General features: G+C 33.0%; 8 protein-coding genes across 8 annotated transcripts in view; 2 read left to right on the top strand and 6 right to left on the bottom strand.

The window, feature by feature from the left end:
- LOC134281675 (steroid 17-alpha-hydroxylase/17,20 lyase-like) overlaps window positions 1-7,438 on the bottom strand; it is a 7,454-nt gene extending 16 nt beyond the window's left edge. The window contains exons 1-11 of the mRNA XM_062764110.1: window positions 7,319-7,438; window positions 6,802-6,963; window positions 5,213-5,290; window positions 4,922-5,020; window positions 4,690-4,783; window positions 4,274-4,429; window positions 3,907-4,118; window positions 3,549-3,677; window positions 1,647-1,751; window positions 1,349-1,480; window positions 1-1,161 (exon numbers count right to left, since the gene is read on the bottom strand). The exon at window positions 1-1,161 is cut by the window's left edge and continues 16 nt beyond it. Coding sequence (XP_062620094.1) covers window positions 800-1,161; window positions 1,349-1,480; window positions 1,647-1,751; window positions 3,549-3,677; window positions 3,907-4,118; window positions 4,274-4,429; window positions 4,690-4,783; window positions 4,922-5,020; window positions 5,213-5,290; window positions 6,802-6,931 — 1,497 coding nt within the window. The 5' untranslated portion in view covers window positions 6,932-6,963; window positions 7,319-7,438 and the 3' untranslated portion in view covers window positions 1-799. The remainder of the gene's footprint in view (window positions 1,162-1,348; window positions 1,481-1,646; window positions 1,752-3,548; window positions 3,678-3,906; window positions 4,119-4,273; window positions 4,430-4,689; window positions 4,784-4,921; window positions 5,021-5,212; window positions 5,291-6,801; window positions 6,964-7,318) is intronic.
- Window positions 7,439-8,904: 1,466 nt separating this feature from the next.
- On the bottom strand, window positions 8,905-26,067 carry LOC134281674 (steroid 17-alpha-hydroxylase/17,20 lyase-like). The gene is made up of 11 exons (XM_062764109.1): window positions 25,931-26,067; window positions 15,746-15,908; window positions 15,153-15,230; window positions 13,654-13,752; window positions 12,288-12,381; window positions 11,841-11,996; window positions 11,468-11,679; window positions 11,120-11,248; window positions 10,677-10,781; window positions 10,380-10,511; window positions 8,905-10,217 (listed from the first exon to the last, which is right to left on the bottom strand). Exons 2-11 carry the CDS (start codon window positions 15,882-15,884, stop codon window positions 9,859-9,861), a joined length of 1,503 nt encoding a protein of 500 aa, XP_062620093.1. The 5' UTR covers window positions 15,885-15,908; window positions 25,931-26,067; the 3' UTR covers window positions 8,905-9,858.
- A 7,999-nt stretch (window positions 26,068-34,066) lies between these two features.
- On the bottom strand, window positions 34,067-42,402 carry LOC134281672 (steroid 17-alpha-hydroxylase/17,20 lyase-like). The gene is made up of 11 exons (XM_062764106.1): window positions 42,231-42,402; window positions 40,898-41,068; window positions 39,934-40,011; window positions 39,355-39,453; window positions 38,836-38,929; window positions 38,159-38,314; window positions 36,908-37,119; window positions 36,590-36,717; window positions 35,448-35,553; window positions 35,222-35,353; window positions 34,067-34,820 (listed from the first exon to the last, which is right to left on the bottom strand). The coding sequence occupies exons 2-11, from the start codon at window positions 41,034-41,036 to the stop codon at window positions 34,462-34,464; spliced, it is 1,503 nt and encodes a 500-aa protein (XP_062620090.1). The 5' UTR covers window positions 41,037-41,068; window positions 42,231-42,402; the 3' UTR covers window positions 34,067-34,461.
- A 1,067-nt stretch (window positions 42,403-43,469) lies between these two features.
- On the bottom strand, window positions 43,470-44,180 carry LOC134281651 (uncharacterized). Its single transcript, XM_062764080.1, has one exon. It carries the CDS (start codon window positions 44,178-44,180, stop codon window positions 43,470-43,472), a length of 711 nt encoding a protein of 236 aa, XP_062620064.1.
- Window positions 44,181-44,662: 482 nt separating this feature from the next.
- LOC134281673 (steroid 17-alpha-hydroxylase/17,20 lyase-like) lies at window positions 44,663-52,169 on the bottom strand. The gene is made up of 11 exons (XM_062764108.1): window positions 52,004-52,169; window positions 50,307-50,479; window positions 49,929-50,006; window positions 49,370-49,468; window positions 49,175-49,268; window positions 47,798-47,953; window positions 47,071-47,282; window positions 46,761-46,889; window positions 45,967-46,071; window positions 45,730-45,861; window positions 44,663-45,306 (listed from the first exon to the last, which is right to left on the bottom strand). The coding sequence occupies exons 2-11, from the start codon at window positions 50,443-50,445 to the stop codon at window positions 44,948-44,950; spliced, it is 1,503 nt and encodes a 500-aa protein (XP_062620092.1). The 5' UTR covers window positions 50,446-50,479; window positions 52,004-52,169; the 3' UTR covers window positions 44,663-44,947.
- Window positions 52,170-53,526: 1,357 nt separating this feature from the next.
- On the top strand, window positions 53,527-58,601 carry LOC134281676 (uncharacterized). The gene is made up of 3 exons (XM_062764111.1): window positions 53,527-53,674; window positions 57,887-58,075; window positions 58,280-58,601. The coding sequence occupies exons 1-3, from the start codon at window positions 53,548-53,550 to the stop codon at window positions 58,402-58,404; spliced, it is 441 nt and encodes a 146-aa protein (XP_062620095.1). The 5' UTR covers window positions 53,527-53,547; the 3' UTR covers window positions 58,405-58,601.
- Window positions 58,602-65,064: 6,463 nt separating this feature from the next.
- On the bottom strand, window positions 65,065-127,971 carry LOC134281650 (UDP-glucose:glycoprotein glucosyltransferase 1-like). The gene is made up of 42 exons (XM_062764079.1): window positions 127,923-127,971; window positions 125,859-125,914; window positions 123,454-123,566; window positions 123,050-123,135; window positions 118,225-118,355; window positions 117,470-117,582; window positions 116,926-117,100; window positions 116,465-116,561; window positions 115,220-115,292; window positions 114,858-114,958; window positions 114,116-114,215; window positions 112,461-112,521; window positions 112,055-112,207; window positions 111,764-111,850; window positions 111,429-111,548; window positions 109,929-110,150; window positions 109,613-109,744; window positions 109,155-109,319; window positions 108,633-108,756; window positions 107,566-107,658; window positions 104,664-104,758; window positions 79,041-79,247; window positions 78,539-78,670; window positions 77,791-77,921; window positions 77,027-77,122; window positions 76,778-76,880; window positions 76,573-76,652; window positions 76,132-76,321; window positions 75,958-76,009; window positions 75,658-75,764; window positions 75,130-75,215; window positions 74,678-74,762; window positions 74,348-74,430; window positions 73,813-73,899; window positions 73,566-73,650; window positions 73,339-73,448; window positions 73,037-73,109; window positions 72,847-72,950; window positions 72,577-72,633; window positions 71,958-72,189; window positions 71,250-71,418; window positions 65,065-65,720 (listed from the first exon to the last, which is right to left on the bottom strand). The coding sequence occupies exons 1-42, from the start codon at window positions 127,969-127,971 to the stop codon at window positions 65,689-65,691; spliced, it is 4,647 nt and encodes a 1,548-aa protein (XP_062620063.1). The 3' UTR covers window positions 65,065-65,688.
- A 527-nt stretch (window positions 127,972-128,498) lies between these two features.
- LOC134281646 (protein unc-93 homolog A-like) lies at window positions 128,499-137,167 on the top strand. Its single transcript, XM_062764075.1, has 5 exons — window positions 128,499-130,124; window positions 135,349-135,482; window positions 135,908-136,021; window positions 136,130-136,394; window positions 136,564-137,167. Exons 1-5 carry the CDS (start codon window positions 128,945-128,947, stop codon window positions 136,821-136,823), a joined length of 1,953 nt encoding a protein of 650 aa, XP_062620059.1. The 5' UTR covers window positions 128,499-128,944; the 3' UTR covers window positions 136,824-137,167.
- Window positions 137,168-144,179: the final 7,012 nt, after the last annotated feature.

Genomic DNA, 144,179 nt, shown 5'->3' with positions numbered 1-144,179 from the left:
GTACATCCGTCTGTCTGTCTGTTACGCTTTGGGGTACTCATCTCTTATCCGCAACTCCTCTCATACCACTAAATGAAATTTGATGAAACATTCACAGAATCTTTTTTACGTATTGCCATTGTGCACCTCCTATTTTACTTTTTGATCTGACACATTTTCCCACAACAAAACATGGACACTCCCATTATATTCATATGGGAGGCGGGGGTATCATTTCGTGAGCTCATTGCTCACAGTACCTCTAGTTTATGAGATATATTGCAAATGTCTGAATATAGATATAATCATTGTTTGGATTAAAAATGGATTGTGGGATTTTTTTTAGGTTATAAAACCTTGAATCCTTTTGATGCCACTCAGACAGGTATTTAAGATTCTGTAAACTTTTGATTTATAGGTACGGTTCCAAAAATTTAGTATTTCCTTAGTCATTCTTTGTCAATTACCTTTTGTCGAGTGACACATGGTCAATCTTTACGCATATGATAATTATATTTAATGAAAAGGGGCGAAGAGAACAAACAGTGATCGATAAAAAACAAACAAACAAACTATACAAATATGTGAAGAAGGAATAAAACACGGATCCCTGGAAATTACAGATGTGGGATCAGGTGTCAAGGAGGAAAGGAAATTCGTCTCCAATTCATTCTGATCCCACTTTTTGAACCATTGAGGGTTGTCGATGCGTTCCTTAGTCCCTTTCTTCAAATCACCTAACATCCCATCTAATGCACCAAGTATTTCTTAAAAAACCTCTTATATTGTCCATGTGATTAATGGTGATATTTCTCACGAATTATTTCTTGGTAACCCTGTCCTTTACAATGATCTTATACTCAGCAGGAAGCTCCGTGCCTAGTCCAGTCAGTCTGTGTTCAGGATTTGCTTTCTCGCCATTTGGGAGACGGAATTCAAATCGCTGAAGCAGGTTTGCGCACATCAGCAATATTTCAGGTTTAGCGACTGTCTCCCCCAAACAAACGCGGTTGCCAGCTGAGAAAGGGAGCCAACTGTCTGGCCTGGTAGGCTTCTTTTTCCCGTTTTCATCAAGATAACGATAAGGGTCAAATTTTTCTGGGTCTTTAAAGAATTTCGGGTCATTGTGAAGAGCCCAGTGGTTTATAAAGACCAAGGTACCTTTTGGAATGTCATATCCACCTGTTTATGAAAGTAATAGTACATGTATTCTATGTTTTTTAAATGTACTAAGTAGATAGATGTCTTTTTAAAAAAACAAAATATCGAATGAATAAGAATTGTATCAATTTGATCAAAAGACACCAAGTCTGTGCAAAAGTTTTAAAACGGACAGTCATTATTATATATATTGTAGTGTAATACACACCAACTTGTGAATCACAAATGGTCATGTGTGGGATACCAAGTCCTGCAACACTTCCAAGTCTCATACTTTCAAACAAGCACGCTTCAGTGTAGTCTAGTTTGTTTCGGTCCTTCATTGATGGATGTCCTGCCCCTTAAAAGTTTCAAAATAATATAAATGTTGCTTTAAATTTTTGTCCCACATTTTCAGACATTGTGGTTTTTTTAATTATAAAAGCAAAATAAAATTTGTTCAACTTAATTTTTAAAATTATGTTCCGATTTTCAATTAATGAAATGTTTATAGTAATTTGAATTACCGATGACCCTGTCAATTTCCTCCTGGCATTTGGTCTGAATTTCCGGATACATGGTCATGAAATATATAAACCAGTCCATTGTAAATCTGGTAGTATCAACACCGGCTGTTCAGAAAAAAAATATCATCAAATTAGTATCGTTAAGTTTACTTATTTTTTTTTTTAAAAAGATACATAAAGAAAAGAAATCACATTAATTAATAAGATTTATTTGTATATATAAAACAAGAGGACCGTGGGCCTTATAGGTCACATGACTATCATGTAACAACTTTCCAACAATTGAATTTGGTTCGTGTTTTAAACCAGAGGCACCGTTCACGGTAACTCAGACGGTAGAGCGCTCGCTCCGTGATCGGGAGGTCGTGAGTTCGTATCTCGGCCGCGACTGACCTAGTCGTTAAAATTGGTAGCAACTGTTCCTTCGCCATGCGCTCGGCACTTTGAAGTGAAAGTTGCGGGTCCTTCGGATGAGACCTTAAAAACCGAGGCCCCGTGTCAGCGGCAGGCGTTGGCACGATAAAGATCCCTCACTGCTCAATGGCCCTCAGTGCCGAGTAAAGGTCAAAATTTGAAGCCCATCACCGGCATACGGTGACGTCTCCATATGAGTGAAAAATTCTCGAGAGGGACGTTAAACAATATACAATCAATCAATCAATAAACCAGAGGCCATGAAATTCACAATTTAAATTATACACTTAGCATACTTGGTCTAGTTACTTAATACCCAAAGGTTAGTTCAGAGTAACAAAGAGAAAATATATTTCAACTTTATAACCATTTGTGCACCCCATCCCACAGGAACCACAGATCCTGGGGCCACACATTTCAAAATTTTGGAAATTTTATTATATTTTTTTTTCCATTATAAATGGTTGATTAATAGCAAAGAGGAGATTTCAAAGCATAAATTTATTTTCAGACTATTTAACCACTACCCCCCTATACCCCTGACCCAGGGGGCATGAAATTAACCGTTTTGTTATATGCACCTTTTTTTCGTCATAAATATATACATGTATACTAAGATCATTGGCATAATACCCAGGAGCAATGAAAAGATTTTCAAAGAATTCATGCATTTTTACTTTGTGATCATTAGGGCCCCGTCTTAACACCAGAACCCCTGACCCAGGGGCCATGAAATTTACAAATTTGGTCAAGGAACTCTTGCTCATTATATTTATATACATAGTTCATTGGTTTAATACCCAGGAGCAGAGAAGATTTCTAAAGAATCAAATTAATTTCACTATATAATCATTAGAGAACCATGACCCCAGGGGCCATGAAATTCACAATTTCGAAGAGGCACTCTTGGTTATCATAACTATGTACTTGGCTAGTTTGTTAAATACCCAGGAGCAGAGGAGAAGATTTTCAAAGAAATAATGCTCTTTTACTATATGGTCATTATAGCCCCACCCTGACACCAGAACCCCTTGCTCAGGGGCCTTGAATTTCACAAATTTTATAGAGGACGCAAAGTTGATTATTGTCATGCCAACAGTTTGAATGCTTGATGCCCAAGAGTAAAGAAAAAGATTTTTAAAGATTGCATTAATGTTAGTGGTTTTGGTCCCAACCCTAAGGCCACGGGGGAGGGAGGCAGGGTCCATGAAATTCACAAATTTTGTTTTCCTTCACCCATAGATGCTGTATACCAAATTTGGTTGAAATTGGTTTAGTGGTTCTAGAGAAGAAGCTAAAAATGTTCAAAAGTTTACGACCGACGTACGACGACGGACGAAAACAGATAGCAATAGGTCAAATGAGTTTACTCATGTGACCTAAAAACGAATGATAAAACCATGCTGAAAAAATGATAAAAGTATTTTTAAAATCTTTCTTATTTAAATTCAATCGACATGAAAACTTTTAAGGACACACGCGTCTTACCGAGAAATATATCTGAAATGGTTTGAACTAAACGTGTATCGTCCAACTTCTGCAGTATGGATTCGTCTCCCTCATTCTCTGCTTCTTCTTTAGCCGCCAACAGACTATCAATAAAATCCCTATTGACACCTTCAAAACAGAAAGAAACTAATATATATCATGTCCATATTTTTAAGACATAAAAGCCTATATTTATGTAAAACAAATGCTATTGCGAATAATTTCATACATGTATGATTTTTTTTTCTTTGAATTTTTTACATGAAAATTAATTGCCATTTGTAAAAAAAAAATACCATTTTCATTTAGAGGATGTTTCAAAAATAGAAATGCAAACGTCAGATAAAAAGTTTTAAACCTGGTTTAAACGTATCTACATGGTCTCTATATTTAGCTCTTATAAATTGTTCTAGTTGCTCTGCCTTTTGAACAAACTTCTTCCATTTTGCAGTAGGACAGAGGTCCTTCAAACACGGTACTAAATCCTCAACAAATCCGGAACCAAATGCATCAATCAAGTCTTCTTCTAGCTTAAGAAGAGTTTTTACTTCCGGGTCATCAATAGGAAGTCTGTTAAATAATTCATTTTATTTCATTACATTTAAATACCAAAAAATGCAAGTCTTTTGAATAAAATGATTTTTTTAAAAATAATTTTTCGTTTATTTAGCTATCACTGATTCACGAAGTTCACCGAAAAATTAGAACAAGTCTCACAAACCTACTTCTGCCCAAAACAAATAGTGTACAGTTGATGGAAGACCATTGAATCTGCGTAGTCTTTAAATATGAATGGATCTTTTTCCTGAGCCATCTTATTAAGGAATTTTTCCATGTTCTCTTGAATCATATTTTCAAGAAGGTCCCCTTGTAAATAGTTCCTGAAATACAATATTTTTATTATGTTCTACTTTTTTTTGCAATGGAATTATGGTTAATTATATTTTGAGAAATAATGAAATATAATTTTTTTTCCTCCTATTATAGAAAATGTATTAAAAGAATCTTTCGAGTATAGAAAAGTTTTTAACAAAACAATGAAAAATATATTTTATCCTTTATAACTCGTCGTCAGTGTATAAAACAACTACAAAAAAATGTTTTCCTAGACCCTTTCTTTTTTTCTATTAAAGGAACAAACCTAAGGGCTTGGCCGGCAATTTTCCTGTGAAGTTTCCAAGCTGGCGAATAGGAACTAAACGCTATGTCCTTCCCCCCTGCAGAGATTGCATCAGCTTAAACATACACAAAGTACTGAATAAATTCTTTTGAAAATCTTTTCACTTTTTTTTTAAATTCTTCATTGTTACCACTTGTTACTACTCTGGTTTTTATTCTTAAAAATAAATTCAATGATTAATTATGAACATTACTTGATGCTAACTTTGGTCTTCCAGCAAAATCTGCCTTCTTTTTTACCAATGCCTCTATTACAACGTCATTATTGTTCAGGAAAATCCAAGTTTGTGTACCTAGTTTGAAATCAACATAAGAACGTTATGAATTCAAACTCTCCCCATATCATATTGCAATGTCTTTTATACAAATTTTACTCTTTATTGTGTTTCTTTTACTTTCCTAGTATTAGCCTAAAAGAATAAGAGGCAAAAGTCAATTGACATGAATTAATTTTAGATTTTTACAGGGAGTAAAGTAAATCTTACCAAAAGACAGGTGCACAACAGGACCGTACACTTTGGACAGCTCTGCAACTTTCTTATGCATTTCAACAGACGAGTAAACTAAAAATTGTCACAAATTTACACAACAATAAATTTTCTCGATGCTATTAACCTATATTAACATAATTTTAAATTTGTTGTATTCTCCTCATTTTTAAAAATGTTCAGCATTTGTAATACTTCAATATAATAGTGTTTCGTGCATGCATATAAATTATGTTAGAAACATTGGATCAAATTCATTTTATATGTGTAGGAATTATAAAAGAACTGCGAACGATAGTATTGTTCTCCCGCCTACCTCCAAGTCAATTTTCAAAAGTTAACATATTTGATGAATTTTCAATATTTCTTATAGATGATTATACGGATTTTCATAAAACATTACTTATTTGGGAAAACAAAGAGAGATAACTCTAAAATTTTGGTAAAACTTGTGTTTTTCACTATAGAAATCAACGGAAAACGGAAAATATTTTTAAAACATCTTTCCCCCCAATGTCACAAAAATTCCTTTTTACAGGTAATATGGAATGATATTTCACAAATTCAGACTAAAGCTTTTTGTGTGACGGGGGGGGGGGGGGGGGGGCATATGTTTATTGGCAAAAAACCACAAAAATGTTTATTTTCCACCAATTTCAAAGCGATTTACAACTGAAACATAATATTTTATTGATATATTCATGTTTTATTTATTTGCCTGAGACAAAAGAAAACATATAAGGAACATTTAATCATATCCAAGACTATTTCAAAATATGGTGATGCCTGAAACTCCGATTTCAATGGAAAATATCGTCTACCCCCCTTTTTTCAAGAGCTGGAATTATGGATAATTTACTGTTTAGCGCTGGTATTAAGACAATTCATCAATTACCATTGAACTGTTCTTTGTATTAAACAAAGATTTTATGGCCAAATTGCTATTCCTTTTGAATTAAATGGTTCCAAAATGTAGGCGGGAATCGAGAGTTAGTGTGCATATTTCTTTAATAAAATAGTTTCATATATTTTATCAATATCTGTCAGTAATTATCAATGTTTACCAAACTTGACGGACAACCCTCGTATACTGTAAACCAACTTTTATTCGTGACGACTTTTTTTGCGATTGTATGAGTGTAAATTATTTCGCGACGATTAATTTTCGCGATGAAGCATTTTTTGATCTGTTGTTACAATATAATAGACACAGAGACATTGAGATCGGTTCGCGGCGAGAAATATTCGCGATGATGAGGCCCTTGCAAAACCTCACAAAAAAAATTGTCACACGCGAATAAAAGTTAGTTTACAGTATTTTGAAGAAAACAGGTGAATACATTGCCCACACATGTAAATATATATTATATCGTATGGCAAGTCTTACGACAAGTACACATCTGTATTTCCCCTTTGTTAACAACAAAACATAAATGTTTCAAAGCAGTTTAACCTGTAAAAATACCATGCCTGTAATAAAATATATAAATGAAAGCGCCTATTAACTATATTTTTTTCTTTATTGCATAGTCAAATTCGTGGTAAAAAAGTAGAATTATTTAAAATGCTATGCAGAGAATGCTTACTTTTATAATGGCCGACAAATGGTATGCACCAGGGTCCCGGTGGCAGACGATATTTCATTCGTTTGATGACGTAATACACGAAAAGACCAATGCTCAGTGTTGCAAGCAAGGTTTGTGTGTTGACAAACATGTTTTGCGGTTTTTCTTTACTTTCGCCTTTCTCTGGATATAGAAAAAAAAATAATTATTGTCTGTTTGGAAAATGAAATTATTTGTCAATATCAATTTTCAAAATAATATTTCAGCTGATCAAAAATCAGATGAAAGACCTATATTTATTAGTCATAAGTTCTTGGAGCGTAAGACTTGGACTTTGTCTTTAGAGAACCTTTTAGTTAGTGAACAAGGATGCAAGCTAGGTTAGTAGTATTGAATCTCAACTCGCTGATTCAAAAGGATGCAAGAGTTACCCCGCCTGCACAGGAATAAAATATATGCTGCAAATATATGTATTCTTCTCATCAGGGCCATGGTAGAGTACTCTTTAATCAATAGTATTGTTATAGTCAAAACTTACCAGTTTATGGTGCTACATCAGACACTTTATTTTATATTCTGTAGAGACAGAAGATAAATGTTATTTCTCTTTGAAATGTAAACAAACTAGGTTAATTGCTTCTACCAGTTTCTGTTATGGAGTGCCGTAGCTACCTTAAGCTGATAAAGTAGATCCTTATTCAAGACACTGTTACGTCTTACCAATTACTGTATTTACAGAACATCAGAATTAAAAATAGGAGTTTATGTTTGTTTTTCAGAAATATCAAGTCGTTCACTGAATTAGCTATTGCTAACAGAAAATTATTTCCATTTTTAGAGACATCAAGTCGATATGCATTTCAGAATCTATAAATAGTTCAAACAAGTCATTACGCATATATGCACTTAATCATGTGATCAAGTTTGATCCAATCAGAGAGCTTGGAATAAATGAGAAAATAAATACATGTATATGATATTATTTTATCATTCATACGAGTATAGGCAGTATTCACATTATTATATGCAGTTACTGCATGATCATTATAGTATGATTTGGTTGTCGCATTATATGATGGGGTATGTGGTATATACAGTCTTTCAATTACCTTTGGGGTTAGTAAAATGCTTTGGAATGTAGGTCAATTTAGCTGACTCTAGAATATATCTGTCTAAGCGTGCTGTTTATGTGTGACATTTCCTGTTTTCCATTTCCTTTGAATTAATATGTAGCAGTAAAGGTTTTAGTTATTGTTAGCTAATTAATGTGTGTTAGTTGCTTAACAAAAACTGTCATATGATATTTTTCATACTCAAAGATGAACAGTAAGATTATATAACATCCTTCAACTTGCCGCTGATAGTAATCAAGAGCCCGTGCTTCGCTTCTCTGTTTTTCCCACTATAGGATATGCGCATGCACCACCAATGCATATATTTTTGCCGACATCCAGTTCATGTAGCAACTGAAACTTTCAAGACCAGCAAAAAATGATTCCTTGCAATCGGAAAACTTGTCAAATTGTATGACTAAATGCATTTTGCAACACATATTTTGAATTGTATGCAAGTCATATTTGGACACTACCATTTCGGGTTAAGTTTGTGGATTGTTCTTTGGAGTGGATATACAACATGGTAGTCAAAATCATAAATCTCTAGTAATTTGAATAGTCGTTCCTGGGTATCTAGTGAAGATAATTTTGACAGGGGAACCTGACGTAACCTAAATATGAACATGATTAGAATTGTCTAAATGGTATTTAAAATCTTATTACACTCTGTTGATTTATCTTTAAGGACAATACCTGCCTTTGTATTTTTCTTTCATGATTCCTATGCAATATCGTCTATTACATACACTCAGATACTTCCATCAATGATACTACACAATAACTTCGTAATCTGAGCTGATTGTATAGTTACCGAATTTAAATTGGAAAGCCTTTCAATACTTTGATTGGCAAAAATATAATAATTAAGCGTTATCACTAATATAAAATGAACAAAAGAAGTATAAAAAAAAACACAAAATATCACAATACAAGGGTATTTTATATTTCAAAACATATTTGAATATTATAAGTTAAAGATTATGCATATACTAGTATTTCAGCACATTGGTATGCATGTGTTCTCTGGACTTTTTCATACATATTTTTAATTTTTGTATATATCCTCTTGTAACATACCATAATCAATATAATAAATTTATTTTAAATGTCAAATTATTTTGTCGTCAAGCAAGGAAGTTGTAAATAAATTTAGAATCAGCCACTCAGAGTCAATAGAGGGTACATTATCCTTCATTTTATTAAAATTATTTTTGTTCATAAATCAAATTTTACAGCAGTTCATAAAATATAGTCGAATATATCTTCATTCAAATGTCATTTTACTCATTTTATATGCGTTTACACATTCACACATGTTTATTAACCTACAACAGTATTCTCCCATGTGGATAAATAATTTTCAGAGAAAACTCATAGACAATAAAAAAAAATTAAGGAAAAGAAGAAAAAACAAGATAAAGAGTGTGTTCTCAAACTTTTGAGGGAACATGATAAAGTTTTAAATCCATTTCCTTTAGATAAACATTGTAATTTATAAAATAGAAATGGACATTTAGACCATAATTGTTTAAGTATATTGAACATCTTAACTCTTATTTCCAGTTCAACAGCGAGAAAAAAACTCTAGCTTCGGAGCAGCTTGCACCATTAAATCCATTAAAAGCGTACTTGTTTTTTTTCCATAAAACTCAAACGTTATAAAGTAATTTTTCCATGAAAATTGAGCAAAAAAGAATAAAATGTAGGAAGAGGACCAAAGATAGGCTAGAAAACCTGCAAAAAAATTGTCAACACGTTTCATTAACATTTTTACGGAGACTCGGGAGCACCATAGAAGTAAACCCTTATATTCAATTCTGAACCAATTGTTCAAAATACTTGGTGAGTTACCAAGGCGTTTTTTAGTCCCATTTCTTTCAAGTCATGCTTTCTGATACAAATGCAAGAAATTCTTTCTGAACCTCTTATATTGTCAATAAATGATAACATATCCCACGAATAATTAATTGATGACCCTATCCTTTACGATGACTTTATACTCAGATGGGAGCTCTGTGCCAAATCCCAGCTGCTTGTATTCAGGATTTGCTCTCTCCCCATCAGGGAGACGGATTTCAAATCGCTGAAGAAGGTTTGCACACATCAGCAGTATTTCAGGTTTGGCGACCGCTTCTCCCAAACAAACTCGGCTGCCAGCTGAGAAAGGAAGCCAACTATCGGGTCGTGCAGGCTTCTTTTTCCCGTTTTCATCAAGGTAACGATATGGGTCAAATTTTTTCGGGTCTTTAAAGAACTTTGGGTCATTGTGAAGAGCCCAGTGGTTTATAAAGATTGTGGTGCCTTTTGGAATGTCATATCCCCCTGTTCGTAAAAGAAATAGTATTTTTTAACATTTTTAATATCATAACTTTATAAAGGTCTTATAAAAAGAAAATAGTGAACAACGATTATTTCATTTTAATTAGAAAACACTTGTTCTGAATGAAAAAACTTTGAAAAGCGATATTATTTTACAACACTGACCAACTTGTGAATCACAAATGGCCATGTGAGGTACACCAAGTCCTGCAACACTTCCAAGTCTCATACTTTCAAACAAGCAAGCTTCTATGTAGTCCAATTTATTACGATCCTTCATTGATGGGTGTCTCGCTCCTTCGAAAATTTAAAATATAAATGCATATATCGATTTGCACCTTAATTTCTTGTGAAAATGTATTTTGCTTGGAAAAGCTAAATAAGATGTGATTTATTAACATAACTTATTTTTTTTTTTTTATTTTCAATAAATGTATATAATGCTCTAAAAATCTAAATTACCAACAACGCTGTCAATTTCCTCCTGGCATTTGGTTTGTATTTCCGGGAATCTGGTCATGAAATATACAAACCAGTCCATTGTTAATCTTGTAGTATCCACACCAGCTTTTGAAAAACGTTCGTTAAAATCAGTAGTTATTGTGTTACATTAGTTTCTTGAAGGAATATTCAAAATGTAAAAGAAAGCACATTTAGGATTTGTCTTTGAAAAATGTAAGTTAAAAGAGTTAGAAAATAAAATGAAATTATACTGACAATGCTATAGAAGAAAAATATACAATTTTAGTGAAATATATTGCTTATTTTTTTTCAATTTAAAAAAAAAATAGGATTTAAACAAATTATGTAACCTGATGATAAACCAGCTCCACTGCCTAGATTAGAGAAGTAGAAGTATTCAAAAATATACCGAGGAATTCAAATCTAACTAAACAGGCTATTACCTAGAAATATATCTGATATGGTTTGAATTAAACGTGTATCGTCCAGCTTCTCCAGAGCGGATTCGTCTCCCTCATTCTCCGCCTCTTCTTTTGCCGCCAACAGACTATCAATGAAATCCCTATTGACACCTTCAAAATGTTAAGGATATATTTATATACGTATGTATACCAAGTGAATAATTCCTTACACATTTAAGAGTACTTTTATACACTGTATAAATAATTTTACAGCAAATATATTCTAAAATAATTTTGCATAAAATTTGATATTATTTATATGTAAATTGCTAACCCTAACCTAATTTTCATAGAGGAATTATTGCTAACTTCTGATAAAAGTTGATTTACCTGATTTATAGGTATCTACGTGGTCTCTATATTTAGTGCTTATTAACTTTGTTAGTTGGTGTGAGACTTTCACAAAATTCTTCCACTTTGCAGTAGGGCAGATGTCTTTGAGATATGGCACTAAATCCTCTATGAATCCAGTACCCAAAGAAGTATTCAGGTCTTCATCTAGTTCAAGAAGTGTTTTTACTTCCGGGTCATCAATCGGACGTCTGTTAAAAGATTTATTTTTGATTTCAATACATTTGAAGAACAGAAATGTGTAAGTGATTAAAATTAAAAGGTTTTACACGTTTGAAATATTTTGGGCACATATAGGTGTCATTGATGAACGAAAATCACTGAAAAAATAGAACTTGTCTCCCAAACCTACTTCTGTCCAAAACAAATTGTGTAGAGTTGGTGGTACACCATCAAATCTGCGTAGTCTTTAAATTTGAATGGATCTTTTTCCTGTGCCATTTTATTTAGAAATTTGTCCATGTTGTCTTGTATCATATTTTCAAGAAGTGTCCCTTGTAAATAGTTCCTAGAATAAAGCGGTATATCATCTGTCACAATTTTCCAATGGTATTATGAATTAAATGTTGCTCACAAATATTGGTATATTGCCTTTTAAAGCAAAATATTTCTTCTAATGATGTAAAAGAAATCGAAAAAGCTTTTGAATGCAAAAAAAAAATTAGCAGAAAACATGGCAAACGTAAAAAAGTTTTCTTTATCTTTGACGTTCAAAATGTATCTTATCCTGTATATACCGTCACCCATGTATATTCTCAGCATTTTTAAGTCTTTTCTTTTCTTGTAAAAAGGAACGTACCTTAGAGCTTTGCCAGCTATTTTCCTGTGAAGTTTCCAAGTTGGTGAATAAGTACTTAACGCTATGTCTTTGCCTCCAGCAGTTATCACATCAGCTAGAACACACACAAACAGTTAATGTTTTGTATTTAGCGTGTACAATATTTTGCGGAAATTGATTTTTGAATAAGTTAGCGTAGATTTGATTTAGTGCATTTCTTCGTATTCTTATTATGTGGTATGTGCAAAACATTTAGATTTGTACTTGATTTAGCGGTTGCTGTGTACCGCCGAAGCCGCTAAAAGAATACACAGTACGTTTACAAAATACGAGGGGCGATCAAAAAGTTTGCGAACTAATTGAATAACTTCCATAAAAGAAATAATGTTTGGTTTCAGTGTTGATTATATTTTAAATTAGTCCTCTCCAATTTTAATGCACATCTATCATCGTTCTGCTCATGCGCAAATCACGTGATGTAGACAGTCACATGACCCCCATCGTAGCGTTCTGTCACAAAATCTGAAAAATTTTCTGAGTTTTATATTTTTTTTCCATGTAAGTTAATTTTCATAACAAGAACAGTTAATTTGTCAGAAGTGGTCAAATCTGGGCAACAGAATGGGTGGATACTAACATCCTTTCCAAATATAAGCATTGCGACCATCAAAACCGAAATTTTCTGTTCGGTTGAGACGTTTTTTCAAGGTGGATAGAGAACGGGTGCCTCCTTTTTATCGTATCTAATGTGTTTAAAATCTAAAGTAAACGATATCTTAGGTATTTGATATTTATATTATTTTTGAAATATTCAACTATTTTTCAAAGTGTAAATTGGAGGTTTATGTTTGAAAAATGCTTAATTTAAAACACATCTCTTTTCAACTTAGCAACATAACAAGTTCCAATTTTAAACATCTGACTTCCTTCACCAAAACGATCTTTCCAATCCTTGGTTGAATTTATAGAGAGTCATTTGTTTTTATAAACTGTGTACAAATTAATATACGCTACTTCAAAGGTATTTCAAAGATAAACCATAAATTTAACAGTCGTTTGTGTAACGATATCGACTGAGACAACCATTTTTCGTAACAAGTGACCTGCATAATGAGGACATTTTCACATTATGACGTCACAAACAAGGAGTAATTCAGCATATGCTATTTATAGTGTATGGCTATGTTTGAATCAATTTTCTTTCTAATCTGAATTGTGGTTTTGTAGATACATGTATAGAGATAGTTTGCGAACATTTTGATCACCCCTCGTATATTCGATATACTGATATTTTTTTCATTATTGTTACAACCATCATTTTGTATTGTGCGTTTCTCTGCTTAATTTTAAAATGTAATTTTATTCATTGATTAATTATTAATATTACTTGATGGTGACTTTGGTCTTCCAGCAAAATCTGCCTTCTTTTTTATCAATGCCTCTATTACAACGTCATTATTGTTCAGGAAAATCCAAGTTTGTGTACCTATTTTGAAATCAACATAAGAAGACAATAAAGCTAAAGGATTTATTCACTTTGACAAAAGAGTTGACCTATAGAAGAGAACAATTTCTCGGGAAAAAATGACATTTTAAAATTCATCTTTATTTGTTGTTTTCTACCGTATATAGGTCTAAATTTTTCGAATTTGTATTTTATACCTAAAATTTATTATTTACAACTTTACAATTAACCTCCAAAGTTGGCCGGAACACCATTTTGTCCGTTAAAGCGTTGATTTTTGCATGAATTTTGGCCTTGAAGTCCTTTAGGGCAGGCCTGCCCCTAAATAAAATTGTGATATTTTGATAGGTTTGGATGTAAGGAATAATTTGAGAAAGGATATTTTAGGGGCACCCCTGCTCTAGGGTCGAAATTCACAAAAAAAACTACAAAAAATAAGGAGACCTGATTTTGATAATCTGCTTCAAATTTATATGTCATAGTCAGACTAGCTCAGTCGATATGTGCGCTGAATATTACACCGTTGAAATTAAAGTCGGGGGTTCGAATCCAGCTAGTACCACACTTTTAAAATTTTAAATTTTCGCCTTTTCAAAGACTATTTTAATATTTTTTTTATAGACTTGTGTATTTTCCTTCAATTTTCTATCCTTTATGCATGCCCATTCTTGATATAAGAAACAGTAAAGAGATATCAAATCGTTAAAATCCAATGTACAGTTGTCAGTCAGACGGAACAAACCTCAGTATAAGCACACTTTCTCCGAGGACAAGAACAACTCACTCTGCGTTACTCAATACAGGCACTCTTTGCAGCATTGAGCTGCGATGAATGCTAATTTTATCTATTCCTTAGAATTTTTAAAATAACATTGATTATGGCTACATATAATGATCAGTTACTGTACTCCCTTGGATTTGATTTAGGTCTATATAATTTGCACACATTAATGGAATGTTTTATTATATTCATTGGATAAAATTGCCTCGACACAAAGACTAGAATTTCAGAGGCAGTAAACATTTCCATTATGCACATTGAGAAGTTAAGACAAATATCAATTATTACATTTTGAGATAACAAACTCGGGAAATCAATGAAAGGGTTCCTCCTACCTCTACTCGCTGAAAAAAAGATTTAGGACAAATTGTTATATGTATTCAGCTTAATGCCATTAATCAGAACGGAAGTCGACAAGGTTTTTGTAGAGAAAAAACCAAGCCCGGTCCTATAGGTCAAATCCCTATTTATAATGAAGTGATCCTTTAATCTGAGTTACATTGGGTTTTTTTTTTGACATACCAAACGATGTGTGTTTCATATTATATAACTATAGCCTATAAGAATAGGAAATAATTTTAAGTCGGTTTACTCAACATTTTCTTTTTAAAATTGTTGCAGGAATTAAACTACATCTTACCGAAAGACAGGCGCACAACAGGACCGTACACTTTGGAGAGCTCCGCAACTTTCTTGTGCATTTCAACAGAAGAGTAAACTGAAAGTTGATATTTAAAGAATGTGGGCACTATGTAATGACATTGATGATATACAACTAATATTCAGTTTTATTGTATAGTATTTTCATCATTTTTTGAAAAGTTCAGCAACTTTAATATTTTAATATGATAGTGTTTGAAACATACAGACAGAATTATTATGTTATTTTACATGTGAAAATTTTTAATTTACATGCATTAGTTCATGAAAATTGGTGAATGTATTGCCAATAACAACAAAAATTTGTATTTTTCATTTTTTAACAGGTATTGAATGACAGAATTCGACATACATATTTTTTTTTATTGAGAATGAAACACACCTATGCTAGAAAGCAGTTCGACCCTTTGAAAACTGATCATGACATATGTAATGAAAATAAAATTATATAATTAAAAACGTTCAATGTTGTAGTTCTTCTTTATCTACTCTAAAAGAAGTGTTTTTCTTTACTGCATTAAATTCATGATAAAAATCAAAATAATATCCAAAACAATATAGAAAAATGCTTACTTTTATAATGGCCAACAAGTGGTATGCACCATGGTCCTGGCGGCAGACGATATCGCATTCGTTTGATGACGTAATAAACAAAGAGACCAATACTCAATGCTGCGAGCATAGCCTGTGTGTTGACAGACAAGTTATTCATGTTTCACTTTTTCTTTAATTTTGCCTATAAAATGAATAAAGATAACCACTGAATTACAGCCACTAAGTCCACATCTTTAAAGATTAGGCGATAGCTGTTTGCCTATATTGATGGCCATATTCATATTCTGCTGGATGCTGCAGCTCTGTGAAATACCTTATATATTCAACCTAGCACTTAATTTGCACACTTCGAAAAGGTAGCTTTTGTAATAATGAAAATATTGTTTTAGTCTAATTATTGCCAGTTAATTGATAAAAACAGATTCCATCTCTGAGATAAACCAAAAGTAAAACAGAATTGTAATATTTGCTTTAAAAATTTGGTGGTGAATAATTTCTTTTATTAAGAGGCAGTCCACTGAAAATCAGGCAATGGGTGGCACATCGCATGTCATGGATTTTTATTATTTTTTGCATATAGACTTTTTAAAGCAAGTGTTTACACATGACAACATCAAAAAAAATTTTAGTGCTCCAATAGTCCTATTTTTGGTAAGTGTTCAATTTTAAGTGCAAAAAGGTCAACATGGGGGTAAAAAAAAATACTACGTTTTTATTTTGTTTTATATGTACCGGATACGCAAAACCTGAATGTGTCTATCAATATTATTTATACCATAGACTCTTATCTTTAATTTTAGTAATGAATAAGACTCCAATTTATATTTCTTTAGAAAAAAATATGTGGTCCAAAATGGAGTTTAGCAAGTAACTTTTTGAATTCATTATCCAATTTTCATTACGTTATAAAACCCAATACATTTCAATGACAGATTTTTTTTCTCATGTTATTATGAATACAAAGTACAAACTTTTGAGTCACTCAATAAAATCAGTGGGCACCCGTATATTGAGAGAAATAAAAGGAGTCAAATTTACCTATGTTTTACAATTTTTCACAATTAAACCGATCCCGACCGGAATTATATAAAGAAGGAAATACTATAATTGTAAAGTTAAATTTGGCTCTTTTGTTATAATATGGCCAAAAAATTACTTGATTTATTTTTTTAAATGTCTTATGGGTGGCAGTTGTCTTTAGTTTTATAACTTTACACATTTTGCATTATTTTCAATCGGGATCGGTTTTATTTCAATCGGGATCGGTTTTTACTGTAAAACTAGAAATTTTATCAGAAAAAATATGCTTGTCTTTTATTTCTGTTGAGTTAGTCAAATGTTTTAAAATTATTTTATCCATGGATTCAAATGTTTATACAATGTATTTAAAATACTAATGTCTTTTACGTACATGAAGATTACAATCATGTATAACATCTGTTCGATTTCTTGATACTCGGTATTAAAAAAAAAACAAGTATTTGTACATGCATTATGCAACAACTGAGAGTAAACAGCTTATCTTTATTAAATATCTTATTTCCAATTAAAGTTTTTTTTAATTCTCTCGTGAATTAAAGAGTTAAATTTTATCATTGGCGAAAATATACTTGCACTTACCTAAATGCAGAAAATATTTAAATGTGTACAGTCTCGGCCTTATCCAAATTTTTTAAACCTGTCATCTATAAAAGCCGTTTCCCCAATATTTTCATCTTATGAAATTTAATTTTATACTTATAAGAAAATAAGTTATTTCATATATAGTATCATTATTTAAGAGCCTATAAATCGCAAGCAAAAAGCCGGGACGGGACGGGATGGGTGGGGCAAGGCGGCATATTAAAAAAACTTTCATTAATCGGAAAACATTTTAGAATTGGCCAACATGGTCACATTTTTTAACTACATATTGAATGTGAGTATGTGATTGTTTCAATCACCAAATTTAACAAAAAAAAAAAAAAAAAAAAAAAAAAAAGACCAAACAAAAACAATACAAAACAAAAAATATGGAATGCCATATACGACAGCCAACTGCTTACTGCCAACTGCTGACTGCTTACTGCCAACTGTCAGCTGCTTACTGCCAACTGCCACACATATTTGAAAAAATTTTATATTTGTATTGATATTTATATGAATTTTCACAAAAAAGGGAAGAAAAAAAAGGCACGGATCCAGGACATTTTTTCCGAGGGGGTCACCCTGGTAAAATTGAATTGAATAAAATGAACAATATGTTTTATCTTATGTAATATTCAATATATGCGGTTGATAAAGTACATTGTTTATTATCTTTTTTATTTATTTTCCTATTTAAAATAGGTAATAAAATGACTATTTTCTGCTTTTAATCTTTAAAGAAGCCCCCCCCCCCTCCCCGGGAGACAACAAAACCTTTGAAGAGAGAATAATAATAAAAAAGATTTGTCGTTTCGCAGAGAAAGATGTTTTGAAAATAAATTTCCGTTTTCCATTATATTCTATAGTTAAAAATTTCCTCAAATTAAAGATGTATATCTCTGTGTGTTATAATGCAGGCACGTAGCATCGTTTTTGAAAGTGAGGGGGGGGGGGGCAACCAGGGAAATTTTTTTTTGCTTACCTGAAAAAGTTGACAAGCAAAATAAAAAAAGGAAATAGCCCAAACTCGAAAACCCTATTTCGTGTGTGTGTGGGGGGGGGGGGGCTAACTTTTTTTAAGGCCAACTACCTTTCACTTACATATTTTCCCACACAATACTACATATCCTTGATATCATTATACTATGGTAAGAAGTGGGGGGGGGGGGCAACCATCCTTTCAATATACATTTTCAATAGTAAAGGTAATGTTGGGGAAAAAGTTGGGGGGGGGGGGGGCCCCCCCCCCCCCCTGCCCCCCCCCCCCCCCCCCTGTTGCTGCGTCCCTGTAATGTTTCACATGCATAGATCTGGGGGGGGGATTTAAAATGTGTGCAGTCATACGTTAAATAAACTAAACGAACTACCGGTATAACTGACCTTGGACCCTCCACTTAGAAAACGCCGATCAAACATTTATATCTCTTTGTTTGTACAAATAAAATATGTTTTACATGCATAGATCTAGAGAGAGGGTCCGGAACACCCCTCTGAAATTTGTAAAGTTATTTAATGCACAAACTAAACCAACTAAAAGTTATTTTATGTGGTATGAAAAATGTCATACACATGAAGGTATGACGCATTAGAACCCCCTCTCCCCGGCCGAAATAAATTTTCACATTTAGGAAAGGACTTTACGTATTTTTTTCTTGTCAAGAAATTTCTGGGTTGGATTTTTTTTTAACAGAGTGACCCCCTTGGAAAAAATGTCCTATAGATCCGCGCCTTTTTTTTTTAATTTACATAAATATCATGAAAATAACATTTATTCAAATATGTGTGGCAGTTGGCAGTAAGCAGCTGACAGTTGACAGTAAGCAGTCAGCAGTTGGCAGTAAGCAGTTGGCTGTCGTATATGGCATTCCATACCCACGAAATCTTCCGTTTTAGTGGCAAATTGAAGTGGGGAGTTCAACAGTAATTTTCCTCAATAAATGTTTTTTAAATCTTATTTTTCACTTTTTTAATATAATATTTTAAATCGTACCGCGGATGTACAAATATCATGAAATAAACATCTCAACTCCGTTGACTTGAATTAAATGTTGCGTAAATCTAAATATTCATCTTTCTTTGATAATCAGAAGAAAATAAAATCTCTTCACATCCCAATTTTATAAGAAATATTCAATATAAACAATTAATTATTTGTACGCATAGCCTAGTAAATCAGTTTAAAAAATTAGTTCTCGGACATGTACAAAATTACTTTTCAATAGGGACTTCTAGCTGAGACACAGTCTGATTAAAATCAAGCCTTCACTAGCTCCTTTTTATTTTGTTTGTCGCGTGAAGGTCCTAATTCACGCGACAAACAAAATAAAAAGGAGCTAGTGAAGGTTTGATTTTAATCAGACTGAGCTGAGACGTCGCCCGTGAAAAAAATACATTTTATATAAAAATATATGATTATTTAACATGTAGTGCACTCTGAAAAGTAATTAAACAGAAAAAGAGAAATTATTTATTTTTAATCGTTTTATTTGCGCTTTTATGCAAAGAATTTACAAACTTCTTTGGAAAACTTGCAACTATTTAATTGTGACGCAATATTAGTCAGGTGTATGACGTCACTGATACATCAATGGAAACGCGTATTCAACCTGAATAATACTGCCAATCTTACGTTTAAAGGCGAAAATGAATTCTATTTTGAAAATAAAGTAGTAATTTTTTGTTAAATAATTTTATTTTGTGTATATATTTTAAATATTTCACTAGGATTTCGATAGTAAGGTGTTTAGCAGATTTACCGATGCCACGGGAGATAACTCTTACATCGCAAAATTTCATAAAAACGTCTCTATATTTTGACAGAAAACTACTATCAAAAGTGTTTTGCCCACCAATTTTATTTTTGAAACTGAAAGACAAAATATTTCTGGATTCAGTTCAGCGTGAATTATAGTCCTGTTAAATAAGTATTGGAAATTACAGTTCTTTGTTTCTGACCTAAATTCAATGGTTTATATAGGGGAATTCAAGAACACGAAACAAAAGGATATTTTACTAAATAAGCAATTTTAAAACAAATCTTCGATTACATTATTCCATTTGGACTACATTGATATTGTTTTCAATAAAATTTCAAATATTCGTCACATTCGATGTGCCGCCTATTAATACAACCCTGCCTGGTTTTTCTTAAAGAGTACAAATAAAGCACAAATTAAAGTATTCAATGAGAGTAATTTTAACCGTATATCTAGGATCGGCTACATTTCGGCTGCCTTATTCTATTGGACTAAGTTAAAACGATTGATAATTTTTTTTTTACACATACAGTACAGGCAACGCGGATCCCGTATTAGACCGCGTCCCCTCCGCGGTGTTTTAATCCTTTCCGCGTTACACCGTCGCGGGTTTTGATCGCGGTGCTACCTGAGACCGTGTTTACACCGCGGCGGGGCCCGCTACCGTTATTCTTCAGCTTAGATGTTCTTACCTGTAAAGTATTGTCGATTTTTAATCGTGTCGAAATGAGGGGGGGGGGGGGGGGGGGGGGATTACGACCACATTAATATTAATAGATTTATACCATTACATGGATTCTTTAAAAATTCATTTTTAAGTTTTATCAAGTTGTTTAATAAAAAACATCTTTCTTTTTTTTTTTTTACCAATGGTCACTCAAAATTAATTCTCAAAAACGTTTATTAACAGTAATACATGTACAGTATAGGATGAAATAAAGTCGAATAATTTATCGAATATATTAACTTAAAGTTTATTTTCAAAATCAATAATACCACCCCAAATGTTCTTCAAATTGCTAAAAAAGTATAATTAAAATTTAAAGAATGCCATGATATCGCTTCTCTTTATATGCACTGTAATCCGGTGTTCACAATTAGCCCGTGCAGTTGCAGATACATGTAACTATGTGTTTATTTATCTGCGAGATTATATCATTTGGTTTCATTTAGAAAAGTACCGTTACTTCTGTATACATGTCTGTTATAAATAATAGCATGAAAAACGATGATAGATAGTGATACATAATTACAATTAAATTTTAACAAAACACGCCCAAGTGTAGGAATACCGTTGCTCCATTATTATGCGCTGCACTGTAAGACTATGAACTAAATATCGACGATTTTTTTTTTTTGGGGGGGGGGGGTTATTGTTAATAAAATAATCACAGGTATTTATATTCAGAATATCAATAATATAGCTAGTATTTGAATGTATTTCTATTTTCTGCTCTTTTCGAAAATTACTAAAATCATGTTTATGAACATAAACAAATTTCAGATTTCTCCGGTTCAAATAAAACACAAACACAAATATGGGCCCTTAAAATATTTGAACACACAACACAGAAATTAACTTATTTTAATCAGCAAGTTGCCATGCCTAAAGTTTTCAGATGTCTGTCTAACCGTTCGGTTTTCCTCAGGTAAGTTTGGTGTGGAGTGGAGCTTACTCGAAGCGGATGAGAAGCCCCGAGGGAACGACGCTGTCTAGTGTACATACTACCTATATACACAGGATGTTACCTGAGTGTATTACCTGTATGCGTTTTCCTACGACATTGTAAAACGAAGCCGTTTTTTTTTCATGTGTAGCTCATGAATTGAAATGCATGAAATAAAGAAAGTTTTTGTTGCAGACAGAATCCTTTTTAAATTTTTTGTTTCAAATAAATATTTTTAATAATTCGACAATTTTAATATATTGTGTTTTTCTTAATCAAATTTTATAACAAAAATACATTTTATTTTACCACCAAAATCTGTCGTTGTAATCTGGCGACAAAAAGGGAAGTAATTCAAATTACATGTCATGTACATATGCTAAACGAAAGAAGAAAGTGGATCATAAACAAGTCTCTCGATAAATAACAATAAAACTTAGACAAATTCGACAAATGGTCAATAAACTGATAAATCAGCGTTAGTTTTATTCGCTAGACTTAAGAAACTGATCAAAAAGGAGGAAAAACGATCATGCACGTGCCTTAATATTGTGATATTTTTCTTCTCTCTATCTCCTCTCTCTCTATCTCTCTCTCTCTCTCTCTTTCAATCTTCTAACTGGTACAGATATAAACAGACACGAAATAACATAGTAATGGATCATTATTTGATTTAATTAATATCAAATACTTCATTAATTTGTTTTAAAAGTTTTTTTTTTTACTTTTATTCTTTTTATACACTCCGTTTAAAAAAAAGCAACAATAATTTGACACAAATTCCAAGGCTAATATCGCATCTGAAAATGATATCGATGAAATAATAATGAAACAATGAATCAAATGTGTTGTTGAATGGCTAGACAACGATGAGGACATCCAGCGAGCGTTACCCAAGGTACTCTAAGACAGGTGTGAAACCCCCAAGGCATGTCGTTTCCTGCTCTGGCACTGCTAATCCCTATACACAGGAAATGATCGCGGCTAATACTTAATACACAAAGAAACAGAATTTGTCAAAGAAAACACAAATATATGAATTTTTGCATTGAATATTTATTCATATAAACTATAATTTCGTCTGTGAAGTTTATCATTACATCTGCACATCCTATCTTATCTATTGAACACGAAAATCGAGAAATATTAAAATTAACAAGAATAGATATGGGTTACCCCATATCCAAAGATATTCGACTGTTAGATTTAATATGTTTAACAGTGTTTATAACAGTCCAGTCCAATACGAAAATTCGTAATATTACAAGTTTTCGTAATATAAAACTTATATTACGATTTTTCGTAATGTAGTTTAATTACGAATACGCGTAATATAGCAGATTGTAAGAAGCTATATTACGAGTTTTCGTAATCCAAGACAAATTCAAGCATTGCAAAAAATTGAGTGGTGGGTAGCAAAGTATGACGTCAGTAATATATCAGATTCCACGGCTACTAATAGCACGCGGTCAGATTGGTCAGTTACGCCTATCAGAAAGCATGGAAATTCAAGAAGAAAGTACCGCTAGCGATGGGTGAGTGGACAATTTCTTTTATTATTCTTTTATAAGAATTTTCCCAAGGATAAGACCAATTTTCCAGTAAATTTCACTATTCGCTTAAGCATGTCACATTGGTCTATATCACCCGAACTCCCTACTTTTCTTCCGAAGTCTACCCTAAAAATCACACCCTCGTCTCATAATTCAACTGTTTGTGCAATTCTTATTGAAATACACAGAATTAAAAAATCTCAGTAAGCGTCGTACAAGTTATCGCCCTTGACATCTCGTATTAAACGTCATACTTTGCTACCAGCCACTCAATTGCTTGCAATGCTTGAATTTGTCTTGGATTACGAAAAATCGTAATATAGTCTCTTACATCTGCTATATTACGTGTATTCGTAATTTAACTATATTACGAAAAATCGTAATATTAAGTTTTATATTACGATTACTTGTAATATTACGCTTTCTCGTAATCTTACGTTTTTTCGTAATATTACGAATTTTCGTATTGGACTGGACTGTATAATGACGTTAATAAAAAAAAACTGCACTGTCTAATTATGGAACTGTTGTAAATATCGTGATTCCATAGCATTACGGTCACCCAGTCTCCTAACAAACAGTACACATAGGCCTACATGTACCTGTAGCCTTGGTCTACACACGTGCAATGGAGCTGTCACACGCATCCAGCGAGCTCGGAGAAACACGTTTTGTTTTGCCGAGAAGTTACGGTGTCAGACAAAACTTTCTTTTCTTAATTAGATCATATAAATACGAATTCTGATTAATAAAAATTATACAATCCCTGTTGAACTTTATATAGTTTGTTCTAACATTTGCATCTGCAACAACTTGTGTTTAAAATGGCCGGGTTGGGAAAATCAGGACCGGGTCGGAAAATTCTAAACTGAAAACATGGAAAACCTTTTTTGTTTTGAAAATAACTGAAATATACTAATATATTTGTCGCAGAAATTACTTACATTATTCAAGTTCTATATATAATGGTATGCTGAACTTCAACACGAACCCGAATCTCCAACCCATGCAGTTCTCGTTTTGCCACACATACCCTACAGTTTACAAAGTGTACACACGAGCAGGCCAGGGATTGAAAATTCCGTCATTTAATAATACACACACACAGAATGATTAATTTTTTCTTTAAGAACAAATTGTATGATAATTAACGGACTATAAACATGTACTTAATACAATTGTTGATATAGTATTATCAATTCATTGGTGAAAAGATATGAATCGAAGAATGACCTAATTATTCTCTGTTATCAAACACGTAAAAAAAAAGGCTGAGGAGGGAGCGAGCGTAGGAATATTGATATTTTTTATTTGCATTTCGGGGGGAAAGTGACTTTCTAATGATATTTTGACGTTATTTTTGATTTCTTTAACGTATGACATACACAACTTTACTCTTATCATGAACAATAATGTTGTATCTACTTATCATGATGGAATTATTTTGGTCGGACCAATATGTGTGAGCTGCCGCTGAATACAGTTATATATCTTGCAAAGATAGTATGCATTGATCGAATATATAGAAAAGAAAGACATTGTATTAAAAAGTAAAACATGTTAATGTGAAGGTGAAAAACGATATTTTTTTTGATCTCTTGTATAAAGTTCACGTGCTCAAAGTTAACTCTCGTCATCGAATGCTTCCCGGTCATTTGACAATTTGATAAAAATGCCTGCACATTTATATAAAAGACGGAAATACATTAAAGAAAATTAATTAATTAAATTAACTTAATTTGGGAACAGAACATAAACAATGAGAAATAAAGAAGAATAGAACTTTTTCTTGATATCTTGGGTAAAGAAAATTTAAGTTCACGTGCCCACTACATGTAACTGCAAATGCTCGTCATCGGATGTTTTCCGGTAATTTGACACTTTAAGAAAAAGCCTGTTCATTTTATATACAATAAATCGAAATTAATTAATAAACAATATGAAGATGTACATTTTTTAAAAGATGTACATCTTTTTTTTTCATATGAATGCTGAAAATCGTTCATCGAAACTTAAACAGTCTGAGTTCAACATTTATTACACTTTGCATATAATATGTAGATTAAAAAAAAAACTAATTAAAATTTCTAGTATTTAATTTTGTTTCTTGATAGATTCTTAATAACACAAAATAATTAACAAATTGCAATGACGTAACAATTTAATAAAATTTTCTATTCAATTTCAAAGATTGATATGTAATTTTAGAAACAAAAATAAACTTATTTTTTCTTAGTTTAAATTCTATTCATAGCAAAATTTATTAATAAACACACGGGTTTTTTTGTTTGTTTGTTTGTTTGTTTGTTTTTTTTTTTTTTGTTTGTTTGTTTGTTTGTTTGTTTTTTTTTTTTGGTTACAGGGAAAATTCGCAAATTACAATTTGGGGAGATAACTCCCGTTTGTTTACGATACTAATTGTCAGTAATCGATGGATGATTTAACCGCGGCGGGGACAGGTAGGTGATGAAATTCCCGCGGAGGGAACGCGGTTTACCTGTCTACCTGGCCAAATACCGCGTTGTGATTATACCGCGGCGGGGACGCGGGAAATACGGGATCCGTGTTGCCTGTACTGTATAAACTGATTAAAAAACTTACCAATTTCTCAAGTCTTGCAAACCGTAATGTTAGATTTCAAGTGATTGTGAAGAGTACGATTTTTGTACTCTTATTTATATTACAGAGCGATAGGTTTAAAACCAGTACAGTCACCCTTCCATTGCGATTGATGTATAACTTAGGGATAACTTGCAGTGGCGTGACTGCCATTACGCACTTAAGGCACGTGCCTACACTATTTTATTTTTTTAGAAAACAAAACCGTAAAAAAGGAAAGAAAATGAATGGCTAAATATCATTTTCACCATTGATAGAGAGGTCATGATCGAATGTATAAATAACCACTAATATGTGCAAAGTAATAATAACCTACAATACTTAACGGGTTGTTTCATCATTTTCAAGTGGTTCAAAAATTTCAATTAATCCGATATAATGGAATGGAAATTAATCCGATATAATGGAATGGAAAATTAAAACATTCTCTCAAAAATGGCTTAATTATAAAAAATAATTTATATAAAACACCCATTTTAGTTGATTATGATAGATCATATCATAAGAAATTCAATACGCAAGAGCATGCTCTTTGTCTGAACAATTTCTAAAACGAGATAAGTTTTTAACAAACAAGTTGATGAAATAAGAATATCAGCAGTGTCGTTTAAAGTCATCATAATTTCATAAGTCAAACATAATTTTCGGCCACATAGTCAAAAAAATTTCATATATTATTTTCTTATGCGTCTCTTTTTCCTTTCAGTATATTAAAGAAGTATGAAGATAAGAATCAAAGGAAGTGCACTTAAGATCAAATCGCTTACTATTAAAATAATTATATATTTACTAGTTTTCATAATATATAAACAACGCATAAAATATGCCAAAATTTAGAAATTCAAATTATTTATATGCACCACCTATTTTTTTTTTTTACAGTTAAGCAAAATTATATTTCAAAACTTGAAGAAGTCTACTGCATCAACCTACAAGTCCACTTAAGTCTACTTAATGTAGAATATTTCTGTCATGCAGACAAAAGGGCTTTTGTTGAGCAAAGGGCAATCTACACTGCTCCCTCTTTCTCCATAGGGTTAAGTGAATATGGAGGACGTCAGTAATACACACATGTTAATATTGAGATTACTGGGTGAATATTAGGATCATTGAGGTAAATATTCAGAACTGATTTCACTTTTAGAGGACATATGCAAGCATTCAGTGCATGGGGAAAGGCCATTACAGAACGAAAAAACGGTTTCTTTAAAAAAAGGTACCCGGTATGTAATTCTCTCTTTAGCCTGCATCTTCTGCGACACGGGACCTCTATTTCTACGGTCTCACCCGAAGGACCGGTATTCACGTTCCAAGACGTAACCCGTGACATAAAGGTTATTTCTTTACTCAGCAATTATAGAGCAATCGCTTTACCACTGCGCCACGTCTGCGACTGAAACCCAAGTTAAAATTAAAGTATTCCTCCTTAAATTGAATTTCAGAGAGGCCAGAAAATAAGCTATCACGAATTTCAACTTTGTAGGGAACAAAATTATAGATAGTGCTTATTCAAAAGCATGCATATTAGTATTTGTACACTTTTAAAACATATGTAATGTCATACAGCTTAGTTCAGTAAAACATGTATAATTGGCTGGTAAATAATTCTCATATGAATTTTCTTATGTAGGCAGTAATAAACATGTATTTCCTAAAACCGCCAGTAAATACTAGTATATTATTTATTTTAAATGTTTAGATTATTGAATGGTGTAGGAAATACATGAAATTCGATTCTGATTACACATATATACAGAAATATTTTAATCATTCAGTATACATGTATATTAAGTGTAGAAGAAAGAAGATTGAAAGTCGACATACAAGCATAAAAAAATTAAAAGATTATAAAGAAAATTTTATATAATATTATACAGTTTATTTATAACCTTTTAAATTTTTATATTCTTGTATCGTCGACGTCCAATCTTCTTTTTTCTATAGATTTTACGTACTGAAATATTTAAATTTTAAAACACTAATTTACTGTGAACAGTAACTTTTATTGTCTGTTACATCACACAATTTTGTTTTACTTAACTTAATCTGACGTGATAACACTGTTTATGTATTCTAATGAAACATATCTACAACCAAAACTACATCATCTAGCAACACAAGAAGAAAAATACATGTAATGATTTATTATGTACATCTTTCTAATTATTCAGACAGATATATATATGTACCCTAAGGCCTAAGTTAAAATTCCTAATTCCATCCTTCGATTTTATAATCGGAAGGGAGTTCTATTCAGTGTTCCAAATCCTCTAATATTATGCTCTGGAGTGGCTTTCACATTATCTGGGAGATGAATTTCAAATCGCCGCAGTAGGTTTGCACACATCAGCAAGTTAAGAGTTCCAGTTAAGCGACTGTTTCACCATTAGACAAACGCGTGGGCCAGTTGAAATAGGGCGCCAACTTTCTGGTTTTATGCCTAGGTCACATTTCCCGGCCGGTAGCCGTAGACCGGTGGTAATCGTTGGTAATCCGTGGTGTTAGCGATGCCCCAACATCGGTACACATCGGCCTAGTAGTCCTTAAAGTATCAGTCACATTATCTAGCGATGGATATACGATGGGCAACCAATGCGTTTTATGATAAAAATGGAGTGGTTGCCGGCCGGACTTACAAAGGCCCAGCGATGCATTGCTAATCATAAAACGATGTTCCAGGATAATCGGCCGATGTATATTACATCGCTCATACATTGGTGAACATCGTTCGTACATCGGTCGACTACGGGCCAATGTTTGGACGAAAATCGACCGGTGATCGGCAGTTATCTGTTGAACACCACTCAACCCCCCGATGACCTCTGATTCAACGGATATTGGACGTTGCTCGGCCATACATCGGCCGATCCTTGAAAGATGTGTTAATGATGGGTTACCGATGAGGAGCGATGTGAGGCATCGTTGGAGACATCGCTGAATTTTAACTACGAATTATTTCCTACCGATGACCCCACCGATTCGCAAAATGGCCTCAGTCACCGTCCGATCACTAGTGGTGTCCGGCCGGCATTCATGCCATTTTCATCAAAAAACTCATCGGTTTCTCATCGTTTACCCCATCGCTGGATAATGTGACTTATACTTTACTGGCTTCAGTTTTCCTTCTTTATCAAGATAACGATTGGGATCAAATTTCAATGAGTCTTTCCAGTATTTTGGATCATAATGCAGAGACCAAATGTTAATAACAACTGTGGTTCCTTTGGGAATGTCGTATCTTCCTGTTGAATAGTACTTCATGTAGACAGTTTATAGAAGAGAGAGATTATATTTTTAAGGTAAATATATATAACATTTCCTAATTTTGAATTATCTTAAATTCTTTTCATTTTTGAGACAGAGATAAATTAATAAAAACAGGATCATCGTCATATTTGACGATATTTGACATTTTTAAAAGCTGATCTTGTGTTCATTGCAAAGACAGCCGAATGTTGTTCAATCAAATGATGATTTTGCTTTGGAAGTCGATTAGACAAAAGTGAAACCGACTTGTGTATCACAAAGAATTTTATGTGGCACACCCAGCCCTCCGATATTTCAGAGCCTTAAAGTTTCAAACAAGCCTATGTATTGTCCAAGCTGCTTCATTGATGGATGTCCAGTACCAGTGAAGATTCGAAGGATAACAATATACAAACCAGTCAATTGTAAATCTAGGAGTATCAACTCCGGGTGTGGAAGTAAGTACAAAAGTTGAATTATCTTATTTGTTATAAAGCTGAAAAGACCTCCGAATTTAAATGAATGGGTTTATTAATCTTTGATATTTCGTAATTTTTCAATTCGTTAGATAAAAAAAGTTGAAGAAATGTTGTTTTCTACAAAAATTATATCATGAACAAAAAATAATACAAATAAAATTATTTTTTTTTTCATGCATTTTTAATTAACAAATATTTAAAAGACTTCGGATGAGACCGTAAAAACTGAGGACCCGTGGTGCTGGACCGAATAAAAAATCACTAACTGTTCTATGGTCCTGAGTGCCTAGTATAAGACAAAACTTGCAGTTCTCTACTGGCAAACATTGGCGTCTCATATGAGTGAAAATTTCTCGAGAGAAAGGTTAAGCAACGTACAAACAAGCAAACATAAAAGACCGTTCAAGATGAAAATTTAACACTCGAGAGACTTCTATCTACTTGTTGGAAATAGAAGAATAAATAAAGTTTCTTCCTTTCTGTACAGTGACTCTGAATTTTCTGTATTATGCTTCTTTTGTTAAATATTAAGGATAAAGTTACAATTTGTGAAAGTGTAAGAATCTGTAAATAAAACGCATCTACACTGTAAAAATTGCGTTTAGGATTTAAACACTTCCATGACATGTTTAGATCTAAACATGTATAGAAATATGTTTAACAACTAAACACTTATGTCTAAACATGTTTTATAACTAAACGTGTTTAGATATTAAACACGTTCTGCTGTAATATGCAGAGTTATCTTCCCGGAAATGACACAAATATTCGTACATTTGAACGTTAATTTGAGCGGCCATCGAAACAAAGCAAATCACAAAAAAGCTTATGTGACGTATCAAGGAGAGCTACTGACAACCTAAAGGATAATCATGAAGAAGTATTGAAAATCCTTTGAAAGGCATCTTTTTACTGCAATATATTAAAGGTATGTTTTCTTTTTCTAAAGATTTACATTTTTAAACCACGATGAGCAATGTAAACAGTGACTTGTGGGTCGTTTATAGACTTGTAGGAGAGGAGTTTACATTGAATTTCATTAAAAATAACCATTTTAATATCAGAATAGTTTTAATACAACTTGAAAAATTGATGTCGACTTCAGTTGGCAGCGTACGGTACTTTCACTTAAATCTGACTTTCTTTTCTACAGGTTCTGTGAGTAGTCCACATCGAACTCAAAGCATGTTTCAAGTACCCGGCGCCATCTTCCAAGTGCAAATTGTTATTCCATGGTCAACACTAAGAAACATATTCTTATGAAGTGTATTGGATTACCCCTAATTCGGCAATGTTCGACAGTTTTGAATATGTGTACCTTAAATTATCCTTGTGCATTTGAAATGGATTACTTTTCGGGAGTTACTTATGGGATATTATATCATGTGGTGCTATGTAGTGCTTTAGGACGGTTGAAAGTTAATCAAGTTTGATATTTGGTGACTGACATATGGAAACCGATTGAAACTGTAATTATTCATAAATTTATATAAAAAATAAACATTTTGTAATTTTAATTTGAATATCTTTAATAAAGCATTTAAAAAAGATTCAGGGAATTTTTTATCTAAAGTTGCCAGCTTATTTTTTTTGTAATAAAATACTGTGTATAATTTTGAAGATGCATAGTTTGTTGCCTAGTCTGCTTTATATAAATATAATATATCTTATGCTGATTATTTAACTTATAGAGATCATATTAAATTTGTGTAAATAAGTACATCACACAATTGTAAAGTATCTGCATATCAAAATGTTAAGAGGCCTTATGATAAATAATTTATATCGATTAATATTTTGAAAATTTTGACAATGATATTACATGTATATATGTATAAGTATGCTGTTTGTGCCAACATTTACAAATGTTTTTCTCCAGGTACACTTGTTTTAATGTGTTAAATCTAGATGTGTTTATTTTTTAAGCACATAATTAAGAAATGTGTTTAAAATTCATACGCTTTTCTAAACACTTTTTTGTCACCTTCTTTTTTATATGTTTAATTCCTAAACATGTAAAATTTCTAAACATGTATGAGAAAGTGTTTAGAATCTAAACACGTATGTGCTTCGATTCTAAACACTTTCTCAAACGTGTTTAGAAATTGAACATGTTTAGGAATTAAACACATAAAAAAGAAGGTGACAAAAAAGTGTTTAGAAAAGTGTTTGGATTCTAAACACATTTCTTACAGTGTAGAAAGTTTACATAACTTCCACAAAAATAAGACTTTTATTTTCTTATTTAATGCTTTAGAAACATATAAGTAATGAAATCAATTAGAAAATTTGAGAAATATTAACATTAAATCTGTGTCTAAGCACCTTTAATAGTTAAACCTTAAAAAATGCATGTGAATTATGTGCCTTTATAATTCAATTATAAAAAATAATCAGTTTCGCAGTTTTTTACTCTTTCTTTGTTTGATAATGAATCTGTCTACACCTATTACTGGTTTGTCTATTTTGACTACGCGAGCAGAGTTATATATATCTAGCTAAGATGTTGTTGATGTTACTACCTAGTGAAACATTTCTAGGAGATTCTTCCTGTCGAATTTAAAGGTCATCGGTTTTTGTCTGCATGGACGGATTTCTTTTGTTTCTTGTTTCAATCTTGTTACACAACTCCAAAAGAACAATGCATGGGAGACATTAAATGTAAAAGAAATTGTTTTGTTCTCAAACTGTCTGCACCGTTGTAATACAGACTCTACAAGACTTCGCTCTATTCAAGTCCACAAAGCTTTTTACCCAAAGCCATGAAAAGAAGAAAGTATGGTTTTAGCTTTTTTGCGCCCTAAAAATGTAATGACATCAGAAAGTTTTGAAACTGGCTTAAATATTAGTTAAATAAATGACTCTGATAAATCAGGAAAGAATGTGTCAATAAGGTTTACCATTCTGCAAATATGACGTCATTAATGTGAAGCATTTCTCTATTTTCAACAGAAAAAGCCTCAAAATGGCACATTTCAAGGGTGATTTTCCTTTAGAAAACAGTGTCCACAGCCGTCGCCCACGTTAATTTTTTGATATTTTGTGCAAAATTCAATAACAAATCACATATCTCAAGATCTTTGTGGGCGATGCCTGTGGAAAATTCCATTGAAAATAGGTTCTTCTGCAACATTTTAAGAAAATACGGGAAAATGCACATGTTTATTACGTCATAATTAGCATTTAAAAACACATGTGAGAAAAATGACTTGTATGATTTTTCTGCATTGAATTTCAATTATTAAAAAAAGCATGAGTTCTCAACTTTTACACCAGTTTCATTTTTTAGAAAATCACAGGGCAAAATTTGTATGGAAACCATACCTTCTTCTTCCTATTTTTTCTGCACCTCAGGAATTCACTTTATATGCAAACAGTCTCCCTCTCCAAAGCATTTAAAACTTTAACTCAAATTATCGAGATTTCAATTACTTTTTTCCCCGATATACAATGAAATCTATTATTGTTACTTATCCTTTTAACAAGCAGTAACAACTCTACTGCTTATAACATAATGTAGAATATTTATGATATAGGGACAAAACGTTTTTTTTTAGCTAAGGTTCTATTTTGCTGTAAATATAGATTACATATGCCTTGACAAGCATTCAATGGGAAATGGCCTATGAAGAACGAGAAAAAAGGCATATAATTATGACGGTATATAATTTGATTGATAATTTCGATAATCCATTGCAAAATTACCCCATATTCGAATAGTTTGTTATCCATTGATTGACATAAGGGACGTTTTACATCCTCTCTCCTTTCTTACTACTTATAAATATCATTCTCTTTTAAAATTATCGATTTTTTTAAAAAAAAGTTCGTGAACATCAAGACGTCTTGATTGAAATCATAGCTCATAATTATACCGGTATCTGGACCCATATTGTGTATAACCCATTACTAGTATGTGTTGAACCGAAAATCTCGCATAAATATGTATCCTTAATATTAAGAATTAAAGTACATGTATCAATGTTATATATATTTGAAAATGAAATATAATCTAATTTATTCCTACAATTAAAAAACTGAAAGTGCCTTTTTAACAGATGACATACAAAAATTTTAAACGAACAATTAAGTTTTTGAAAATGTCTTAAAGCAAATGCTGAATTATTATACGTATGTATGTAATTAGCTTATTATTTAATATGTGTATATATTTTTATGGGCTAAAAGTCTATAAATGAACAATTTAAAGTGTAATATACCGGTAAGACACTGACAAACTTTTTTACTGTTATGAAAACATTTTTTTATCTATATTCCTCTAATGTTCTGATTTTTTTTATGGCTGAATAAAACATGCACATCACAAAAATGGAATCAATGATGTCGACATAATTCTAACACACAAACTGAAAAATGACAAAATATAAACATACACTGTACAAATATTTATTATATTATGCTTATATTGTTGTTGACCCTCCATCTTCTTTCTTCTACAGATTTTTTGCACAAAATGATTGAAATTTTAAAACACTAATTTGGTGATTAATAAATTTTATTTTCTTTTAAACACACTTTTGTACTACCGGACTTAAATATATATTATGATTACATTATTCATACGTATTCTAAGAAATCTATTTACAAACACATTTTTAAAACGATGAAAAGGGTTACCGGTACAATAATCGCATGCAAGGAAGAAGGATAAATTTATATGACATATCAGTACAAGTCAGAAAATACATGTAATACAGTGTACATGTAATTATATTATTATGTAAGTCTTTTTGATTGTTCAGATATTAACAGATATATCTTCAAACTTCAATTCCGAATTCTTTCCTTCACGACGATTTTATAATCGGAAGGGACTTCTATTCCAAATCCTTTCATATTAGGCTCTGGATTGGCTTTCACACCATCTGGGAGACGAATATCAAAACGCTGCAGTAAGTTTGCGCACATCAGCAGGAGTTCCGGTTTAGCGACTGTTTCCCCAAGACAAACGCGCCTGCCAGCCGAGAAAGGGAGCCAACTCTCTGGTTTTGTTGGCTTTATTTTTCCTTCTTCATCAAGATAACGGTATGGATCGAATTTTTCGGGGTCTTTCCAGTATTTTGTGTCAGTATGCAGAGCCCACACATTAATAGCAACTATAGTCCCTTTCGGAATGTCGTAACCTCCTGTTTAATGATAAATATACACAGTATTTAAAATAAAAATATCAAACTCAATGTAATTTTTTTTAGAAAATGTTTTTATAATGAAGTTATTGGTAATGCTGGGTTTCATGAACTAGAGATCTGATTTCAAAGTTCATCCCATCAAGTGTAAGCATAATTTAAATTTGCTGCACTGTAGCGTTATGGTTTTCTATATAAGTCTTTGACTGATATGGTAAAAGACTAAAATAGAAACCCATAAATCTACAAGTTTGCAGATATATTTCAATCATCAATCTTCGATATATGTGTTCAGCCAGAAAAATATAACACTGCTATGCGCAAACAAAGTCGAAATATTTTGTCAATTCAAAGACTGTTTTGTTTAGGAAACCAGTCTGGTGAAAACAATATTCACATACCAACTTGTGTATCACAAATAGTCATGTGTGGTACCCCAAGTCCTACAACATGTCCGAGTCTCAAAGTTTCAAACAAGCAAGCCTCTGTATAATGCAAGCTGTTACGGTCCTTCATGGTTGGATGTCCAGAACCTAAGATAATTTACACGATAGTATTTTTTTATTTCAATTAATGTAAGAGTGCCATCGTTGACAAGAAAATGACAGCAATGGACTGCGGTCTTACCGACAACTCTGTCAATTTCCTCTTGGCATTTGATTTGGATGTCCGGATATCTGGTCATGAAATATACAAACCAGTCCATTGTAAATCTAGTGGTATCAACGCCAGCTGTAAACAAATGCAAAATTTATGTACATTGTCTAAACATTCTTTTAGTAGAACAAGTTCTTTCCAAATGCAAACTAATCCTTTTAATGCAAACTCAGTAATATTTTGTATATATTTTAAAGCAATCAAAACATTCTTTAAAAGTACAGAAGTACAATGTAAAATGAACACCCAACAACTGCCTAAATACTATCATTAAGGAATAAAGAGGCTACATATCTCAAAGTACAAATATTACTTTTGTAATAAAGATTAAAATAATGGTTTATTTGCATTTAAAAAATAACATTTCCTCTCTTAAAAGAGTACATTAAATTTAGAAAAGGATGAAATATATTTTGAGTTTTAAAAAAAACAATAACTTTCAACACAGGGTCTTAAACTATTTCTTATCTTTGAAATAAAAAAAAAGAACTTGACACGTTTAATCAGTAGTCTGTTAACTGGGTCGAATATTTGACTTCTGTGTTACATGAACGACGTTATATCTGAGACTGGTCTCGTTCAAATGACTCGGCACGGGGTTAAAACATTTTTGGCAGATGATACTTTTCTGTCATCAACAAGTTTCTAAGCGGATTGGACATGTTTTACTCTAGTCGCCTGCGTGGTGCATTGGTTAAAGATAAAGCTCTAGAGTATTTATGTAAAATGTGGAATTCACGTGTAGTTAGGTTTTTCACAATATCTCTTTGAAAATCAGCTATGCTGTGAAATGTTTTATCACCCTTAAAGATAAAGACATATATGTATATAATGATTACACAACCTGGTGAAAAGGTTTCCATATGTGGAAAAAAAATCGTGTGAAGCATTTAAGAATTTCAAATCAATCAATTTTCCTATAAAACTATTATTTTTTGTGCAATGAATCCACTTAAAAAAACAAAGTACATATCTCAAAGTAAAAATATGATTTTTATAATGAAGATTAAATTAATGGTTTAAAGATCCCTCTTCAAAGGAGTCACGAATTTTGGAAAAGGGACTGTATAAATATATTAAACAGTTTACCGTCAACCCAAGAAGATTACTGCAAAGAATATATTTGAAATGGTTTGAACCAGGTATGTATCGTCCAATCTCTCCAACGCAGCTTCGTCTCCCTCGTTCTCGGCTTCTTGTCTGGCCATCAGCAAACTGTCGATGAAGTCCCTGTTGATATCTAGAAAAAAAATTTAAAATGTATACTTCTAACTACTGAAATAATGAATTAAAGATATAGAAAAATATTTATCTAAAATGCAAAATACAGGTGTATGCTAATTTGCACAATATCTCTTTAAAAATCAGCAATGCTGTTAGATGTTTTATCACCTTAAAAAAAGAACAATGTGTATATAATGATTAACAACCTGGGGAGAAGGTTTCCTTGTGTTCATCAAATTTCTTGTGAAGCATTTGAAGAATTTCATCTATCATTTTAGTGACTTTCTTCCATTTAGCCGTGGGGCAGATATCTTTCAGAAATGGAATTATATCCTCTAAAAGACCAGCGCCGAAAAGTTCAAGGAGGTCGTTATCCAATTTCAGATAAGCTTTTACTTCCGGGTCATCGACAGGACGCCTGTATCAACATTTTAAAAAGTTTATCAGAAAAAAAAGATTCTACATTGCTAATGTGAATTAAAAATAATTATACTTAAACTATTCAATGCATTCATCATAGGCCAGTTCCAAGATGTTTTGAGATCTATAGATTTGGATGGTAAAAATAAACTTTTGATAATCATGTGGTTTTCTTGTGCTTCAATGTTATACTTTCAGTTTGGTGGTTTACTATATTCATCCGTCTGTCAAATTATTTTTTTGTCTGTTTTTATTCCGTAATTCTGTATTCTGTAAAGGATTTTCCTGTTTTTATGTCAAAAGATTCATTTTTCCAAAGGTTAAAGTGTACATTTGTAGCATTCTTATCTTATTGACCTTGAGTGAAAACAGAGCGTATATAGAGTTTTGTGGAAACCTCAAAAATAGGCTTTAAATTCTGCTCATATTCATTATAGAGGAGAGATAGGTATTTTTTTCGTACATTACATTACATATCATTTGTATTTTGGTTATATCACAAGAATACAAAAGAAAGGTAACGCAGTATAATATTTCAAAAATTGTTTTTGAACATATTTTATTGACAACATTTCAAATGGATTGGGCACAAGTTCCAAAAACTTAGATAGTCCTCTCCCATTTCAATCATTTATTAACTTTACCCTACAACGCTATATATATAGCGACTGAACGATAGACCAAGGACTAAGAATATCAATTTTTCTTCTTGTATTTTAAAAAAACTTTTTGTTCATTCAACTTGTTTGTAAGATATAGATAAGTAAGGAAGACATTTAGTATACCCGGTACATAAGTAATTAAGGTGATCTACCCATATATTAACTAATGACTGCAACAAATATACAAGTAATCAATGCATTAAGTAAGAAAAAATAAAAGTATGTAATCTTATGACACCATGAATTAATATACTTTTACTTTCGTATTACTTATGTTTATCTTATTAATAATTAGTATATTTACATAACTATATATACTAAGTATTCCTTCTACTCCTACTGTTGTGTTGGGAATAGATTCCAGTATTCACTTACTTTTCTCCGAAACAGATAGTATACAGCTGATGGAAAATCATTAGATTAACGTAGTCTTTGAAATAGAATGGTTCTTTCTCCTCTGCCATTTTAGCCAGAAATTTTTTAGTGTTGTCTTGTATCATATTTTCAAGCAGATTCCCTTGTAAATAATGCCTAAAAATTATACATGTGAAAGTTTATGTTTTAGTGACTAATTTTAAAGAATATTTCAACAGCTTGTAGCAATACTGAGTATAAATAAACAAAGACTACTTAAAATCTTATAATTATGAAAATGGTTTTTTACTTAAATATTAAAATTCATTATAAGAATTAATGGATCTAAATTAGTAAGGTGAAAGATTAACACAACTCAACAAAATGTATCAAATTCAAAATGTGAATAATTTATATCAGTTTTCCAGTTTTCACAATAAATGATCTTCAAATAAAAATAAAAGACAGGATTTGTAATTCATCCAAAATGCATCAAATGTAAAAATTAAACTGTTTTTAATCTTTGTATGACTTTGAATCTTCGTAAAGCATTTTTGGAATGCAAGGAGGTTCCCACCCGCTCCGGGATCCACTCCCAACATGTGATGGTAGCGGCTTAAATCTCTTTGACTTGTAAAGATGATATCCACCTCATACATGTACAATTAAAACATTCATTAAGTTTTTATCAAAGTTACCTCAAAGCTTTGCCTGCTACTTTCCTGTGGAATTTCCATGTTGGTGAATAATTTGTAAAAGCAATGTCTTTTCCTCCTTCGGTAAAAACTTCACCTTTAATTTCCAAATTACAAGTCAACATTAAACATAGAGTATTAGAAATAATTTTATAGCGGTCCAACAATACAGGCTTTATAAACTATAAAGAAGTGCAAATTTTTCCAACCCATGTTAAATTTGTATAACTTAAGTATCCATTAAATTCATTCTGTACACTCTAATTTCTCCATGATTGAGTGTAAAATAATTGGGATTTTTTTACAAAGTCCTTCAAATTGGTCACATTTTAAAGTACCATCAAGAAGATAATGTGATTTAGAGGGAATTTGACGTAAGCAATAAAATTTGTTATACGATATAATTTTTTACTTTTATCCAATCAAATGACGTGTTACAAACTAAATTTAAATTATAACAAGTTGATGATAAGCATTTTTGATAATTGAAATGATACAAAAATGACTTTTTAAAAATTATACCTGAATTAAATTTTGGTCTTCCAGCAAAATCTGCTTTCTTTTTCACCATTGCCTCTATAACGACGTCATTATTATTCAGAATAATCCACGTCTGGGGACCTATTTAGATTTGTAAAAACAAAATGTAAAAATAAATATTAATTTTGTATTTCTGAATATATCTCTGAGACAACGATATTTTTTTCATCAGAAATCCACAAATTATTTGATAAAACTTAAATTCAAACTTGATAAAAAGCTGAAAAGAAAGTGTTTCAGGAAGACGAACGCAGAAAATTTAATTCAATTGTACTGGTATTTCATGTTCATATTGTCTTCCATGAGGTTTTCATATGATACCATGATAAGGCAAAAATGAACATAGCTAAGAGAAGTCAAAGATAAAAAAAAAACAGACGACACATATATGTCTATCAAAAATTCAAATTTAAACTTCATAAATAATAGCTAGTACATGTACATGTACCTTACTCGGTAAAGCAAAGTTGCATTATGAATTGGAGAGGGTTTCCTTGGAATTATTTTATTGTCTGCTTTGTCTTATAAGTACATGTATGACTATGGTAAACGGGTACTTACCAAATGAAAGCCGTAAAACTGGACCATATTTCTTGGAAAGCTCAGTGACCTTATGCAGAATCGCCTTTGAGCTGTAGACTGAAAATAGTAAAAAAAATATTGTATTAAAAGTAATCAAAAACTGACAACTCGTTTTATTCCTTTTTATTTGTGAACTCTTCGATGCCTACTTTATTATTTTTCAATATTGAAATAATTAAGCTTTTTCATATCCATTTAATGGATAATTATATTGATACGTCGATTTCAGTGCCTTGTTCACACGGAGAGTTTTATTCGAATTAAACGTAAGATTATTCGAATTAGCTTCGCTTAGCGTTCACACGGAGAATTTAATGCGAATAAGTTTACTTCGAATTAGTTTACTAGGCATTAAATTACTTCGCATTAGCTCCGTGTGAACGCTAAGCGAAGCTTATTCGAATTAAATTCTGACGCATGCGTAATTGCAAAATTTAGTCAAATGACACTTGTCAGTGGTCAGCTATATATACTTGTGCTATTTTTGAGTGAAAAACTAAGGAAAATAAAGTTTGTTAATCATTAAAATGTGTATACAGACACTTTCCCATTATGTCAAATGTATCTGCTTTAGCACAAGGTGGCGTGATTTGCAAATGACGTCATAATAGCCGTGCTGACGCCGGGCTGCAGTATAGTAAAATTCTAATTCGCATTAGTGTACTTCGCATTAGGTGTCGTGTGAACGCAATTTAATTCGCATTAGTTTGATTCGCAAAGTTTACTTCGCATTAATTTACTGCGAATTAAACTCTTCGTGTGAACAGGGCACACATTTATATAGAAAGAAACATCTGGTGGGTTTTGTTTACTAAAGACTTCTTAACTAATTGGGCTATTATTTTAACAATTTTATAAAATTATTTTTTTAAACACAATAGTTACATTTATTTTGACAAGAAATAATAAGATATCTAGGTTAATTGTGTGTACACAATGTTACCTTGATAATGCCCAACAAGTGGAATGCACCAGGGACCTGGTGGCAGACGATACCGCATTCGTTTGATGACGTAATACACCAGGAGACCAATGGTAAGTCCCGCCAAAATGGTTTGCACATTGACAGAAAGGTTAAGCATGATGTCAAAACGACGTGCTTCTTGTTTCCACTCTAAAGACAATTTTGAGATACAATTAAAACTTTTAAAAGCATTATCTAAATTTCTGCGAATTCAACCAATGTATTTTTTCCCAGTGAACATTGCATTTGTTACCCTTCATTTTTTAGTATTGTTGTGTACAAGTTTGAATTCATTTTTTAATCACAAATATACTCATCCCCGGTCTCTTTCTAATAGTTACATGGTTTCTCCCTTTTCTTTTCTTTTTAACTTAAAGCATTTTATGGAACAATACACAGAGTCTGACATAATATGCTTCGTGTTTTGATGTTTTACTAGAGAAACTTTTATGGGAAACCTAGAACTAAGTAGTTTTATGATAAACCTATTGTGTGATGATCTTTTCAGAATGATTGTTATTCATTTTATTTCTATAATATTATGAAAATTGTGGGCATTAGATGTAAATGGGGAAATGGAAAATTAATGCTGACTTACATAGTGCTAGCTGTCACTTTTAAAAATTCAATCGAGCGAAACTTCATGTAACATATGTAATATAACAAGGCAAATTTTTTCTTCTTTACCATGCAGAGCTTCAAACTTCTTATAGTTTGTGAACACAAATAATATAAAATCAATTTTAATATACACTATGTACATGTACATATATACTCAGTATGTAATCTGCATTGTAGAAATGAATTGTCCAACTTGACAAAGTGGTAAGAATGGACTAGAGAATGGAGATAACAAAAGAGAGAACGGTGTTGAAACTGGTTTACAAGCGTGCTATCGATCGCGTTTTGAAAGGTAAACTTTAACAGGTCAGGTGTGGGGTTATTCGAGGTGATAATTGGGCTTATCTATGGATTTTGTTTGTACCAGTATTCTCGTTATTTTTTACATATATGCAAAAAATTGGGATATTTTCTTTCAAACTCAGTAATATTTTTAAGTAGATATTCAAGTGTTCAAAATACCCAATACACAGTAAACATAATACATATACAACGAATTCCTTTATGACAACAAAACTTAAATGAATGATGTTTAACTTTAATGTGAAATGACAATTTCATTTACAATACAATTTCACTTTGCTTCACATTATACACTGCATTGTAATGAACTTTGAATTAACCCTGACACAGCTGAGCTTCCATAAAACGTTCAATTCCACTGTTCAATGAAATAAACAAAAAAACTTACCAGCTAAGCGAAATAATGCAGAGTGAAAAAACTTCACGAGTGTTGCAAATTTATAGATGTTCCTCAACGTTATATGATCTTGTTGTAGATTACATCAGGTTCCGCAATGCCATTTTTATAGAAATTGAGATAGGATCCTCTTTTTTCAGTACTCTGACCTGTTTTGTGTCTGCGCAGTGTAAATATAAAGCCGGGACACTCACCTCAAAGGAGCGGATTTAGGATTTTCAATTCACATTGCAGATGGTCTTCCTAATAATATTCTAAAGGGTTGACCTTAATAAATAATTGTTTAATAATTCAAAATAAATATGAAAATGTTCTGATGATATATATTACACATTTTATTTTTTTTCAGTTATTTACAATGTAAAGAAATATAAACAAAATTAATGTAAACATAAATCATTAAATTTTGACGCATGCAGTTTGAAATTTTAATTACCCATATTTTTTATCATGAAAGTTTTGTTTTCTGCGGAAACATACTTGCTGCTTCGAATGCCCTGTACAGGATCAGGTATGTATTTTTTTTAGATTAATCTCCTTCCCCGAAATTCTGTTTACCAGCTAGTATTACTCACCTCACTGTTTAAAATTAATGTACACCTGACTGTTGAATTTGTACAACCTCAATTTCATAATTTTTGCCAGTAAAAATTAGTAGCCAAAGTGAAATGGTATAATTTTGATTTTTGAAATGTTGTCTTCTTTGAGAAATTCATAACAGTAGAAAATTATTTAAAGACATTAAATTCACAGTTCATTCTTATTTCAGTACAAGTAATCATACAACTTCAAATGTTGCGTGCATTGCTATGGATTGATTGTATGTTGTTTAACGTCTCTCTCGAAATTTTTCACTTATATGGAGATGCCACCACTTGCCGGTTGAGAGCTGCAAATTCTGTCCTACATGTATGCTTGGCACTTGACATGCTTTCACAGGCCATTGAGCAGTGAGGGATCTTTTTTTTAGTGCGAGCAGCAACTGCAACACTGGACCTCGGTTTCCACGGCCCACAGTGGGATTTGAACCCGCGAGGTAAGGATTGTCTCCTTACCTCGTGACTCTACAGCAGACGCTCTTACCACTGCGCCACGCGGACGATTCATTGCTATGGAAAATTGGTTGCAATAGTGAAATGGTCAAGCCTTATATTATTGTATTTCAAGTAGATATTCGCATTTTAGTGCATACATATCATAATTGCTCATGTTCCTGTATTACTTACTTACTTAATCCTCTTCGTGCTGGATAGCACATAAGGCCGTCACCAGAGACTTCCATGCTGGCCTGTCCTGTGTCCATTTCTGTATCTGTCCCCATGTCCAGCGGTTCTTTCCCATCTCTTTCTCTACAGATCTTCTCCATGTTTCTTTTGGTCTTCCTCTCTTTCTCTTGCCAGGTGGTGTCCATTTCAAAGCAACCCTTGGGGTGGAAGTTGGGTGCATTCTACATACATGCCCTATCCACAGCCATTTTCTTCTCTTTATAACTTGAGATAGAGGGGTGGTGTTGGTCTTTTTGTACAGCTCCTCATTTGAGATGGTATTTGGCCAGAAGATGCGCAGTATTCTGCGAAGGCAGCGTGTCTGGAAGGTATCTAGCTTGTTTGAGATGGTTTTAGTAACTTTCCATGCTTCAGCACCATATAGGAGGACCCCAAGCACGTTGCTCTTGAAGATCCTTATTTTGGTGTTTGTGCTGATCTTTGCTGACCTCCAGATGTTTCTTAGTGCAACATACGCTCCTGTGGCTTTTGAAATTCGAGCTAGTACATCTACCTCTGAGTTCCCATCTGTGGTGATCTTGCTTCCTAGATAGACAAATTCTGAGACTTCTTCTATTTCTTCATTATTTAAGAAATTTCCTGTATTAATGTTCCTGTATTGATTTCTTTTAAATTTCCATAGGAAATTTTCTAGACAGAGTTGCCTAGCAACCATTATTGTGTATGTTTTTTAATATCACGGCACAGTTTTGAGTACATCTTGTAGTCATTGTTTATAATTTATGCAACATTCCGATAAAGATATTTGTTTGCTTTTGAAATAGGATTAAATTGTCAAATTTACAGAAAGTAAATAAAAACATTAAAATAGTACACATTATGATTTCCTCTACAAACACCATAAGTGAATTAAAAGTATTTATACTTTTATTTTTTTAGCTAAACTATAAACTGTTGTAAAGGTCTACAACATTTTTTAATTTTTGTAACATTATAAAAAAAATAGTTTGTTTATTTTACAAGACACTCTACACTGGTTGCTATGATAACATAAATATGTTATTTTCCATAGTAGTCGTTTTTACTTGTATTTTACTCTGTATGACTTCAAATGTCATCATTATGAAGCATTTTGTAAAGTTTCAAAATCCCAGGTTATCAATGTGCCACCTTTTGCATCATTCTAACTGAGACCACTAGTTATAATTATTAATACATATATATTTCAACCCTAACATCATTCTTGTTCTAATGACCTCACAATGACATGAAGTCATAAGATTTCATTATTCTTTTTTTATTTTATAAATCATTAACATACAAAACTATAATTTATAAAAATGACAAAGTGATCAAGTGGTATATTAATATAAATATATATCCTATTATTGCAATAAAAAATTATTGATTTAAAGATTTTAAGACAAATATTGTTTTGTTTGTTCAGATTTACAGTTATATTTCCATTTACATGTTCAAGCTTCAATTCCCAGTCCTTTCCTTCACGACGATTTTATAATCTGAGGGAAGTTCTATACCAAATCCTTTCAAATTATACTCTGGATTGGCCTTTACGCCATCAGGAAGACGAATATCGAATCGCTGGAGTAGGTTTGCACACAGCAGCAAGAGTTCCGGTTTAGCAACTGTTTCCCCAAGACAAACGCGCCTGCCAGCCGAGAAAGGGAGCCAACTCTCTGGTTTTGTTGGCTTCATTTTACCATCTTCATCAAGATAACGAGTGGGATCAAATTGCTCTGGGTCTTTCCAGTATTTTGTGTCGTGATGAAGAGCCCAAAAGTTAATAAGAACTGTAGTACTTTTGGGAATGTCGTAACCTCCTGTTTAAGTAATAAGGAATTTACTCAAGTACATGATTTTATTGTTAAAGTTTTCTGACACCGTGATTTTTAAGACGTAAATAAATCAATAAAAAAGTCATGATTCGATCGACATATAAAATTATATCTACAAATAGCCTACATTTCGAAATGGCAGTAATAATACTTTGTAGCTAGGTCACTAACTACAGATGTTTTTGTACTCAATTAAAATAGTACACATTTTGTTTTTATTCAGCTAATTAATTAACAAGTATTTCTATATTTAGAGTATTTCACAGCATGTTCCTTTAACAATATTTTCCTGTCAAGTTCACAGATATCAATGTCACTTACACCAAAAGACAAAAAAAAGGTTGTTGACAAAATTGAATGACTGATTAAGCACTGAAACCAGATTAGATAAGAGTAAAAATCACATACCAACTTGTGTATCACAAATAGTCTTATGTGGTATACCAAGTCCCGCAACATTCGCGAGCCTCAAAGTTTCAAACAAGCAACCCTCGGTATAGTGCAAGCTGCTACGATCCTTCATTGATGGACGTCCAGAACCTGTGAAAGATAATCTACACGACAACAACATCAACCTTATTTTTTTCAATTAATACATCAGATATACTAGAAGTTGAAAATGAAATTAAGTTCCTTCCGTCTTACCAACAACCCTGTCAATTTCCTCTTGGCATTTGATTTGAGTTTCCGGAAATCTGGTCATGAAATATACAAACCAGTCCATTGTGAATCTAGTGGTATCAACGCCAGCTGTAAAAAATCAAAATAAATAGATTTTGTAAACCCATCAGTAAAACTGAACAGGTATCTTATTGGAATCAAAATTAATGGGTATTTTTATACATAATGTTTCTTGATTTTTTTTTATCATAACAGGAGCCTAAACACCTTTGCAGACGCCAACTATAAAGGATCAAATAATGCTTTGAACTGAGAAATAAATTCATTGCCTCAAAGCAAGAAAAAATGGATAAACAGGGATCGACCAAATACACATTCTAGTACTTTGTAATAAATCATTGATAGATTTATCTTCTTGTCAGAACAAATACATATTATTATGCAACTATTGCTCAAAAACGTGGTTAACACAAAACTGGACTCTCTTGGTTTTTGAAGAATACACAATGTATGAAGATCATGTATTGTCGTTACATTTTTATTTTATTTATTATTTACAAGTGTATTTGACCATTAAAATATTTCTTATCGGATAAAAATTCTTGTTTAATTCTTTGTTTAATTTGACCAATCAATTACATTTTTGCTCGTACTTAACATAAGTAAATAGCAAAGAGAATAACTTTTCTCAGTAGAGTTCCAATTTCACTATCAAGAGAGTCCTACTTTATACATTAAAACACTTTGGTCCATGGCTTCAAGAATTTCTCAAATTTGGTGAAAAAACTTTTGCTCTTTATAGACTGAGTATCGCCTACCAAAAAATATATCAGCTATGGTTTGTACAAGGTATCCGTCATCCAGTTTCTCTAAAGCATCTTCATTCCCCTCGTTCTCGGCTTCTTGTCTTGCCATCAGCAAACTGTCAATAAAGTCCCTGTTTTTATCTAGGAAAAAAATAATTAAGGAAATATTTAATTTATATAGCCAAAAATACCATTCTTACATGTACCTCTTAGGAAATTTATTAAATTATTTTAATACATTATTTCAAAAATAAAATTTATAAAATTAATTCAATTTCATTTAATCCATATTTTATTGTAAAATTTTGCAAAGGACAACAACCTGGTGAGAAGGTTTCCTTGTGTTGGTTAAACTTTGTGTGAAGCAATTGAAGAATTTCCTCTGTCATTTTCTTGAATTTCTCCCATCTAGCTGTGGGGTAGATGTCTTTCAGATATGGGACTAAATCTTCTGCGAGACCAGTGCCAAAAAGGTCGAAAAGATCGTTATCTAGTTTCAGGAGAGCTTTCACCTCTGGGTCATCGACAGGTCGTCTATTTCAATACATCAAAAGTTCATCACAAAAAGAAATTTGTTCTACAAGGCTGAAGATAGTTGTATGTATAGTAATTGACATATTCCTTAAATAGGATAGTAGAGGAATTGATTAATTAAAGATATTTGTTAAATGTTGTTTAACGTCCCTCTCAAAGATTTTCACTCATATGGAGATGCCAACACTTGCCTGTGAAGAGCTGTAAATTTTAACTTAGGTCAAAAACTTTGTTTTTGAAATATAGCTGCTGTGAGATACATGTTTAACATAAACAGAAGTTTCTGGCTAAATATAACTTATCCCCTATTATCTGCACCTAATCGGACAGCATCAAATACAGGTAATCCATTATCTATAGGAGCAATCACAATATAAGCTTATATAGATCTAAAACTATGTTTATTTTAGTATTCTTTTGTAAAGTGTTCTATATCAATAATAATTACGTCATAAATTACGTAATAAATCATAGTTTTTCCTTCTATGTATATTGTAAGCTTCCTGTAAACTTACTTTTCTCCGAAACAGATAGTATACAGTTGATGGAAGATCATCTGATCAACGAAATCTTTGAAAAAGAATGGTTCTTTCTCCTCGGCCATTTTATTCAGAAATTTTTCAGCATTGTCTTGTACCATACTCTCAAGCAGATCCCCTTGTAAATAATGCCTAAAAATATGTAATCATATCTTGCGACTAATATGTCTTATTATCAGTTTATTTAAATACTCAACATTTTTGGTAGCCACTGATGTACTACCACTACAAGAGCAAGAAATTTTACTGGATATCATATATGAAATGGTTTTAAAAATCTGTATTTCAATACAAAAATTCTATCATTAATTAATATCAATTGTATGAAAAAAAATTGAGCAAAACGTATCAACTTCAAAACATACGAGTAAATAATCAGGACCTTATAAAGTTTATTCAATTCAAAAATACTAGTATGAAAAAAATTATGGTTTTGAATTAAACGTACATTTATAATTTATCAAAAACATTAAAACTTCAAAAAGAAGGGTTTTTTTTTAAAGTCTTGAGGGTTCTGATTCGTTCCACTCCCAAGATAAGTTGGTAGCAGCTTAAGGTGGAATGACACACCAACTTTTTATTTTATAGATCTTTGAGTCATCCTTTTTAAACAATGGTTTCAGCATTGAAAGGCCGATATTAGCTTTTAATTATTTTATATTAATTTTTCCAAAGAAAATGAAAAAAGATATTTATATCCAAATAAGTTGTTTTCGAGTTAAAAGTTTGCTGTAAATGAATGCATCATATGAATATGAATATCTAATAAAATATGTAAAAAAAAAAAAAGGCTGGTTAGACTTTTTAATTTTTTTTATAAAAAAAATTATTTACGAAAATAAAACGCTTTATTTGTAAATATTTTTTAAACCTGTGGTTAAAAACACCATAAAACTAGTCACAACTGAGGACAACATATTTAAAAAAGAAATTGAAACCAAACTGAGAAATTTTAGAGAAATTCATTTTTCTTTTTAACTATTTGGACCTAACCCGATCAAAATTAAACTGATCCCGATCAAAATTAACACAAAATGAATAAAATGCTAATTTATTGCCTCTTCATGTATTTACAATGAAGAAATCTGTTTTATTGTCAAGTTCAATAATGTTTTAACCCTTATTACACCCAATCAGACAAGTGTTCTTAGGGAAATGTTATTTATTTCCAATAATTGTTTTCCACTTCCACAGATTTTATTAGTTGGTAGCATTCATGTACAGCAAATTTTTTAAACTCCATTTGGAGACTTGCAAAAATACAAAAAAATCATATAAAATAATTTAGAGCCAAACATTGCAAAGAGACCCACCTCGCTCAATTTGATGAATCAATATTTTTCCCAAAAATACCTTAAAGCTTTGCCTGCTATTTTCCTGTGCAGTTTCCATGTAGGTGAATAAGTTGTGAATGCAATGTCCTTTCCACCTTCAGTAAATACCTCCACTACATTTTCAAAATAAAACGTATTAGCTAAATTGTATTCTTGCATGCTGATTGTAATATTTTTTAACAATAGTTTTAATGCAGAGGAACTATAATTGTACTTGAATTGATTTTTGGTCTCCCAGCAAAATCTGCTTTCTTTTTCACCATTGCCTCCAGAGTAACATCAATATTATTCAGGACAATCAACATCTTTGGGCCTTTTAGGATTTGAAAAAAAGTTATATATGCATTAATATCATTTTGAATATAATTAAACAGCTTTTTGCCTTTCTTATCAGGGATTCAAAACAAGATTGGGTAAAAACTTCAATTCATTCGTGAAAATATGGTTTAAAAAGATATGATTAGAAAGAAGAACACGAATAAATTTGCCATATAATCTTCTGTAATTTCCTAACACATTTGATTTTGTCTTTGTTTTCATGATTTTGTTAAAAATGTTAATGTAATATCAATGACATTAGAACATCATCGAGAAAAATCACAAATAAAGAAGACGGCTCTTTACTAGGGCTAAGAAAAACTAATTCATATGTAAATAAAGTTACTACTTTGCATTATGAATACACTTTTTTAAGCATTTAAGATTTTTTAAGGGTATTTTTTACTGTCAGTCAGTTTTGTACATAGTAACCATAGTATAATAAGGACACTTACCAAATTTGACATGTACAACTGGACCATATTTTTTAGAAAGTTCTGCAATCTTCTTATGAATTTCAACTGAGCCGTAAACTGAAAGAAGTAAATATTAAGAAAATTTTCTTTTTAAAAATATTACTGGCTTTTGATGTCCTTTTTACTTTTGAGACTTTCATATTAATGCCTGCTAAATGAATTCAGTAGTGACGCGCCAAAATTCGAAAAATATGTCTTATTGATCGATATTGATAAATAAAACAATCTGTATATTTTTCATACATACCACAATTCTAAATTAATTGAACAATTCATGAATAAATTTCGAAAACACAACACAGGAACCATTTTGGACATTAATAATTTAAAGTAAAAGAATTTTTTAAATATTCTTACTTTTATAATGCCCAACAAGTGGTATGCACCAGGGACCTGGTGGCAGACGATACCGCATGCGTTTGATGACGTAATACACCAGGTAACCAATGGTAAGTCCCGCCAAAATTGTTTGTACATTAAGAGATAAGTAAACCATGATGGTAAGTTGATGTTTTCGTCTATTTTCCTCTCTATAAAAAATTTTGCGAATGAATTCATCATCAAATTTTCCTTTTCTACATTTTTGAATGTCAAAAATGCTTTCTTGTTACCCTTGATACTGTTTGCATTTTTTTTAATTTTTACATGATTTATTTTTTTATTTCAATCACTAGGAGGCTGACGAAGGTCTTCAAATCTTTTTTCTATTCATTTTTGTTTGTGGCCATACATGTCAATGTGTCTTGCTACAGTGTTCTAAACCTGAGACCATTTGTGTTTGAACGATTTTATTTCAAAGTTCTTATATGAAGAGACATGCTATTGACAATTAAGGAAACAAGGATATCAGCAGATTTGTTTAGAGTCAATATTTTGCAATTTCTTTAAAATTGATGGATACAATGACCCTCTTTGCACAAACAATCTGTCTTTATCTTTGTAAGTCTTATGTTGACTAATATCTTTCATACATTTTTAGGCCATTATTTTAATATGGAATTGTTAAAAGATTTTTTTGTTTATTATTTCGATGTGATTTTTGGATTAGAAACATGTAGATAAAGTAGTAAATGATAAAAGATGATAAAAAATAATATTAATAATAAATAACTATATATAATCATTAAAAAGGGGGACCTGTCCACAAGCATGCATTATTGTGGTATGTTTAAGGTAGTCCAATCCTCAGGTTTATAATATTAGCAGTTACGTAATCAAAAATACTCATTAAAGTATCTCTGAATCCACAAAATTATGTAAATTTATCCACAGTATTTCTTTTAAGTTAAAGATTAAAGTTAATCATATTATATAGGGAAAATTGTCAAATCTCCAATATTTTTGCAGAAAAAGCGAATTGGAATATTAGCCATGCATTTTTTAATTGTAAATTGATCAACAAATATATTTTAGGTTAAAAGACGATAGGTATCCAGGCATTCAGAGAAATTGTCATTATTTTTACATTTATTTTGGAAATTTTATATACATCATGTATTGTATAATACAAAGTGTAAAATGCTTTTGCTATCATTGCAAGAGACCACAAATCACTTCTTATTTCGTATCATGCTATTAAGCATTGGTATCTAAGGCTGGATTCAAGAAAATCTAATTTCTCTAAAACTGTATGTATTTTTTCCTTTTATAGGGTACAAATGTCAACTTTTATAAGTCCTTTTCTAAGACTTCCAAAAACCTTGAATCTTATAAAGATTAATAAAATGAAAATCGTTGCATGAAAAAATTTCATTTTCAAGCTTTATTTTGATGCATTTCAAATTAAATATTAATTTTTGGAGTTATCCTTCCTGGCTGAGGATCGGATATCCTTAACCCAGTTGAGCTTCCATAACAAGATTCATATTTTGCAGAGTTGCCGTTCGCTCCTCTCAGTGAATTAGTCTCGTTCAACCAGACGCTCGGCTGTCTCCGTAAACTCCGACCAGCTGGCTGGTCGGAGATTTACGGAGACAGCCGAGGGTCTGGTTGAACGAGACTACTCAGTGAATATAAGCCGATGGTGTTGCGTAATATGAATAAACAAAACTTACCAGTAGAGTGTCATACAAAACACTGCGCAGAATGAAAACCTGCACAAATGTTTGCGAGGTAGTCAAATGTAAATTACACTCCTAGGTCTTAATGTAGGTCACATCAAATGGATCAAACGGACATAGACAAATATTCGGAGATTACAGTTTTATCTTTGGCAGTACGCTAAAGCTGACCCTCTTGATTATGGAAAGACAACAAGTTCAAAATTCTGTAAGTCCTTAAAAATACACAAGTAAATTCAGTATGTAAATTGTACAATTTTCTACAAATATTATGCATCTTATACTTTCAAATTCTATACAATATGCTTAAATGTTGCATATATATTTAGATTATAGATTAATTAAGAGGCTAAATATTATAGTTGACAGTGCATCATATATATTCTATACATTATATACCTTTAAAAAATTTTCCTATATAAATCAATACTATGTATAACATTTCCATTTTTTTTTCCTTTATTTTTTTTTTTTTTTTTTTTTTTTTGCGGTCATTTAAAATCTAATTCGACATGTTCGGGGGAATGAGTATGTTGTGCTCCCACTTTTTAATAGCAGAGTAATTTCAAAATATATGTCAGCTATTTTGAAATAATATTAAACCTCATTTTATAGCATTTTTTTGTGTTCAACAACTGAGGAATTGAAAGTAACTTACCTTTGAAAAAAGTTGGCCATAATATGGTATATTGGGTATAATCTGGTTTGCCTACGTCCCAATGACTTACAAGTTTCATGGAGGGTGGGTATGTATCATTTTGTGAGCTCGGTGCTCACAGTTGGACGAACAACTAGACGGACAAACAAACGGACGGACACCCCAATCACAACATACATGACATAACCCCCTGCTTTTCAAGCGGGGACATAACAATCATTTCCTCTCACTTAGAAAAATGTTTATTTGACAAATAATAGAAGACGTTGCTATCTTTCACTAATTAATAACTTTCAATTGCCCAATGATAATGACAACATACTACCTTTGACCTCCTCTGTATACACAACCAGACGATGGGTTGTATATTTGACTGACATGTTAGACTGCGAAAAATCCATTTACCTTCTCAATACAAAGAGTGCTTAGCGGGAGTAACTTGTCGACAGGGATGCTTCCTCCTCCTGGACACCTAATCCCAGCTATGGGAATTCGAGTGATCTGTATCCGTTGCTCTGTTTACAATTTGTATTGTGTAAGAAAGGATTTGCGAATTCGGTCACTGCCTGTTTTCTTTACCTTTTTTACATTCGTGTTTATTGTTACATAATCAATGCATGGTTGGATGTGGGTTTTTTTACATACATGTCTATAATAAGATTTTTCAGACGGCGATAAGTATAAATAAATATGTAACATGATAGCTTCAACAATGTAGATCTTGCATCATATGGTAATCCCTTGAGGGAACTAAGGATTTGCCTTGTATACATCTACCTTAGTTATAAAACGAGTAATAAACCGTTCTGCATATGTGAAAGTGTTATTAATATTTATAACTATATAAAGAAACATATAAATACCGTACTTATTACTAAGCATGGTTAAAAATTTGCTTTTTGTTGCCTTTCTTCTACTCTCCGTGAGATACATTTGTCCGCAGATTCCTGAACAATCCGGCTCCGAACTACCAGTTCTCGGACTTTTGGGTGCCGTGGGGGTTATCGGTAAGTGTTGTTTTACTTCGGATAGAAGGGTATATTTTTTTAAAGAATACTAGTAGATATATTTATTTATATTTTTGAACAGTCCTATAAAATGAGAAAGGTAAAAAAAATAACAAATATTGACCGAACTTGAAATGATGCGATTCAAATATTAATCCAAGGCAAAAAGCAAGAAAAAGCTAGAAATTTCAGAGATGGGATCAGGTGCCTACTCGGGGTAAGCATCTCCTTTTGACCAGTCACACCCCGTGAGCTCTACTTATTGATTAGGTAGATGGAAAATTCCATAAAGTGAAATTAAGTTGGCTTGTGCTATGGATACAAAGACACAACAATTGAAATAGAACATGGGACAGAATACAATCAACTGATAGGTTAACTTTGTTCATTCTGGAGTTTTGGACTATATAAATAATATGCATAGTAATGTAGCTAGCATTAAAACGGCTTCTCTTATGCTATATGCTAATATCCAGTGTTTTGAAAAGGGCAGCTTGCATATAAGTAAAGCTAATCAAGGTTTCACTGTTGTTGAGAAGGTTTTAGGGGGAAAAAACAAAAATGTGAGGTAAGGAACAGCTATTATTCAAGCTCAAAAGTCCATTACAAAATAGGAGCAGAGCAAACACAGACCTCCATACCATCAGAGGTGGGATCAGGTGCCATGGAGGAGTGAACATCCCCTGCCGACCGGACCTCCTGTCTGCTCCTTGTCAGGATCGAGAAATAACGGGAAAATCCGTTGACAATTCAGTGTTTATCAAATGGCCATTTTGGACTAACAATTAGAAATAAAAAAGTCAGTCAGCATTTGAGTTAATGATCAAATGTATCTGCTGACAAGGTAATTTTATTAACAATCAATGTACTGAAAGTACTGATAGACGGAGGCTTGGAATGAACATGATTGTTTGTCTCTTTGGGAATTTTTTATTCATATTCTGACCCCAACATTTGCCTAAGGGTAGTTGGCCATATCTTTTGAAAAGTAGATACCAGGACATTAATACTTCATATATCTTTTTTTGTGGAAAGACTTTTCATTGGACATTAACAAACTTGACCTTTTGACCTTGACCTTCGATATTCTATACTTATGAAAAAACTTTAACCTTGGCCATGACTTTTGAATGGTAAGGGATATATAGGGGGGGGGGGGGGGGAAAGTGTTTCACAAACACATCTTCTTCATTTATGTTACCGTGGTCTAATGTTTAATTATGTAATTTACTGAATTCCTATTTTTCATCAAAAGGACAAACCAATCTAATTGCAATAAACTATATCAATTTCAATTCTTTAGTGACTCGTGGTAAGAGCTTCCTGAAATGTGAGGAAGCCAAAAAGTACTTTAGTATCTCTAACTCTTCAGGACTAAAAGGAGCTGAGATACAAGCATTCAGATATAACAATGCATAGATCTACAGGCACATTCAACTTTTAATTAATAGTTCTGTTGTGTTGGGTATGAACATAAAGAAGATCCAAATATTTCCAACATTATGAAAAATATCAAGCAGAACAGACGCCTGTTTGGGTGCAGATCTTGAAATGTACTAAGCTCTACAGGTATTTGTTGTCCAGTGCGCATTAATCCTGACTTCCAAATTCTTACTTGACTGGTGATACCTTTAGAAACATTTGCATCTAGGTGAAAGTTGACTCCGCAAAATATGCCATCCCATTGTTCAAGTTTTATAAAGTGATTACACCGCCTTGACTAGATATTGTGGATTCAACGATACCCTAATATCCAGTATTATACGCGATTTTACGGATAATACCCATTTTCATTGAAAATCCTTCCCGTTTCAGAGGCGGATCCAGCCACTCTTGAAAGAGGGGTTCCAGGGTTGTACTGTCCATATACCCCCCCCCCCCCCCCCCCCCCCCAATTCCCATACACACTCTCAAGCAAAGATTCACACACACGTATGGAAGATCTTAGGTTTCGTTAAATAATATCTGTTTACGTCCATTTATTTCTTTGGTCCCCCAGTCCGAATTTAAAGAAAAAATTAAAAAAAAACTGCTGAAGCCTTAATTAAAATTGAATGGATTTGCAGCATTTCCAAAGAGTATTAAGAATTTTCTTTTGGAGTTTGAAAAAAAAAATCCGTGGTGGATGCAGGTTGGGTTTAAAACAAATATGTTATTCCTTCAAATGATATGATTAAAACGGTTTTATAATATAGAACCGTTTTAATCATATCATTTGAAATAAAAGTATGGAAGAAAATTAATGTGTGAGAATCTATCTATTCAATACATAAGTTAGACGTACAAATATATGTATTTTTATTTATTCTCGGAAAACGTTTCATTCTCTCTCTCTCCACTAGACAGAAAATAAAGTGAGCTTCCAATTCCCGGACCCCCCCCCTCCCTTGGATCCGCCAATGAACCGTTTACAAGCATTCACCCATCCTTGACACTTTTTCAATATCTCTCCAAGGTTTGGGAAATCTAATAAATTCAACTCCTTGCACATATTTTTTGTGGGCATACTTTGAGTCACTATTGCAGATTCCATGACAACAGTGTTTTATTGCATCCTTTTTTGCACAGGTTAGCCATAATATTACTAAATTTACACCACAAAGTAAGATTCAAGCCACTGTTTTGGTTTTGGTCATGTAAACATAGAAACATGTGGGTCAGTTTGTCCCATCTAACTTCTGAAACATGTGATAAGGAATTCTAAAAAAAGATGCAGCAGAGCTATAAACAGACAAGCCGCAGCTCTCTGCTGAGTCAGTGAGTGAACATTTAAAATATGTCAGTTTCAATGAAACAATGATGCAGATTTCTTTTATCTAGGTAATGTAGTATGTTTATGTGATAGGACCTTCGCAAACTAATAAAAATCCCCCAGGTGAGGTGAAAGGTGTGAGATAATTATAGGTCCATGAGAAAAAAAAAGAATTATGTATTGTATGTGGAAAATATTGTGACCGAATTAGATTAATTGCATCAAAAGCAGATGCAGAGAACTGCACTCGGTGATCTGTTTTGGTTTCCCCGACAATTTAAATTCTATGTCAGCGAGAGTTTTTATCAGCCAATGCGCGTGTCAGCAGCGGACTCTAAACATTACTGATCACCTGTCTGTATACAGCACATATCCGATATCAGACAGGCATGCCAGTTTATCAAAGTTTAGCCTGGTTCCCTGTCCCTGTTTTGCTTCATGTACTCCTGCTTTGGAAAGGATATGGGGGACCACGCTATATCAAAGTTAACGTGATTAGCCGCTAGATATCGCAAATTCCCTTCCGCCGCAGCTTGAAAAGGCGGAGGCTAAGCCTCCGTTTTTATTGACTTTAAACGAGACTGCTAATGTTCTTGCTTTAGATTTAAGTTTTTTCCCTGTATATTCTTATGTAAAGCCTTTGATCCCCTACTTTAATCTCAACCTACCCAGGTGATTGGTGAATTTATGTAACTAGAATCTACACTTCCTGAGATGCGTGTATAACAAAGACTATATTCATATAGCTTTCCTATTATTGAATGGGATATTTTAGAGGATTTTTGTTTATTTATATTTAAAATTTTGATCTCTCCTAGTATTCTATCCACCCCCGAGGTCATGATTTGAACGAACTTGAATTTAATCCACCTAATTATGCTTTTAAAAATTATATTAATATAAATACATAAAACCAATCGTGACTTTCCTGTTCATGAGAAGAAAAGACAAAAAATCTGTTTATTTCTTTTGTAAAACTTTTATCCCTCCTTTGGACCCATCCTGTCCCCCAGGGTTTAGGATCTGAGAAAATTAAAATCTGAAAAACTTGAAGATGATTTCATATCCATGAGACTAATTATAGCCCTACTCTAGCCCTCGAGATCATGGTTTACACAAAAGTGAATTTACACTACCTGAACTTTCAACATAACTATGATTAGTCATAACCTCATTCCCCCTTTAGACAATTCCTAGTATGTAAATCTTTGATTGCCCATTGCTGTTCCACCTTCCCTGGGTTTGGATTTGAACAAATATGTCAAGAAGGTTTCACTAGAGTTTTACTTTTACTGATTTAAATGACTTATTTTGAAAAATAAGATTTTTAAAATGACCACATTCAAAGGACAGATTTTGAGCCTTTGACTCAAGTTAGAAACAAAGGAATTTGATGAAATTTTGTTGATCGTAACTTCATTAGCCTATACTTTTTGTGATATTTCACCACATTTTTCTAGCCAGCGTACCATCTGCAGCTCTTTCAGTTGGAGTACAAAGACTAAGGTCAGAAATAAGGGACTGTGAAAATGAAAAGGAAAAGCTGGGGTCAGAAGTTTGCAGTATGGCCTTGGCTCAAAAACGGACAGAACTGGAGGAAGCAAAGGCGGATCTGGAGGAATGCAGGGGTGGCTATGACAATTTTTATGGTAAAGTTATTTTCACGAACGGGGAAACCGAATGACTACAAGCATTTTGATTGCATAGTTTTATAAAAGAGAAAGAAGGAGGCATTCTTTTTCTATTTTTGATTGCATTGCTTGTAAAGCAGCAGAGAAACACGCAGACAGAGTATGTGTTTTTAAAATTATCTTCACGGTATAACTAGTCAAAAAATATTCTTTTCTTTTTAGAGTTTCTCGATAATTTGTGTGATGTATATAGATTCAAAGAGTGTGATTGTTCCTCGATAAACTCTGAAGCTGAGTGTAACAGTACGGGGTATTGTGAATGGGGTGACTGTGAGACCTGTGACTGAGGGAGATGTTATTGTATAGACTACAAGCGCATTTTATATTTTTATGCTGCTTAAATGAAGTAAGATGCAGAATGCGATTCAATGCGTATATATAGATACACGTACTAAACATATAAAAAATAGTACAGATACACCAAACATACAATAATTTAATTTCAAACAATTTTGTGCATGATGAAGTGAAAGTTCAAAGTGCATGTTCAAAGATGCGTTATTGTTAGATTGCTTTGTTTTGTTCTGTTTATTGGCTTTTGTTTTGTTTTATCTTGTTTAATGTGTTTGTGATGTTAATATTGTCGGGGTTTTTCTTTAACGGGGAAGGGGGTCATTACTTATTTAAATATAAAGAAATGTAATGTTATTGAATTCATCTCTTTAGATATGCAGGGACAGATTTCTCTAACTCTTCAGAATGAAATTTAACTTTAAAAGGTTTGATATATTGATTCCTAAATTTTTCATAATAAAAGGTGAATTTTCAATGTTCCATTAATTCTGTCCTTATGTTTGCAAATCTTGATATTTTTATGCACCTTATCCACATTAAAGTGGACCTGTGAAACCAATTGATATACTTTTTGTTTGCAAGAATACATTTTGGTCAATTCTGAATTCAATAATAAAATGATTGGGGAAATCATTGAATATTTTTCCAGTGATATAGGAAGATAAAGAGCAGTAATAAGCCTTTAAAAGGCCACGGAAACAATACGAACTGAGAGCAGAGCAAGCACAGATCTCTACAAGGCTGGCAAAGTCATTGTATAGATCATACCACTTACAAAATGATTGCTTTAAATGAGACTGTTGATATCCTTGTTTTATCAACTTGTTTGTTAATAACTTTCCCCGTTTTAGAAAATGTTCATACGTATAGAGCATTGTCTTGCGTATCGAATCAACTGAGAGCTAAAAACCCCGTATGCAGGTGATAGAAGTATATTAAATTGCCACATAAGTAATGGAAGTTAGATATTAGAGTTTAAAAAGTCATTATGTCTATCATAAAGGTTTGTTGTTAGATTACCAATAACGTCAATTTCTGGTAGAATATCTAAATATGAAACAGACGTGTCAGACTCTTTGGCATCTTTTATTTCAATCTCACCGGGATATATCCTATGGACATAAAATGGAAATAACATGCAATTGTTAAATTTTAGAATTTGAACAAAGTCTGTTTCATATGAATACAAAAATAGGTATGTTAAAAACGGGACGCAATTGCTGCCCATGGATATTCCAAGATAGGTCTCTAAAACCCCCATAGATAAATCAGTCAGAAACTCGAGCATGTTTTAAAAATCAACTTTGAACAGAGTACTTTTTTGCACAGTCAGAATGTTTTAAACAAAAAATAATTTTGCAAATGACCAACGACAAGGGACAAAGTAAGTTAATTTACTATTTTTATTGAAAAGGAGGCTGTTTTTATGTCAAAATGCCTGGACATTAATTAATCGTTGGGAATGGTTATATATAACGTTGGAAAGTTTTAAGCTATGTTCTTGATTCTAATGGAATATTTTTATTTCAAAATTTCTAACAGTTCATTGGAGTTTATATTTAACATGTGCGGATCTAGAGGAGGGGTCGGGGTGGGGTGGGGTGGGGGTCAAGACACCCCCCCCCCCCCTGGAATTTGCAGAGATATTAAATTGATACACTAAACCAAGTAAAAAGTTACCTTCGACCCCCCCCCCTAGAAAACGGAGACCCCCCCTTGAAAAGGCGGATCTTGTGAAGTTGTTATGAAAAGTAATAGATATAAAGCATTAGAAATCAAAAGTCCCCCCAACCACCACCACCACCACATCATCGTCTCAAGTCACGGTCCGGAGTCTGCATAAAGCTCTCTCCTGCATTTTGGCCGTGGTTTGCGACGATGCCACCACATAGGGTTTTCACGTTCGAGTAATTAGTTTAGGTTTTGTTTTGTTTTGGTTTATTTTAAATTTAAAAAAAATATTATTTATTTATTTATTTATTTATTTTGTTTGTCAATAACAAATTTCTGAGGTGAATTTTTTTTATTGGGATGGACCCCCCCCCCCCCCCCCCCCGGAAAAAAATTCCTGGATCCGCGCCTGTTTACCATTGAAGTCTATTGAGCAAAATTAAATTAGAACAGAAAAATATAGGCAGATGTAATTCAAAATGAAAAGTTCAAGGAGCACTGGGTGAATATCCAGATCTGTGTACGAGTTCATGGTGAATATATGAAGGACAATTAAATACCTCAAGACACATCATCAATGAAACGATGAAAAATCGTTAAATAGAACGGAAATTGTATCAAAATTGGTTGTCTGAAAAGAAGATTATAATCGATATTTCTTACGTAAATATAAAGACTGAAGGCACAGGGGGGCATTTAAGGGTTAAATTAAAATAATATTTTTCAAATGATATATCTCAAGCTTGGACAAGAAACAGTCGGAGATAATGGAATACTTTTTAAGGTTTTTAGCAAGTGGTGGCATTTGCTGGAAATGTGGTATATTTGCTGCAATATTAATCATTTTTCTCCAGAAAAAAATTGATCGACAAACCATTAAAAAAACACATCCCTGTAAAACTGAAAAACTAACTAGTGTCCCAGGGGAATGGGGAGCATATGGGTAGAGGAAGAAATCTTTAAAACTTAAACATGTTAAATAAAAAAGGAAATTGATGTCAGCCATGTGGATCAGAATTTAGGCATGGCATGCTAAGAATCAGAGTATTTTTTATTTAATATACCTTTCTTTTCAAAAAAGAAGGAGCGTTAATTTCGCTGTAAACGTCGGTGTTCGTTTACCAATTAACATAGAAGAAATATCCTTGGAGGGACGTAAAAAATACACAAAAACTTTTTAAGCTTTCTACCAGAAAACGCCTAAATTATGTGCTGCTAATACGTTACATAAAATCTTATTTTCCCCCACTGAATGCTATAGTAAATGGTAACGTCCTCTATATTTACAGCAGAATCCAAACTCAGTTCTGAATATTTACCTCAATGATCCTAATATTGACCCAGTATTCTCAATATTGACACGTGTTTCTTCCTTGTGCTCTCAATATTCACTTCAAAGTTTTATGTACGGAACGTATAAACACTCGATGTTCGACCCACTTATAAAGGGGCGTGATACACCCTCTACCTTTAACATGATTAAAAAAAATAAGTTTAAGGTAAAAAAAATTATTACAGAATCAAGTGCCTGTGGAATATACAAAGGAGTTCAAATTTAACAATTCTCTATCTCTCAAAATTAATTGATTATATAGCACTTGACTACATACATAATTTTAATGGGTTTTTTTTTTTCAAGAAAAAAGTCTGCATGCTGTAAGCTAGAGGTCATTTGTAAATTCTCACAAAGGCTAAATCTATGTAACGTACCATAAAAGATATGCGGTTGAGTGTGCCATATATTGCTCTGAGTGCTCCATATTGAACCCGGTATTCTCAATATTAACACCTATCCCTCAGTATCGTGCTCAGTTTTCACCTTAGAATTGCTCTAGACTGATCTAGTGCCCTAACTCTCAACCCATCTCGTTGACCTACATGTATCGTACATTTTGAATCGTCGTTTTATTTCGGCTGTTTATTTTCAAACTGCTATGAATTATTATATAATGATAATAATATAGAGCAAAATTGTTCAATAAATGTTTAAAATTAGTTCCATGAATTTAAATTGGTGCGTGGTGACATTCATAGTTAAAATATTGAAACCAGCACAAACTCGACATCAAAATAAATTTGCAACTTCGACCTTCAAAATATAGGATAGGACATATTTATTATTCCATACAACGTGTACGTATGTTACCAGTCTTTCGTACTCAACATGCATGTTGAGCTAAAACCTGAAATTGACGACCATAATATTTTGATTCCAAAAGGGTGGGATGGGGTTGGGATGAGCTAGTAATTTTTTTGAGTTGAATTATTTATTTTTACCATCAAAGAACACATGATGAAGGACATATTATATATTTCAAAAAAAAAAAAGGAACAAGAGATGTTTGTAAAACACTTATGCCCCCCTCCCCCACAAATTGGAATTTTTCTAAGTCCAAAAGGGCAAAACTCTGTCAAAAATGGTGTGATCATATGATCATACCCAAAACAGAACTTGACCAAGATATTCATCTGACTAATCTGTATACTAAATTCCATTTCATTGTGTGCAACTTCTGCAAAGCAAATGAATGGAAAGTGCAAAAATATGGAATTTTTCTAAGTCCAAGGGGCATAACTCTGTCAAAAATGGTGTGATCATACCCAAAACAGAACTTGACCTAGATATTCATCTGGCTAATCTGTATACTAAATTCCATTTCAATATGTGCAACCTCTCCAAAGAAAATGAACGGAAAGTGCAAAAATATGGAATTTTTCTAAGTCCAAGGGGCATAACTCTGTCAATTATGGTGCGATCATACCCAAAACAGAACTTGACCTAGATATTCATCTGACTAATCTGTATACTAAATTCCATTTTAATATGTGCAACTTCTCCAAAGAAAATGAGCGGAAACTGCAAATAATTGGAATTTTTCTAAGTCCAAGGGGCATAACTCTGTCAATTATGGTGCGATCGTACCCAAAACAAAACTTGACCTAGATATTCTTCTGACTAATCTGTATACTAAATTCCATTTCAATATGTGCAACCTCTCCAAAGAAAATGAGCGGAAACTGCAAACAATTGGAATTTTTTTAAGTCCAAGGGGCATAACTCTGTCAATTATGGTGCGACCGTACCCGAAACAGAACTTGACCTAGATATTCATGTGATATACTTGTATACCAAATTTCATTTCAGTATGTGCAACGGTTATGAAGAAAATGAGCGGAAACTAAATGGACCGACAGACAGACCGACAGACCGACCGACCGACCGACAGACAGCAGCAAAGCAATATGCCCTCCCTTCTTCGAAGGGGGGCATAAAAAGAAAAAAAAATCGGCTCAAGCTTCATTTCGTTGGAGTGGGTTGGGGGTAGGTTCCACCAGTCAGTGTTACAGTGTTTTCCTTTTTTTCCCAGTGGAAGACAAATTCTCAGTACAGATTATTTGCTGTCAAATTCTGCAAGCCCCCCTTCTCTCAGTATATTTTAAATGGCCATCCCTTAATGATAAAAGTAATTAATGGTATATAATAGTACAAGTAGAAGTTCAGGTAAATTTGTTCAAAGGTGCATGTATAAAGTGATACAATCTAATTAAAATTAGATCTTTGATCCGCTACAGTTACATCGCTACACAGATCTAACTGGAGTGGATCAAAGTTCTAATTTTAATTAGATTGTGAAAATCTATGATCCTCCCCCATTTCTCCACAAAATATTTACCGGGTAGGTATAAATATCACCAACATGATCTATTTATGAGTTTATGACTATGGGAGAAGAAACTTCTAAAAATCAAAATCCTTTAGTTTAATTTACAAAATAATATTTATTAACTGTCATCACAGAAGATCCAGTCTTCACAGTCATTGTCACAGACAAAACATGATTAAACACTGTCAAACATACACCACTCAATGCTTGGGATTGCAACATGATGCAGAACAAAGACCATACAATAGTAGAAAATGTCCTAAAATGGAAATGTTCAAGGAAATGAAATCATTAATTATTGACAATTTCAAAATTTTAAATACAAATGTTATATGAAAAATTTTGTTTTTAGTTAAAAAGAGAAAAAAAATTATTCTTTTTTTCTATTGACAGTTTGGGTTAATGAGAGGAATGGATAAAATCAAACTTTCAGCCACTGAAATCTTTCAATCATTATGGCATTAACTATCTAAGTACTGAATACTCTGAATCCATTCTTTGATAATTATTAAAGTACTCATCACATAAGTTGGCTCCAATGTAAATATACCTGAATTGTCATCATGATATGAAACACGGGCAAATCTTTTTTAAAGTATAACCAAATGAGAAATGTAATCATATGCCCAAAGCAATCTTTCATTTCAGAATAATTTGACAAAGTATTTGGCAAAGTGGTTTCAAATTTCTTCAGTGTTTCAAATACATCATGTTAATTATTACACTTCAAAATGTATTATTTATATTTGAAAACATAGTTAAAATTGTCTAATCCTAACTGCTTGGAAAGAAATCAGTCAGATTCCATGTAGACAATATTCCCATTTTGGCAACGTTTCAAACAACCAAATTTATAGAAAGGAACTTTGAGTTTAAATTAATTGTATTAGGCAAGATTTCAGAACATACAACATCAGGATCAGACAAGTTTCACTGTATTCACTGTTTCTGGAAAATTATAGACTATAATTAACACATACATACAGAACTTAAACTTGCATCATTCATTTTTATGAACATATGCAAAACAGGAGAAAACAAATTACATCTTATTTTTAAAATAAGTAACTCCACCATATCCAACAGAAATGGAAATGTGTGTTTGAAACAGCTAAGTCTGTCACAATTTTTGCAAAGCACCGTATATATAACATATTTTTTATTATACCATAAACCACTATTTTCATTTACATGTATTTTTGTAAGTGATAACTTTTGATGAAGCACTATAAAAAAAATAATGACAATGACTGCTATCTATATCAAGATGTTAAAAAAAAAAAAAAAAAAAAAACGTGTATTTTTCAGTACAATCACCAAACTAATTCATTCACACGTATCCCTCAATATTTTTCACAAAACTTTCACTCACTCATTTATTCTTTTCATACGTTTTTATTTTCAATTCTCTTAAACATTTGCAAAATGGAAATGTCACATCACAAACACCAAACCATTTATACAATATTCCCAATGAGACAATATGAAATTGCTCAGCCCTAAAAAAAAGTTCATCATCCCTATGTTTAAATAAAATTTGTTTCAATGAAAATAATTTTCACAAAAAGAGTGTCAATTACAATTGAAATGATGGCAATTTCTGCATACATTGTGGTACTAATTTTAATAGAAATTGCCCTCTTATAAACTTGGCAATTTTTAATTGGAAAAATAGTTATTAGTTTCACGAAGAGTTATCTCTCTTATCAGAGAGTCAATGAACCTTAACTTCCTACTCCCATAAATAAAATAATTTATAGTATACTTATTGGCTTTTCTGAATGATAAAGTTAACTTTAAATGCATTAATTAATTTCATATTCAAGACATATCTAATGATATAATTATGAGGACTGCTGCTGCTTCAATATCTCGTCAAGTTTGGTCCAGACGTGATCTGTGTAGTAACGAGGAATTAAGATCACTAATGCTGTACCACTGTTATAACTCATCATGTAAATGTAATTTAGAACCTGTAAAAAGAAAAAAAATCAAAATATTATTTATCATAATATATAGAGAATAATACATACCCTTTTCCACATCACATCCTGTATCAGCCCGAGATACCAATATCAGCCAGAGGGCCGAAGGCCCGAGGGCTGATACTGGTCGAGGGCTGATACAGGATGTGATGTGGAAAAGGGTATGTTTTATTATATTTATTACATACTTAGTAATAAAATACAGAACACATTAAATTGAGAAAAAAATAAGTAAATAATCATGCACGGACTTCTTAAATGTACACAGTCTATTGTCTCATACATTTTCGGTTTGTTTCTGCATGTACTCCTATTTCAGATGTCCTCAATCCGTAATTTTAGAATAATCTATTATTTATCAGTTAGATTATCATTACATTCAAAAAGTTAAAATTAAGAGAATTATGTAACCCCCCAAATATGTGTATGATCACAAGTACTGTTTTTTGAGGTTTAATTTAATAGAGGTGTGATATTGATTTGTATCAGCCCTGCAGAGCTGATAACCTATATCAGCCCCGCAAATCCATATCAGCCCTGCAGGGTTGATAGGGCTATTGTGACATCAGCCATATCGCATATGCAAACATAGGCAATCAGAGATTACAGAGCTCACCTCAATGAATGTTGTCTTTAAGTAAGGCAAATTAAGTCACACAATTAACCAACAAAAAGTGTACATCCAAAAATGCAAAATTTATGCAATTTTGATACTTTGGAATAGACCTATATAAAAACTTACAACTAGTTCTTCATCATGAAAATGTAATTAAAATCCAGCATCTGAAGCAAGATTGAGAGTTTTCATCCCTTGATGCATCATTTGTGCAACTTTGGTTTATATAAGCCTTATAGTTTCTTGGTGATAGACCTGCACCCATAACTTTTAAGAGGTCTATTATCTGGAAAATGTATGTTGAATTCAGCATTTAAAAGCAAGTCCATTAGTGTGCATCCTAAGATGTATCATCCATGCAAGTTTGTTCAACATAGAGCTCAAAGTTACTTGGAAATGAAACCTGTATAAAAAACTAACCTTTTCACTAATCCGGAAAATGTAGGTCAGATTCAGCTTCTGAAGCCAGCCTAGTAGAATGCACCCTTAGATGTACCATCCATGCAAGTTTGGTCATTATAGGGCTCAAAGTTACTTGGAAATGAATCCTGCACCATAAACTTTAACCTGTTTACTCAACCGGAAAATGTAGGTCAGATTCAGCATCCGAAGCAAGTCCGGTAGTATGCATCCTAAGATGTACCATCCAGGCAAGTTTAGTCATTATAGGGTTCATAGTACCTTGGAAATGAAACCTGCACCAAAAATTTTAACCTGTTCACTCAACCGGAAAATGTAGGTCAGATTCAGCATCCGAAGCAAGTCTTGTAATATGCATCCTCAGATGTACCATCCATGCAAGTTTGGTCATTATATGTCTCATAGTAACTTGGAAATGAAACCTGCACCAAAAACTTTAACCTGTTCACTCAACCGGAAAATGTAGGTCAGATTCAGCATCCGAAGCAAATCTGGTAGTATGAATCCTAAGATGTACCATCCATGCAAGTTTGGTCATTATAGGGTTCATAGTACCTTGGAAATGAAACCTGCACCAAAAACTTTAACCTGTTCACTCAACCGGAAAATGTAGGTCAGATTCAGCATCCGAAGCAAGTCTAGTAGAATGCATCCTTAGATGTACCATCCATGCAAGTTTGGTCATTATAGGGCTCATAGTATCTTCGAAATGAAACCTGCACCAAAGACTTTAACCTGTTCACTCAACCGGAAAATGTAGGTCAGATTCAGCATCCGAAGCAAGTCTGGTAGTATGCATCCTAAGATGTACCATCCATGTAAGTTTTGTCAACATAGGGCTTTTAGTTACTCGGAAATGAGACCTACACCAAAAACTGCACCAAAAATGTTAACCTGCACCAAAAACATTAACCTGGTCATTCCTTTGCTGAAATTGCAGCATCTGAAACTTTGACTGGTACAATGAAACACATTAGAAACATCTTCCATGCATGTCTAATCAATATAGGACATAGAAGTACTTAAAAAGACAAGAGGCCCATGGGCCACATCGCTCACCTGAGCACTAAGGGTAGGAAAAAGTAGAAAATGGCTTTTTATTGTAAAGTTTAAATCCAAAAGTAGTCCCATGACCAATCATGGATTTGCTATTTTTAGAAAATGATTTTTAAAGAATTTTAATATGCATATCTTTAAAAAATTTGGTCGGCCATTTTGGTCCCGCCCTACCCCTGGGGGTCATGATTTGAACAAATTTGAATCTACACTACTTGAGAATGCTTCCATATAAATATGATGAATTATGGCTTTGTCCATCTTCCCAAGTCAAGAGTTTCTGATCCGCTCCACTCCACATAAACCCTTGACTGAATAGACCAAGTTTGATGGGGTTTACTGTCACGCCATCTAGTGAGATGACATATATTAAACTCTACTGACCTCTGCTATTGACCAATCAGAGTAAACGAATTCAACTGAGAATTCGAGATAATATTGGAAGTTGGTAATAAATTCAATACATTTGTATAATTCAACTAAAAAGCTAAAACAAACCTTTAACTGGGTTATTTAATGATAAAGACGTTATCTTTGGGACTAAAACTGACTTGTTTTTCTGTTGACAATTTAGTTTTAGTTTAAATAAAACAACGATTTTGATTGGTTCATGCAGACTTGCATGAGGCCAATCAGAGAACGCATTTCTAACCCCGTCATACTTAGCCTATTCTGTCAAGGGTTTATGTGTAGCGGAGCGGATCAAAAACTCTTGACTTGGGAAGATGGGCTTTGTCATTCTTGAGATTTTTAAAGAATTTTCCTATATATTTCTATGTAAAACTGGTCGGCCATTTTGGCCCCGCCCTACCCCTGGGGGTCATGATTTGAACAAACTTATATCTACACTACCTGAACTTGCTTCCATATAAATATGATGAATTATGGCTTTGTCATTCTTGAGAAGAAGATTTTTAAAGAATTTTACTATATATTTCTATGTAAAACTTTGGTCGGCCATTTTGGCCCCGCCCTACCCCCGGGGGTCATGATTTGAACAAACTTGAATCTACACTACCTGAACTTGCTTCCATATAAATATGATGAATTATGGCTTTGTCATTCTTGAGAAGAAGATTTTTAAAGAATTTTCCTATATATTTCTATGTAAAACTTTGGTCGGCCATTTTGGCCCCGCCCTACCCCCGGGGGTCATGATTTGAACAAACTTGAATCTACACTACCTGAGCATTCTTCCATATAAATATGACGAATTATGGCTTTGTCATTCTTGAGAAGAAGATTTTTAAAGAATTTTACTATATATTTCTATGTAAAACTTTTGTCGGCCATTTTGGCCCCGCCCTACCCCCGGGGGTCATGATTTGAACTTGAATCTACACTACCTGAGCATGCTCCCATATAGATATGATGAATTATGGCTTTGTCATTCTTGACAAGAAGATTTTTAAAGAATTTTACTATATATTTCTATGTAAAACTTTGGTCGGCCATTTTGGCCCCGCCCTACCCCCGGGGGTCATGATTTGAACAAACTTGAATCTACACTACCTGAACTTGCTTCCATATAAATATGATGAATTATGGCTTTGTCATTCTTGAGAAGAAGATTTTTAAAGAATTTTCCTATATATTTCTATGTAAAACTTTGGTCGGCCATTTTGGCCCCGCCCTACCCACGGGGGTCATGATTTGAACAAACTTGAATCTACACTACCTGAGCATGCTTCCATATAAATATGATGAATTATGGCTTTGTCATTCTTGAGAAGAAGATTTTTAAAGAATTTTCCTATATATTTCTATGTAAAACTTTGGTCGGCCATTTTGGCCCCGCCCTATCCCCGGAGGTCATGATTTGAAGAAAATTGAATCTACACTACCTGAGCATGCTCCCATATAAATATGATGAATTATGGCTTTGTCATTCTTGAAAAGAAGATTTTTAAAGAATTTTACTATATATTTCTATGTAAAACTTTGGTCGGCCATTTTGGCCCCGCCCTACCCCCGGGGGTCATGATTTGAACAAACTTGAATCTACACTACCTGAGCATGCTCCCATATAAATATGATGAATTATGGCTTTGTCATTCTTGAGAAGAAGATTTTTAAAGAATTTTCCTATATATTTCTATGTAAAACTTTTTTCGGCCATTTTGGCCCCGCCCTACCCCCAGGGGTCATGATTTGAACAAATTTGAATTTACACTACCTGAGGATGTTTCCCCATAAGTTTCATCTTTCCTGGCACAGTGGTTCTTGAGAAGAAGATTTTTAAAATATGCCACCAAATTTTCATTAATTCCCAATTATCTCCCCTTGAATGAGGGCGTGGCCCTTCATTTGAACAAACTTAAATTCCCTTCACGCAAGGATACTTTGTGGCAAGTTTGGTTGAAATTAGCCCAGTGGTTCTTGAGAAGAAGTCGAAAATGTGAAAAGTTTACAGACAGACAGACAGACAGACAGCTAGACAGACGGACAGCTAGACGGACAGACGGACGCCGGACAAAATGTGAAAAAAGCTATTGAGCCTTCGGCTCAGGTGAGCTCTCTGCTCCAAAAAACTTAACCTTAATCCGGGACGCCAACGCCGACGCCGAGGGTATCACATAAGCTCCCCCAACTTCGTTGAGGTGAGCTAAAAATCCTGTATTTATTACTAAGTATGTAATAAATAAAACTAATCTAATTCATTTTTCTTTCTTTCAAAAACTAGAGGTACTGTGAGCGATGAGCTCACTAAATGATACCCCCGCCTTCCCTATGGTTATAACTGGTGAAAAAGTCCATGTTTTCCTTGGCCGGGAAACCCAAAATCTGTGTCGTCAAAAAGTAAAATAGGAGGTGCACAATGGCAATATGTAATAAAGATTCCAAAGTTTCATTAAATTTCATTCAGTGGTATGAGAGAGGAGTTACGGATAATGGGTACCCCAAAGCGTAACAGAAAAACGGACAAAACATTACTTAGCACAATACGGACGGACGACTTAATCTTACTTTACCCTCTTTTTTCAAAAAAAAAAATACATTTTTTTAAAGAATTATAATGAGTCAACACTAAAAGCATTTTTGATTTGTTGTGATAATTAACTTTAAACACAAGAAAAGCTTTCATTTTTATATAGGGACTAAACTGAACCCTACTAAATATACAGCATATAAAATTAAGCAGCTGACCAAGGTGTTTTTCTTAAGATATGTTTTGTGTACCAATGAACACATTTGAACAGAACAATGCAATTCATTTCACACTTCATAAATATCTCTATTACTCTATATTTCAAACAGGGTATCCTTCGCAAGTACCTTTATTTATACCCTGTTGATTAGCCTATGGCTGTGGTAAAGCCTATTATACCTTCGGATATTAACCGATAGTAAAGCTCTTAATAAAGAAATTCTGTCCGTAACACTTTTTCACTAAATAGAAATTAATACATGTATAACAGACTTACCTATTTTCTTTTCGTCTATATTTGGTGGTTCGTACTCTACTTGCTTTCGTGTGTTTGTCTTATACACTTTATCCCACAAAACTTTTATTTCGTAATCATATTCTTTCCACTCTGGTAAAATACGCAATGCTGCTTTTAATTTCGGTTCTTTTGTCTGAGGATTATTGCACTGAAAAATTAAATAGCACCAAATTTAAGTTATTTGACAATACAGTAAAACTTGGTTAGTACGAACACGGATATTGCAAATTCACAGATATAGCGAAGTTATCTAGAATCCCTAGCTAAGTAAATTTAACAAATTTCTTTTACGGATATAACAAATTAAAGATATAACGAAGTAATTTCATAGGTCCCAGTGACTTTGTTTTAACCGAGTTTTACTGTACTTTTCAATCAAAGGGGGAAGGCTGATAAATCCTTATTTACAATTTTTATAAATAAACATTAAATTTTACTTTTATTCAAATGAAAATCATACTGTTTGCTTGAACAATACAACCACACACACACACTTTTGAAAACAATGCCCATTGGTGTGCCAGAGTCCTTTCCTGGCAAATATGCCCTTGACCTTCAATCTCTCAGATATGACCTTCACTTGATATAAACCTTGGAAATTTGATCCATATACCTAGATGTCTAAGAATGTACTAAAACTTTGCTTTAAGTGTATTTTTTTACGCAAAATGAAGCTCAATGTCTCACCAGGTCAATAGTTTTGGCCGTCTTCTTTGACTCATCACTGCACCATGTCTCACACCACAACCAGTCTTGAGGCAGTGATTTTATCGCCACCTGGTGGATCATGTTGTTTGGCAGATCCTGGTCTAAGTTGGAAAGACTGTTTGGATCTTGAGAAAGTCCCTGATATTGACCTCTGAGACGATCCCCAGCGGCTATACGACGAAATTTTTTAAGATCCACTACATATAAGGCACTAGTGAAAAAATTGTTTAAAGAAATATTTTACATGTATATACAACATAAAAAAATGAGTGTAACGCATGTAAATTACATAAACAAATATATTTTATATGAACCATTTTTTTATTTATACAAAATTTTATTCACAAATAAAAGTGAATGGGTTTGGGCAGCAGGCAAAGCCTTATATTCTAGCCCTCTCTCTGATATGAATCATTACTGATACAGTATGTGCATCAAAATAGCTTACAGAAGTTTAATTTCTTTTTTACTACTGGATCTAAATACACTTTGAAAAGATTAAATAGGTCTATCTTGAATAAATACAAGATTCAAAGCATTGCACTGCTATTTTTATGTGTCTTGTCCAGTTATTCATCACATTTCAGATTTAGCTTACCTAATGTGATATTCTCTTCCAGCTAAATGACTAGCCCAGTATCCAGATCTCCAAAATCTATAAATAGTAAAACAACTTGCATTCATTTATACTCTGACAGACAATGTATACTTTATATACTGTAAATCTAATCAACTTCCAGTGGATTTTAAGTAAAAACACATAATTTGCAAAATTTTATGAAAATCACAAATGAAAATCATCATTTTTTTGTTAAAGTACGAAATACAATTTGATATGAAACATAGAGCACAAATGCCCTAGATTTACCTGAATCCATCCATTTCCCTCCTGCTGGAACAGAAAGGTGTGTAGCCATAGGGGGCACCCTCAAGGTCTAGGTCGTTTAATTCTTGTAAATCTGTCCTTACAACCTGAAGGGGAAAATCACGCAATGAAAAATAGGTCATTTTCCTTTAATGAAATAATAAACATGTGTGAAAGTCATAATAGCACTTGCCTGATCTGCATCAACAAATATAATTTTCTTCACATCCAAGGGGAATAACACATCTAAGAACAAGATTTTGTATCTGCAAATTAGAGAATTTTGTGCTTAAGTTTAACAAAATCTGGAAAGTATGAAATCACTAGATTTGTTTCAAGTTTTTTTTTTTGTTTTTTAATTATTCTTGAATTTATTGCTTTAAATCTGATGAAATCTATCACTTCCTATAAATAAACATGGGAATTATATTTAAAATTTACAAAAAATGGTTAAAACACCAAGATATCTTATTCATCTTATTATTCATGTCCTACCCCCACATAACTCTTTGCTTTTCCTTTTGCTGATTTAACCATCTTGGCCATTTATACTGAACCAATTCATATTCAAAGCCATACTCTTTTGCCATTTTTGGTATAAAATCCTAAAAGAAAAAATTCAAGCACATGTACATTATACAAGTTGTCACACAAGCAAATTTGTAAGTACAGTTTGTAAGCTTTTTAAAAACTAATCACCACTTTTGATGGTATTATACTACCTTAAAAGAAGGTGACAGGTAATTTTTCAAAAACCAAAACTTCACTTGGGATTTTGTGTGTTTTAAGACACTCAACATCATAATTCTGAAAATATCAGAAGAAAACAAATAATTCAAAATTTCAAGTTATAAAATACTCAAAGATTTATTCAGAACATCTCTGACTTTTATGAACTTATCTATGTAAAACCCTTTTATAGAGAATACGCATGGCTAATAACTGCATTTGATAACATTATTGTTGTACCTCATAAGTCTCTCATACATGTGACCTGAGGCCAGGGAGAAAATATTTAAAACTTTTCCTTCTGTTTCTTCTTTTGGTTTGAATGAACTGAAAATGGAAGATAGTTTATTGTATTCAACTATAGGAATGCAAAGTATCATACAGTTTGATGAAATAAAAGGATACCAAGTCTTTAGACAATACCTGAATATGAATCATCATACATTACCTGGCTAAACAGTAAATTGATATTGGTGTGTTCTTTTAAATGACCATATCTTCTTTATTTTAGCCCTCAATACAATTCAATTTCAAATTGAAATTTTCCAAGAATTTTTTTTCCAACTACCTAACAACCCATTTTTTATATCATCCTGAGCTGGAAGACATCAAACAGACATTTTTTTTTTGTAAGTTGGCCTCACACAGTGCATTTTATGGAGAGAACAATTATAGGCATTTATGCCAGCCTGCTGTTCAATTCCAATTCACTGAATAAAATATATTTTAAACACAGTGCATTGATAATGTAGACATACAAGAAGATTTCTTATACCTAGATATGGAGTCCCAGATACTTTTGTCATCATCTTCATCCTTCAACAACTGTTCCATTATCTTATCCTTCTTTTTCTCTACCTTAAACAAATTAAACAGAATTTAAACCATCAGTTTAAAAAAAATGACCACAATAAACACATTAAATGGACTAGAATAATAATCTTTTATTGTTTCAGATTTTAAAAAATGCAATATTATATATCATAACTATAATAGCATATAAATTTATGAAAAGTTTTCATAAGAATTTTTTTATTTAATCAATCTTGCTTATGAGATAATAAATGGAATTGTCATGCATCTTCATTACTGTGATTTGACTTACCTTGACCCGAATAATTTTACTCTTGAAGCTATTTATAGCAACAACCACATCATCAGATCCCACAGGTGTATCTGTCATTTCATGTCTGTTAAATAAAAATCAATTATGTTATCTGCCTTATTTTAGTTTATATACCCAAAAACATTCCTTACGTTCGTATACCTAAAAACATTCTTTAAAACAATCAAACCTTGTTATTTCAAACTCAATGGGGCTGAGAAAAAAATTCAAGGATTTGAGATATCTGGGTAAAATACTTGAAGAATATTGGGTTGGGTATTCCTGGACCAATTGAAAATACTTCAACATATCCAGAGTATTCAAAATGTTGGTGTTCAAAATACATGTATTTTCTTCCATTTCATGAATGGTTCTCATGAATTTGATATCTGTCGTTTCTAGAATTGGTAATGTATTCAGAACTCTGATCAGGAACAAATGTAAATATTTACCCTACTATGTTGTAGATGTCTTTGGACCTCCCCTCTCTAAGCTGCAGAAACCAAACCCCTGGATTGGCCTTGAGTTGAAAGTAACCCTAGCACGAGAAAAAATCAATTCTAAATTTACCATTATTTGTATTCTTTCAAATAAGAATACCATCTTGAACAAATATCGGGATAAAAATCTGCTTCAAAGAAAGAAATGCATTTAATATGCAAATGTTAGATGAATGAAGTTTAAAATATACTTTACTAATGCTTCAAAATACAAATACAAAATTTTCGCAGGGATAAAAGTCTTTTTAAATTTAAATAATTTTTTGTATTTATTTTATTGTTTTTTGAGAAAAAAAAAAAGTATTGTTTGAAAAAATTAAGTTAGAAAAGATGATGTTCAAGAAATAGAAAATTAGGTTCTGTCAAGTGAAATTTTTATCCAAACAATTATAATTTTTCACATCATAAAGGAAATAAAACTTCTAAAAGGGACAGTTCTACAATAATAGGGGAGGTTAAGAAGGGGGTATGGTTGATTACCAGGTTAGCCATAACTATGGTGTCCACTAGAGGATTGGAGGCATTGGTGCCCAGAGTAAACTGTAATCCCCGAGGTGGCTGTCCAGAGGTGGTGTCCGAACAGTGACCTGTAACGAAGACAGAGATATCAAAAGAAAAATAGAATCACTGAACAGTTTTATTTTCCATGACCTTGAATGTAACTCCCTAAAAAGGTTAACATTTCTTTGTTTTCTTTTTCAAAATGCAAAGTTAACATAAACAATATATCGATAAAAAAAAGTCAAATTTTCAATTAAAGAATAAATACAATAACTGTACCTTCTATCAAGATATATTCGAGAGCAAATTCTGCAGTAACCCCACTCTCAACCTGCAAAAAAAATGTAATGTCATAATTATACAATGACTACTCCCTAAAATACCTCCATTCATTTTACACAATGACTACTCCCCCAAAATGTCTCATATTGACTATTATCATGAGACCCTTACCTCCTCTAGTAGCAAGTTGTCCAGATCGTGGGCGGCTCTCACAGACTCCACCAGCCAGCTCTCCGGGGGATTGACCCCCATGGTCAGAATTGACTTCTGGGGGAGATCTGTGAATTTGGCCACTGGACCGGAGGTCAAACTTCCGTCAGGCTTAAAGACCAAGTCCGGTTCCAGTACATAACGATAGTAACTGTGAAATACATAATAAAATGACTATGAAATGTGTAAAATAATATTTAAAAGAAAATATTTTAAGAGAGAAAAGTCGAGAAACAATATTAAATTTGAACCTTGATTCAACAGGAAAATTTACATATCCTGTAGATGTACAAGTACAGAATAATCTTAAAGTCTCCAAAGAAAGGAAAAGAATGGTAGAATTTTCCATTGCACAAAATTTGATTGGACTATTTTAGTAAAACAGGATTAAAGCATACTCACGTTTTTACAGGCATCTCGGAAATCTTATCTCTACAGTTCATGTAAATTTTCACATCAACATTGGCCACTTCTCTCAGCACCTACACATTTAATCAAATAAGCAATTTAATTTTAGTATGTATAAATTTAATTTAAATTTAATATAATTCAGTGATAAAAACATACAGTCAGTGAAATTCAATTTTTTTTTGTTATTCAAACTGACCTTGATCATAGGTGTAATCTTTTGAGCTTCCTGTGAGACGGGGTCAAGGACAGCCTCGATTTGATAAGCTGGTGAGTCTGGATTGGCAGGTAGCTTTACTGCACTGTAAGAAGAAAAGAACAAGTCTAGCATCACATAGGATGTATTACTACTTCTTTTAAAGTGTGCAATAAAATTGCTATGATCTACTCTCCATTTTTGAGGTAATAGAAGATTTTTAGGACTCATTACAATTCACGGTTCTCTCACCTATGCTGATCCCTCAGGCCAGATAAGTCCTTTCTCTCTGTGTTGGAGGTTTTAGATGACAGCAGTGAGGAAATTTTCATGATAAGTTCACTTCCTCTGTAAAATAAAATTAAACACTATTTAAAAAAAGACTGGCCCTCATGTTACAATGTAAACATAAAGGATTTTAAATTTTACATAGAAGTATTTGAAATACATTTTTTAAAAGTGTTTCTTTGATATTTAATTAAGAAATTATTTTGTGCTGGTAATCATATTAATTGTAAACAATACATAGCAATTATGATACAAAAGTCAATATCCATTCTTTATATTCATGAGAATCTCAACCATCTTAAACTCAAAGCCATCCATCCAACACCACCAGGCCTAAAATAAAATTAAGTTTGTTTGCAGTTGCCTACCGACCCACTGAAAATGCACCCGACCCAAACTTTTTCTTAGACATTTGGTAATTTATTATTTTTTTTCAATTTTTCAGAATATTGAAACAGTTTCATTATCAAAATTTGAAACTTTTTTTTTATCAATCAGTGGTTTATAACAAGAGATGAGCTTATTCATGGCTAGTAAGTGTATGAAAACCTCTTTTATTTGTTATCTAACAAAAATCTGATTTTTTTTCCAAAAAAAAAAAAAAAGAATGCCTACCAACCGACCCAGTCTAAAAATTACAGGTCCGCATCTGCAAACAAAGAACTTTTTAAGCTTGGCCCCATCCACACTATCTTTTTTTCTTTAATTTTTTCACCAACAACCCTGACCTGTTGCCATCAATTTTCATCAGCATCATCTGAGTCTTGATGCTCCTGGCCACATTCTGATTTTCCACTTTAGTCAGCAAGTCCACATCCTCTGAGGTGAAACTCTCAGCTTCATCTAAAGGTCCACACACCTGAAAAAAATAAAATATATATGGCTAACTGTACCATTTTTTTCAAAGCAGCTAACGGTATTTTAAAGAATTTGTCATAATATACATGTACTTATATTCTATCCAACTTGGGTTAAAATACTGATTGATTCCACCTCAATCACATATTTGAGCCTTAATATATTATACTGTAACAATATTTTGCGAAGTTATGAAAATTTTTAACTTTTAATTTTACCGGTATTAATGAAAATTTTTTTCTGAACTCACTGGTATAAACTACATAATAGATATGTTTTTAAAATTACAAACCAATATCTCTACTTTTAGAATTATATAGAATATGGAATGTGTCTATTTAGAATTCAGGGGCCCGTTTTACAAAAGAACTTACGACTTAAGACCAAGTTTAATTCTTCATATAACTTTTTAATTAACATTATATCAAAAATCATTTTAAACGTTTTAAAAGAAATGTGGTAGGATATCTTTACGCCAACAATTTCAAAGAGAATTATCAATTTTGCAAAATGTTACAACAATATTCAGTTTTTGGTCTTAGTCGTAAGTTCTTTTGTAAAACAGGCCCCTGTTACCTACAAAAACAAATATTCACAAATGAAAATAAATTACTTTACCTTTCCATTTGCGATAAGTCCTCTATCACTTTCCCCCCAGCCAAGAACTGTTCTGACAAAGATGCCATGATGGTTCAGGAAGTCTGTGGTTTGTTTTTCTAGAGCCTTCATATAGGCATCCATATCCATTCCCTAAATAAGTTAAAAATATGTATTAAAAAAATGTATACATCTTTCATAATTCATGCCAAAATAATGAATCAACTTCATGGGTGAAACAAGGAGTACATATATGTATTTTGTGCTCTAAAAAGCAAATTTTTGAAAATTTTTGAAGGTTATGAGAGGAAGGAACAAAAATCAGGAATCCACTACATTAAATTTCTTCATGACAGCTACTCTTAACCCATGTGCCCTGCAGAGTAAAGGAGTTTTGGGGATAAACAGAAAGTTAATGTTTTGTCACACCAACTATATTTACCAGATCTTTCACCCTTTGACTATTTTGGGTCAATAGGAAATAGGGAAAAAAACCACAAAGTGGTTGACATATCATAATTACATGGACTTCCAGATCCTGTATTTTCTTGACTCCAGACTTGAGGTCAGCGACATTTTCCTCCTTGATAAGTTTGGTGATGAGACTTTTGGCGTGGTTGTTCCCCAGGGTCTGGAGAGCGGTGTACACGGCCTTACTGATGGACAGGTCACTACTCAGGACAGAGTCATGGTTAAAGACCAGGCCCAGTCTCATGTCATAGGAATGTTTCTGTAACAAAAGAAAAATACTGCTGATTTAGAGTAATTATTTGCTTGTTCTGAAGTAAACACTTTGAAAAAACTCTCAGTGAGTTATTTTTTAACATTTTTGAAATAATGTACATGTAATAATACACATTTATTGACTGAGTACAAGGGCAACATGAATTTGTCAGACCCAAGAACCTAACTGTCTGCCTGAGGCCATTAGGCTGAAGGCAGACAGTTTGGTTTGAGGGTGGACAAAACACATATTGCCTGAGTACTAGGTCTGCCGTCAATAAATGTTTTGTTATATCTATCATTTTAATATTTCATTTTTTGATATAGATCTTCCGTGATATAGCCTCAAGTCTGTCACTGTTGAACACAACGGAATGAAAATGAGATTAAGCTCTGCCCATTCTGTGATGTAAGCGGTCCAACATCTCATTGACCAGTCCAACATCTCACTCAGAGGTCAAAAATCAATTTTTTATGCCTACTCAGGGGGGGTGCCTGATTTGAAAACTTAGAATCCACTTGCACCACACTTTTTAGGAAGTTTTACCTTTTCTTGTCCAGTGGTTCTTCAGTGGTTCTTTGATTCAGAATATTAAAAAAAATATATTCCTTTTATTTTCAATGAATTACAATAAAGTGCATTGAAGTGGTAAAATTCCATTTGAATGAAATGTTTTGAGCCTTCTTTAGAATGTTTATCATCATATAAGGACATACCTATTTCTTTAGAAAGGAAAACAACAGTCAAATATTTACATTTCCAATGTCTTTGTTCGAGATAAAATTACAAATAGTTAATGTACTTTATTTCTCCATCAATGTACTGGTTCATCGACTGTCATGGTTAAAAAAAATCATGTGCAGGGCGGGCCTAATAGAGTTAAGAAGCGGGGTTTCTAGCACATGGATTGGCGGAATCAATACCATGTATTAATACAAGGAATAACCGTCAGAATTTTTTATTTGAACATCACGATGATCAATCAATTGGCTTGCATGATAATTTTATGTATAAATGCCTTCGACATTTATTTATTTAAATTATCACGCAAGCCAATCGATTGATCACATCATGAAATTGAAAAATAAGAGTTATTCCCTAAAAAGTTTATTTGAGTATCTGTAGCACAGGTATTCCAAAAACATGATTGCCAATCAAATCGACAGTCTACATTTATTTATTAACACAGAATGTTTATGTGACAGTGTTTGACCAATACATGTGTTTGGGTCATCATTTTGTAAGTTTTATTGTTTATACAATGACCTTGTCAGCAAAATGAATACAATTCATCATTTATTCAAATGCTGACTGACTAGCTTTTTTCATACTGATTGTCAGGCCATTATTTACACAGTGAGTTGTCCACATATTTTTTCCATTATTTCCCAATCATGACAAGAAGCACACAGCAGGTGTGACCAGTTGACAGGGGATGCTCACTCTTCCATGGCACCTGATTCCACCCCTGATGTTTTTGAAGGTTCATTGTTTGCTCCAGTCTTATTTTGTAATGTTAAATGGACTTTTGAGCTGGAATACTGTTTGTTATCTACACATAGTAAACATGATAATTCATAATCATGTGCATACTCTTTGCATATATGTTTTGCAAGAGGCTGATCCACTAACTCTCTCTTCTAACATCTCCATTTTGCTAATAATGTTTCTAGTTGCAGAGTGGGGTATCATAAAGCATTACAATGAATATTTCTTTCTTGTAACTAAAGAAATGGGTATGTCATTATGTAGCTATTAAAGTTAAATAAGAAACACCCAAACTTTCCACTCAAATGAGAAAAAAAATTCCACTTCAACTCATTTTATCATCCCATTCAAATATGTTTGCCACTAATAGTATTTATTAATTTCAACAGACTAAGTGATATACATGTACACGTATTTTTGAATATTTTAACAATAAGATGAGGACAGTAGACTATACATGTATAATGCTTTGCAGAGTAGATAACAATAGGGTGGACTGGTTAGAGAATTATACCGTTTGATCCTTCCACGAATTTTCTTTTTTTTTTCGTTTGAAAAAAAGTTGGATGCAAAAATTGGCAAGCATTCAAGTTACCTATGCCACTGTGATATATTATATTGATTAAACAAAAATGCACAACAAGAATGACTTCTGCAAACATGTCGTAAATTTCTAACTCAATAAACAAGAGGCCCAGGGGCCACATCGCTCACCTGAGCAATTGGCTAGGGAAAAAGCACATATCAGATCAGAACTGAAAGCTTACTGAGGTTGGGGGGGGGGGCTTGAATTTTAAACCCAAGGGGGTCATGATTTGAACAAACTTGAATCTACACTACCTGAGGTTGATTCCCGATAAATATCACTAAGCATGGCTTTGAAGTACTTGAAAAGAAGATTTTTAAAGGTTTCCCTATATATTCCTATGTAAAACTTTGATCGGCCATTATTGCCCCACCCTATCCCCGGGTGTCATGATTTGAACAAATTTGAATCTACACTACCTGAGGATGATTTCACATGAGTTTCATCTTTCCTGGCCCAGTGGTTCTTGAGAAGAAGATTTTTAAAGATTTTTCCTATATATTTCTATGTAAAACTTTGATCGGCCATTTTGGCCCCATCCTACCCCTGGGGGTCATGATTTGAACAAACTTGAATCTACACTACCTGAGAATGCTTCCACATGAGTTTCATCTTTCCTGGCCCAGTGGGTCTTGAGAAGAAGATTTTTAAAGATTTTTCCTATATATTTCTATGTAAAACTTTGATCGGCCATTTTGGCCCCACCCTATCCCCGAGGGTCATGAATTGAACAAACGTGAATCTACACTACCTGAGGATGAATCCACATGAGTTTCATCTTTCCTGGCCCAGTGGTTCTTGAAAAGAAGATTTTTAAAGATTTTTCCTATATATTCCTATGTAAAACTTTGATCGGCCATTTTGGCCCCACCCTACCCCCGGGGGTCATGATTTGAACAATCTTGAATTTACACTACCTGAGGGTGATTCCAGATGAGTTTCATCTTTTCTGGCCCAATGGTTCTTGAGAAGAAGATTTTTTAAAAATGCCATTAATTTTTCTCTAATTCATAATTATCTCCCCTTGGAAAAGGGCGTGGCCCTTCATTTGTATAAACTTGAATCCCCTTTACCCAAGGATACTTTGTAGCAAGTTTGGTTGAAATTGGCCCAGTGTTTCTTGAGAAGAGGATGAAAATGTGAAAAGTTTACAACAACAACGACAACAGACAACTGACAAATTTTGATCAGAAAAGCTCACTTGAGCCTTTGGCTCAGGTGAGCTAAAAATGAAATAAAGATCAGGCCTGCCATATTGTGACCAGTGAATAAGAGTAACAACCAAAACACCTAACATCCAATCAAAATTTACTTCCTTTTTTGGAATATATATAAGGAGAAGGACAGCTAAAGTAACTTTATTCTGTCACCGAACCTTCAGAGGGTATTATCTGCATAATCATAAGGTAATTATATGATTTATTAAGTTTTTACTATTTTAACCTCATTTGATTATATACTAATCTTGTAATAAGGAAACATTTGTTAGTTTGAAATCAAGTGAAGTCTGAAATGACAAAAGCACAAAATAAATGAATTTTTTTATTGTCCTACTAACTCTCATATCAACAGTTAAAAAAATTCGTTTTCTTGCTTGTATATTATACAAACAAATTTTATTTCTTAAAAATAGGTTGTCCTAGCAAAATAAAGTGGCACTGCATAGGAGTATGCAGTAGCCTTTAATAAGGCTAGCTAACCAGGAATTCTTATCTTTAGCATTTCTACACTGTGAGGAGAGTCTGCCAATTAACATTTGGAATAGTTCCAAAACAGGGTACTGTACCTTTAAAAAACAGAAAGTTGGAGCTTTTTTCATGGAAATGAAATAAAAAGTTGTCGCAATATAATGGATACAACAGAGATTTTCAGAGATAAGAAAAGAGAAATTGAAAATGAAATCCTGGAAATTGAGTCCATCACTATTCCAAGGTATAGGAAGAAATTCAACGAAACAAAAAGAAAACTATCTGGAACATATGCCAAATATGATGCGCTGGAAATAGACGCAGAAGAACAGAGAAACTTCTGGCATCAAGAGGTAGACGTAATCTTCAATAAACTAAATTTTCTGGTCAAATACCTGAAACAAAATCACCTGGCTGAACTAAACTCATTCAAGCTCAAACTGAAAAATCTTATTCAGGAAATGGAAAACACAACAGAACAAAATAAAGAGATCTTGAGAAGAAACAATTCATCTGAAGTCACTGACCATGTTTCCAAAATACAGGATTACAGAGGCATGCCAACTGATAAAACAGATGATTTCAAAATTCCTTCCCTCAAATTAAACAAAATAGTGGAGAAAGAATTAAGAATAGAATTATTAGATTACAACGCAACCCTGACACAAACATCAGTACATGCTTTGATAGATGGGGCATCCAGCTACACACATACAGAAGAGCTACTAAGGGAAGCCAGGGTGATTGCCACCATTCCTACTGGGCTTGAAACTCTATGGCATCTGGCATGTATTGGGGCAGATGAGGCATGGGTTTCTGGTTGGTACGTATCCATAAGCCGTATAAGCAAAATACACCCAGATACCGATGACGATGTCTTTACAGTGTGTCGTCTCTTTCCTACTGGCCTCTCCTCGACTAAAGAGGGTGAACTGATGTACAGTGATTGGCACAGCAGGAGTATTTATGTAGTCAGAAATGAGAAAACCGAGAAACTGATTACTGTACCAACAGGATGGTTTCCAGATAGACTCTGCTGCACAAGGTCAGGAGACATCCTAGTCTCACTGAGCAAAAAGGACTACAAAAAACCCCAAAAAGTAATATGTTACCAAGGGCAGACAGTAAAATTGGAAGTAGAAAAAGATGAGCATGGAGACCTAATCTTTGCTGCAGGATCGAATTCACTCTATGCGGCAGGGAACAATAATGGAGACATTTGCGTTTCTGATGCTAATGCTCAAAGAGTCATCGTTTTAGACAAGACAGGCAGGAGAGTTCGATTTATATACGATGGCTCACCAGTCACGTCGCGTACATTGTCATTTGGTCCGCATCATATAGTCACAGATTCCCTGAGTCAGATCATCGTGGCTGAACCAGGTGTTGGCTGCATTCACATCATTGATCAGAATGGATATTTCCTGAGATTTGTGGAAAAGACCAATCTATCATATATTAATGGATTAAGTATAGACAGTAAGAAAAGGTTGTGGATAGCAAATGGGGAAACAAAGGAAGTGATGATCTTTCAGTATTTAAACTAACTAGAAGTTAAAGAGCCCCATCTGGGCACAAAATCAAATGCGAATCAGATACACTCCAAAATGAAACTTGATGTTGACGTGTCAAGTTTCCTTACAATGAACATTGCAATAACCATTGATGACAGGAAATTTAAGATCTAAAAACATTTGCTAAAAGATATGGGGAAAAACTCAACAACAAAAATTCAAACAATTGTAACGTTACCCGATCTTGGGCGTTACAAAAATTATGTGGGTCCTCTTATTCCTGAGATTTACCTTAATAATTAACAAGATTTGTTTACCTTTAAGAATAGATTTATTCAAACAATAAAAATAACAATTTATGAGTAATAAAATACAATCAAAGTACAATTATTGGCAAAGGGTCAGGACATACAATACTTAGCTGATTGGGTCACCCAATATTGACAATGGGTCAGTACGTTGGGTAATCAGCTGATTCAGCTTGGGTTAGGGTATGTAATTATGAGTCAGCTAATTGGGTTCCCAATATCAACAATGGGTTAGTACGTTCAGCTGATTCAGGTTGGGTTACCCACAAATTAATATTGGGTAAAGACAAACAATAATCTATTGATTAGGTCACTCAAGGATTGGTATTGGGTCAATTTATCCAATATGGGGGGCATCAGATTTTACCCAATTATGGGGAGTTGGGATTCTCAGAGTTGGTCAGATGTTAATGGGACTGACCAACCCCCAGACTGAAGAAAAAGTCTTAAGTGCCTTCTTTATATACCTTCTCATACATCGGTGCAAATTAGTTCACGCGCGAATAACAAGCGGTACCGCCAGTATTCGCGCAACGTTTGTAGGTATCAATTAACAGTATTACACTTTGGTTTGGTTCACGTCAAATCATGGCTGATGCAAAATAATGCCGGAATCTTCCCTTCCGATTCGGGCATTTTGATACGAGACTGGAGCTGGATTTTTTTATGAGATGAAAAACAACATGTAAACTTCCTGTATTGACCAGATTTATTAAAATTTAGGGCGTGCTGATTTTTCTGTACTGTCAAGAGTGGGGAGTGATTAGGCCCTGGACTAGATTTTCAAGCACCTGCTCGACTTCGACCGAAACAAACTTGCGTGCCTTGCTGGATGGCTATGTATTTTTTGGTACTAAAATCTTTATAAAGAATGGTTTTACAAGATCTGAAAAGGAAACTTCTCAGAAGTTTGTTTTGAATAAGTTACATCTACTCAAACTTGTGCATTTTTGGTAAGAATATATAGCAGAACTTAATACTGTTGTGACACCTGCATGGTAACACCAACAACTTCTGCATCTAGTGGCTTTATCATTACAAATGCGGGAAAAGGGGAGATCTGTTGTTTGGAAATTGTTTTGGTAACGATGTCAAGTTGGATTTGGGTACCTTGATTGAATAACAATGCCAGACAGCCATTTGCTATTACGATTGGGCTGATATATGGAGGAATTTCGGGTTTGTACATTATAATGAAACGATATTCATGAAATAAACATATACAATGAATTAAAAAGCATACATTAATGACATACGATGATAGGTAATATTCCCATGATATCTACAAATAAATTTACAATACCTAGATTAAATATTCAGGACATAAATTGGGTTGATCCAATATGTGGGTTATTTTGGTCATGGGGAAAATCTGTAACACAATGGAATGTACATATTTAGAATGTATTATTTGAAGTCCATTTAAAATACTTATTTATTTTTGTTGTTTTTTTTTTCAAGTCAAAATCTTCAACGAAAATAATAAATTGAAAATCATTCCTCTAACAGATATGTACATTGTAAATTAATATATGAAATTAATTGTGTTGATTTTAGTACTACTTAACTAGTATTTAAGATAGAAGCAGAACTCAGTACATATGAAGCAAAGATGCCAAGTGTATTATCCATATTATATGTATATCATTATAGCCCAGGAATCTTGTTACAGTATTATAATCCGTTTGATTTTCAGAATTCTTGTCTAATAAATGTTAAATTTTAGTTCATGTCAATAAATTCTATTTGTAAAAATCCTGTCCAGCCCTGAACATTTTTGAAAGTGAGTGGACATTAAGGTCAAAACTTTTGAATGAGAAGAGATAAGATTTTCATATTTCACATGTACATTACCCATGACAAGACCTTTCCAAATATACTGTTTTTTAACCCTGTGATCTTGATCTTGAAATTTAACCTACTTTTCAAAAAATTTTACATTAATTTGAAATGGTCATAAGTCTTGTCAATGAACAAGATGTGTTTATGAAACACTTTCAGATGCCCCCTATGGCAGCTACTTGTGAGGGTTGAAATTTTTCATTCCATTAATTAAACTCCCAAGATCAAAAGATCATAACTGTTGGTACCTAATGGAATGTCTTCTCACACAGAATACACTTGTGAGATATTAAAGCCCTAATGCTAACAGTTCAAAGGTTATGGTCGAGGTAAAAGTTTTTCTAAAGTAATCAAGGTCAAAATAGTTGGTATCCAACAGAAGATCTTAAATTATAACAAGGAATACAACTATGATATATGAAAGCCATAGTACTAACGGCTAAAAAGTAATGGCCATCAAGGTTTTCAAAAGTAGGCCAAACTCTATGGTTAAGGTTAAAAGGTCAAATATTTTATATCTGATGAAATCTCTTGTCATAGTAAATACACATGTGAAGTATGAATGTCTTAGCACTAACTTTTCAATAGTTATGGCTATGGTTTTAAAGTTCTGAAATTTTTTATTAAAGTGGGTAAATCTGGTTAAGGCCAAGAGGTCAAATTTAGTTCTACCAAAAGAAACGTCTTGTCACAAGGAATACACCTGTGAAATATGAAAGACATAGCTCCACCCACTCAAAAGTTATGGACAAGGTTCAAGTTTTTGCAGACAAACAGATAAACAGGCAAACTTACAGAGAAATAGACGCGGCAAAAACTGTACCCCTGAATCTTCAATTATGGGGGTATAAAAAAGAAAGGACTTTCCTATTATGCATGAACATTAACTGTCACATTGTGACAAGACCTTTCTGAATACCCATACTGGTTCCTCTCCCTAATCCGTATCTCCTCTTGAAAGAGGGTGTGGATCTTCTTTTGAATTCCTTGAATTCCATTTACACAAAGATGCTTTGTGGCAAGTTTGGTCAAAATTGACCTAGTGGTTCTGGAGAAGAAGATGAAATTATGAAAAGTTACAAATACAACAACGACAGGCTATGTACAAATATCGATTTATCAGAAAAGCTGATTAGATACATGTTGTAATACAGGAGTCTATGGTGTCAAATGTATTTTCTTTGAATGTTTAATTAATAACCTTAAGCATTCTGTTTGAAGATTTTCAAAGTATTAACACATTTTCAAAATATTATCAATAGACAACCCCCCTTTCACAGAAATACCAGAACCCTTGATCCTTATAGTACCACTAAGCATAAAAATTTTGCAAGAAGCAATTCCTTGTTCATCATAACAATGCACATAATTTGTTTTTCTACTTTTAAGGTCTATAAACAATAAGGTTCAGACAGGATTAATTTTAATAGAATTAATGTATTTTCACAAGATTATCAACAGAGCCCCCTTCCCTTCATTAGAATCCCCTACCCTGGGACCATAATTTTTGGTATTACCACCCTAACACCAGAACACCTGACCCATAGGTCACATTTTTGGAAGAATATCTTGTTCATCATACATGTAATTATGTGTACACATAGTTAGTTTAATACCTAGGAAACTTTAGAAATCCTATGAGATGGGAGAGTTCGATCATCACCACACAAAATTGCTTTGGTTTTGATTACTAGTATATTGTCATTTTTGGTACATATAAAGTGGTTGTATACAAAAAGATAATTCTCCATGAGTTCTATATTTTCACCATAAATTTATCTCTTCCACCTAAAAGAATTCCTGCATTACTTATTTCACAAAAAATTTTAAATTATTACAAAAAATTGATTTTTAATTGTCCCTGATAGAGAAGCAAATTTAAAATGTAAATGGAACAGGATATAAACTTAAAACATTTAATGCTAAATCAAAAGAGCATTTAAAAAGTGTCCCAAAGGTATTTGATAGTGGTAAATGGAATTGGTTGTATAAATGTACAAAGAAGGGTAACTGTTACAAAGTATCTTGTTCCGCTGGAACATTAACTCACCTTTTTAAGTCTTTGTCTGTTTGACCTATTTCAAATCCTACAGGCAATAAACAATCTAACGGTAACCAAGAAGAATTACTAAACACCGAACCAAAAGTAACTGCCAGTGTGGTGAATTTACAAATAAATCAAATTTGAAACCTGGGACATTATCTATGAAAGGTATGTAATTATGTGTCCAAAAGAAATGGAGTTTTGTTTCCTTTTTTTTTCTAAAAAAAAAGGTTGTTTTTTTTATGCAAAATATATTGGACAACAGAAATATCACTGCAAGACTTTTCCTTATTTTTAGTTTGGAATTCCTACAGAGAAACATACTAATGGCCACTTCCTGGGCACAAGAGGTCATCACCTGTGACCTCTGTGTCAAGCCTACCCGGCAATTTTGTAACACCTGTCAAGTAAACCTTTGTGTGGACTGTATCAGTAAACATGTGGACCAGCTCAGTTCCCAGTCACACGACATCGTTCCATTCAAGAACAGGAAAATACAGCTGGTGTTTCCAGAATGTGAATTTCACCCAAACCAGAGATGTGAAGTCTATTGCCAGAAGTGTGATGTTCCCGTGTGTCTAATGGCCATAATATTAAGAAATGCCTGCTTGGTGCGCTCCCATAATGGCCAAACAGGTAATATTTATTAATATCGCATCATCGGATATGGTTTATCGTAACTATATAATTGTAGAATTTCAAATGATATTTTTTAAAGCAAAAAATTCGGAAAAAGGAAATTCAGTGGATGTGAGAAGAATATATGGACCCAGGAAATCGATCATCCAATCTTGATACATTGCTTTTTTACAATGTAACTTCTAAAAAAAATTTTCAGAAATGTTTGAAAGTAAGTACCTTATAATTGAATTCAAATATACACAGTTGCATGAAATCATTAAATGCATCACTGATTAACATCTTTTTCTTTCTATAACATTAAATAAATTTTAAAAGCCATCGATTTATTTATGAGTTTGTATACATAAGAAAAATGCTGAAATGGATACTTTTTGAGAGAGTTAATTCTGGCAGTACATTTAGAAACAGAAAGTATACTATTGAATTCAAAGGCAGCAGAAAGAGGTAGAAAAACAGAGAAAATTCTGGCAGCCCATCTTTGACAAATTTGGTGTATTAATCAACTCCAAGAAAGAGACTCACCTGGCTCCTCTTGAATCTCATCAGTTAAATCTCAATATTCTTCTTCCAAAAATGATTCAAACAGTTGCACAAAACAAAAAAATTCTAAAAACTAACAGGGTATCTGAAGTATATAGCCAACTACAAATCCAGCCTACAGAAATACAGAGACATGTCTGTCCAACCTACACATATTGATATTAAAGTTCCTTCACTGAAAACAAACAAAACACCAGAGGGAGAACTTAGCACAGAAATAGAGGAACATCAGGTTACACTAACACTAACATCATTATCCAGTCTGAATGCTGAAACATCCTCCTTGCCTTTTAAAGGGATGATGGACAAGGCCAAAGTGGTAGCCACCATTGCTACTGGTAAAGAATCTGTGGAGAAAGTGGCATGTGTGAATAAGGATGAAGCTTGGGTGGATGGCAATGATGGGTCTTTATACTGCATTAATAAGGATGGGTCTGTGAGGGAATCTGTCCTAATTGTTGATTCTTTGGGTTTCGGTTTTTCTGCTAGAGACATTTCAGTGACAAATCAGGGAGAACTGATATATAGTGACCCTAGCTCTAGTAGAGGATGTAATTATGTTGTTAAAAATGGAAGGTCAGAAGTACTGATCTCCCCATCAGGGGTTCCAGGTGGACTCTGCTGTACAAGGTCAGGTGACATTCTGGTCTGTCTCACTCGAAGGTATATAGGGTTGAATAAAGAAATTCATTCTAAAAATAAAATTGTTTGTTATCAAGGAAAAACAGTGAAACAAAAAATTGAAAAAGATGAGCATGGAAACCAAATTCTTCAAAATGGATTTCATAGTACCCATTTTGTGGATGAAAACATCAATGGAGACATTTGTGTCTCTGATGTTAATGCTAATATGGTGGTTGTGGTAGGCAAAACAGGAAAAGTTCGATTCAGATACTATGGTACATCGGCAGGAATGATAAATCCATTTCAACCTAAACAAATCGTTACAGACTCCATGGGTCAGATCATTGTGGCAGATAATAACAATGCCTGTCTGCACATACTACATCAAAATGGACAGTTCTTGAGATGTGTGGACAATTGTGGATTAGAGAAACCTTATGGACTGAGTGTGGACAGTGAGGGGAGGTTATGGGTAGGATGTTCTCAGTCAGGAAATGTGAAAGTGATCCAGTACATGAAATAAATGAAGAATGTACTCCAAAGACAACGGAGAGTGACAGAATCCAGCCATTAATGGTCTTCACAAAAATACAGCTGACCCTTACTATACTGAACGTGATAAAGAAAAATATGAGATAGCATATTATTCAAGACACTGAGGTTAACATACATTAAGAGAAAGTAGTTGGGACTTCCAATTCAATTTGACATATCCAAGGTATTTGAAATATTGCTGTTTGAAATATAAAATTTTAACTGTTTGTCTTTTTTGGCTGCTGCATTAAATTAACATATAAAAGGCATTATGGTTATTCTTTGCTGGCTGTCCACATGCACTACAATTAACTTAAGTACCTTTGAACCTATACACTTTATGCATGTATTTAGTACAATTATTGTATGTGGAGGATGGTTTTCAGGTATATACCAATAGTTAAGAATAACACTTGGTCAACCTACAAACTTTCTATTATAAAAGACAAACTGCATGTAGTTGACAAATACGAGGGCTGTCCAAAAAGTTCGTGGACAATGACGTTTTTGTTAAAATAAATGGTTCTATATGCATCTATTGTATATCAAAATATTTCTCATGAAAAAATAAGTCAGAATGATTTAATTTTTATTGATGAAACTTCATATTTTTGTAAAAATCGGGGTCTTTAAAGATAGCAGATTGTGCGCACGGACCTGAGTCTGACGTTACGCTAATTTCATTAAAACGTCAAACATTTGGATTTTGACTTAACACATGTTCATGGACACACACTACATTTCTTTTTTTAGGGCGCAATGCACTTCGAAGTGCTAGCAATAATCTTTAAGTATAGATTATAATTTATTTAATTTTCAAAATTCAAAACAATGCACATTTCATGAGCGTCATCTAAATTAACAGTTTGTATACCCAAACTGAACAGCCCAGTCCGACGCTGCGCTAGATTTATAACAACGTCATGAATAGAAATCTCCATTTACAGTTAATTTCATGTGTTTTTAAATTCTTGTGGTGTCTTCGAATTTGTACACAATGTTGAAAAATCGTATATACGAATCCCAAATCGATACATTCAATATATTTCAATAATTTTGAGTTGTTTTAACAAATATTTTGTCTCTTACATCGTTTCAACCGTTATAAAACTTAATTTTTTGACCGGACACTGCCCCGTGCCGACGGACGACGTCACTTTTTCTGTTGAGTTTTGACACGTACTTGTTAAGGTTTTCTTTGTGTATTTTCATTGTCTATATAGTAAGCGATATTTAAGATATCATTAAATGATAATAACCTCTTTATTTGTGTTACATAAAATTTTTACTGATTTTTGACTTGTTTTATATAGAAAATAATCATTTTAATCCGAACTCTTTATATCAGAGTTTACATCATTTTAACCTTGGTCCGTGCACACTATCCGCGACCTCTAAAGACCCCGATTTTTACAAAAATATTATGTTCCATCAAAAAAAACTAAATCATTCTGACTTGTTTTTTCACAAGAAATATTTTGATATACAACAGATTTATATAGAACCATTTATTTTCACAAAAACATCATTGTCCACGAACTTATTGGACAACCCTCGTAGTTTAGGAGACACATGTAAGTTTTAAATTAGACTGGTCAAGAATCAGGATTAATTATATAACCTTTACTTGTAACTTGGATGTTTAAATAGTTTGCTCAATAATCATTGTAGTAATACCTTTGAAAAATATATTTTTAATATTGAAAATGCTCCAAGGATTTGTGCATCCAAGTTAAATCTGTGTAATTGATTAAGTTATAACCAAATGAAATGATGTCTTAATTTCAATCCTTTATTTTTAATAGTACAGGTGAATATAAATTATTAAAAGTAACGGTTTGTACGACGGCGTATTCGTGCCATTTTAACAATGTAGAATTTTTTTTTTTAAATCATTTGTACGATTTATTAAATCGTTTGTACGATTTATTAAATCGTTTGTACGATTTATTAAATCGTTTGTACGATTTATTAAATTGTTTGTACAATTTAGTAAATCGTTTGTACAATTTAATAAATCGTTGGTACAAATTAATAAATCGTTTGTACAATTTGTTTGTTAAATCGTTTGTACAATTTATTAAATCGTACAAACGATTTCTTAAATTGTACAAACGATTTCTTAAATTGTACAAACGATTTATTAAATTGTACAAACGATTTATTAATTTTACAAACGATTTACTAAACTGTACAAACAATTTATTAAATCGTACAAACGACTTATTAAATTGTACAAACGATTTATTAAATCTTACAAACGATTTATTAAATTGTACAAACGATTTATTAAATTGTACAAACGATTTATTAAATTTACAAACGATTTAATAAATCGAACAGACGATTTAATAAATCGTACAAACGATTTAATAAATCGTACAAACGATTTTAAAAAAAAATTCTACATTGTTAAAATGGCACGAATACGCCGTCGTAGGTTTGTTATAACATTTATGTTTACCATGACTGTTGAGCAAATTATTTTTTCCAAATTACATGTCAAGGTCACCACGAATTTATTTCTTCCATGGAAAAGAATGTCTGCATAACAAATTCCACTTATCCACTCAAAATTATTATTTGAAAAATTAAACTGACCTTAAAACCAGAAGTCTCTGTCGAGGCTGTAGCTCTACTGGTTTGTACTTAAAACAGAGGAAGAGAAAAGTAGCATTTTAAAGTATATCAAAGAAATTTCTATTTTTAGTAACCATGGCAACAACGTTCATCGAAATCAAAAAATAGTTCATAGAATTATGTATCTTAGTGTAGTCTACATTTGTCCCAAGTTGTGTTGAAATCAAACCAAAACTGCAGGAGGAGTAGTATTTTAAAAGTATTTCACAGAAATTTCTATATTTAGTAACAACGGCAACATTGTTCATCGAAATCAAAAACCGATATATAGAATTATGTATCTTAATTAGTGTAGTTTACTTGTGTGCCAAGTTATATTGAAATCAGACCAAAACTATAAGAGGAGTAGCATTTTGAAAAATTGTTTACAGACAGACAGATAGACGGACGGACAATGGACGCATTACTATCGCATAAGCTCTTCTTGTCTCTGACCAGTAGAGCTAAAAATAGACAATGCATCAAAAATGTAAATGGAATGGGGAATAAACTTAAAAATAAATCTGATTCACAAGATCATATACGAGGGTTGTCCGTAAAGTTTGTGGACAAGCTAAAAATTTAATATAAGTTGTGTCATTGATATTCATTATTGGCATATTTCTAATCCTTTACTAAATGTGAATTGTTAAATATCAAATTTTAATCAATTGCAAATGTTTAATTATAATTATGGCTTCATAATTAGACTTGGAATGGAGACCCAGAGCACCGCAAAATTTTAATTAAAAAAATTATCACTATTAATTTCATTTGTATCATATAAAAGTCTGGGGAAATCTGGAAGAATTTTACATTATGAGGTTGACAGAAGTTATCAAGTCAAACCTTCAAAATTTGAATGTTCAAAGTTTCAAAACGGCTGAACAATCAAAGTTAGAACATATTAAGACAGGATCTGAATTGTTCTAAAAAGAGGCATTTTCAGGATATGCAGAGCAGTAAAAAATTCTGCGTATACATTGGAAAAACACCTAACACCTTATTAAAAACACATCAGGAATACATCGTAAAAGAAGTCGTCCATTAGTATTTAAGTGGCATATAATATTTTTGGAGGGAATGAACAGTTTACAGGATGACATGCGTGAAGGAAAACCATCATTCCAAGATTGCAGTGCTGTAAAATAGAATTTCGTAATGTGATCATGACTTTGCTGTATATTTCATAAATAAAATCATCTTTACACAGACAGAGGTTGGATGATTGCAGGATATGAGACAGGCATTGTTAACTATTATTTTATGAATGACACTGAATATTTTGTGCAGATTTTTTTGACTGGTCAAAACAACGTCCAGATAAGAAATGTATTGAGTTAAAGGTGAATTATGACATGTATGTTGAGAAAAGTTAAAAGTGCTTGTATTTAGCTTTTGACGTCCGGTAACATCAAGAATTTTCGTTTTAGTGCTCCGGGTATGAGTGTGTTTCTTTTTTTATATCTGTTAAAAATATCATTATTCGTGCTTTTTTGTTGGAAACTTGCATATTTATTAAATGAAATATGAATTTAATGAAAAAAAATAGTTTCATATATTTTGTCAATGTTTGTCAGTAATTATCAATGTTGTCCACGAACTTTACGGACAACCCTCGTACATCAAAAGTTTCTTAAAAGTGTTTGATAGCGGTAAATGGTTGTATATTCATATACAAAGAGGAATTACTCCAACAAATTACCTTGTTCTGAAAATTGAACAAACCCACCTTGGATTAAGTCTTTATCTGTGTGACCTACTTCATAATGTACAGGTAATCAGATTCATTACTTATACTGCAACACAAACTAGTAAGAGTTATTAAACAACAAACCGAAAGTAACTATCATTGAGGTGAATTTAAAAATTTGAAACAGCTAGGAAATATAATTATTCAATATCCATGAAAGGTATTTTTAAAATTGTGTGTCTGAAAGAAACAGAGTATTGTTCCTTTTTTTAATTATCAATCCTTTTATGATGTATTTATATTGGGCAACAGAAATTATGACTAACTTTTTACTCAAGCCCTAGAGGGGCTTGAGTTATCTAAAACGATGCTAGGTCATCGATTTACTCAGTTAAAATACACGAAAAGATATTATTTTTGTAGATAAAAATATTTCTAGAAACAAAAATGAAGCTTATCTTGAAAAAATCTGTATATTCAAAGATATTGAGCATTAAATATCGGATTCTTTTCTATGGCGAATGAACAATGAGTGAAGCTCCGCAGTCGTAACAGTTTCTATACAGAGTATTTCACGCTTTCCTTTGCGTAGGAATCTCAGGTAACTTTTACAGACGCCGACAAAGCATCTTTGGACGAGTCCACTGTTTACTCTGAAAGGTGAAGCAGGTTACCCCATCGTTAACAAATTCTACTATGTATGGCCAGAAAATGTATGGTTGTACCCCCCATATTGAAATTGCGTCTCACGGGCCTGAGAATGATGTGCATGTGCTCTTTGAGTGACAGTAAAATGATAGCACAACATTAATGTTAAATTCTCCCTCGTACGTTTTTTTTTTAATTTCAAAAAATCGTACTAGTTATCTTCAAGCCGCTTCATCCGAAACAGGCACATATTATCTTAAACAATAAAAGTATGTCATTACATAGATAATATATAAAGAATAATTATAAGATTGATTTAATAATTTATTACAACAATCCTTACATGGAAAACATAGACCAAAAACCTTGTTGACAAACAGCAGTTCCTGCATGACGGGAAGTTAAGATCTGTTTTGAAGTCACCTTTGAAAAAAATACTTTTATCGGTTATATCTAATTATGAAGAGAATTCAAACCCGAGTATTTTTTTTTCCATTAGTAGAATCCTAAGTCATGATATACCTTTTAAAAATTCAGTCTGACTAAAGCCAGCCCCTACTATTTCACTTCGTTTGTACTGTTAAAAATTAAGAATTAACTGAATATAATCCATAGTAATTTTTATTTACAGAATAAAGGAAAATCAGATATTTTTAAAGATTTTTTAAAACGGGAGTTTAGTAACGAGGGCTAGAATATTGCCCGTGTACACTTTGTTGTGGAAAAAATGCTGAGGTTTATTCTTCATGAGTTATACATGTAAGCGATAAATTTAATTTTTCGAAGGTGATTTCATGCAATGTAAACAAAGGATTATTTTTTGTGTGACCTAACAAAAATTATTTTTTTAACTTTTGAATTTTGATATCTTTAAAAAGAAAAAGACTTTGGGGATATAATTTGACAAAAGTTGAAATAATTTATGGACAATTATTTTTCAAGAAGAAAAACGAATATCTTTTTTTAGCGATTAGAATCGGACCAAGTTGCTTTCAGCTTTGGTAACGGAACCTATATAACTTCTTTGGATTCCTACGGAATATGTTTTAGACATGCCGCAAAGCCAGATGAAGCCGTAGTCACTTGGATTTTTTGGAGCCCGGACTCGGGAGCCCCCCTCCCCAATCCACTTTGAAAAACGATTCTACCTGTAGGCTTGTAACAAGCTATTTGGATTTATGTATATTAAATTGTGATCGATGTACTTCATTATACAGAAATAAAAAAAGACGTATATATAGTTTGAAGTGTCTCAACATAAAACAATATTTCATTAATTTAAGAAACGGCCACTATGCTCTACAAAATATTCCTGAAAGTGAGTAACATGAATTCATCTTAAAAAGTAGTACGATTATATATATTTATTCTAATTAAATTCAATATATGAATTTTGTTTCATGTACATGTATTTTATTCAACAGAAGATTGAACTCAATAGCCCTTATCTTATACCATTATAGGATATTAATGACACTTCCTAGTTGACTTTTTACAGCTTGAGTACCTCTGACATTTTGTCAGTATATACTTGTTATTTTTAGTTTGGAATTCCTACAGAGAAACATACTAATGGCCAATTCCTGGGCACAAGAGGTCATCACCTGTGACCTCTGTGTCAAGCCTACCTGGCAATTCTGTAACACCTGTCAAGTAAACCTTTGTGTGGACTGTATTGGTAAACATGTGGACCAGCTCACTTACCAGTCACATGACATCGTTCCATTCAAGAACAAGAAAATACAGCTGGTGTTTCCAGAATGTGAACTTCACGTAAACTAGAAATGTGAAGTCCATTGCCAGAAGTGTGATGTTCCTGTATGTCTGAAATGCACGCTTGGTTCCCATAATGGTCACAGTATTCAGGATATCCCAGAGAATTTCAATGAAAAGAAAAAGGAAATAGAAAAAGAAACTCAGGAAATTGAATCCACTTTAATTCCAACTAGAAAACTGACCAGTCAGCAAGGGCCCCGCCATGGGGGTAGAATTAAGGATGCAGCTTAGGGAATGTTTAAAAATTATATGAAGAATAAGTAACAGCAACTGTATTCTTAAAATTTCAAGATATTAAATTCCTGAATATCGAAAAAACCTGTAAATAATATCCTTGAAATTACATTAGGCAGTAAAGAACAACTTAACATTGAATGTATATTAAACAATAACAAAGCTTGTGTTATATAAAATGCCAGCCTTTAATGAATGTAAATATCATGAAGGCTTGACCTTAACTTCAAAACAAACAGCAGATGCAGACAAAGGTTTTCATTAATCTTAAAGTGAGTGATTAAGAAAAGCCTACAAAATTTTCTGCAGCAGGCTTAGATAATTAATCCCAAGGAATTAATTGCACTTCTCTCTCATCCTTTTCTTCTTAAGTTACAATAAGAACTTTTTTCAGTATTAATGATAGAAGGGGTTTTTATCCAACTACCTTAAAAAATTAATAATATTCTTGAATTAACATAATGGGGAAAAAGTAAAAATAAAAAATATATCTTCTTTAATATATTTCTTGTTTTTAGAATTCAATGAAATCATCTCATTGTGTAGGAAATTTTAACAAAAATAAAGTATAAACATTTACATTTAAATCCACATTTCAGATTGTTCATAGCATTCCAAATTGACTTAACTTCAAAACAAACTTCAATTGCAGACAGAAGTGGTAATTAATCTCAATTTGACAGATAAAGATAATGCTTTGGATTTTCTTCAGGAGGAAAGCTAATTAATCCCAAGGGCCTCATAGCAGCATTCAGTTTACAATTGGAACATTTTCAGCAGTTATCTCTCTTTGCCAATGCATTCTTATATAAAGTTAAGGAATCTACCCCACCACCCCAGCTCCAAACCAGGGGACATAGAGAAACAAACTTAGTATCAAAATATGTCTTTCTGCCTACTGAACTATCATACCAAATTTGATCTTAATTGGGCAACCATAAAAAAAGTTATTAGGAAAAAACAGAAAATTTGTGGACGGAAGAATGACAGACGGACAGACGGACAGACAGAGTGATTACTATAGGGCACCCGCAAATCCTTGCGGGGCCCTAATTAAGGTACCAGAAAGAAAATTTAGAAACAGAAAGTATACTGTCAAATTCAAAGGCTGAATATGATGAGCTTGAGAAAGAGAGAGAAAAACAGAGAAAATTCTGGTATCAGGAGGTAGATACCATCTTTGACAAAATTGGTGAAATAATCAATTCCAAGGAAAAGAATCACCTGGCTCCTCTTGAAACTCATCAGTCAAACTCAAAAATCTTCTTCCAAAAATGATTCAAACAGTTGAACATTCTAAAAACTAACAGGGTATCTGAAGTAACAAACTATAAATCCAGTCTACAAGAATACAGAGACATGCCTGTCCTTCCTACACATATTCATATTAAAGTTCCTTCACTGAAATCAAACAAAACACAAGAGGGAGAACTCAGCACAGAATTAGAGGAACATCGGGTAACACTAACACACACATCACTATCCAGTCTGACTGCTGATTCATCCTCATTATCTGTCAGAGGAATAATGGACAAAGCCACAGAGGTGGCCACCATTGCTACTGGTAAAGAATCTGTAGAGAGAGTGGCCTGTGTGAATAAAGATGAAGCTTGGATAGCTGGCAAAAGTGGCAATGATCCATATCTATACTGCATAAATGAAGATGTGTCTATTACAGAGACTGTAAATATGTCTGATAGTAGTGCTAGAGACATTTCAGTGACAAAACAGGGTGAACTGATATATAGTGATTTGAGCAGAGGACGTATTTATGTTGTTAAAAATAGAAGGTCAGAACTACTGATCTCGCCATCAAGATGCTGGATTCCTGGTGGGCTGTGCTGTACAAGGTCAGGGGACATTCTGGTCTGTCTGGTGTTTGTAAAGTACATGTACATGGATAGATATTTATGGCAAAATAAAATTGTTCGCTATGAAGGTCAAACTGTGAAACAAGAAATTCATAAAGATGAACACGGAAACCATTAAATCCTTAAAAATGGATTAAATATTCTGTTTGTAGATGAAAACATTAATGGAGACATTTGCGTCTCTGATGTCAATGCTGATTTGGTGGTTGTGGTAGGCAAAACAGGAAAAGTTCTATTCAGATACAATGGTGAATCAGCAGGGATGGCAAATCCATTTCAACCTCAACAAATAGTGACAGACTCTGTGGGTCAGATTATTGTGGCAGATATAAACAATGCCTGTCTGCACATACTTCATCACAATGGACAGTTCTTGAGATGTATTGACAATTGTGGGTTAGAGAAACCTTGTGGACTGAGTGTGGACAGTGAGGGGAGGCTATGGGTAGGATGTTCTCAGTCAGGAAATGTGAAAGTGATCCAGTACATGAAATAAATGAAGAATGTACTCCAAAGACAATGGAGAGTGACAGAATCCAACCATTAATGGTCTTCACAAAAATACAGCTGACCCTTACTATACTGAAGGTGATAAAGAAAAATATGAGATAGCATATTATTCAAGACACTGAGGTTAACATACATTAAGAGAAAGTAGTTGGGACTTCCAATTCAATTTGACATATCCATGGTATTATAATATTGATGATTTGAAATATAACATTTCAACTGTTTGGTTTTTTTTTTTTGGCTGCTGCATTGAATTCACATATACAAGACACTATGGTTATTCTTTGCTGTTCATCCACATTTTTAAGTTTCACAACAATTTAAGTACCTTTGAACCTTTCCACTTTGTGCATGTATTAGTACAAACATTGTACATGGAAGATGCTTTTTAGGAATACACCAATAGTTTAGAATAACACTTGGTCAACCTACAAACTTTCTATTAAAAACACAAACTGTAGTTGACAAATAGTTTAGAAGACACATGTAAATTTTAAATTAGATTGGTCAAGAATCAGGATTATTTCTATGACCTTTACTTGTAACTTGGATGTTAAAATAGTTAAAATAGTTTGCTCAATATTGACAATAATCACTGTAGTAATTTGGACCTTTGAAAAATATAATTTTATTAATTTTATTGAAAATACTCTCTGGATTTGTGCATGCATCCATATCTGCATAACATTTCACATATCCACTCAAGATTATTCTAAAAAATATTTAAATTGACCTTTAAAATACAGATAATGCATCAAAAATATAAATGGAACAAGATAAAACAAAGATAAATTTATTAAATAACAAGAGCATACATGTATATAATCAAAAGTGTCTTAAAAGTATTTGATAACAGTATATGGTTGTATACACATGTTCAAAGAGGAATTACTCTTGTTCTGTCAATCAAAATCTTTGTTTGACCTACTTCATAGTAATCAGACTCATAACTAACAGTGTAACACTAACCAGGAAGAATTATTAAACCCAAAGTAACTGCCGTTGTGGTGAATTTACAAATTGGAAACAGCTACATGTATTCAATATCCATGAAAGGTATGAAATCATGTGTCTAAAAGAAGTGCAGTCTTGTTTCTTTTTCTTTTCTTTTTTTTTTCTGAACTATTAATCTTTTTATCATGGATTGATATTGGGCAATAGAAATATAACTGATTTTTAATTATTTTTAGTTTGGAATTCCTACAGAGAAAAATACAAATGGCCACTTCCTGGGCACAAGAGGTCATCACCTGTGACCTTTGTATCAGACCTACCCAGCAATTCTGTAACACCTGTCAAGTAAACCTTTGTGTGGACTGTATCGGTAAACATGTGGACCAGCTCAGTTACCAGTCACATGACATCGTTCCTTTCAAGAACAGGAAAATACAGCTGGTGTTTCCAGAATGTGAACTTCACCTAAACCAGAGATGTGAAGTCCATTGCCAGAAGTGTGATGTTCCTGTATGTCTGAAATGCATGCTTGGCACCCATAATGGTCACATTATTAAGGATATTCCAGAAAATTTCAATGATAAGAAAAAGGAAATAGAAAAAGAAACCCAGGAAATTGAATCCACTATCATTCCAAGGTATCAGAAAGAAAATCTAGAAACAGAAAGTAAATTGTCTAATTTAAAGGCTGAATATGATGAGCTTGAGAAAGAGGCAGAAAAACAGAGAAAATTCTGGCAGCAAGAGGTGGATACCATCTTCAACAAATTTAGTGAGCTAATCAAGTCCAAGAAAGATAATAACCTGGCTGCTCTTGATTCTCATCAGTCAAAACTTAAAAATCTTCTTCCAAAAATGATTCAAACAGTTGAACAAAACAAAGAAATTCTAAAAACTAACAGGATATCTAAAGTGGCTAACTACAAATCCAGTCTAAAGAAATTCAAAGACATGCCTGTTCAACCTACACATACTGATATTAATGTTCCTTCACTAAAAACAAACAAAACACCAGAGAGAGAACTCAGCATAGAAATAGAAGGATACCAGGCTACACTAACACACACATCACTATCCAGTCTGACTGCTGATTCATCCTCATTATCTGTCAGAGGGATAATGGACAAAGCCACAGTGGTGGCCACCATTTCTTCTGGTAAAGAATCTGTAGAGAAAGTGGCATGTGTGGGTAAAGATGAAGCTTGGCTAGCTGACAATAAAGAGTCTTTATACTGCATAAATAAAGACGGGTCTGTAAAGGAATCTGTCCATATATTTGATTCTTTGGGTTTGGGTTTTACTGCTAGAGACATTTCAGTGACAAATCAGGGAGAACTGATATATAGTGATCTTAACTTTAACAGTGGATGTATTTATATTGTTAAAAATGGAAGGTCAGAGGTATTTATCTCCATATCAGGGATTCCAGGTGGACTCTGCTGTACAAGATCAGGTGACATTCTGGTCTGTCTCAGTCTAATGTCTGTAGTCAAGGAGTTTAAACTAAAAATACATTATGAAAATAAAATTGTTTGTTATCAAGGAAAGACAGTCAAACAAGAAATTGAAAAAGATGAACATGGAAAACAAATATTTAAAAATGGTTCTAAAACTCTATTTGTGGATGAAAACATTAATGGAGACATTTGTGTCTCTGATGTTAATGCTAATATGGTGGTTGTGGTAGGCAAAACAGGAAAAGTTCGATTCAGATACGATGGTACATTGGCAGGGATGGCAAATCCATTTCAACCTAAACAAATAGGGACAGATTCTGTGGGTCAGGTCATAGTTGCAGATAATGACAATGCCTGTTTGCACATACTCCATCAAAATGGACAGTTTTTGAGATGTGTGGACAATTGTGGATTAGAGAAACCTTACGGACTGAGTGTGGACAGTGAGGGAAGGTTATGGGTAGGACTTTCTCAGTCAGGAAAAGTGAAAGTAATCAAGTACATGAAATAAATGAAGAATGTACTCCAAAGACAATGGATAGTGACAGAATTCAACTAGTATGGTAAAAAGTCAAACCTCAATATCCTGTACTTGATGGGGATAACAAGAAATAGGAGATACCATAGGATTCAGGATACTGAGATTAAATACATAAAGAAAATGCAGTTTGAGCTTCCTATTCAATTTGACTTTTCCATTTTAACATTGGTATTCAAGATATCAATATTTGAGAAATAAAATCTCAACTGTGCATCTTTATTTTTGGCTGCTGCATTGCATTTACAAGGCTCTTTGCTTATTCTTTGATGTCTGTCAACATTTTTGTATTTGACAACCACTTAAGTACTTTTCAACCTATATGCCTTATATTAGGTACAAACATTGTAAGTGGAGTATGGTTTGAGGAATACACAAATAGTTAAGAACACTTAACCTACAAACTTCATATTAAAACCATATATTAGGTGAACTAAATGAATAGTTAATAGGGAAAGATACATGTTAATTTTAAATTAACTTGGTCAATGAATCAAGATTATTTTTATGACATTTACCTGAAACTTGGATACCCCGTTATTTAAATAATTTGCTCGATAATCAGTCTGGATTTGTGTTTCCAAATTAAAACTGTGAAAGTTACAATCAATGAAATTATGTCTTTTTTCAGGCGTTTACTAGTTTTTATATAATATATATGAATAAAGTATATTTATTTTTTACATATATGTTTACAATTATGATTATTGTTATTAACTTTGAAAATAAGATTTTTCCTATTATTAAGACCAAGTTTGAGATTTCAAAATTACTTTCAAAAAAATTACTTTTATTACATCAGTCAAGGTCAATACAAAAGTTGTACTGCATAAATCTTGTATATATCCTGCACAAATTCTGCAGAAATGTAGTCTAAGTGATATTACTCCAATCCTTTTCTGAATGGATAATATTGTATTTGTTCATAATTTAGCATAATCAAGATTTAGCGCAAATTATAGATATTGAGTTGTTGGCATAATCATGAATTAGCGCTACACATGTTTGTTCTGTATATTCTATTTATAAATTAGTTCTTAGCCGTATTCATGAATTAGAGCATCCTCGTCTGCACCAAAGCCGCTAAAATATGAAGCCCGCTATTTTAAGTACACATACAGTATTGCCTACATCAAATTCATCAAGGACAGTTGTAGCACAAAAAACAAATTTCAGAAATAAACAAAAGAAATAGACAAAAAGGTAGATTTACTGTGGTTTTATAGAAAGCTGGCAGAAGACTTACCATCCTTTAATAGCTAGTTCTGCTTCCCAATATAGTCATTAAAAGAGCAAAAATGCTAATGCTTACCAGTTGCTTGATGGCAGAGTACAGCAGTTCCCTCCCTTTGGGAGTTTCCAGATCACACACCACCCACACAGTGACAGGAAATAAACTCTCCTCATCTGTAAAAGTTGAAAAAATGATGTCAGCATTGGCATAATACTGTATACATGGAAAATTTCACCCCGTTTTATTTTTCTCCCCCTTTTGCCCTAATCACATATGGGCTAGTTCAAAATGGGGCGATTTCAAAGCACAAAGCATAATTTCTTAAGCAGAACTATGACAGGGTGAAATTAAAACAGGGCAGAATTGTTGGCAAGGGTAAAAATAACCCTGTATACAGTATCAGTTTTTCAGGGACAGGGCATTATTTGTGCATATACTCAGTATATGTACTACACTGGAGGTGGAAAAGAACCCTGCTATTTTTGGGTACTAAAATTTCAGACTTAACTAGAAACTCTTGTTGCTACAGCAACAAAAAACGGTCTTCCGTTCTCCTTTATTTATATGCATGAATGAGCTTTCGCCGAGTTGTCGTTTTTGTATCCGGTTGAACTGATATATATTTTGAAACAATAAAGAAGATGCTAAAATATGATGCAAAAAAATGTTTTATAAAGGAAAACTTGAAATTTTATTAATTTGATCACTTTCTGTGACGACCAGAAGTGACGGCGGACAATCTTATCCCCAATGGTTTTGCACACTTATCAAGATCTACCATTCCTAAAAGTTTAGTGTCTTAATCTCTTACCGTTTAAGAGATCTAACTATGATAACTTCTCATTTTGAGGACAGGAAATTACACGACCGGAAGTGAATTTTAAAACAATATTTGAAATTTGTGTAGACATATGCAGTCTGAATAACATATCCAAACATAGGTAATCAGAGATTACAGAGCTCACCTCAACCAATGTTGTCCTTAAGTAAGGCAAATTAAGTCACACAATTAACCAACAAAAAGAGTACATCCAAAAATGCAAAATTTATGCAATTTTGATACTTTGGAATAGACCTATATAAAAACTTAAAACTAGTTCTTCATCATGAAAATGTAATTAAAATCCAGCATCTGAAGCAAGATTGAGAGTTTTCATCCCTTGATGCATCATTTGTGCAACTTTGGTTTATATAAGCCTTATAGTTTCTTGGTGATAGACCTGCACCCATAACTTTTACAAGGTCTATTATCTGGAAAATGTATGTCAAGTTCAGCATCTGAAGCAAGTCCATTAGTGTGCATCCTAAGATGTATCATCCATGCAAGTTTGTTCAACATAGAGCACAAAGTTACTTGGAAATGAAACCTGTATAAAAAACTAACCTTTTCAGTAATCCGGAAAATGTAGGTCAGATTCAGCGTCTGAAGCCAGCCTAGTAGAATGCACCCTTAGATGTACCATCCATGCATGTTTAGTCATTATAGGGTTCATAGTACCTTGGAAATGAAACCTGCACCAAAAACTTTAACCTGTTCACTCAACCGGAAAATGTAGGTCAGATTCAGCATCCGAAGCAAGTCTTGTAATATGCATCCTAAGATGTATCATCCATGCAAGTTTGGTCATTATATGTCTCATAGTAACTTGGAAATGAAACCTGCACCAAAAACTTTAACCTGTTCACTCAACCGGAAAATGTAGGTCAGATTCAGCATCCGAAGCAAGACTGGTAGTATGCATCCTAATATGTACCATCCATGCAAGTTTGGTCATTATATGTCTCATAAAAACTTGGAAATGAAACCTGCACCAAAAACTTTAACCTGTTCACTCAACCGGAAAATGTAGGTCAGATTCAGCATCCAAAGCAAGTCTAGTAGAATGCATCCTAAGATGTACCATCCATGCAAGTTTGGTCGTTATAGGGCTCATAGTATCTTCAAAATGAAACCTGCACCAAAAACTTTAACCTGTTCACTCAACCGGAAAATGTAGGTCAGATTCAGCATCAAAAACAAGTCTGGTAGTATGCATCCCAAGATGTACCATCCATGCAAGTTTGGTCAACATAGGGCTTATAGTTACTCGGAAATGAGACCTACACCAAAAACTGCACCAAAAATGTTAACCTGGACCAAAAACATTAACCTGGTCATTCCTTTGCTGAAATTGCAGCATCTGAAACTTTGACTGGTACAATGAAACACACTAGAAACATCTTCCATGCATGTCTAATCAATATAGGACAAAGTACTTAAAAAGAAAACTGCTCTAAAAAACTTAACCTTAACCCGGGACGCCGACGCCGAGTGTATCACATAAGCTCCCCCCAACTTCGTTGAGGTGAGCTAAAAATCATAACAAATACTTTATTTATAAAAAGTATAAATGGGAGAGAAAAATACTCAAATTATGTAGTTTTTCTCTTATAACCGGAAGTTGTCGTTTTTGTTTCCGTTGGGACTGATATATTTCGAAACTACAAATAAGATGCTATAGAGTGATGCAAAAAAAATTTCATAAAGGAAAAGTTAAAATTTTCGATTTGTTTGATCACTTCCTGTGACGACCAGAAGTGACGGCGGACAATCTTAACCCAAATGGATTTGCCTACTTATCAAGGTCTATCATCCCAGTAAGTTTGGTGCCTTAATCTCTTACCGTTTCTGAGATCTCACTCGGATTAAATATTTTTGAAAGAAGCGGAAATCGGACATATCTGACGACCGGAAGTGAATTTTGAAAAAAATGAAAAAACCGTCTTGGGGTATTTTTATTCTCTATCATCCCTGAAAATTTCAGGAAAATCCGTCCAGCCATCTCTGAGAAATCCTGCCGACAAGATTTGGGGAAAAAAATAATAAGAAGAATAATAATAATAAGAAAAAACAGTAGAATCACTATAAGGTCTTCCGTCTGAAACGGAAGACCTTAATAAATTCTGTAGCCTCATACATTTTGACTTTAAGACATCTCACCTTTCCTGGTGAGATATTTCATATCTCGAGCCATGACGGCCGTGATCTCTCCTGAGCTCTTTTGATAGAGACTGTCCAGACTTAGTGTATCATCTAAAAAATAAATACAATCCCTACATGTACAGTAAAATGTTGTTATGTAAAGAGGTAATCATTATTTAAGAAATTATTAGAAATAAAATATCAATTTTAGAGTTTCATTGGGATATGACATGAAGTCGGTCACGTGATCAAATTCTATAACGCCCGAAGGGTGGTATTGCACATTAAAAACACTCAGTGAGGATAGTATTAAATTCATTTGCATTTTAAAATCATTTTATTTCTATTTAATTTACTGTCTTGCAATTGACTTAATAATTAAAATGAAGAATTTATATTTTAAAAATTTGGGAAATTCATTAGAACAGGCCCCAGGATAATGAAACAGACTTAGAATTATGTCAAATTCTCAATTGCTTATAAAATATTTATTAATTTTGGAAATGATCTCAAAATTTGCAAATAAATTTTTTTTATGAATCAATACTGAAACATATTTGAATTTTGATCTGTTTGCCTTCCATAAAATTAAAGTACAACATGAAACTTTTGACTTAAGCTTAAGATGGTTCATGATCCCAGGGCCAAAACTCCTCTGAAATCTATTTGCATCATCATGGAACCAAGATTACTTGTATTTCCATCAGTTTTATTCTGGCTAAGATAAATAAATAGTGTGTTTCCTATTCCAACCAGAAAAAAATTAAGGTAGGTAGCTATAGGTAGGGAAAACATTTCATTTTAATATTTTATTAGCAAACCTGCTGTCATTTTTTTACTATGGAAATCTTTGTCAAAACACTTTGCTTCATGTGCATAGGATATGCCTTTTCTCATACACAGATGGATTTCTAATAGCAAAACTGTAATTGTTTACTATCAGAAAGATATAGGTGGATAATTTTTTTAGGTTCAGCTCATGTATTTTAGGGTTGGTCGGGGAACCAGAAACACACAATTTATTTGAAAACTGATTGTTATAGAAAAACATAACTTCACAAAGATATATAAATATGCCCACTGACCAACTGTAGTGGTGAAATCCAGGGATTTTTTGGGAGGGGAGAGAACCCTCGAGTTCAACCTTGGTAGAACATGTTCTTTTTCCATCAGGTACTCAAGTATGTTCATATAGTCATGGAGATTTCCCTGATTTTTGAAAACAAAACAGTTTTAACTGTATTTCAATCAAGTTTCTCACTCAAAGTATATCAAAGTTTCAAATTACAGAGCAAATTTTCATAAACCACTAAAGACTCTAAACGTAAATATCATGAATTCTATAAACTCATTTTCAGTTAACTTTTTAAATTTATTTAAACAATTATATCTAAATGTACACACTATTCAAAATACACAAAAGAAGCTTTCATTTAAAACCTTGTTTTTTATTAAATTTAAAATGAAAAGTTATTCATTCAACTCAGTTTTTGCAAGGAATACAAGTACACTGCATAAGAATTAAAATTTTATCTACCCCCTTTACTTACCTGGTAGACAGCTTCCTGGATGTCTGGGGTCTGCCACCCCCCCCCCCCTTTACTTACTTGGTAGACAGCTTTCTGGATGTCCGGGGTCTGTGTCATTATCTGAGAGACCACACCCTCCTCAAAAGTATCTTCTGTCAGGAAGGACTTCTTTAATGGATTCCCATTCAGCAGGACCTGTGGGAAATTCCCTAGTCCAGACTTCTCCACATAATCTTTTGCTGCCTGATGAAAAAAGACTAACATTTCATATCCTGTTTTCCCAATAAGTCAAAAAACTTCAGTTATTTTAAAAGAAATACTTGTAAATTTTAATCTCAGTAAAGCTTGCAACAAGAATTTTAAATCTCAATCTTAAACCAAATTTGAAAATGTGATATGGGGCTTTACATGGATATTTTAAAAACAATTTCATCTTGTAAAATAATGCATCTTAATTCTTTTAAATTCTATTAAAAAATTAAGCTAAGTAGATTTTTGCTTTATTCATAATATTCTTGATTTAATTTCCATCTTACTCTTCTGAGAATGTCGTATTCATCACTATCTTTGTCAAACACTTCCTTCATATCTGCATCAGCATACTTCTTTTTGAATTCTTTTATAACCAGCTTGGCTGTAATTTCTTCTCCCTTGGCCTTTTCGTAAATCTGAATATAAATATAAACTCTAGTACAAACATACATGTTTAATACAAAATAATTGTATTCTATTCAAATAAAATGTCATGTTTTTCAATTTTCTAGTTCTGTTCCTACAGTTTTGATGTCCATTTTCTCCAAGAATCAAAATAAATTATTGTTTTTTTGGAAGAGTGGGTATATTTCTACTTACATCTGTGACAAATGAAAGAGCTTTGGGGAAATCATGTTCCTGTCTTATGTAGTCAAACGCTCTAGAGATCGCAATGCTAGCATCTTCATGAGGATCTGCTTCCAGGTCAAAGTTCACAACAAACACAACGCTCAGTCTGATTGGAGCACTGTGTACCAGGAAAGCCTCAGCCATTTTGATAAGTTCTATGTCAGTTTGTCTTGTAGGATCCACAAAAAATACCTAAAAATCAATTCAAAGGTAAATCATTCAAACATTAATGATTTTGGGGCTGCATTAAAGACCATAGCAGCCTGTCAGCTAGGTTATATATCTTGGTATTATTAAATGTTACGAATGAATTACTGTAACCATTAATCATGTCCAAGAAATTTTAGTGAGGTTTGCAACAGCCTCATCATTGCAAATATTTCTCAATGCAAACCAATCCTTTAAGTCTCTATTTCTATTAAAGGTACTTGGACACAGGTTTGAAGTTAATATTTTCTGTATAATATCACGAATTATATATTTTAATAGTATTTCACACAAATTTTGATTAAAAATCTTATTTCATTTAAAAGTTATAAAAAACTTCAAATTTTTCGGCGGGTTTGATTGACATATCCTTGCACTTTCACAAAGAACTTTATTCAGTAATAACCATTATTTGCCCCACAAATCAAACTTTGATGGAGATACATTTAATTAAGTTCTTAAACAGGGGAGTATATGCTGACTTCAAAGCACTGAATATTTTTATAAGTAATGACGCCGTATTTACGTAATGACGTCACAAATATGACATAAATTTAAGTTTTTTATGAATTTTACAGAAAAATGTACATTTTTCCTTGATATTTTGAGTTAAAGTCACCGAGCGCATGTGTGTTCAGGATCAATATTTTGATATACTGTGTAGAATGATAATATCAATGAAATATGTCAATATTGTTCCTGAACAAACTTGCGCTCTATAAATTTTAAAGCCAAAATTGTGGAAATTTTGTCCATTTTGTCCTCTTTCTGAAAGAGGATATAAAATCGGACTAGTTTGTGACGTCATAAAAACAAAAATTGTGAATACACTGCTTTGACACTATAATATTTTCTGTTAATATATATTTCTCATACAATTTATTGAATTCAGCACATTTCAGGAAGTTTTCAAAATTTGACTTTAATGGGGGCAAATATATGTAATATACCGCATATAGTTCTTTTAACTTTTTTCTTAATCCTTAGGAAAAGTGGCAATCTTGTTATATGCTATTAAAATATATAAGTCGTAATATTATAGAGAAATAATTAACTTCAAATCTGTGTCCAAGTACCTTTAACATCAGATCCAAAATAAGCGTGATCACAAAAATAAATCATAGCAAACTCGTTTACCCGCAGTAAATCGTGAAATAAAGTTGTCGCAAATAAAAGTTGGTTTACAGTATTGTGCACAGTTTGCGATAATATAAATAAAACATTATCCTGATTATTATTAGGAAACAATCTTCTGATAATTACCAGGTGGAAGAAGTTTTTGGCTACGTGTCGCAGCATTCCCGGGAAGGTCGGCCTCAGAATATCCTGGACACTGCTCGGCCAGTTTTTGTACTTCTTGTCATTTTCAAGGTCATTCAAAAACTGTCAAGGTCAAATATTTTCAAAATCACATGCATGTACAACAATTCAAATGTACCAATTATTTTCAGACATTTTAAAAATACAGCCAATATTTTTAACATTTAATAGTCTGCTTTAATTCTGAAATTATATTTGGAAACAATAGGTAATTATTAAGAACCACAATTCTTATATCATTGTTAAAATGTTTAAGACAAAAGGTTTTAATGGTGTACCTGTATAGCTGTGTGTCTAATATCCAAAGCAAACTCCTTTGAATCTCCTCCTAGGTCCAAACGCATGAACTTTTCTAATTCATCACCCTATAATTTAATCACAATTTTTTTATTTCTGAATACAACCCTTGATAAAAAGTTCCTAGACAAAAAGATAAATTCTTACATTTTGAATCTATTTTTGTCACTGCTGTTTAAATATTTGGTGACAAAATAAATTTAAAAAGTACAGGAAGATAAAATTACAATACAAACCATCCCCCTGAGGATAAAATATAGCTAACAACTCGCCTTGAATCCCATTGAGAAGAGCCCCTCCATAATTCTGGCCTCTGATTTCATTAGATCCAGGAGTGTGTATATATCATAGACCTCCATCTCAACAGGAATGCCATTCAAAAACATGGCCGACTCTCCAGTACCAATATTCAGATCATCAAAATTCTAAAAATGTCACTCAAAAAGTTTAGCAGTTTCATGTATTTACATCTAGTAAGTTAGATTCAGGAACAAATATGCATAAATTCAATCTATTACATTTTTCTTTTCAGGACGTTTAAACTTTACAACATTTAATAAAGACTTTTTGTGTCCTCAACAGACTTCATAGATTGACCATCAATAAACCAAAAAAATTCCAAGTTTTTCTGTTCTTGTTTGAAATTCTCAAAAACTATACACGTATTAGCAAACCTACCTTTCGGTTCTGAGATATTTCATTTTTGACCTCACTCTTCACAGCAACTTTTGACAAAGACCTACAATTTTGATATAAAATGAAAGAAAGATTGACATATCCATTTGACCAGAATTGTTCCTAGGTTAAATGTCAAGGACATGAGGTCAAAATTGATAGTACATGTACTTCTTGAAAATTATTGTCACAAATGAAGTACAAGGAAAATAAGAAAGCTGTTTCTTCTCTCATTAAAAAAATTAACAATGTTAAAAAAATTGGAAAGTACGAGGGTTGTTAGAAAAGTTCGCGGACACATTGAATTACAGAAAATCTATTGTTTACTGTGACGTATGACCTATGACTGAATGAATTCCTACATTTTGTTTATTGGTATGTAAAAAATCAGGTCAATATAATAAAATCTTAAAATTTTACAACTATTTTTACTATGGGGTTATGGGATTCACGGAGCAATCACTTGACGTAAGGCGACGTGACAACCAGATTTCAACCCTTTAAGCTTTGTCTCAGTTCTATGAATCTTTAATTTCTTTATATTTTTCTCATATTTTTTCTACTTTAAAATTAAATACCTATATCAAGACATGTTACTTTTCAACTATAATGTCTTTTTATCTGTTTCGGATATTATTGAGATCTTAAAAAATAAAAAGGCTGTGGATTCAATCGATCAGGTATGGAAACTATGCAAAACATAGGCAAAAGCAACGTCCATGCGATAGAGGGGTATTGAAGTATCGATGTAGTTAATCATTTAAAATGTTTCTCCTTCCATTCTTATGAAGCTACAACCACTTGAAAACTTGTTCTTTGTATGTGTAGGATATTCCCAGCAGCATCTTAAACATTTTAGTCTCTTTTTAGACATTTTCCTGTCTGCACACATAATTTTTACGTAGTGCACTGCTCCATGACGCTCAATGACGTTCCGATTTTTGGCTGTGTTCTTACGCGTTGATCATTTATAAACAGCTATAAAACAGCCATATACCCTCCAATTTAGTTCAAAATTTTTCCCAGTGACGTTTCCTGCATACTTTAGCGGCAGGTAAAATATCATAAATCTCTTGGCACTACAATTGTGCAAGTTTTAATTTTAATAAAGAGTCTTTGTGATGTAAACGTGCCACAATGCAGCATGCTCCGTGAAGCAAGATTTATCAAAATAAAAATGCCGTATATTTTTCAATAATCACCGGAGAGCACCAAATTCTTGTATACTTATTGGAAAATATGTCAAGATTATATCTGGAAAGTTTGACCGGTTTCATGGAAATAGCGCGATCACAATAGAACTTGTCCGCGAACTTTTCTAACACCCCTCGTACATGTTCATGTAGATTAAACTTCAAAGTCAAGGCCAGGAGGTCAAACAACATACTACATTTGGAAAGTTCTTGCTACAGATAACAAATGTAAAATATGAATTCAAAGCTCAATTTTTTCTCATTTAAAAGATATGATCAAGGTTAAATTTTTTTGAGACAGACACACAAAAGGACAGACAGAAGAATGACATTTAATTTCCCTGCTACATAGCAGTAAAATGAATACAGACAATTGGCAAACAAGTATCCATAAAAGGACACTTGCAAATATATTTCATGACTACTAAGTAGTGGTCAAAGTATTAAAATAAGCATGAGCCCTACCTAGTTTTGGAGGGGAAGTTCTGGCTGAGGTCCTGTAACACTTTAATCTGGTCGTCTCTGTCTGCACTCAGGACTTTCTGGGCAGTCTGGTAACTCAGATCTGTCAAATCAAATTGTAAAAGATGCAATGTTTTCGTGTGTTATTTTGAAGCAATGGTTAGGGTCTGATGATACCTTTCAAATATATCTGTTTCTATCCCTTGTATGTACATGTAAAAAAAGTATTTATACATTTCACATCTTCTTTACTATTTCAAAATGACTTAAAATTACAGAGACAAAAAATTATGATATCAGCAATTCAAAGGCAAAGGGGATTTTCAAATGGGATTTTATAGGATATGAAGTCCTCTGCAATCTTGTACAAATGCCTGGGTATATCCCTCTATTTTCTTGTGTGGAAACATACATGTACTACGGAAGAATATTTCAAACACAATTTATCGGGGGAAAAATTTTGAATGCATATTATGTATTGAGAAATGTTTCATCTAACTTCACACTGCAGCCAAAATTGAACATCTCAAATATGTGGAAAGTTGAAAATTTGCTTCAAAATTTGAAATAACAAATTTTAGACTCAGATTCACATCAACAAACAGAACAATGGACACGTCCCTTGTATTCATATACTGGTGCATGACATACAAACGATAAATGAAGTGTGCATGGACTTAATTTTATTCAAAGAGACTTGTAAATAAACAAAAACCCACCAGCCTTTTCAGCAGACAGAACTGACCTTGGAGCTCCCACACTTTGAGGGCTGCTAATTCTGATGACGAGGCAACCAAATGATTTCTCAGCTTCTTCAAATCAGCTTTCTGCTCGGGGTACAGCTCTCTGTTAAATATATACAGGAACTGGGTGTGTAATTACAAGATACATGTTACCACGAGACTTGCCATCAGCATACATTCATAAAATTTATAGATTCCAAGACTTAAGAAGGAAGGGGAAGGGGACTTATACTTGTATATGAATATCTAAATGTATGTGAAAGCATGCATACTTGCTTTTGATTTCAAACTTTTAAATTACAATTTCTATTTGTTTTTACAATTTGGTCCACAGGATCAGACATATAAATTCCATTCTGCTCACTTGAGTTTGGCAAAGTCAAATCCCTGAACTACATCATCTAGCTGGTCCTCTTCCTCTGTGCTTGTTCCCTCCCCTACAATATGTCAGATAAACTTTTAAATAAAGGTTGCTCTTATTTACCCATTATAATTACGCTTGCAAAGTCTTACCGACCAAACATTTTACCTGCTAATACCTTGAAATGTCATACATTTTATGTAGTAAAGTTTAATACTTTCACTAAAACTAATTACATGTACATGTAATTGATATATTCATATTTTTCAATTCCTTTTGGCTTTTTGCCAAACAATTCAAGAATCACACAAGGTAGTTTTGATTAGTGTCTAGAAAGCTTTATCAATATTTTTATTCAATCTTGAAGATTAGCAATAGAGCCCTAAAACCAAGCAATATCAGGAAAGTGTGCAGAATCTTGGTGAATATTACGGCAGAAAATCTGAAGCTGTAAATACAGGAGGTGGAGAAAGTAGAAGAATCAAAGTCTTGGTATAACTTAATCCCTGCCCATAATCTACTAGACTGTTGTTGAAAAATAGTCGTCTCTGAATACTCTTTATTTGTAACTAGTGACAAATCATCTAAAGTAAGAGTTTTAACTGGTGATAAAAGTTCAAAGCAAAAAAGCACATACAGTGTACTTATGTGATATTCTGTTAGGCTGATGAGTTTAGAATTGTCAATTAGTGTCAACTTGGTTCCATTTTCCTTTTGGATACTATAGGTAATTCTATATTTTTGCTTAGTATAAAAGTGATTCTAACTACTTTATATACATACTACCTACCTGGCATCTGAACATTTATAACCTGAATGCTTACCTTTTACTAAAGTGAAAGATAGAAATCAAGTTACACTTTAGAATGATGTAACAGACATCTTATGAAGACAACACTGTTCTAGACAGGATTCATGTAAACATTTCATAAAAATAGCAGACTCAAATGTTTAGACTTAGAAAGTTTTCTTCTCACATGCACATTTCAACTCTTTGCAAGAATTGCAAGATATTTGATTATAAGTGCAATGATATTTGATCATATACATTTTTCTAAAATAAATGAGTACTCAACAACTCTCATGAAAAAAAATCAAAAAAATTTAAGTAGAAACCATGTCAGTTTTAAAAATGAATTGCTTCAAACAAATTAAAATGAAAGATGTAAACTCAAATTGCAGAAAAGGTTCTTGATACATGTACATCCCCCTATCAAACCTTGAATTCAGCTCTTCCTTCATGTTTACCTTCTATTTTGGTGTCGTCCTTTGCTTTGTACTCTGTGCTTTTAATTGCTAACTCTACACCATAACCAGACAGACGTGTCTTCTCCTCAGAAGGGTTCTATCAAACAAGTAACAGCAATTATTGTAAACGACTAGTCACACTTTTGATTTTTTTTTTAATCATTGAAAGTATTATTTTTAGCTTAAACAATCAATAACAATAACATTGATTTACTTCATCCTGCAAAATAAATATGAAAATTTTCTTTTTGTACACACTCTGTAATTATTCATAAATAGAATGCAAATTTGGCAATTGAAATTTTATTGGCTTCCTACAAAACCGCTAAAATAAGCCAAAGTTAGCACCCCACTAAAAATATCCACTATACGGTAACTAAAACTTTGAAAAAACATTTGCTTTACATATCTTCATGTATAAAAATTGCTATAGAATCCAAGAAGAAAATGAAACTGAATACCTTCACAAAATGTCTTAATACATAGGAAACTTCATTTTTCTTGGACAGAGATTTGAGTTTTTGATGAATCTCTGTAAACCCTGGCATCCCAAGTTCACCATACAGAACAGCCACCACATTCTTATTTCCTGTCCCAGGGTATACGTGATCAAACTTGTATATGGAGGATTTGGGTCTACAAGGAAAAGCACTTCATAAAGCTTTTATTGCCAAGATATTTATACTTTTTAATGCATTCATAATACACTCAAAATATCAGAAAAAGAATGGTACATTTTTCCTAGCATTTACACATCTGTTTATCATAAATTCAGGCTTATACAATCATATAAAACAAACTAAGTCTAGCCATCGACAATAAAATTTTGACTTTCAAACTTCTGTTTACCCTAATGTAAGGTACATGTATCATGGTTCAAATGTCTTGATAACTTGAAGTTTTCATAGAAAGAAACACAGAAAGAATAAGTATCCCCTACTTCCTCTCTTTTTCTCATATTACTGTATACAAAACATTCAGAGATAGAACTTCTATTTATTTTACTTGTTTGCAGCTGTTTTGATGACATCATCAATGTTGCTGACATCACATATCTTCTCTCCGTTGATGCTAACAAACATATCACAGTCCTCTGGAGCCGGCTCCTCCTTAGACATCTACAGACAGACATACAAAGCTTAACAAATCATTAAATGGATGACAGATACTTCTACAATCTGCATTGATTACTAATTGGAAGTTTCCATTCGATGGACATTGCGTTCTGGTTCTAATTTTTAATATTGTTGAAAGTTTAAAAACGAGTCAAAATCATGGGTTTTCTTTTCATATGAAAGATATTCACATCCTAAAGTGAAGAACTTAGCAAAGTTTGACAAACTTGACTGATCTATATAAAATCAAGAAAGATTTAAACTACACACACACCATTGCCAAAGAAACTAAGATTGTATATCAATTTATTCAATCACTTTATGACTATGCATTTTTAAGTGATCCATAATGACAATTATCTTTTACTTTTAAACTTGATGCTGCATGAAGCTTTCTGCTCCTTGAAAGAAGACATGACCTTAACCTTCAACAAATTCTCTACAACTGTAAACAGACAACAGTACAAAAAGGCCCTCCCCTCTTCTTTTCCCATTGATTTTTCCCCCCTCCCCAATAAATGAAAAAAAAATCCAGTGACTACTAGTAGTTCTATCACAACCAAACTGTGCTGATAAAAAAAAGGCATCAGAAATGTAATTTTTACTTTTGGATAAAAGTTTGTTAAAGATTTTTATTTGACTTACCTGTTGAAAGTTTTCTATAGCTGGAGAGAAACTTCGTAACGACAAAGAAAACTTCATCAATCTGATGTGTAAGGGAGATAACACTTTGCCAGCATATTTTTGAATTAAGTGGTAGTTTGATTCTGCAGTATCTAGAAAAAATTGAAATATCCAAAATACATGATTAGTATATTTATTCTAATAAGCATCCTTGCTCTTTTAAGAGCTAATATAAATAAAATTTTAAATAGATCATTCCTCAGAACTTAACAATTATGTATAAATACATTGAGTTTTGAAGTTTTACGGTAAAACTTTGTTTTATATTTATGCTTATGTAGTATGTTTTTTAGCTCACCTGAGCTGAAAGCTCAAGTGAGCTTTTCTGATCACGTTTTGTCCGTCTGTCTGTATGTCTAGCTGTCCATCTGTCTTTAAACTTTTCACATTTTCATCTTCTTCTCAAGAACTACTGGGCCAATTTAAACCAAACTTGCCACAAAGCATCCTTAGGTGAAGGGGATTCAAGTTTGTTCAAATGAACAGCCACGCCCTCTTCCAAGAGGAGACAATTATGAATTAGTGAAAAATTAATGGCATTTTAAAAAAACCTTCTTCTCAAGAACCACTAGACCAGGAAAGATGAAACTCATGTGGAATCATCCTCAGGTAGTGTAGATTCAAGTTTGTTCAAATCATGACCCCCAGGGGTAGGGTGGGACCAAAATGGCCGACCAAAGTTTTACATAGAAATATATAGGAAAATTCTGTAAACATCTTCTCAAGAATAACAAAGCCATGATTGATCATATTTATATGGAACCATCCTCAGGTAGTGTAGATTCAAATTTGTTCAAATCATGACCCCGAGGGTTGGGCGGGGCCACAATGGCCCACAAAAGTTTTACATAGAAATATATAGGAAAATTCTGTAAAAATCTTCTTCTCAAGAATAACAAAGCCATGATTGATCACATTTATATGGAAGCATTCTCAGTTAGTGTAGATTCAAATTTGTTCAAATCATGACCCCCAGGGTTTGGGTGCCAGGCCACACTGGTTGACTTAAGTTTAACATAGAATATATAGTAAAATTCTTTAAAAATCTTCTCAAGAATAGCAAAGCCATGATTGGTCATACATGTATTTATATGGAAGCATTCTCAGGTAGTGTAGATTCAAGTTTGTGCAAATCATACCCTCTCCCCTTTAAGGAATGGTTGGGACTACATTTGGGTTTAAACTTTTCAATAATAAACTAATTTCTGCTAGCCAGAGTGCTCAGGTGAGCGATATGGCCCATGGGCCTCTTGTTTTTAAGGGGGCCCTCTACAACGTCACAACATGGCGTACTTCCGTAAAAACGCCATTTTGATCCCAAATGATCAGGTTCAAATTCACTTAACACCGATAAATCACTGAGTATAACACAACATGCGATATTGTGGATGGAATGTACATTATATCACATCAATTAATACAGTGTATTGCCCAATACGTATCCTTTCTTTAAAAATGAATTGCTTGTCAATTTATTCAATTTTTACTTATTTAATTATTAAATAATACATTTACAAACTTATTAGAATAAGATTTTAGGTGAGAAAAAAAATGATATAAAACATGGCCTGTCCATATGCTAATTCATAAATGCCAAATAGGATTTCAACCCAAGGCTAGAACATCTGATCATATGTTTGTACTGAAAACTCTAATTCAAAAATATAACTCCTCTAACTCAAAATTGTACACCTGTTTTATTAACTTTTCGAAAGCTTTTGATACAGTACTTCACTCGGCCTTATTATATAGACTATCTCAGATTGATATTAGAGGTCCTTTTTACTATGTCATTAAGAGCATGTACACCTCAAATAATTTACATATTCGAATTGGTAATAAACTTACTAAAAGCTTCATCCCTGAATTAGGGGTAAGGCAGGGGGATAATTTGAGTCCAAACTTGTTTAAAATCCTTATTAATGAACTACCAGATATGTTTAACAGTGAAGATGATCAAGTATATTTGAATAATGAACCTCTTAGTTGTCTTCTCTATGCTGATGATCTTGTTTTATTATCATCTTTTCCAAAAAGCCTACAGAATTGTTTGAACAAGCTGGCCACTTTTTGTGATAAATATTGTCTTACTGTAAATTTGAAAAAAACAAAAGTTGTAATCTTTTACAAAAATGCATGACTCACAAATTTACATTTTATATATAAAGGTCATGAAATTGAGTGTACGTACATTGTCATATAAGTATCTAGGGGTTTTATTCAATGCATCTGGTTCATTTCCTTCAAATTTTTTCGTCTTTTTGTACACACTCTGTAATTATTCATAAATAGAATGCAAATTCAATTGAAATTTTATTGGCTACAAAACCGCTAAAATAAGCCAAAGTCAATGTCAGTATGATTTATATAAGCGTGGTTTGAAAGCTTTCTTTAAATTGGTAAAATGTTTTGGTAATACCAAACCAAATGCAAATATCTTGTTACATCTTTTTGATCATACTGTAAAACCTGTTGTTTTATATGGAAGTGAGATTTGGGGTACTATAAACACAGAATCTGCAGTTGTTAAAAGGACAAATTATGAAATAGAAAATTCCTTTAAAAAGTTATTTAGTGATAAACTACATATCAAAGCTCTAAAATATATTTGTGGGGTTCACAAGAAAGCTTCTAACCACGCTGTTATGGGTGAATTAGGCAGACATCCATTGTATATTGAAATCTTGTATAATTGTATCAAATATTTGCAACATATTTATAAATCAGATAGTACTTTACTAGCAAGTGCACTACAAGAAAATATAATATTGAATAATGATAGAAAGAGCTGTTGGTTGAGTAGTATTCATTTTATGCTGGAACAATTAGGAATATCCTGTGACAACATCTTGGCTGAAAACCTTCCATCAATAGTTTATAATGAACTAAATAGAAGATTTACTAATATATGGCAAAATAATTTATCAGAGTGTGTTAGAAATGAAAAAGGCAAACTTCGAACATATGGATTATACAAAACAAGACTTAAATAAAAGAAAAATATTTTTCTATGATATCAAAACCATAAGCTTGAAATTGAAACTGGCAGATACAGAAATGTGCCTGCCACGGATCGAAAGTGTAAACTTTGTGCTTCAGACTCTGTAGAAGATGAAATCCATTTTATATTTGAATGTTCAACTTATAAACTATATAGGCAAGTATTCATTAATTATATAAGTGAAGAAAATAAAAATTTCTCCTCACTTTCAAATAGAAATAAATTTATATGGCTAATGTCAAAAGAAAGTAGTGATATAATAAATAGTTTTGCAGAATATATATTTAAATGTGACAATAAAAGATCCAATGTTGTCTCAGGATGTTCCTGAAAGTCAAGAATGATATAACATGCAGACAAGGTAGATATCCAGTAAAATTTATGCATGATGTGGCATAATGTTTGCGTTTGTGTACTTTTATCATATATTAATATAATATTCATTGTTGCATATGAATTCAACTGTCATTTGGATCTCTTCCTCTCTTTAGCTTTATTTTTTTTTATTTATGTTGTATTTTTCTTGAATGCCCTTCATGGGCCCAAAATTGGAAATAAATGATATTCTATTCTATTCTATTCTATTCTATTCATTAGGTCTACGTGTCAAAACGCTATACACTCAGAAATTTATTTCTTCAATAAGTATATATGCTTTCCAGCAAAATATATCCCCCCAAAAATGAAAATTTGATCAGATAAGACATATGTATTATCTTCCCATCACTATGTTCTCGATTGGTATACACGCGAATGAATGGTTATACCCGGTGAAAATTCGCATGATCCAAACGTTTGATCAACATTGATTGTCAGCTGTTTACAAGTATGGGAAACGCAGGTTTTAGACAAAGTGTGCATTTTGTTATAGGAATTTCTTTTACCGCTTTTGGCCATTTACCATCTTACTTGCTTTGTTATACATAGCACTGGATCACACATGCAAGTTGGATGAAAACGGTAAGTAAATCTACCTTTCTCAATACCATGAATTCACTAAATATATCTACATGTCTTTGTCATTGACTGGAAATGCGATGATTTTCGCTTAAACTCATTGAAAAACAATTCATGTACAATACGAACTTCTTTCAATGTCCTTGTGTGACATTTGTTTAATACTTGTGCAAGTAGAGTTTATTTGAAGTTAATATATAAAAAAAAAACAGTACCAAGGTATTTGAGTCCACTCTTAAAGCGGATCTCTCACACCTGAATTTTTGTGATGTTTATAAAGATTTGACAGTTTTTCAATTTTTTTCAATTTCTTTTTTTCATTGTTTTCACCCTTTGATATTATATATCTTTTCAGATATTGGAGAAGATCCCACCAGCTATTCTCAAGAAAATGCTGTTTTAGTTTTTCTTTTGTCTATTTTTGAAAATTTAAATAAAAATTATGTTGATTTTATTTTTAACTTTGTTGGTTATTATTTCAATATTTTATAACATTATACTTTGAAGAGAAATTAAAAACACTGGGCTTTTAAAAATATAGATAGGAGGGGTTTTAACAAAATTAATAGAATATTTCAAATATTTCTAAAAAATAAATTGAAATACTTTGGAACCTTATTTTATCGGATATGGGGCCTATTACTAGAAACAAATGCATGCAACAAAAATCAGTTATACTTTATAGGTGTAGAGAGCCCCCTTAATGTAAATATTCAAATTATAATTCCTTAAAGAATAATTTATCTCCCTCCCCCCTCCAAAAAAAAAATAATCATTCCATTTTTGTAGGTGCCCTGACTGCTTATAGAATATGTTGGGTTTTCTTACCTGACTGCACCTGTTCTGGTGTTAATGCAGAAATACTATCCACAAACTCCCAGAATTTCTCATTGCTTTCTCCAGCAATATATTCACTGCAACATAATTTTTACTTGTCATTTAAATTTTCAACAACATTAACATTTCAACTGTAACTTTTCTTACTCAATACTGGCTATATTTGTAAGTTTTCAGAATATTACTGTAAAATCATTTAAATTTGTGGGGCCAATTTTCATGGACTGCCTTAATTTAACATATTGGAGGGACATGATTATGTGTTTTCATTCATATCCACAAAAGGAAAGATGACTCTCATAACCCCATTCAACTAATTCTTTGAGCATATGAGCAAAACAAAATCTAATGACTCTACAGTATTTGTCTTTCTTTAAATAATTATTTTTCCTGACCTGGCCTCAAGCAACAGAGGAGTTGATGACCACTTGGCATCCAGTGAAACTGTTACTGGTTTCTGCTTGGCAAAAACCAATGTTATAAGAGTCCAAAGATAAAGCCACCACATCTGAAATTAAAAAGAAAAGAGATTTATCATGTGTTTTTTGTTAAATAGCAGTGAGCTCTACTGATAAGTATTTCAGAATAACTGAGGAATTTCAAAATAAAACTGAAATCAGTTACAGTAATCAGTTTGTTAACTGATTAAGCGAATTTTGTGTGAAAGCTTCCAATAATTCCTTGAAGAGTCCCTTGTGAGGACAACTATGGTGACCAAGATTTAGATTTTGCAAAGAGCTATAATCATTCTAATTAAGAGAACAAAACATAATTGCATCTACCCCGATACTCATTTAAATATAATATGCCCTTTCTTATGCCCTGTTCACACAGAAAATTTAATTCACAGTAAAGAAAACTAATGCGAATTAAAATAATGGGAATTAATTTGCGTTCACACGACAGCTAAAGCAAAGTAATCTAATGCGAATTAAAATTACATTTCTACAATACGGCTAGGTCAGTAAGGCTATTATGACGTCATTTGTAAATCACCTCACGTATGCAGAGTAAAACCATCTGATATAACATATTTTTAGTAACTGTATGATATTTAAGGAATGAATTTAATAGCTACCCATTTTATATGGTATAAACTGGGTTGGGGCAGTTTACACTTTATAAACCGCGAAGCGGTTTCCAAAAAAGCGTAAACTGTTCCAACCCAGTTTATACCATATAAAATGGGTAGCTATTAAATTCATTGTTTATATGTTTTACAGCAATTAGACTAACTACATCCCCTTTTCATTTTAAGAATGGAATTGTGATAGATATTATTTATTTCCTTCAAAAATATGGATTTGACAAAGTAACAAAAAAGACCTTGCCATACACCATACTGGTGTAGCATGGGCTTGTGTTTGTACAATAATTAATAGTCTCATGATGTTTAATTTGTTTATACATTGTGTCACACTCATTATATTAGGTAAAGGTCTAATTTTGACCAGGAGTGAACCCCTATCATACCCAAGAACAAAAACACTGAATGAAAGTTCGAATTCAATCGCTATGGAAAAAAATCTTATTTTAAAAAATCTTTTTTTTTTTTATAACTCAAAGTAATTGAAATGTATTTAATTACATTTGTCAAAGTAATTGATAGTAATTAATTACATTTGAAAAAATCAATGTAATTGTAATTGCAAGTAATTGACAAAATTATCAATGTATTTGAAAGTAATTAATTACATTTCAAAGTAATTGACCCCAAGCCTGGTTTATAATTTAATTTTCATTTATTTGTTGTAAGAAAAAAAGATGATTGTTCTACCAAAATGACTTCAATTTGTACAAAATTTGAATGTAACGTCAGGCGGATTGATACGCTGTTGACGCAAGTCATTGTGACGTAGGCAACCCATTTTATATGATATAAAGTAAATTTTTTATCCAATCAAATACAGCGTTATAACCAGAATTAAATTATTAGCGATAAACCTACGTTTCCTTTATTTTTCGACCAAAATAGCACAGATACTTATATCTAACCACCGATATGTGGCCTGTGACTAAATTCTCGTCATGCGTCAAAATTTAATTCAAATCAGCTTCACTTAGCGTTCACACGGAGGTAAATGCAAAGTAATTAATGCATAGTAAATTAATTTGAATTATTCTAATTCGCATAAAATTCTCCGTGTGAATGCTAAGCAAAGCTAATTTGCAGTAACTTTACATTTAATCCGTATTAAACTCTCTGTGTGAATAGGGCATAAAAGTTTTCGTGAAGAATGTGCAGTTTGAAGAGAACAATCTAAATTAAATGTGAATAGGTATCTGTGTTTGTCCTAACATTTGTGCCATCAACATATTAAATACAAGTGTGCCTATTCTAACAGTCACATTGTTATCTATATTAAATCTAGAGTTGATAAAGCCAGTTTAATAAAGGTTAAGTCAATTCAAACTCAAAGACTCGAGTTTATTTTCAACATTGAAGCAAGATCTCTACAATAATGATAATGACAAGATTTGTTTTGTCAACAAAGACCCTTGTTTAAATGAAATTCAGTCACATTCTCCAGAAACTGCACCATTAACGGCATTCATTGTCTTTTTTAAAAGAAATTCATAAATGTTGTTTATGTTAAATCTGTCAGCTGATATCACCGGCATCTTGACCAAAATTTACCCAACAAATAGGCTGGTATTTCGTAAATGTAAAGAAATATGGAAAGTTAAGTAGAACCAAAATCGCAAAAAGAAAACCTTATTAACCAATATAGATTCTTTCCTGGAACAAGAAGTTTTAAAGGAAAGAAATTCCCAGTTTAATTTCATTTTTGTTGCTTACGTTTATGGAGGCCGCCATGTTGTAATTCCGCTTATGATGTGGGAGGATTTCATTGGCTAAAATAATTTTTCTATTTTACGAACAAAAGTATAGATAGAACTAAATGATGGTACATCTAAATATTTTATCAAAATTTCAATTCATCTCAGCACTATAAGAACATTGACTGCATTTAAACTAAAACAATATTAAGACTCGCAGACAAAATCTGAATGGCGGGAAAATTCAAACTATATAGGAAAGACACTATACAGTACGTGTAAAAGTAAGTATTCTAACTTTCAGGAAAAAAATTAATAAACCGCATTTTGAAAAGTCTATCGCCAATTAGGCTTTTTCCGCTTTGCCACCGAGGTTACCCCCGCAGGTTGAACAGCAATGATCAATACCGTAAATGGACAGTTTTGATATCTATAGAGATTCTTTTAACACTACTTGTAAATTCGCCCTCTTTCTCTCGTTTAATAAAATGGATGTTAAATATTCATTAAACTTCACGGTTATCACAAGTTAAAATAGTCACCACAGTAAAGAATGTAAGAAACTTTTTTTAAACATAATAATCCCCCGATCGCAACGGAATCAGAGGAGATATCAGTAAAGCTCTGAACTTTGTATGTGGGTGGGTGGGTTAGTTCGTCCTTGACGCGTGCGTTACGGAAATGGCGTTATTTACACCGAGGTCCGTCGTTTACTTTTGCGAGGGAAATACTTATAGCTTTGCTGTGCACTGACTATGGTACTCCGATCCTCCTGTTCTGAAAGTCAGGCATTGAATAATAATTGACTAATAATTGAAAATGCTCACAGAATGTCTCTGAATTCTCAAAGCAATGTGTTTTTACTCACGATAATTCTTAATCATAATACACAGGGAAAAAATTACTAAATCATTTGAATTTTTTTTTTTATTTATTTATTCATTTTATTTATTCATTTATTTTATTATTATTATTATTTTTTTATTTTTTTTTTTTGGAAATGCGAATAAAAACTACTTCAATGCATTATCCAATTCAAATTTGATCAACAAAAACATTTTAGAAATAAAAAATCATAGTAACGTATCGATCCAGGCTTTTGAAGAACTTGCACAGCTTTTATACATATAAGGTACTAAATAATTTCTTCTGTTTACTTCGATTATTTTACAATGTGTTTCAAGATTTTCCTACCATTGCAAAACACCATAAATCACTTCTAATTTCATATCATGTTATAAACATTGGTATCTATGGTTAGATTAAAATGAACCTCAATTTCTTTAATAAATAAACTGTAATCTTAAAATACTTTTAAGGGGGTATAAACATTTGAACTTTTTATAAGACCTTTCTGAGAACTTCGAAAGAACTTTGAAGCACATTGACAGGTATAACATGAAAATTGTTGCATGAAAAGACTTAATTTTCAATCTTCATTTTAGGACTTTTTGAATTAAATTATAAATTAAAGAGTTATCCTTCCTGACTGAGGATCGGTGTACCTTAATCAAGTCTCCCCTTCAAAGAGGAGACATATTGTTTTGTTACATAATTTTTATTAATGAAATATACAGAGACAACGAAAACTAAAAAAAAATGCAGTTCTTTAAAAAAAATTAATTCTGATATATCCCAAAAGATTCACGTGAACAAAAAAAAAAAAAAAAAAACAACAACAAAAACGAGGACTCCAGTGCACAATGTTAAATTTGCCTTAAGAGCTTTATTTCATTCTGACCCTCTTTTTTTTTCTTGTTTGATATGGACCTCAACTGAATCGAAACTAATCAAGGGGGACCGAGGAATCGACTGGGCTCGACGAAGAGCCTTGATCAGTAACGTAATCAAGGATAATGAAATCTGAGATAATGGCTTTCTTTTGTGATGGGTAACCTTAAGATTTACAGAAGTCATGGAAAATGGAGTGTGTGTCACTCCCCGGGTCAGACAGTAGATCTGTAATGCATTACTGGGACTGGAACGCGCTTTTTCTTTTCACATATCGATCCACGATCGGCTTCCAAGAAGCAAAGGCTTGAGTCGCGGCAATGTGCAGATATTAATTATGATGTTTATTCACTTTTCACGAAATGCAATTCCAAAAATGCCTCTCGGAAAGCCGGGCACATTTCTACCACTTTATCAAATGTGTGGAAATTGTGATTCACATCCTAATGTTGCAAATCGATCGGTCAGATTGAGCATTAATGAGCTAGAAATGAAATAACACGATACATCGAGTTAAAAACAGACTGTTTTTGAAAATTACGTTGTTTCTGTGTGTTAAGTGCTTTTTATTTTGGCAGTGTCGATTCCTGCATTCCCTTGGGAATATGGAAAGATGCATTTTTATCCATTGCAGAGTATGTGAGCGGTCGATCGCTTGCAAAGAGCTGAGAAAAAATCAGGAGTGAAGACGGCATTTAAGCGCTTGACTCATCTGTCGCACCTTTCCTTGATCTTCTGGCATTTGGGGGAGAGAATGGTGTTTTCTTGACATTTATTAAATGTCATACGAAAGTTAAGCTAATACTCTAGAGTGAGCACCGCCTAAGAATTTCAAGAAAGGCACCGGATTCGGCTGCCGTGATTTCAGCACCGGAGACGCCCCCGAGTGGAAGAGGAGATATTGGCGTTTTTTCCTATTCTTTGCTATTGAATAAACAATTTTGGAGTGACGCAGTCCTGTGTTCTTTCACATTGAAGACCTGTCATTCCAGTGCTTGGGTGTCAGGAGTAAGTGAAGCCCTGGATTCTCGTCGGTTTTATGAAGAAGTCTATTGATCCTGGAATTGGCTGATTTCAGAGGCGTTAGATCCGCGTAATTATTCCATTATTTTCAGAGCAAACCGTCACTGGTCGAGGAACTTTTACCAAACAACCACAAAATTAAGAATAATTTTGCAGTATGGAGAAAGTTCTATATCGCGGTTTCTATTGATCCCGTCAAAATTAAGTTAAACGCTTTGTGAAGGAACGTATAGGGCGAGCAGATGCCTATGGTCTTTAGTCACGGAGATTTCTTGGAAAAGATTCTTTAAATGTGCAAAATGTGATATAATTCTTATAACGGGGGATATAAGTACAATACCTATACCAACTATGTCTTCGTTGTCGCCTTTCGCTAACACAGGACTTGGGTATGGTATGGGAATCTACCGACCCAGGAGGCCAAGCTACACGTACGCAACACAAGCCCCTCGACAGAGAACGGAGAGTTACAGGTATGCCGTTCGTAAGAGTACAGGGGACCCTGAAAATACTGACTTCATTGAGGGAATGACAAATTCTAGTAAACGGGGTCGTAAGGAAAGTTATTTTCAAGCCGTTAAACGAGATGATCGCAACGTGGAAATGGCTCAAGTGGAAGTTAGAATAGACCCGCCAAAACCAGAGGAGGAGCAGACGATTATAAATAATCGACACTCTTTGAACAAACTTCCCGATGAACACATTAATGAATTAAAAAGAGCAATTTTGAGACGAACAAAAAGTTTAGAACGAGAGAACCGAGTGCCAGATACTTATATGGCTCCCAGGAGTGTCTCTAACGATCAGCTGAACTTGCCAGCGGAAAATCACTGCTTCAACAAACCTGATACAACGGGGACTCCAAACTCAGAACTTAGTAGCAATGTTCCTTCCGTTATTCTGTTCACCTTTAAGAAGAACCTTGTTTTTCTGTGCATTAGCTTCATTCTATTGTTTTCAGTGTTTAGAGCCATTCAGAACCTCCAGACGTCCATTAACGACGAGAGATATCTAGGAGTTACCGCCATGTCTTGTGTACATGGTGCAATGTTTGTAACCTGTTTGTGGGCTCCAGTTTTTATAAACCTCATGTCTGCCAAATGGGCAATAACTTGTGGAATGTTCAGTTTCCTTGCTTGGACCGGTGCCAATTTTTACCCTAGTTTTTATACCCTAGTCCCCACTGGTCTTTTCTCGGGATGGGGACAAGGGATCCTATGGACTGCTGAGGCGTCGTACATCTTAAAGTTAGCCTTTGATTCTTCAAGAATCACGAAGAAGGGCATAGACAAAGAAGTGTTCAGATTTAACGGATTTTTTCTTGCCGGGTTTCAGACGACTCACATTTGGGGAAATTTAATTTCATCCATTATTATTTCTTCCACCACAGCAGACGATACTGGGAATGATGACGTAAGTGGTGAACTTCATCCTAACTTCACAGCAAGTATCCAGGTCCCAAGTAGCATCAATAAATGTGGGGGGCTGTACCCCTGCAGTCCGGTACCCGGGGGTGTCATGGAGGTCTCAGGTTTGTGTCAAGAAGGCAATGAATATTTTAGTATACTAATTTACTAAATGCATTGTATTTACATGTACCGTGCAAAAAATATGAATGGGTGGATCTTAGTACTTCATGGGTCACTCAGTGTACATGTACATGTAATGGCAGATTAGTGAAGGGGGGGGGGGGGTAAATTGTTTCCACATTTCTTTCTTTTAAAACTCAACATACGCCGAAATATGGCTGAAATATTGCCGACTCGGTGCTAAAAAATATAAATCGATCAATCATTCATTTTGGACTTTTTGGTTACAGAAGACATACCGGTACATGGAGACATCTGCATTTTTCTAACGTACTGTATATGGGTATATGGGTGAAATGACAGTGATACTGCTTTTTTCTTTAAAAGAGGTGCTTAATTGTGTTTTGACAAACGTAAAAACGCAAATCATAGCTCTAATTATATAACACATGTATACTTGCTCCCTACAAGTCGAACATATCTAGAGCTATCTGTTAAAAAAAGTTCAATCACGTGAAAGAACCGTGCATATAGAAATGTTGCAAGTACAGTGTAGTGGAAGAGAGATACGAGTTCGAAATTCGTTAAATTATAAATCCCAATGCAAGATTTAACTGAAATCAATTCCTTGATGTCAAGCACAGGGCTTCCCAGTTTTCATTGCTTCTTAAATAGCCTTCCTTCAATACGGAGAATAAACTTAAAATTTTGCAGATTATTACTAAACAGCAATTAAGTTAATGAATAATTTGCTAAATTCGATTTGATATCTCATAATCTGTAAATAACATCCCATAATTACACTATGATATGAAATAAAATCTGCTAAATAAATGCATATTAAATCCCTTTGATGCAAATAAAATTGTGTAATGTACAATTAAACTGCAATGTGCCATCAAAGACTGTTATAAAACTGCATGTTATTTGATAGACAATCCCCAAATTCAAATTAATTAGGTTTTTTGAAAAATCATTTCTTGCTTTAATCCTTCCTGCTTTTAAGATTATAATTATTATGATATCTAACCCTTCAATTCTGCGGAATATACTACATTAAGAAAGATTCATTGATAAAACCATAATTTGGTTGAAGATAATTTTGAAATCCAGTATACTGGAATGGAAATAATATTTTGCAAACGAAATTAAATCCTAAACTAGACCACTGTCTTTTGAGACATTTGGCATTCATTCATTCATTTATTCTCTCAAAAACCATATGTATGGTACAAGAGGTACATATATACATTTTTACAATAATTATGGACGAGCAGAAATTTCAGGAGGACAGACAGTGTCAAAAATTTGTGTGATAAATATACATTGTACATACTTTTCGTAAGAATGCTGGATCATTACTTGTCATCAAATTACAGAATTGTATAATATTTGGATGTACATAGTATTTCTGCAACAAAAAATCTTTTCGAATACTACCTAATACATTAGATTCCAGTAAAGTAATGAAATTCATCTCCTATTTTATTATTATTACATTAATTGCACACTCTTTCATTTCTTTCAACATTATTCCATTTACCCACCTCTATATTGGAAGATAATTTTTACTTGTTCTGAATTTTGAAAAGATCTTTCTAAATTTTCTTGGTAAAATAGCTAAGTATTTTTCACATTCAAACTTTGTTTTAAAAATTCTATATGTAATACCTTTTCTGGAATGGACAGAGTAAGTATAGTGTTTTGGAATGGGAGAGAGAGAGAGGAACGCAATATATGGTTTAGGTAGATATCAAAGAATACTACAATTACAATGTAATTGACAACAACAGAAAAAAATACATATTCGATCGGCGTATCTTCACATTCTTGATAAAAGAAAAGACTACAAAAGGAAGATATATATAGATCTACATCAATTATTGAAAACCGTATTCTCTATGTTACGTAACATTTTGATGCTTTGATATCCATTCTTTTCCATTTTTTCTCAAAATAACATTAAGTGGGATATAGACCACAAGGCTGACCCGAGTAACATTAGTACAATTCTCTGTTATCCTTGGACTTTCAGTAAGGCATGGCATTCTCAACGTTACATAATTAGCGTCTGGAATTTACGCAGCCTTTTATTCACTGTTGAAATTTACATGGGATAGAAATTCGGGCGAATGTCAACGAGTGTAGCAATGATCCAATTACAGCGTTCGGTATGGCAAAGGGGTGGGTCTTAAGTCGTCTCATCGTTGTCAACAGCAATTTTAAGTTGTTGATGTTAATAATTTCTTAACCAATCAGAATCTTATTCTATGTCGCCATTTGAGACGTATCGCCGAGAATGCCACGCCTTACTGCAAGTCCAACTCCAGAACTGTGTTACCATCGGGGGCATAGTGTTTCACAAAAACATCTTGTTTTTACTTGTATTTTTAAAACTATTTGAACTTTCTCAAAATATTATTTCTATACAGGATTTTAATGAGTAGGTCTTATGCATTGTCAGATTGAAGAGAAAGAAACGTTGAAGGTTGACAGATCACCCACTTCTTTCTTTCTTTCTCTGTTGAAAAGGTCAACCTGTCTTAATGCCGGGCATAGCATCCAGAGTATTGAAAACTAATAAAAGAAATATAATTAACATTATTAAGACAAATAAGCCTCATAAAGTACCATGCAATGCATTAATCGGAAGTCAAAAAGAAGTTCAGATATTCGAAAGACGAAATGCATGGAAGATGAACATTTCACGTCCCTTCCTAGCTTAATTACTAGTAACAGAATCGGCCGCTGTGCAAACTCTATCACAGGCACGTGAAGTGTGGAGACACCACACCACCACACCCGTGAGGCACCCACACCCCGTTTACCAAAAAAGGAGAGACTTTAAAAATAAATTCTTTTTCTACTGTATATGGCCATTTTCAAATCGTGTGAAAAAGTAAACAATTCTAGCATCATATTTCTTTGCTATCAATAAACCATAACGGGGGATGCTAAAAGGGCAAAATCTTTTGTGTAGAGGTTGAGATTGTTTACTTGGAGCCCATACTTTGAAAAGACTTTGCAAATTAAAGTAATAGACAGAGAGAGGTGTAGTGGACAAACTTCGGGGAAAAATCGTTTCAAGCTTGGGCTCAGGTTAGCTAAAAATTCATATAAACGAACAAAGAAATCAGAAAGAGTTGAGTATGGGTTTCAATATGCCATTCTATATAGATCAATACTGAACCATCTCCAGGACGCAAACCTCCAAGATGGTGTGTCATCATGGAATCTAATTGATATCTCCCTCCGATCCACCAGAAAGCTTGTTAAACCACTTGAAAGGAAGACGATATGATTTTATCTGCATTATGAACCTAATTTAATGCATTTTTTGGAAATACTCTTTCGCTGTTGATATTGTTTTTCATCTTCTCTTAGAGTTCTCCCCGAAACGATCTTTGGACCACAGAAATCATTGCCACAGGCATGTTTTTGCATGGCTAATTCTTATGTCACTAATTTAGGTCTCCATAAAAAGACTAGACTTGGTCCAGAACTAGATTAATTTTTGGGAGGACAGTAAAATATAGTCACACATTCAGAAAAAAAAAACAAACAGAATAAGCAAATCAATAGGTACTTAATTGATTTTATTTATATACTTGTTAATGTTTGTTTTCTGGTTGCTTCTCTTGTTTTGTTTTTTAACGATTAGTCCTTAAAATTAAAATATTTATCAAAGTCGTTTCTACAAAACGGTAAAATAATGTTGGTATTAAAAGTGATAATTTTTGTATCCTCATGTGAAACCTGCTACGAATATACAGTGAAACCTGAATAATCCGACGTACAGTGGAGACAGCTTTAGTGTGTGGATAAAAGGGTTTTCGAATTGCACAATGTATAGAAAATATTAAATAAATAAAATTGGAGAGGAAAAATTCGGAATTCACAGTGTTCAAAACGGTTTCTACATTAATTTTTCCTTGTACATACTGACAGCCTAAAATCAAACCACTGTATGCTTCTGTCTGATAATTTATAGATAATATGACTGAATAGTGGAAAACTATAGTATCGGGAATAATATTTCCTGAAACAGATTTCAGTCAAAAGGAGTTACTTCAACTTCACTATGTTTCAAGCTTTTTTGAAATAGAGAGCATACAAATAAAAGGTATTCACACATTTTTCTTGCAAATAAAATCTTCGAAAACATATCATGACCTCAAGTGTCTCATTCATTCAGTAAGATTTGCTGCTTCCTTCAATGTCATTTTTAAGAATAGTGAATACATTTTGACCTGTATGCTTTCTAAAAAAAAAAAAGCTTTTAATTTAACTTTTAATGGCCCCGTATTCGAAGATTCGGGGGCATACTGGTATAAGTTTTGCTATGTCCTTTTGTATATTAGTATCTCTTGTTTTTCTGTCCGCAAAACATTACCCTTGCCCGAAACTTTTGATTGGTTTCAGCTATGTTTCATAATTATTCATGATCCTTTAAATTGAATGTGATAAAATCTTTCTTGGGGCACCAACATTTTTTGACCTCTTGACCTTCACCTTGTTTGACTAACTATTCCTTTCACTAATCTTTAAACTTTGACATAACTTTGAACGGCTGGTGCTAAGGATTTCATATGAAGCTTTAGTGTGTATTCCCTGTGGTAAGGTACGATCTTTACTTGGATACAAATATTTTTGACGTAGTGAGGGCTTCCATATTTCGCAGGTGTATTCCTTTTTACAGGACCTCCCCTTAGGTACCATCAATTTTGATACAATGACCTTGGATTTGAAGTTTGACGTACTTGAGAAAAATTTTAACTGTGGCCATAACTTTTTAGTACTAAGTTTGTTTTAGGGCTTCCATATTTAAAAAAAATAAATATTTGTTGCAATACTTCATTTGGGTACTTTTATGTTTAATATCTTGACCGTGACCTTGGAGTTTGACTTGTTTTTGAGAAACTTTTGCCCTCTCCATAGCTACCACGTGAGCATCGTCTACAGCCACGGTCCGGAGTCCGCATATAGCTCTCTCCTACCACGGCCATGCCACATGAGAGCTTAAGTTTTTTCCCGAAACACATTTTGTACCACGTTAACTTCATAAAATATGCACACTTCGATGAACAATTACAATTCTATACATTTTTGCGTGTTGAAAAAAGGGACTCGCGTTTCAAAAATTCCATATGAATAAGTAATAATAAGTATCAAAAGTAAAAAAGTTCCTAAAATTTCAGGTTTAACATTTTTCATCTTAATTTACAGATGAACAGAAATTACCGATGTTGTGGAAGTTAATGGGAGCCTACATTGTCATTGGGTTCGTTGGATTCTGTCTCATTTTCTTCTGTTTAGATCAGATCGGAGCCAGGGTCTACCCGGAGAAAACTGGACTTCAGGTATACTTTATACGAAAATAAATTTGTTAAATAAATTGATATAAAGCTCTTGCACATATTTCTTACTTCAGGGGTTTTGAAAAATTATATGAACGTCAATGAAACTTTAGTATGTATGATTTAGCAAAATACAATTGTAGCCTTTTCCCCTTCCCGTCCCCAACCTTGCTTTGCCGTTACTAAAATTAGCCAAAAAGATTATACCTTGAAGTAAGGTTTTGACATTTTTTTAGCATTAATGCAAATTGAAGGCATTGAATGCATTTTAATCGGGTATACAAATACTGACTTGGCAACACTTGACAGAATTCAAATGTTTTAAATATATGACCCCTTATACTTTCAATTACTCTGTACAATTAATACATTGAATATAAAAGTTACACCTAAAGTTACAGTATATTTATTAAATGGTATTTTTATAGATATATCTCCAGCATCTCAATCTACTGGTAGGCCACAAGACCTTCCGTCTTCTAATACCTTTGCTCATCTTCAGTGGACTACAACAGGGCTTCGTCTTCGCAGACTTTAATATGGTATTCAGGTTTTTATGATTATGTTTCTCTGTAGAAATCTGAAATTTTTTTTTGCAATTTCATTCATATTTTTGAGAAAAATATCTCTCTTTTCTGTTATACTTTTAGGCTTTCGTTACCTGTTCATTGAAACTCGAATTTGTTGGTTATACCATGATAGTAATGGGCGTGGCCAATGTATGCAGTGCGGTTCTGATTGGTTTATTTGCAAATCACGTGCCAAGGGAGGCGGTATTCGGAATAGGAGGAGTAACACATATTGGAGTGATGATCATCATGCTTATATGGGTCCCAGACACCAGCAATTTGGTCCATTTCGTTATCGCTGCCGTTCTAGGTCTGTGTGATGCTGTCTGGCAAACACAGTGTAACAGTAAGGATATCTCGTATATGCATGTTTTCTTATTTGGGGAAGAGTGGGGATGGGGGTGGGTGAAACAGTAAAGACTGAAAAAAAATCTAGCATTCGATGTCAATTGCAAAAACTGTAAAATATTAGTCTAAGCAGCAGTAAGTTAATTATTTGCATTTTCTGTTTGTAGCTCTAATTTGCATCACGTGTCCAGAAGCGGTAGACATTGCATTCGCAAATTACAGGATGTTACAGAGCCTAGGTCTCTTCATCTCATTCGTCAGTGACAGATTTATGTGCGTCTATTCCAAACTTTACTTTTTGATCATCATGTTGGTGGTATCCACCATGTTTTACGTGCTGGCGGAATACCGAGTAAGACAAATCGACAACATTGTTGATGAAGTGTTCGAAGAGCAAACTACTGTGAACCAGTCACGTGATAATTAGTCGTCGCCCAATGATTTTACACGTTCCGGTATCCTAAGTGTGTATATTGTTGATGAATTGTGCTTCCTATTGTTTCGTTGTTATGTTGTGATAATTTGTTAACTATTTGGGGTGTGAATTTGCTTTCTGTCTGGAATTGATTTATATCAAGTGTGTTTTGTATGAAAGTGTTGTGGAAATATACAGTGGTAGGTGTAGTGATAAAATTTGTATGATCATTCAAGAAAGTAGAATGAGTGTTTCCTTCAAAAATATAATTAAACACATACTCACAGTATTTAAAAAAGTGCAAAAAATAAACATCAAATTGAAAAGTACACTCGTTACAATTTCAAAACATATACGTACATGTACATACTTGTACATGGCAGCGCAACCAAAGCAAATCAACAACTTTAGTTAACTCCAAAACTATCAGTATAAAGTTCTAGCTATAAATTTATAACAATGATCAAATATTGCTATATTACCATATTACTGGAATCCTCATCAACTGCTAAAAACAATTTTTTAGAAATAAAACCGTGTCCTCGATCTGTACAGATGTTTTTCATCATATGACAAGAAACATATATTGACGCAAGCGTCAAAAATCGGCCGCAAACCGATTAATTGTTCCATTGATAAAGTAATTAGAAAATGAAATTTGCGTGACCTGTTTTTAAAATTTCTTATATTTATCTATTAAAATATCCTCGTGACATGAAACACTTGCATGCGACATTGCCGATTTTCTTCATGCATAATGCATGTACATGTACAATATTATATGCATAAGCAAACTGTCCATAGACCTTTGCGTCTCTAAATTGTAAACGAACCGTTCTGGTGGAAGTTTGATGTTTAAGTAGTTTTAACATAAAAGTACAGAACTAAAATTTAAACTAAGCTTTAGTTTTACTTAAATAAAAACGCAACGAATATAAAATATGTGGGGCTCCTCGCTCTTTCTTAGGGGATATTAACCCCCCCCCCCAACTCCCTCTAGATCCACCACTACATTTCTCTTTGTTTTGGTGTTGAGATGTGGCGGGAAAATGCATGGCACATTGTAAAACGCGCTTTATCCTAGTTTCTTGGACCAAAATGTTTTAAGATTCTGTGCTTTTAAGAAATAAATATTTCATTAAATTTTTGAAAATTTTCCATAGAAAATGTATAAATATACACGTCATTTCAAAATAAATACAACAAATCCCGTTTAGGCTGCTTAAAAAGAGAAAGTAAAATTGTTGATTTACAACGCGGTCTTTGTTTTAGACTATGCCTACATATAACTTCGCCGCACTTCAATCAAATCAGGATTGGATGAAACACTTACCCCCATTATTTATACGATTTTAATTTTATGATTATTGTGCTTTTTGTTAAACATTTAAAAATATCTTTGTTTAATATTCTATAATATGAACGTTAAATATTTTTATTTAAATTGTTCTAACTCCGCAGAAACGCACGTCGACTTCAAACTTTCATATCAAGTAACCGACCGCCTCCTGGCGGCCGGTAATTATAGAGCTAGCGTTCCAGAGATCAGAAAACGCTTTGATTTACCTCTCAGATATTTGTGGAATTTGAGATATCTGCATTAACACTACTGTTACAACACAGAATGCATACATAACAACGAAGAATCGTTTATGACAATTTTTGTTGCTTCGCATTTTATGTTAAGATAATCAAAACATTCTAATCTGATAACTGTAATACTTTTAAAAGTTTAGTGGGTGGTGTTACGTACTGTGGATATCACAATATTGCACCGTTGATTCCCCCCCCCCCCCCCCTCGACGTTACATATTGTAGACGGGTTACCATAATAACGTCAACCATATCCTCTACGATTGCATAAAATTGGTCACACTTAGTGACTTGCGTATACATACATGCATACAAATACTAGTATAAAATATACGTTGGTCAACAAAAACGTTCTGATATTTGTCTAAAATTTGATGTACAAATGATATGAAGAGTCTTTATTGGGTTGATGAGTTTATTAGACCTATAATTTTTCAGTAGTATTTTTATACGTATATACATGTATTTCACTTTCATTCATAACGCCCACCCATATTCTGCCTCCCTTTACTTCTACAGAACATGGCATATAACCTAGATCGAAGGATATCAAGCAATGACAAGTGTCATCTAGAACATACAAACACTTTAAAGCTGTACATATGACAAAAGCCCTCCCTTGCTCGTCAGTGCTGATATCAAGTGGATTTAGAAGTGTGTCGGCTGGACCAGTGAAAGAAGATATCAGCTCTCCCTCTGACGTCATTAAGTAAACTGTGTCATTAATGTAGTCAGCTGTCCAGAGATTTTTATTTTTACCAATGGCAACATTGCTAATGCATTCATGGCAGTTTTCACACGACTGAACTGTTTTCTCTAGAGTAGAAAGTTTGAGTTTTTGAAACCGGGCGTAGTTACCAGATTCGTAAACAAAGTAACTCGGGCATTCATTTTCACACACAATTAAACAGTCTTCTTCATGGCTAAATGCAAGTCCAGCCGGGTAACCATCGAATTTGGCCAACTCTTTAAAGTTTGAGGTAGCAACATCGAATGACGTGACACATTGGTCGTCAACGCTTGCTAAATACAAATGTCCTTTTCCGTCAGTCGTCATTCTTCGAATACAAAACGGAACATCAACCGACCTGATAAAATTTCCACTTTCGTCGTACAATGAAATAACATGATCCGTGTAGGTATAGTGATAATAGGACACCCATATTCCTGAAGGATCCCTCGTAACATGTGGGGCTTTCCTTTCGACAGAAAATGAAAACGATTTTGTAATAATCATTTCGTCAACAATCGTGTGATCTTTAATGTTAAAATCCACAAATAGGAACATCACATGTTATGTACTCCACAGTCCCTTTAAATAAATCTATACCCGATAAATAACACGGTGTAGTACCTAAACGGTTGCTATCAGAAAAAATTGCGCGTTCATCACTGCTATCTGAAAATTGAGCGGTTGCTAGTGGAAAAAAATGGACGAAATTGTAAGTATTTTTCTTCGCTGGCTCAACAAAATGGTCAATAATTCAATTATTAAAGTTTAGATGCTTGGTATTCCACCCTCACGGAACGTTACATACATTTTGAAACTAACATGTTTATTTAGAATTTTAATGAATTAAAGAATTGCTGATATATAAGACGAAAACTGTCGAAAGCGTTGGACACATTTACATGCACGTAAGAAATATTTTAAAATTGCGTCAGAAGTTTTAGATATGTGATAAAAATGAATCGACAGTTCGTTGTGTATTTGTAAATAGTATTGGTTATTTTATATCATTGTCCACTTTGATGGGTTTCTTAAAAGCTAGAGCGTTTTTATTAGGAGAATCTTGTGTTACGGCTACTATTAGACAACGGCACCGGTTACTGTTGGAATAGGTTTAAGTTTTTAAATTTCATGAAATCACATCCTCAATTTACATATGTTATGCAATTATAGTTAAGAAAACTATATACTTTCTTAATGATTAAACTTCGGCAAATCTTTTTTTATTGGTGTACCCCCCCCCCCCACTTTCAATTTGCTTCCGACGCCTATGGCACATGTGCGCACACACACCACACAACTGTTCAAGTTTTGTGTTGGTCATTAAATCATGTGACCATTCAATTTATTATTCAGGTATGTTATTATGCCAGATTGATTAAATTTACGATTTGGAATTTAAAAAATCATATAAAATTATCGATTCACAAACCACGAGAGATCATTTACTATTAGTATCTCAAACATTCACGCAACCCTCCTCTATGAATCCAAGCATAAACCTACAAATTAACAACCTCTATATCTGATTTTAAAAAAAATATGAATTGAAAAATGAATACAGCTCAAAAAAAGTTATATAGTTTTGCTGCCCAACGTTGATAATTTCTCAAGTGCATGTAAAGTGCACAATGTACATAAGAGTAAAACGTGGACAATAACGTATGTACATAGGAGCTTACATTTATTACGATTTGTACACGTATATATAGGACGTTCAAATACTGTACATGTGCATCGGGTAAAGCACGTTGAAGGTAAACGGGGGGGGGGGGGTTCTGCTCCTCTTTCCCCCTTTTTGTTGAGAATTTTCTGAGATTTTTTTAAAAGAACCTTTGCAGTAGTGTCAAAGACTCCCAGAGTCCAACAATTATTTTAATGAAATATATTAAGCCCAAAATTGGAAATAAAATTATCTTATCTTATCTTATATTAAGTCAATTTACAAGAAATATGACAGTAAAAAGAAGTGGTAAACATCAATATAAAAACCACGCTTTCTTTCGTGGAGGGGGGGGGGGGGAGCTTGTCTTTTCTTGCCTATATAATTTAAAGAACTCTTAAAAGCTTAATGGGGGAAGGGGGTCGATGTTTTGAATATTGCATGTTAGTCATACAACGAACCAATGCATCACCGTACTTCGAAAAAGAAATATGGAATTAGAAATATTTGACAAAACTTACACTTAAACTTTTCTAGATATTATACATGTTTAAATGTACATATAGGCTACAAAAATCCCCAAAGACTCTAACTTAAGAAAGGTTTTAAAGAAAATTAATGATTGTAAATGATAGTAAAAATATATTATATGCTATTTCAAATTGATTTACGGGTCCTTTCGTAAAGCTTTCTTTTTTTTTTTTTGATTTGTGTAGCAATGCTTTTCGAAGATCAGCTCTACTTTGCAAAAATACGATACATTAGTGGCGGATTTAAGGGGGGGGCGCACCCGGCGCGCCCCCCCCCCTAAAATTGTCAAAGTTAACGTAAATCACAGTTTCGTCTACAAAATGTTAATATGTATACTCGGTAGACCTCATTTTTACCCTACAAAATCTCTAGAATCCAGGAGCTTCCGGGGGCTTCGCCCCCTGGGCTCCAACTAGGGCTTTGCCCTGGACCCACTGGGGGCCTCAAGGCGGCCCTTTGACCCCTTGCCTACTTTTGGCGCCCCCCCCCCCCTAACTTCAAATCCTGGATCCGCGCCTACAGACACACCCCCCCGGTCCACAATTTGTTCCAAGCATAACCTTTACTTTCTAAAATGTTTACTGAAAGGTCTGTTGACTTTCTTCCAAGCATAACATTTACTATATTGAAAATTTTCATTGAAGGCCCGCTTTTTTATTGCAGTACAGTCAAAGAAAGGTAGGCAGTAGCGCGTGAGAAAAAATGGCACTGAAAGAAGTTTGACAACTTTCCTTTTTCCCATGTCTGCTTTTCAAAAAATAGATTTGAATTTTTCTGCCCCCTCCCCCCTTTTCAAAATCGAAGTTACACCCGTGACTTAAGTTGGTAAAAGTCAACTGCATATATAGTCTAGACATCTTATTTCAGATGCAATTTTAGATATTTAAAATGTATATTTTAGACATTTGCTGCCATAAGTTTGTTTCACATCTCTGTTAAAAAGAAAAATTTTCAAATAGCAGCCGATGCGATGTTTTCAGTTATTAACCGGTGCAATATATGCTAAGACTCTGATAGCAACCGTAACTTTAAAATCGTGTTTTGTCCAAAAATCTCTTTTAAAATACAATTGTCAATTTTTAAAAATTATTTCTAACAATCATTATAGATTGACGCATCTTCAAATACCAAAATACCCACAATCTGAATAAAAGATGATGTAAAAAAGCATGAAAACTGTGTATTTATTGACTGAAGATTTGGTACAGGCTTCGGAAATTTTACTAATTCTAAATTATTAGAGGGATATTCTGCAAATTACACATGAGAACATCTATAGAAATACCTTACTTGTTCCGTGCACCCGGACTTTTCAGAGACTATCTTGATTTGGGGTCATGATTTCACTGTTTTACAACTTGTTCTAAGAGTTTTCAACATATTTATTTCTGCTAGCAGCCGTAAAATTTTCGAATAGCAGCACTGAACGCGGTTTTGTTCCGATAGCAGCCGTTTAGGTACTACACCGTGAATAAGAGAGTTTGGTACAACATTGAAGTCAGAAACCAATCAAGTTTCACATATTATGATAAATCCATGAACATATACTGAAGTTAAAAATTCGAAGTTGAAAAAGTTTACAGAGTGAGACGCCCGACAGCACAGGTGATCAGAAAAAGCTCACTTGAGCTTTCAGCTCATGTGAGCTAAAAACACAACTTTACAATAGGCAATCAAGCCACAGGGGCCGGTAACATACTGTTTTTGATTTTACGTAATCACTATTATGTATACAAAAAGAGTATATATATGTAGTGATTACGTAAAATCAAAAAACAGTATGTTACCGGCCCCTGTGAATCAAGCTAGACAAGATTCGCTAGCAACTATAGGTTAATTTACACTCAATATTCAGATAATTTATTAAAAAATAATACTACATGTGTTTTTCTAGTCTGAAATCTGACGTTTTCGTGGCTTTTTCACGATTTTGATATTTTACGTGCCAGGAAAACGTTTTTTCCTGGCACGTAAAATATCAAAATCGTAAAAAGGCCAGGAAAAGTAAGATATTTCGGACTAGTAACAAACAATAAACAAGAGATTCATGGGCCACATCGCTTACCTGAGCATATTGGCTAGAAAAAGGCAGAAATCAGTTAAGTATTGAAAAGCATAGGGCTTGAGTTATAAACTATTTGAGAATACTTCCATATCAATAACAATGGCTTTACTGTTCTTGAACATATTTTTTCCTATGTGTATATTCATTTGTAAAAATGTCCCCATTGTGGCCCCTCCCTATCCGGAGGAATCATGATTTGAACAAATGTGATTCTAGACAACCTAATGATGCTTCCAAATCAATATAAACAAGCAAATTCAAAGAATTGTGGTCCCCCGCTTTCGGTGGTCTAATATGAACACCCTATCATATGTCATTTATTTAGAAATTATCATTGAAGTTGATTTTTTTGAAGGATGAAAACCCTAATCCTGACCGTAAAAAACTTATGGCCAAAGTTAAAGTTTTTTTAAAAGTAGATCAACTCCAAGGTCAAGATCAAAGGGTCAAAGTTGTTGATATCCAATGAAAGATCTTCTCACAAGGATTACATATGTGAAGTATGAAAGTCCTAGCCATTACAGTTCAAAAGTTATGGTCAAGGTTAAAGTTTTTTCATTAGTGCGTAAATCTTTAAGATCAAGGTAAAAAGGTCAAAGTTGTTGATATCCAATTAAAGGTCCTGCCACAAAGAATATATATGTGAAATATGAAAGTCCTAGTATCTATCGTTCAAAAGTTGTGACCAAAGTTAAAGTTTTTTAAAAGTAGTTAAAACTCCAATGTCAAGGTCAAAGGGTGAAAGTTGTTGGTATCCAATGAAAGGTCTTCTCACAAGTATTACAT

Source organism: Saccostrea cucullata, unplaced genomic scaffold (assembly GCF_032062105.1).
Source record: "Saccostrea cucullata isolate Sc308-1 unplaced genomic scaffold, CSIRO_AGI_Scuc_v1 ctg1055, whole genome shotgun sequence".
In the NCBI taxonomy this organism is placed as follows: Eukaryota; Metazoa; Mollusca; class Bivalvia; order Ostreida; family Ostreidae; genus Saccostrea; species Saccostrea cuccullata.
This window is presented reverse-complemented; position numbering and strand designations above follow the sequence as displayed.

Bases quoted from the DNA above. Each gene is read 5' to 3' on its own strand.
- LOC134281674 (XM_062764109.1), bottom strand. From the start codon at position 15,884: ATGAATAACTTGTCTGTCAACACACAGGCTATGCTCGCAGCATTGAGT. The intron at 13,753-15,152 runs GTAAGATGTAGT...ATTTCAAAATAG, and splicing joins TGTTGTGCGCCTGTCTTTCG to GTACACAAACTTGGATTTTC. The intron at 10,782-11,119 runs GTAATAGCCTGT...GTTTTTCAAAAG, and splicing joins CATATCAGATATATTTCTAG to CTGGTGTGGATACTACAAGA.
- LOC134281672 (XM_062764106.1), bottom strand. From the start codon at position 41,036: ATGCTTAACCTTTCTGTCAATGTGCAAACCATTTTGGCGGGACTTACC. The intron at 38,315-38,835 runs GTAACTTTGATA...TATAATTTTTAG, and splicing joins GTAGCAGGCAAAGCTTTGAG to GCATTATTTACAAGGGAATC. The intron at 34,821-35,221 runs GTATGTGAATAT...ATCATTAAACAG, and splicing joins TATTTGTGATACACAAGTTG to GAGGTTACGACATTCCGAAA.
- LOC134281651 (XM_062764080.1), bottom strand. From the start codon at position 44,180: ATGGTTGCTAGGCAACTCTGTCTAGAAAATTTCCTATGGAAATTTAAA.
- LOC134281673 (XM_062764108.1), bottom strand. From the start codon at position 50,445: ATGGTTTACTTATCTCTTAATGTACAAACAATTTTGGCGGGACTTACC. The intron at 49,469-49,928 runs GTAAGTGTCCTT...AAATCCTAAAAG, and splicing joins AGTTGTACATGTCAAATTTG to GCCCAAAGATGTTGATTGTC. The intron at 47,954-49,174 runs GTATTTTTGGGA...ACATATTTTTAG, and splicing joins ATAGCAGGCAAAGCTTTAAG to GCATTATTTACAAGGGGATC.
- LOC134281676 (XM_062764111.1), top strand. From the start codon at position 53,548: ATGGTTAAAAATTTGCTTTTTGTTGCCTTTCTTCTACTCTCCGTGAGA. The intron at 53,675-57,886 runs GTAAGTGTTGTT...ACATTTTTCTAG, and splicing joins GGGTGCCGTGGGGGTTATCG to CCAGCGTACCATCTGCAGCT. The intron at 58,076-58,279 runs GTAAAGTTATTT...TTTTCTTTTTAG, and splicing joins TGGCTATGACAATTTTTATG to AGTTTCTCGATAATTTGTGT.
- LOC134281650 (XM_062764079.1), bottom strand. From the start codon at position 127,971: ATGTGCCCGGCTTTCCGAGAGGCATTTTTGGAATTGCATTTCGTGAAA. The intron at 110,151-111,428 runs GTAATTATCAGA...ATTGATTTTTAG, and splicing joins CCAAAAACTTCTTCCACCTG to GTATTTTTTGTGGATCCTAC. The intron at 74,763-75,129 runs GTAAATATTTAC...TTTATTTAACAG, and splicing joins GACATCTACAACATAGTAGG to ACATGAAATGACAGATACAC.
- LOC134281646 (XM_062764075.1), top strand. From the start codon at position 128,945: ATGTCTTCGTTGTCGCCTTTCGCTAACACAGGACTTGGGTATGGTATG. The intron at 135,483-135,907 runs GTATACTTTATA...GTATTTTTATAG, and splicing joins CGGAGAAAACTGGACTTCAG to ATATATCTCCAGCATCTCAA. The intron at 136,395-136,563 runs GTAAGGATATCT...TTCTGTTTGTAG, and splicing joins CTGGCAAACACAGTGTAACA to CTCTAATTTGCATCACGTGT.